Below are 121,999 nucleotides of genomic sequence, written 5' to 3'. Positions count from 1 at the left end.
CGGTCGTAATTTCGGATAAATGGATACAAAACCACAGAAACCCGTAGCAAAGATATATGAGAACGTCGTTAAGACGTATATAAGGAGGGCGAACACGTTGCGATTAAATATATAAAATAAATCTAAAAAAAAATCTAAAATGGCGAATTAAAGAAAATAAAATTCTTTACGCAACTTTTAATAGGAACTGTACTTACCGATGAATTGTCGGTTTTTTTTTTTTTTTTTTTTTTTTTATTTTTTTTTTATTTTTTTTCCTTTTTTTTTCCGGTATTTTATATATTTTATTAATAATAAAAACGCGTAAAAAAGGGTATTAAAAACGAAAATATTTATATCCGAAAATTTTTCGCTGGGTTAAATTTAAACGGTTTCGGCGGTAAAAATAGGGGTAAAAATAAAAATAAAAATAAAAGCCGGTACGGTAACGGCGGCGAAAATCGCATTAACGGCGGCGGCGGTAAACGTAACGGCGGCGGTTTCGGCGGCGGTAACGTCGTCGGCGGCGGCGGTTTCGGCGGTAATCTCGGCGGCGGCGGTAATATCGGCTTATTTACAAATATTAAAAATATTTTATAAAATAAAAATTAAAAAAAATTATACCAAACGGATTTTAGTTTGTAAAACGGCTAACGTTATCGCCAAAACGGCGCGTTTTACAATATTTTTTTTTTATATACCATATTAAAAACGTTTAACCATTTAAAAATATAAAAAAAAAAAATTTACAAAATAAAACGTCGAAAAACGCAAATTTTTCGGTTTTCGTTAATCGGCGTAAAAAACGATATTAGGTTTAATAAATTAATAAACGTTTAACGAACGTACCGCGTAACGTATTATATATAACGTAATATAACGCGCGGGTAAAAAAAAAATTATAATTTATTTTTATTATTATTATTATTATTATAGGATTATAATAACGGTATTATTAATACGCGCGCAAATTAATAAACGTAGGAAAATTATTTACGATTTGGTTATTATAGTATAAAATAAAATTTAAAATTAAAATTATAAATTAAAAACGCGAACGGTTTATATAAATTAAAAACGTTTTTAACGATTATATTTGATTTTATTATAATTATTTATATAATAGGGGGTATAATATTACGGATCCGGAACTATTATTTGGTAATTTACCGCCTACGTTTAATATAATAATAAAATAAAATTACGGTACGCCTTATACCGCTACCGTTATTTAATATTATTTTTCCTTTATTTTGTAAATAAATATACGCATTTAAAATACGGCTTAAAAAGGTTATATTTGGGTTATATTACAATTAATCCCTAATATAATATTAGGGGTTAATTGGGGGGTATATCGTATTAAATAATCCGATAAATCGAATTATTATATAATAGCGAGCGTTAAATTAACGTTAAAAGCAGGATAAAAGAGCTTCCGCGCTTTTTTGGCTAAATAGCGCTATTTAACCCAATATATGGCTCTCCTACCCTATTAATTCTGCCTGGACGTGTTCGTTAGTGTGCGTTACCCAGCCATCAGGAATATCTTAGTTGAACATGATTGCAAATTGAAAAAAAGCTAGGTTTTAAAAAAAACCTTCGTGTCGAATCAGTTTAGGAAAAACAAGAGGGGCATTGGCGACACGCTTCAGATACTCTCCTAGCAAAGGGTTAAATCCTTGCTTTTCAGCCCTGCTAATCCATTCCTCCACATCGACAACCTCGAAAACGGACCCGACTTCCCTTTCCAACACGTTTTTCATATCTTCGAGCGCGACGACCCGCTCACCCGATTCGTACAGGTATTTAACGTGGCCCGGCCACGAATAATCCTCGTACACCTCGTCGACGATTTGCAACGCCGCCTCGTCCACCGAAATGAAATCCAGCCAACCGCTCCAGGAATTTGTGTTCAGGGTTGCCGCGGTACTGCGCGAAAATTCGACCACGTTGGCCATGAGGTCGTTGGCGGGTGCTCCCGGCCCGGTAATGGACGACGGCCGGTGGATCCAAATCGGGAGCCCGTATTGATCGTTAAACTTTTCCAAATACCGTTCCGAAGCCCATTTCGTCGCGATGTAGCCATCGGTTCCGGCGGGCGGTGGGAACCGGCCCACGGATCGTTGCTCCCAGCTTTTTTCGCCGGTTAGGTTTACGACTGCGGCGGTCGAAATGTAATGAAACGATATTTGATAAGGTAAACACAGGTCAACCAGCTGTTTCGTGGCTTCCAAATTGGCGGGCTTCAAACTGTGGTAAGATTTAACAAAAGAAACATCTGCACCGTTGTGGATAACGGCGTGGGCTTTAGAAAATATGCTTGCGAGCTCCTTCTGGGACAAACCGAATCCCGGCAGCGTTAAATCCCCGCGGTGGACGATAATCTTGGGTGAATCGAATAAAGGAATCTCCTCCCGCACAGCAAAACAGTGGATTTCCTTAACGATACCATCGTTTAATAGACGCGTGAGAATCGCTCGGCCCAAAAACCCAGTCGATCCAGTAAGCACAACAATTTCCGGGTTTGTGAAAAACTTTTTTTCCACCGGAATACCCAGCAACGCTGGCGAGACGGCAGTTTCGTCTTCCCAGTTGATGTCCAAAGCGCTGTTGGGACCTGCCGTTTTTTCAGCACTGCCGCTCGAAAGCTCGTCGACCAGGGCCGCCATATCCCCGAGGGTGCTGGCCTCGAAGAGCTGGAAGAGCGAAACCACCACCGCAAAGGTGTCCTGGATCTTGGCTCGCAGGCTGATGAGCAACATGGAACTGCCGCCAACGTTGAAGAAATCGGACGCGGCTGTGAATTTGTGCTGGGAAAAGACGTGTTTGGGCAGGACACCCTCCCACAACTGCTTCAACCGCGACTCGGTGTCGTTGAGGTCCTGGCCAACCTCGGGCTGCATTCCATTGTCTTCGGTGGCCTTTGGGAGTGGAATCGACTTGAACGCGGATCGGTCAATCTTTCCTGACGCGTTGGTAGGCATCTTTTCCAAAAGAACGAGCGTGGCAGGCTTCATGTATTGAGGTAGAGGAAGTTGGTGCATGAGGTGCTCAAGACGATGGTTGCTGGCATCCGGGCGGGCGGTGGCATATGCGACCAGGTACTCGTCTGACACGTCGGCCGACTGTGCAACGCTGACGATGCAGTCGAGAATGTCTCCCTTGGCGGCGCGGACCATGGCAGCCTCGATCTCCTTCAAATCTATCCGCAGGCCCCGCAGCTTCACCTGCGTGTCGTCCGCGATGCGGCCCTCAAGCAGCAGGCGCCCGTTGAGCTTGTTGATGCGCCCAAAGTCGCCCGTCCGATGCAGCTGCTCCCAGCCCTGCTTGCGGAACTCGTCAGAAGCGAAGCTGTCATGTGCAAAACCTCGGGTGTTTAGTTCTGTGTGTAGATATCCGGCCACGACGCCGGCTCCTCCGATCAGTACCTCCCCGGGAACGCCGGCGGGAACGGGTTTCATGCCCGAGTCCACAATGTAGGTCGCGTAGTTAGGCAACACCTCAAGTCCCTTGTTCATGCTGGTCTCTTCCGCTCCGTAGTCGACGTCGCTAATATGGCTGCAGAATGTGACCTCGGTAGGTCCGTAGCAGTCCAGGAGGCGCAGTCCTGGCTTGTTGACCGTGAGGAAGGCAGCCTTCAAACTATCCCTCACGGGCTCGCCGCCGCTGTGCACTGCTGCCCAAGCCGAGTTGCGCAATTCTTCGACGCTTCCGTATCGGACCCAGCTGATGAACTCAGAAGGAGTCGCTGAAGTGTTGGTAATGCCGTGGAGGGCAATGATGGAAGAGATCGCCACAGGGTCTGCCCGGAGATGTCTTGGTACTACGTGAAGTGTTCCACCTGTCGAAAGCGCCAGGAAGATTTGGCCTAGAGACATGTCGAAGTTAAATGAGCTCTGCTGAAGTGTGACAGTGTGACCATTGTTGTAGCCCAGCTTCTCTGATATGATCTCAATATTGTTGCGAAAAGACTCATGCTTCATTATGATTCCCTTGGGAACTCCCGTGGAACCACTGGTGTACATGAGTGCAGCGACCGAACCTCGCTTCGCCGCGATGGCCAAAGTCTCGGGCGGGGTGACCGAAACAGTATCGATATTGAAGATCTGGTCTGCTGCCAGTATAGGCGAGAAATAAGCTGTAGCATCCTTCTCGGTAGAGTTGTCCACTAGCACCAGGTCCGGCTTGCTATCTTGGAGAATGGCAGACAATCGAGAATATCCCGAGACAGCATCGAGAGGCAGGTATACTGCATCTCGCCGCATAATGGCCAAGACGGAGCAGACCCAGTCTGCTCCAGGGTCGAGATGGACACCGACTCTGCTCCCGCGTCGAATGCCACGCAGCGAGGCAGCAATGGCGTTGGTTCTTCTTGACATGTGCGCATAGGTCAAAAATGTTCCGGAGCCGTCTACAATGGCCAGGCTATGGCTCTTTTGCTTGGCTATGTCGTCTATTTGGTGGATCAAGGTCTCGGGCCATTTGTGAGTGTACGAGGGACCTGTTTTTTTTTATATCAAATTTCAGTTAGTAAGTTGAGAGCACTGAGAAAGGATTTTACCATCTTCAACCTACCTCGTCCGATTCTAAGCGCGTGTTTTACCATTTCTGGGTCGTAAAGCGATGGTATCGCCAATCGTAGAGCCTGATTGCGAGAGAAGGCCAACAGAAGTCGTTGGTACATATCTTTCAGCATATCCATATCTTCAGGCACGAAGAGTGTCGACTGGCCAGTCATGATAACCTTGCACTCTCCCCCGGGGTTCTCGATGATGTCCAGGCCGAGATCGTACGCAGCCTGTCCTTGCTCAAAGGATCTGACCTCGCTCTGGCAGCCGCAGAAACTTCTCCTCGTTGCTGTCCCCTGTCGATAGTTGACCAAAACTTGGAACAAAGGGTTGTGGGTAGTGGCGCGTGACGCACCAAGCTCGTTGACGATAACGTCGAACGGCACCCTGGAGTGAGCGAATGCAGTCATGACCTTGCTTCGTACTCGTTTAAGAGTGCTGGCAAAGGTCTCGTTGGGCTGAGACTTGAGTACTATGGGGAGGAGGTTCAAATAAATGCCGACGCTCTGCATCATGGCGGTATCGTGCCTGTTTGCCGAGCCGATGCCGATGCAGATATCCGCCGCATCCACCATTCGGGACAACAAAGCATAAAAGGTGGCGAGATGGAATTGGAACGGGGTGGCCTTGGAAGATTCGCAAGCAGACTGGATGCCAGCGAGTGTTATTTGGTCCAGGCTGAATTCCGCAGTGTGGCTCGAGTAGGATGTGAGCGCTGTGCGTGATCGAGTCTTGGCCATAGGCAAGAGTGGGAGAACAGAGGGCGGACGACCATCAAACTCCTTCCTCCAAAACTCGATTTCGTCTTGCCATGCTCCCGATTTGTATTCTTTCTGCTGTAGTGCGGCAAAATCTGGATACTGGAGAATGGTGCCAAAGTTCGGGAGTCTTTTTGAATCGTACGCCATTTGCAATTCGCGGAGGACCACTTCAAGACTAACGCCATCCATATTTATGTGATGGTATCCAATAACAAGGTGGAATAATTGGTTTGACTTTTTGAGAAGTATGATCCTCATGTTCTCGCCCTCACCGAGCTTGTATCTGTATTTTTGCAATTCGCGATACACCTCATCCGCCTCCGCGTCGCTGGCTATGTCTTGTTGCTCCAAGCTCAACGTCGAGTGAACAAGGACTTCTTGCATGGGCGCATCAAAATCGTCTCCATGTACGAATCGCGTTCTCAACGCCTCATGGCGCTGACCAACAAGCTTGACTGCTTTCCCGAACCGATCGACGTCCAGAGAGCCGTCGAGCTCAATCGTCAGAGTGATGTTTAGCGCTGAGGCAGGATCCTCCAGGAACTTTTCCAAAAACCAAATCCGTGACTGGGCGAATGAGATTGGGGTTTTCTTGCTGACGGCAAGCTCGTTGTTTACCGTGTCAAGAGACCACACCGAGTCGGCTGATTGGTCTTCAGATGCGTCCAAAATCGACGCACTCGAAGAAGCAGAAGACTTGTGGGTAAAGGTCGTGTCCAAACTACCAGCCCTTAATCTGACTCCATCTTCACCAGGAAACGATTTGTCATCCAGATCACCGACCGCTGTACTGGGTTCAACAGGCACCTGCCACTGCACCGAGGGGCGCGTGACGGCTTCCACTTTCTTGGAGACTGTTTCTCCTTTCTTGGCGCCGGATTCCGCCCTTGTAGCAGCAAACTTGCGGTCACCATCGTTTTCGATGGCCGTTTGGGCTTTTGCACGAGACCTTTCAGCCGAAGCAGCCTTGTCTGGGCTGCTGTCGGGTTGTGCTTTTAGTTTCCTCGCGGGGCTCTTGTCGTTGGGGTCCATCTTGGGGAGCAGCTCCATGGGTAACAACTGTTGCGCAGTCTCGAGGATCTCGCCGACTGTTGCTCCGCCCAGGATCTTGAGAACCGGGATCTCAAGTTGGAGCTCTTTGATGAACCATGACCTGATGTCAACGGCGAAGAGGGAGTCTATGCCAAGTGTGTCGGCTGTCTGATCAACAATAGGCCGATCGTCTTCAAGCTGCAAACTAGACCGCAGTTTGGCAGCAAATGCATCTGGAAAGACATGTCAGTAAATAAATGAGAATTATCAAAAATGAAGGTTGGGAATCTCTTACCGTGAATAATCTCGTAGACCTCGGCCGAGTTGATAGCCTCTAGGAGTTGAGTCTTCACCGGCACGGCTCGACCCTTGGCGGTCTGGCCACCCAATTTACCGTCTGTGCTCTCTTTGATGCAGTGCTGGAACATGGGATTATCGAACCAAGTGATGTTTTCCTTGGTGCCTTCGCTGTTATCTATGGTCATCATTCCGGTGGAGAGCTCCGGAGATCCCGTATTCTCAGGCTGACCGGCAAGAACCGCCTCGGCAAACAGCTGTCTAAAGTCTTGTTCCGAAAGCCACATGTTGCCGACCTTGCGCAAGAAATTTTGCTGTTCCAGGCTCAACTCTCTGGTCACGTAACCGTTGCCGAAGATGGCACCGATGTGTACCACGGAGGCATTAAGGCCTCTTTTCCTACGTTGAACCGCCAAGCCCGACATAAACATGTTGGCAGCGGCGTAGGCGGATTGGCCTGGATTTCCAGTTACGCAAGCCATGGAGGAAAAAAAGACGAAAAATTCCAAAGGGGTGTTATGGAATATCTCTTCCAAATAAATACTCCCATTCACTTTTGGTTGCATCACTTTGTTAATTCGTTCCAAATCAAGCTCCGAAAACGCAGTATCGTGAAGGACCATGGCTCCTTGGGCGACTCCTCCGATTGGAGGCATGGTTTGACAGATGTGGCTGTAGACGGATCGGACGGACTTTCGGTCGCAGATGTTGTTGGCAATTATTTCGACCTTGATTCCCAATTTTTCCATTTTATTTTTCCACCTCTCGTCGACGTTGGGATTCCGGCTGGTGATGACAATATAACGAGCCCCCTGCTGAGCCATCCACTCACAGAGTGACAGACCCAAAGTGCCGGAAAGGCCAACAAGCCAGTATGTCTTGTCATTGCTGAAGGTGACCTTGGAATTGACAGGTTGGACCTGAACTGGAATGGTGCTGGTGCCGGCAGGCCAGGACACCACAGACACGTCGCTGCCAGCTCTGTTCGTTGTCAAGTGCTCCAGAGTGAAAACCTTCAAGCTTGAGCGCCCTTTGCTCGATTGGTGTGTTTGCTGGGCTGGCAGCAGGGCATACCTGACATCAGCGAGGAAAGACCTGATTTCCTGCTCCGACTGCCCCAGTTTCATACGCGCCTTGGAGGAAGTGGACTGAGCGCCAACCATGGCCCGAGTAACCTCTGCCGGCAGGCATTCCAGGAGGTATGCCAAGAGGAACTGGTCCGCGCCGAAATCTAGTAGCAACACAGCGGGTGGAGCTTCGGTTCCGAGCCTAGATTTCACCCAGTCCTGAACTTGGACTTTTGAGGATTTGTGATGAAGGTAGTCCCAATCCGAGCCAGGTTCATCGGCAAGATGGAGGACTCTGGCTCCCCTGTCCGCGGCGAGACGATCGACCGCGCAGCTAAGCATGCTGGTAGGTCGCAGAACGACAACAACTGTCCCGGCCGCAACGTCTCTGAGGACGGCACGGGCAAGGAGCTCTGTGTAGAACAATTGAAGATATTCCACTGAGTCCTGAGCAGGAATGATAAAAGCTTGAGGGACTCTGATGATGGAAGCCTGCGTCGGCGAAAGCGCTAGCACCACCTCTTTCGTGTCTCGTCTTGCCCCCAGCACGGCGTACAGAAAAGTTCCTCCCGATACCTCGACGGCCCGAGTGACAGTGTAAAAGACATCAATATCTATGGCTCCTTTGAGCTCAGGCATATTCTTGCCCTCTGCCAGCAACCATGAGGCATCTTCCGACTTGGGCGGAACAAGTTCGACGGGCTGTTGTCGGAGTGGCACTTCTTTGACTATCTTGCGTCGTCCCGAGTTGTACCGATCGTTCTGTTTCTTGTTCAGCTTGAACCGAGGAATGAACCCCCGACCCTCCTTATCAATGTGCATTTCGGGCTCGACCGAGTGGAGTAAAGGTGTGATCTTCACGCCGTCGTTCTTCCAGTTCTCTGCCAGGTGCAGGCGTATAAAAGTCTCGACAATCGCAGTAGGATCAGCAGGTGCCTCGTGATCGAGGTCGAGGAATTGTAAGCGCAGATGCAACATCTCCAGTACTATTGTGCGGCCGAATCCTATCACCATGCGGGAGTAGGGGTTTCCGTTGAGGGTGCCCTGAGTAACCCAGAGAGCACTGCCGGACTGCTTGAAGATTGTCTGGAATCCACGCAGCTTGTCTGCGTCCATCGACTTGAAGACCGGCTCCTGAATGTCAGCCAGGCAGATTACGGCACCTCCAACAGGGAGTTGGTCGGCACCCATGTGGCCGAGCGACTCGATAACGTTGACGCGGCCACAGAACGGGCGCAAGAGACGATGGACTTCCTCTGCCAATGCCCCGCTGCCGATGATTGTCAGCTGCGGCACGAGTGTTGTCGATGGATCCAGTCGCTGCAACGGCTGTTTCAGGAGCTCGGTCCTTTCGTCGACGGCCTGAGATACGATGACGGACAAAGGAACGGGGAGTATCTCATCATGGGGCATTAACGTGTCGATCCCCGAGAAACCCGTCTGCTTCAGGTATTTCTCCCATTCCTCGATGTTAATGCAAGGGGATAGGGCTCGGCCGTCGTCGTAGCCGAGCCACCAGCCTTCGAGACCACCAAAAAGCAAGCCAAATCTCATCTGGTCGTTTTCTGTGATTTCAAGAAGCAGGAGATAGCCACCGGGCTTAAGAAGACGGCGGACATTTCGAAGCGTTTGGCCCAAATTTCGTGTAGCGTGAAGGACCAAAGATGCGATAACCACGTCGTAGGACCCTTCGACGAATCCCTGGTCTCCGATATCCTTTTCGATATTAAGCATTTTGAAGCTCATTTTCGCACTATACGACGCAAATACACTCCTCGCCTTTTCGAAAAAGCCACTAGAAATATCGGTAAAGGTGTAGGTCGAAAATTTGTCGTCCAGCGCTCCGAGGAACGATTTGGTGGCACCACCCGTGCCGGCACCAATTTCAAGAACGTGCATGTGAGGGTATCTGTGACCGATTTGACTAGCCAAAGAGGCCAGATATTTAGTATAACGAGGCATACCATGTGCGACGACGTAAAAATCGTTGAGCATATTGTTTTGCAGCATAGGCTCCAACATGGTGATTTCGCCACGGATAACGGCAGCAATGTTTTCGCCCACAGCTCGCATGAGCCTGAGGTCAATGTTATCGGGATACCTCTCAAGGATTTCGAGGATTATTTCTTTGGTATCATGCTGCCACTCTTTCCTGGCAAAGCGGTTCGTCCCGCGTTCCACTCGAGAGAGGACGTGATCCACGTAGGCAAACAGTTGACCGAAGTGCCAATCGATGCCTGTGCGCTGGCTAAGAGGTATGGACTTGTCCAAAATTCGCAGGTAATAGTACGCCACCCGTTCAAGGGAGAAAAGCAGATCTCCATCGAGCTGCTGAACATCAACCTTGTTAACGATTTCTTTGGCATCGGGGCGATCAACACCCCATACCAGCTCGGTGAAAATATTTAAATCGTTCGCCTCGGTGGGGTTAAAAAGAGGCTGCGTTTGGAGCCCCTCGACCTGAATTGCCTTGCAAGAGAGTCCTCCGGGTGCATATATGCTCACGTCTCCAGAGAGACCTTGAGGATCGTCCACTGATGCCGACGACTGAAACAGTACGTCTGTCTCCTCACCCGCAAAGGTTTGACAGTGCTCTGGGTTGATGATGAGCCGCCGGATGCCGGTCGGGAGATATATCGAGCGCATCATAGTGTCTCCCGGATAACAGTAGGCCAGCATGATAGACTGGATGCCCGCATCCAACATTGCCGGGTGCACGAGAAGAGGCTTTCGCCAAAGCTTGCTGCTCGCGGGATTCTTGATACGGCCCGTAGCCTTGCCCAACTTTCGCTGCAGCCCCGAGAGTGCTCGGAAGGGCCCAGTATACCCAAGCCCGATGTCGTCGAGAACGTTGTAGAACCGATCCGACTCGACACCCAGCATGAAGTATTCGTCATCGGCTTGGATCTCTGGCGGCGGGAGAAGATCACTGATGCTGTCACCATACGTGACAAGGACATCGCAGCCGGCGTGGGTTGTCATATCCACGGTCTCATTGTTGGATGAGGAATGAAATGCGAAATGGGCTGATATCGTCTTGGTTCCTTTGACTTTGGATTCCTTGATGCTGTCAAGAACGACCAAGATCTCGATCCACGAGTCGTCATCATTAAATGCGACAGCCTGGCCGACCTTAAAATTCTGGAGCTCGATAGATTGAACATTAGCATCGCCACGAATCTTCATAGCGGCCTCCACACATGCAGACACGTATCCCATAAATGGGAAGACGGTTTGACGCTGAACCTGGTGACCATCTAGCCAGTCCAGCTCGTTGCGCTTGAGCACGTTACGCCAGCGGAGCTGATCCGGAGCGCCGTCCAGTATCTGACGGCCGAGGAGCTCGTTGACCGGGTCTTTGTTGAACCTGTAAGCACGCGAGAGACGCGACTCGTGCCAGAACTTGCGGTGGTGATCCCACGGGTAAGTCGGCAGGCCGTTCAGGGGTGTTATTGTCGCTTCTCCTTGCTCCTCGTTCATGAACCGGCTGTAGCCAAGAAAGTCCACTGCTCCTTCTCCCAGGGTGCGCCATATGTATCCAAGCGTTGTCGAGAACGACTCTACGTCGTCTTTGCCCCGGGACAATACGCCTGTGTATGGGATGGACTGTCCACCAAGGAATTCGGACATGGTCTGTACTGCAGGCCCCTTGAGCGCCGGGTGCGGTCCAACCTCGATGGCCAGATCGTAGGCTTTTCCATCTTTGCAGTCGCCGAGAAGCTTTTGTAACGCCTCGGTGAACATGACGGGCATGGTCAGGTTGCTGGCCCAATATTTGGCTTCAAGACCGCCCTCTGCAGCCAGCTCTGCAGAATGGCGAACGTAAACACTAGAAACCCATTGGCAACGGCTGGAGGCAGCCGTCCGCGTAAGAGTTCGGACGCCACATTGCTGCAAAGACGCCATGTAAGCTGCCGCGCAGGCCTTCATGTGGTGCGAATGATAGGCCCGGTCGACTTGGAGGAGGCGGTTGAACTTTTTCTCCTCGTCCATCAACGCCTTTACCTCATCGATGGCATCAGCATCGCCGGACAAAGTCACACTGAATGGCGAATTGCTCGCTGCGACGCACACGCGTCCCTCGAAGGCCGGAAGATCGCAAAGCTCCTTGGCGTCGTCGTACGAGGTCCCCACCGCAATCATTGCCCCCTTTTTTTGGGTCAGCGATTTCATATGGAAGCCGCGGTAGTATGCTGCGCGGATGGCGTCCTCGGAAGAGAGATATCCCGCTGCGTACGCTGCACTTATCTCGCCCGAGGAATGGCCCAATACCCCTGAAAACTCGATACCGGCTGCCCTGAGCATGTCGACGAGCATGATCTGCACGGCTGCGCAAACAGGCTGAGATATAAAGGCCATGGCGACCGAGGACGATTCGGCACCCTCCAAGATCTTTTCACGCAGCGACCAAGTCGGACGATCCCGTATGGGGAGTAACCGAAGACTCTCGTCCAGACGCGCGAGTATCTTGGCAGCGGCGGGAGAGCTTTCGATCAGTGCAGCTCCCATGCGCGGCCATTGAGCACCCTGGCCGGTGAAGATGCCGAGAATACGGGGTCTTGTGCCGAGCGAGCTGGCAGATGTTTCGTTGGTGAAGTCGTTGCATTGATCGAGGTTTTCAATCAGGCGCTCGACACTGTTGGAAGCCGGCACTACCGCCCGCCAAGGGAGCGCAGATCGGCGATTGCTGAGCGTCAGTGATAACTTCTTCAGGTCTCCCGGCGCGCTCGCGTTTCCACAAGCGACATGGGCTCGGTACTTGTCGAGCTGAGCTGCCAGTGCATTTTCGGTTGCTGCCGAGAAGAGGAAGGGCGTGAAGCATTTCCCTGTCCTCTTGTTATACCGCCGCCGGTCAAGTGTCGACTCGGGCTCGTAGGCCTCGAGAATGGCATGGCAGTTGGCGCCTCCGAAGCCAAAACTGTTGACGCTGACTCTTCGCACGCCGCCCTCTGCAAGCTTGGGCCATTGCCGCGCTTCCGACAGGATCTGTACATTTCCGTAGAAGGGCTCAATCTTGGGATTCAACTTGCTCAGGTGCATATTGGGGGGGACGACGCCGGCCTGGAGTGCCAGCGAGGCCTTGATCACGGCGGCCAGACCCGCTGTTCCTTCTGTATGACCGACGACTGTCTTGATTGACCCCACGAACAAAGTGTCGTCGGGACTTGTGGGACTGAAGTGAGACCTCGGCCCAAAGAATGCGTTGCTGACTGCCCTCGCCTCAATGGGATCGCCGGCAGGAGTACCTGTGCCGTGAGCCTCGAAGAACTGAGGGCGGTCAGAACGTTTGCTTATGTCCAGCCCGGCCTTTTTGTATGTTGTCCGGATTAAGGCCTCCTGGGCAGTGGCACTTGGCATGGTGATGCCGGGTGTTCTGCCATCTTGGTTGGCGCCGGTCTCGCGGATGATGCACTCGATATGATCACCATCTGCAATTGCCTGGCTTAGCTTTTTGAGCACAATGGCTGCAACGCCTTCACCTCTAGCATAGCCGTCTGCATCGGCATCCCACATGCGGCTTCTGCCAGTGGGCGAAAGCATTTGTAGCTTGCTCTCAGCGATGTATTGTTCGGAGCCCAGGATCAGGTTCGATCCGGCCACCTGCTCAGCACAGTCCGGTTTGTTAGCGCCAGTCCTAGGCTCTCTTTACAGGATTGTCGGAGAGGATGGTTGAAGAAGCATGTAGAATAAAACTTGCAATCGCGATGGATGATTCTCCCCGACGGATAGTCTGCACTGCCTGATGCATCGCCTATGCGGAAACGTCGCGCGTTAGAATTTGATTAATCTCTCTACCACTTTCGAACACACTTGTAGGATTGTGTTCGAAAAAAATCATCGATTAGGAACACCCACTGCGAATGCGTTAGCATCACGCCACGGAGACAAAGGCTGGGAGGTTCGAGACGAAATTGGTTTTTGGTATACTCACCAATGAGAGACGATGAACAAGCCGTGTCTATGGTCATGGATGGACCTCTCCAGTCAAAGAAAAAAGACAGCCTGTTACTGAGAATACTTCTTGCCGTTCCCGTGGCAAAATACGTGGGAAAGGTCTCGGGATCGCGTCCAATCATGTCTGTAAAATCGGCGCTCATAACGCCAACGTAAACGGCCGTGTCGGACCCTTGCATCTCCTTCATGGACAATCCAGCAGCCTCGAGACTTTCGTAGACGGTTTCGAGAAGTAGGCGCTGCTGGGGGTCGACAGAATGGGCTTCGACGGGGTTAATGCCGAAAAATTGGGCATCAAAACCGCGGAGGTCCTCCTCCAAAAAATAGGAATGTCGCACATTGCATGTTCCGTGGTGGTAATTCTGAGGGTGGTAAAATGCCTCCGTGCTGAATCTGTTTTCTGGAATCTCTTTCAGCAGGTCTTTGGGCGTTTGCAAAAGTTCCCATAACTTGGAAGGTGTGTTGCACTGGCCGGGAAACCTGCATCCCGTGCCAATGATGGCAACGGGCTCACTAAAAGTTGCCGCCATTATTGTCAAGATCTGGTGTTGAGGCCAGATGTGTTGGCTCTCAAGCAGCAATGGCAAAGAAAATATCACTGATAAATGTTGAATTCGAGCCCAATGTCAGGAAAATGAGTGAAATGCTCAACAGACTTTGAGAAGGGAAGTTGGCTCTACAAAAGGGAATCGGGTGAACTTGATGATCAGCTCCAGCTCATGGATCTGCTTTAGTTGACCCCTGGTATTCTAATGCCCGCAATTGGAATCTTTCTACACGTACGTAGTATCTATCATACATTTAAGTTACCCCCGGGATGAAAATGTACCGATGAGGATTTGGCACAATACACGTACAGTACTTGGCGGAGCCCTACTACCTCATCTGCAGGTACAGGGTAATCTTGAGTACCTTATTTTTTCACTATAGACCCTAAAGCCGATTTCTGCTATTGGTCGCTGTGTTGCTGCAATGCAAGTTCCAGCCAGCACCCATTCGGAGATCGGTGCGAGGTCCTGCTGTGGGTCCACCACAATTATGTGTACTGTAGTGGTGGAACTCCCCCCACGGCACTAAAGACCACAGCGGGTTTCCAGGGACCGATTCAGGTCTCACCACCCCGATAGGCACGCTGTGCTCCGGGTCCTACTCCCGGATAATAGACCTGGCGTTGCTCTGTCCGAAACTCGACTCCGAGCAAGACCTGACCATACTAAGCGACTCCGATCATGCAAAGAAATTTCGGGAAAACAGGATCCCGCAAATCTTTGGGCTCAACACCCTCTCTCACTTCCGACACATGTTTTCCGTTATTTCTCACCTTCTCATCAAGATATCTAAGTCTACATGAATTCATATATCGGACCGATCGTCACGGGCCGGGCCCGGGGCAATGTATCCCTGAAGCCTATATTTCTGCAGAGGGCTTGCCAACATATTCAATTTGTGGCTGTGTCTAAAAGAGTCCAAGTTATTCAATCGCCAGCACGTATTCACGCCATTGTTTCCAGTTCCCCCCCTACACGATATCCTGCATCTACACTTGGTGGGTAAACATACATTATATACACCCTTCGAAGCCTAGTACGAGCTGGTCACACCGAAGAACAGTTGCCTACCGCCAAAAATAATAAAGAAAATGAAAGAGAACGAACAAGGCAAATTATCATGCTATCTTTGCCAAAACAACGTGGTTCTCGTCCTAATTTTTCATCACCGCCTTGTAGTATCCCACCGCCCACTGCCTTTACCCTGAATACCAGGCTTGTGGTGATTTCCCCCCCCCCCTTTAATTATGGCTTCATTCTCCCCCAAGTCACAATGATGTGATATAGACTTGTGCAACCCCTACAGGGCGAGCCGCAGGGTGGGCGAAGATGCCAGAGAGATCTTTTTTATGGCTGCATACAGTGCTGACCAGTTGAAAATTGTCAATATGTTATATCCATTTTGGTCCAGCCTACTTGTCTCCTGGACACTGTCGCAACTTTTAATGACCCGCGCGAGTCTCATCCCAGTGGCGTTATAGCCCCCTTGAAGCTATATATAAATTCTTTTGTCTTGACTGTCAATAGAAGTCATACAATTGCTGTAATCGTAAAAACAATAAAACAAAAGCAACGGTATTTTTATGCATGATATCTAAACTTTCTGGAACTATCTACATACTAGAAACCCAGAGATCCATAATTGAGCCTATGGTTTAATTGTGGCTTTGCTGGGTGTGGTTATTTCACCGCCACGGTTCGACTAATTCACGGCCATGTGGATACTTTTACAGTGCAAATAATCAACAATACATAGGATATTAGGAAGCCACAACTAACGCCACACAAAATTCGCACAGCACCTGACTATACGTGCGCAAACCCAACTTTGAGTACCGGAAAATGATAACATTGTAAAAGTATCCACATGGCCGTGAATTAGTCGAACCGTGGCGGTGAAATAACCACACCCTTGTGAAATAATAACAGCCTCGAAAAAAAGCTTGTCGATCTTAGCTTTTCCTCCTGATGAGCTGCAGATTTTGTTTTCCAATATGACCGTTTGAAATTGGGAATTCCTTACATTATGGCTTACGGTGGTTAACTGGGTGCATTTATATGCCTACCATGTCGGTATCTTGAGGTCTGTCCAAGCCCAGCCTAGGCTTTTGATGATTCAAATGACAAATTCTCTCTCTCTTTTTCTCTCCTTCTTTTTTTCTCTTTGCATTGTGTTTGTCCATAAATCTTTCGATTTCGGTGTTTGGAGGGATATGGCTAAGGTTTTTATTCCATCGCTGAAAGATGAGAGACCAAGCATCGACGATTCATTGCCGGACCGCATGGATACATCTCATGCGCCATCCATCAAGGGATTAACAGTGCGCACAGCCGTACCGGCGCTCACGGTTCCGGGTTGACTTCCGTAGCAGTGCCATCTGCGTCTCTATGATAATTTCGGCCCACTCCGTGTAGTTCAGCTCATGTTCAGATTTGTTGGGCACCAACTTCAGGTCCCAACGAAGAACGGGAGTTACGATCGGCCGTCGTCACGTCGGTTGACGCATCATCTCCTCAACGTTTTCCGTGTCAACTTGAGGTTTAAAGTAGACCTTTACGTCAGGGGAGCCTTTAGTCTGATTGCTATCTCTATCAATTATGCTCAACTAGACTCAGAGATATCATTCTGGACGTGCTTTATCTTTGAATTCTCTGACCAACTCCTTGGATACCGACCATAGCTGCTGACCTGCTGCATGGTTATATGTGACTGGATGACCCTTGATCACTAGATGGGTTCTATTGATGAATTGTCCCTTGAAATACATCTCTTGTTCCCGAACTTCATTAGCCACTGCGGCAAAAAGTACTGCCTTGGGACCTTCAATCTCACTACAGCTGTTAACGTAGGAGACGGGTAGGAGGTACCAGGGTAAGACACGCCTGGTGCCCGGCGTCCATACCGCTCCGGGACAAACTGATATAACCATTATAGGCACACCCTCGCGGTCATAGCGAGCTTGAAGCTCCGCGGTCAGCAGGTTCATGGCCATCTTGGATACACTGTATCGCTTCATGGCCGCTAGGAAGCCGTCGGCCTGGCCAGCAGGATACCGAATGTCCCCGCCGTGGGGGTCGGAAAAGTCCGGACGCCATTCATCAGAGTGAGTTAAAGATGGAGCATTGGAGCTCACCTGTGTGTGAGCCAACGGATGCGTTATCAGCAGTGCTCCAGCGTGCAAATATACCGTGTCGACGCCTTGGCTTTTCTTGCCTCAAAAGTCCACCGAAATTGGGGTCAGCGGATGAGAGAACATACGTTGACGATACGAACATCGGAATCTTTCTCTGCGGCAGCGGTTCTGAGCATTGGCTGAAGCTCTTGGGTCATGGCGAAAACTGCCAAGTGACTATAACATGGGGAATCAGCGGGAAAATCTCTTTCCAAGGACAAGAATAGGAACCAGAATCGAAAACAGGTCAGTGGGAAACCCCTACTTTGTCTGCATTGTAATTTGAACCCCCGAGTCCGCCATGTTGGATGGCTCTCTTCCTTCGTGAGCGGCGTTGTGGATCAGGATATTCAGCTTCGACTCAGAGGCGCGGAACTTGTCGCAGCCAGCTAGAACGCTCTTCATGGATGCCATATCAACCTGTAGCCAATTGACCTGCCCGTGCAGTAAGCCGGGATTCTCTCGATACATCCTCTCGACGGCCGCCTCGGCTCTGGAGGCCGACCGGGCTCCAAAATACACCTTGGCACCCGCCTTGGCAAGAAAGACGACGGTATGGTAGCCGATACCTGCGCTGCAAATTTCACGGTTAGCAAAAGCTTTGTGTGTCCATCAATAAATGCTGGATTGTCACATTTCTTTTTCTGCGTTGAGCAGTCAGGGCAAGCCTACTTTCCGCCTGTTACAAACGCAACCCTGCCTTGCAGATTCGGCATATGCTGTTTGTGATGCCATGACGCCATGTTGTGTTCGCAAAATCAGGTTCTCGCTCCACTTTTATGAGCGAAAATGTGGTATTAAAATTAGGAGAGAAATCAACTACTGGCTCCTATACGAGGAGGTATTTTGCGATTGCGGATCAACTTAAATAATCAAGCCCCAGTCAGCGTCCTTTTATTAATTAGTCCGCATGGAGCCCGGAGGGCGTTGAGATTCAACTGACGTGATCAACAACACTTTGTTCCCGGGCGACTGGCGTCTTATTCCAAGCTAGAATTTTTTCTTTCTTTCTTTCTTCTTCTTTTTTTTTTTTTTTTTTTTAATAAAAAAAACTGCAATCTTGGGCTCTAGATTGCTAGGCGTGCATACCTCGGATTCGGGGTGGCCCGCTCGGACTGGCACCGTTCGGACTAAGGCCTGCCAAAAATATATACTTCCTGTCGCAGGCTATATTTACCCTAGTCACTGGCATTAGTCATTTGAGGGGAGCTTTCGTTTTTGAGGATGTTTTAGTGCAACACTTCCCATGTATGTATGTACATTTAAGGTGCATATAGCACGGCACAGCCCGAAAGGCCTATGGGGTCAAACAAAAGGGGCCCGCAATAAATACTACCCAACTACCCTTAGGTAGCCACGGGTCTTTTCGGCCGGTGAAATGGGGCGGACGGGATGACCCGCTCGGCTGTCAGCCCGTCCACCCGTTGCCACCCACCCCTACCCATCCCTTTCCCCGTGTAAAAAAGGGGCAGACTAATCCAGCCCGCGCTCGGTAGCCGGCAAGCCGGCTCGTCGCTTATTTCCAGCCCTCCACCACGGGTGGGGTTTGGAGTGCTTTACCAAGGGCCCTGAACAATGCTCAAGCTTACTATGGTATGGGTTAACGTTGATGCAGCAGTAACTGCTTCTGGGTATTCTTGAATTCGTGTGGCCCACAGCTGTTCGCGCTGCCCACAACTGTACTTTTGCTTGCAGAGAGGGCCCGATTTTCACCCCCCCCCCCCGCCATGAGAGTAGTTCGGATTCGGGGTGATGGATTCGCATTTCGGCCTTTAGGTCCACTGCCCATGGGTGCGCATAACGCTCTGTTCTTTTTTATTAATACCCTGGTGTCGTGCAATACCCAGTGGGCTTGGGGGTTCAATGTGCCCGCACCCGGACCGTTCGTGGAGGTATCCAAAAGCCTCATCGCATGCAGTGGCAGGTGCTTTGAATCCCTTGTTTTTTTTGAGCTACAAGCGATGAGTGGTTTAATAAAAGAGATGACGCCTACAGTGCGCGGGAGTGACTATGGAGTATGCAGCGAGCTCACCTAGCCATACATCGCCATCATCATCATTTCTCTGCGTTAGCCCCTAGCACAACAGTTCGTGAGCGGGTAGGGTGATGTAATTTACCTTGAGAACTGAACGAGATTGATTAGTCTCGATAGGAAACGGTGGCACCCCCGATCACTGGCAAAATTACCCTATTAATCAGCCACGACTTTGGAGCTAGTGTCTCTTTTTCCCAGGCATGTATTTTATAAATGCACTGGGGTATGAAGTATCATCACCGTCACCACCACTACTACCTCATGGTCTGGATTGCGCGTTGAAGGTTAGGGATTAGGGCTACTTACCAGGAATGTCTTACACAAAAAGTCGCGATACGTATGTTACAAATCTTGGTGTTAGGTGGCTAAAAGATAGGTGCTGGCTGAGGGATCGTGGATGATACATAACGTGACCTTCAATTCATCTATATATTCGGTGTGCAAACCCGTGTTTTCAAAAGTTTTTATGCGCCGCCAAGGCACCTGGGAAGTCTGACAGGTAATCCCACATCCAAAAGCCCATATGTAAGGTATGTAGCAACAACGTGTGGAGCTTTGGCCTATAATTATTCATGGCGTCTAATCACTAATGTGCTGCTGTGTCTGTCGCATGTATTCCTCCAGTTTGGTCCAATCCTCCGGATAAAGATGTGCGGTGATCCAGTAGCTGCCATCCCAATCCTTTCCAGTGACGTTGAAGCAGTTTCGGAGCATTCGACTATCACCCGCAGCTTCGCAATGCATGTAAACTGGCCTTCCTATAGGGCTGGTAGAGGCATCGGACCTAGTCGATGGCGACGTTGAGATCACCGCCGGGCCGAGGTTGGTAACTTCGAAAAGGTTGAACTTGGTCCAATTGGAAAAGCTTATCACGCGGGAGTTGGGGTTTCCAAAGAGCGGCAGCATCTTTGTGTGTCCGAGTGATCTGAAGATGCGCAACTGGGCGCGGAGTTGGTCGTCCGTGGCCAGCTCTTGGATGCTGCGACGTATCACGTATGCTAGTTCACCAAGAGGGCTTCTCAACAAAGTCTCGGGCTGCACCGGGGTCCACGTGCAGCAGCCGGTGTTCTGCAGGTATTCACCTCGGCTGCTCCACGGAGCAGTCAATCGATCCTTTATGTCGAGGGCGTTCGTGACTAGAGCGGGCTTCTCATCGGCACGTGCCTGGGCTACAAACCTCGAGCACCAGGCCTCCAAGACGTCCCCCTCGCTGATGAACGGTGCTGGATCTTCCCTGCAGAACGCCCCAAGCTCCTCCATACACTTCTGCCTCAGCTGCGAGACGAATCGTTTGGGTAAATGCAGGGCCCGGGTCTCTACCGTAGGATGTTGCCAGATCTCCCACAAAAGTCCAAAAATTATTCTTACCAAGCCCAGCCCTTTGATCTTGATCGGGTCGAGAAGGAACGGGGCCGTCTTGTCGCCGTCGGTCCCGATGCCCGCCAGGACGTCTTGGTGAGTGCCAAGTAATAGGGGTACATTTTGCTCGCCATGGAGCACTTTTGACCAGGCTGCGATGAGCTCCTTTATGCCCCTGGCACCGAAGACGACGTGGGACCAGGTAAGTGTGACTATGCATGAGTTGGTAAAAGACGTGACGTGCAACGCAAGAATGGGGCGGTCGCTGTAGACGTAGTCATCCAACTTTTCGGGTTTATCCGGAATAAGGTTGAACTTGTCGACACTAGTTGACCCAGGTTGTAACGAGGGACCATCACTCAGCTTGGGCAATTGGCTGCCAAGCGCATGCTCCTCAATGGCTATGTCGAAGGCCTGGCTGGTGAAGCGAAAAGCAGGACGCTCCTCCGTGAACTCCCTTGGCACGTGGATCTCAAGAGACCCGTTGGGCTATGCCATGTTGCAGTGATCAGCTCAGCAAAAGTTCCCATGTGTTTTCTTGGGTGGGTGGGGAGGAGGGGTGAACAGCATGTTGGGGATCAGCGGAGATGGATTTAGGCAGTTATCGTGAACCTACTCGCAACCGAAGTCGACCACCCAACTTTCTCCAACCACGTTTGTCAATCAGCTCTGTCAGCCCGTCACGTAATTTGACGACATCCAGAACTTGGTCGAAACGGATGACCTCGCTTAGAATGGCGTTGCGTGCTGCGGCTATGTTATCGATGAGGGTAAGTGGGAGGACTTCATCCGTCTCTACGATTGGAGAGATCCTTGCCCGAAAGAGACTGGCCCACAGCCCACCGGCAGATAAAAACCCCATTTTGCAAGGTGCCGAATGTGGTTTGAGGAGAAAGACCAGCAGACGTGGGGGAAAGGGGGATATTTTCCCTTTAAAAAGACACACCAAACGGTAGATCTACACCGGTTCGGCGAGGTACGTGTACATTAGTAGTAGTAGCAGTACGCATGAGGTCAACTCCATTTCACAAACTTTGTTCAGTGAAGTCTGTGTTGGAATTAAGGTCAAAGTTGGGACCCTATTCGCTAGCGATATCATCGTTTCCACAACGGCGCTTCTATTATATTAATACGTAGTAGGCTAGTCTATAGGGTAAGCTTAGTAAGTATGTTGTGCATAGATGGCTAAACTGTTGAAGATTGTATCGGAAAGATTCGGACACAAATCTCGGGCGTTACAATCCCCTGGCTAACAGGGGTTCCCCAGGGATACCCCACGAGTCCACTACGGCCCGATGCAGCATCCTCCAGTCCAACACCTCTAGCTAGTTCGTCTAGTACTTTGATACCTAGCATATGACATGTCAAACAATGTTCAGACGAGTGATGATCGCCGTGCAGACGGCCTATACCTTCCTCTTTTAGATCTTTCCACAGGTAAGACTTGTAGCTGAATAGTAAGCTTTGAAGCACGATAAGGGATATGTTGGCCAGACAGACGCAGATATCGAACCATCAGGTCTCATGTAATCTCAAAGTGGAGATTAGGTACGTGATGACCCAACCCCTCATGCCCTATCATTTCTTGCCCCTGCTGCTATGGCTCAAGGTTGGGTGGGAACAAGGTAAGCCCACTGGAACCATACCTACTACCGCGGTAAAACCGAAAAAAAAACCTAGTGACATGATGTGAAATGGAAATGGCGAAGCGGGATGCTATGACGGTGGAATCTTTGTTATCAGAAACTGGTACAAGCGAGTGCTTAAATCGACCTGCAAACTTTACGAACCTTGGTAAAGTTTGCAGGTCGATTTAAGTCCTCGCACGTACATACAGAGAGAGTATTACATATTGAATATGGAGAGGGCATTATGATAACTTTCTGCAACCTCCTCAATATTGATACACAACAGTATGCAATGCGATGACTTGGCAAGGCTTCCAAGACGAACCTAGGAGAGAATGGAACTTATAACAGGCCTATAAAGCGAAGCTTTTATCCTGGATACAGGCAATATCTTAAATGTCCGTAATCTTTTTGCTTCCTCCACCACATGCGATACTCCTACCCTACATACCCTTGCAATGCACAGGTTCAACCCACGGCGAAGTGCGTGTGACCGGTGCAGAGGCCACAAACTTCGTTGCATCAGGCTCGATCCTGGCCCAAACGACACAGGCGCCCTGCTGCCATGCAAGCGGTGCGTGAAGGCTGGCGCCGAGTGTATCCACACCGCCAACCTGAGTGTAAAACCCCCGGGAGATGGCCATCATTCGGCGCACCGCGCGACGGAGTCTCCTGGCCATCCGGCGGCGTTTCAGCAAGAGACGCGGGTCAGTGACCGGCAGCTTAGAGAATCATCTCTGGGCATTTCCCCGACGCAGCCGGCGCCTCAGCGCCAGACACAGAGGTGGTCCAGTAGTAGCGGCCCTCACAGACCAGAGGACAGGGAGTCGCTGCCGCCTTGGCACATGTTTGCCACTCCGATGTTTTCCAGACAGCAGCTGGGCTTTTCAAAGCTACCGAGTCACGCAAACGGGCCGCCAGACGACCGCACTGCCGACGGTTTCGAGGTCGGATCCGAGGCTGCGCTCGCGGCACCGCCCGGCAGCGAGAGAAGCCCACATCGAACAAGTCGCGCCCCTTCTGATGGCACCACGACTTTCAGCCTAGTGGACAAAGTATTTGACCTGGACGGCCGAGCCGTCTGCCCACTCTCCGGCTCGGTGCTGCAGGAAAACGCGGGGATTGTCACTGCTGCGGCTAGCACCACGGTCACCTCGGCGCAGACGCACCACATGTTGCCGTTCTCGCAGGTTGAGCCGCTCACACCTTCGAGCTACTTCAACGTTCCAACATGCAGCACCCTGACCACTGGCGGCGCCGGCAGCCAAAGCCTACGCGACCAGCAGATGCAGCAACACCAACGCCACGGGTCCGCGAGTGGCCGTTCCTCGGCAGCTACCCAGGATAGCTGCCTGCAGCTCCTATCGCAGCTCAGCTCGAAATTTCTGATGGATTTTGGCAAATCCAGTGCCGGCGACTGGTCCAAAATGGCCAACAACAACACCAACAACCACTTGAGCACTACAATCAGCAATCTTTTCGACGGCCTGCAAATCTTCTTGAAAACCATCGAGTGCCTGCGGCCAGCGACATTCCTCGAGAACAGTTCTTCGGACTCGGAGTGTTCATATTCTGACCTGTGCGACGAGTCCGAGTTTGTCGGCTCGACAGGGGACAACCAAATGCAGGTATACCCGGGCGCCATGGCGGTCGATCACGCCCACGAGGGCTCGTCCACGGAGAACAGCGCTCATCGTCGCGGTCGAGGAGCCAGCCCGACGGCCGACGCAGCACCTCAGCCGCTGGACATGCCCATGACGCTGACGATACTCACCTGCTACACGTGGCTGCTCAAGGGATACGAGGTGGTCCTGTCCGAGATCTACCAGATGCTGGCGTCGCAGGACCGCCACCAAGGCCTACAGACCCTGCCGACCATCGTCCAAGGGGTCGGGATTGGCGGTTTCAAACTGGAGGACCACCCTGACATGCAGATAGAAATTGTCATCCACGTCGGCTGGCAGCTGCTGCAGCGGATCGAGGGGCTGCTAGGAGTTCGAGTCGTCTCCGACGAGGGGAGAGGAGGCCTTGGCGGCTCCTCTCGAGATGAGTCCTCGACTGAAGGTGGGGACGGCGGTGGCGCAGGGTCGTCCGCCAGCGACGAGCGACGGATCCTCGACCCCAGGGCTGCAGCCGCCGTTCTGGACAGCTGGTTCACCACCACCACCAGGGGTGGCAGTGGGGGCAGTGGACCAGGTGAGGGCACGGGTGATTCGAATGGAGGCAGAACGGTAGAGATTAAAGGCACTATAGCAAACATTAGAAAATATCTGAGGAGTTATGGAAGAAATTAAGTTGGGGTCCCCCCTCCCCAAAAAAAAAACCAGAAAAAAAAAAGAAAACCGGCGATGTATATCGAGGGATCAACACCTACAGAGTTATTTTTAACAGCGCACAGAATACCTATTGTAAGCTGTAGGCCTCAATGGATGAATTAGTGACCACCTAATTGCAATAAAATGGATTTAACGGGGTTTGACAAGCAAAACTCGCCCGGTAGCCCCTGTTACAATATCATAAATCAGGGGCCGGAGACCACTAACAACAGAGCGCCAATTGTTTTTTTATTTAGATCTTGATCAGTTACTTTTATCTGTATCCTGCACCATTTTACTCAAAAATGGCTACCTTTGATTTTGAACAGTGAATACATTTGGAGCTACGAGGTAGGAGAATTTGAAAATAGAGGAACGCACGGGAGAAGTTTCCAGACAGTTGGATTCAACATCCAACGCACTTGCGCATGCAATACTTGTATTAATCGCGCAGCAGATGAGTACCTCTCAAAGTATTGTCCCCGTATTGCAAGCTAAGGTTGGTATTTTCATATTTTGGAGCTTATTTTCGTCAGTCAACCGAACGGGCAGCGATACAATCAATTGCTTCGTTGGTTCTTAAGAAGGCTAGACACCTTTAAGTCAGACCTCTCAACCCTACATAACATGATAAAGTAGGAAAACGTCGTTGCTTGAATCCCCGCCATGCTACCTTGAAGTGTGTAAGGTGGAGGAGCCGTACATGCTCGTGTTTTTACAGGAATCCATCACCTTCCCTAAGGATGACACCTATCCCCAAGAGACAACCACAGAAGCGCATCGAATACACGGCAAATATTCCGCATTTTTTTTGCTTTTTGCTTTTTCCAAGACTCATCCGATCTCGCCCTTCAATTGATACCGTAATGTACAGTTTTCCCCATGAGGGACACATTAAGTAGCCAGAAGTCCAAGACGACGGCCAAAACCTAGCAAGATCTTGGACGACAATCTCAAGTTCGCGCCCGGATGCGTGCGATCGCCCTGTCGTCGGGCGAAAAGAACCCGCTCGGCATGGGCTTGGTTTTCAGCGGCAGGCACTCTGGCTTAATCTCAATGTCGTAGTTGCGAAGGAAGTGCGCCATGGCGATCTTGAGTGTGTTCACGGCAAAGAACCGGCCCGGGCAGGCCTGAGTTCCGTCGCCCCAGCCGGGCGAATCCGGGCTGGTCGTCGCAAAGTGGTACTGGTTCTCGTTGCCCAGCTTCTGACGCAGGTTATAAAAGCGGTACACGTCGAACTTTTCCGGGTTCGGCCACAACTCCGAGGACCCGTCGATTGCCTGCCCGTCGACTGCCATCAGCGTCCCCGGGGGTAGGAGCGGGCCGACCGATAGCTGGACGGGCTGTTCGACGCGGCGTTGAAGCGTGACTACGTTTTGAGCAAAGTTAGGAGACGGAAAAAAAAGAGAAAAGAAAAGAAAAGAAAAGCCATTGTTATCTGCGGCCTCTTGACGGCGGCACGCACAGAATGGCAGACAAAGTATCACTAAGCCGACGGAGATTACTCACAGATACCAAAAGGGTGTAATCGGAAGCACTCGCGCAGGAAACTATCCATTTTCCTTAGCTCCTGAAGATGTGTCGGAGGTAGCTTTCCGTCAACCATGACCTCGTCAAGTTCCTGACGCAGAGCCTCGACAGCCTCGGGATGAATAGCCAATTCGCAAAGGGCGTGGAACATCACCGCTGCAGTGTTGGGGGTGGAGTCGAAGCTGAGGTGAATGTAGTCGGAAATCAGCTGCTTGAGGGATGCTTGAGCCGACTTGTAATGGGAGAGAAGAAACCCAGTGAAGGGCACCTTTCCTTCGGCTCGCGGCCGCAAGAATTCCTTCTTGTCCTTCGCCTCGTGATACTCCTCAAGATCCTTCTTCAGAACCGGAGCGAGCATGCGTGTCAGATCCCATCGGTTTTTGATGCTGGGTAGAAATGTAAGATAGGCCATGAACGGCCGGACGATAAGAGGGCAAGCGTCTAGCAGCATCACACCGACGTGGATGAAGACGGGCAACATCATCACGGACCTGACCCAGCTCCTGTTGGTGGCGAGTGTTTTGCCGACGAAAGAACAGGCGTTGATTTGAGTGATGATTTCGAACGTAGTCATTAGCAGAGGGAACTCCTTCCATTCACGTCGGCGCCCGACTACCTCGTCAAACACATCCCGGCATTCATCTTGTCGAGTATGCACTCGTGCAGGAAGCGACCGTGTCAGGTCCGCAATCACTGACTTGATGAGTTCTGGAGACTCTTCGCCGACATGACTCCAGTCGCCATAGTTCGTAGTGTTGAAGAACTTTTTTGCAGATGCGGTATGTGCCGGAAGCCGCTTGATTTCATTAAAACACGAAGGCGGAAACACCACAAGACTGTGACGCTTGTTCACAGCCATGAAGGGCTGTCCGGGGTACTGATCTTTTGTGTCAGATGTTGCTTGGGGAAAATAATTGTCCTCTCGGTAAAAAATTACAATGGTGTGAGGTTTGGGTTCACCTACCAGCTCTCGCCCCTCCCTGACGATATCGAGGTAATGCAGATGGTTTCGCTTCACTACAGGAAGCCCAGGTATTTCCTTTGAGCGTGTTCTTTCCTGAGATTTGATCCGGAGTACAGCAACAAGCAGTGCTAATGACAGTGCCGCCAGGACAATCAAGGTTCCAGACGGCAGCCCGTCAAACGCTGTGCGGGCCATGATTTTCGTAAGCTGCCACCTGGACAGCTTGAGAGGCGCCAAGCTCTGCCGTATCACCAGATACGGCTCGATTATCTTCCTCTTGATGCTCAAGAACATGTTGCCATGGATCACTTGATGAAATGTAACGAGTATCAGCGAAAGTAGAACTAAGGAGGAACAATTTGTGGCTCTAACAAAAATGTGCTATTAACCAAGAAACCCGCCCTACAGATCGACTGTATGGGAATTTTCAACAATATTCTCCGGCTTCGAATTTCACCAAATCTTTCCATGCGCAAGACACCGAACTTATCGCCATAACAGTCACCGGATCTGAAAGCGACTGACCCGGAGTCCGAAGACCCACCATCCCGCATTACGCCGCCCTCCCGCCATTGTCAAGAAATTTTGGGAATGATTTCGGACCACGGATGTTTTATAAAGTGCTGCAAACTTACATACCATGGAGAAGGAAGAGGCTAAGGGTTTGAAAGGGCGCAGGGTAAGTGCCCCTGCACAGTGCAACCTTTTTCACTAAGCCATCGATAGATAATATATGCAGCCTATTTCATTATTCTCCATCATGACCATATTATTATGACCTGACGTGATTGATCGATCAATCCACCGAGTTTTTAGGCTATTGCATCGGCCCGCGAAAACGGGAACAGCGTCTTTGACTTGGCTCTAACTGTGGGCGTACCGCGTAGCTCATTCCCGGAAGCGAATGCAATTCTCAGGCAATCCTGCTCCACCTGCAATATTAAATATTCGTAAATAAAAAATACACCGTTTTTTTACTATATAACCTTTTACTTGAACAGTACGCGCACTGCTCTCAAAACTGTGTTTGTTACTTCCGTAAACGGGAATAACCGACAAAATGTCCTCAAACTACGGAGTAGAACGGGCGCCATTTTTCCGGCCAAATTGATTGGTCGAAAAGCCATGTGGCTGGAAGGTACTATGGTATATGGAGCGTTCGGTCCACCCTGCAACGCAGGGGGGTCTAGTCTGAGCACTGAGACTAGTTGGGGTGTACGCGAGTGAGACATCCATTGTCGAACCCCAGTTCTTGTATTTGTGGAGCCTTTCGGAGTGTACCACCAGTACTGTAAGGCTAGGATTGATTGGGAAATAAAACCCCTGAGTGTCAATTTAAAAACCATGGGATCTTTCTGCCGCAGAGGGGCTCCAATAACGCCGATCATGGTTCGGAGTCGGAGTAAAGCGATGCCCCGCTTGAGCGGCCCGACTATTGAACTGAGATATGTTGAGCTTTAGGTACATAGTAGTTGTGCGGACAATCAATTAGCTAGATTACTCGTCAGTGTCCCTGGCGACCCTGTGCCTTCCACCATTGTATAGGAACTTCAGAGGGATCTCCAAAAGAGGGATAGACACTGTTAGCATACTCACTCATTTTCTCTTTGGGAAAATTTAATACAAATCACCACGATTTGCTTGGGAATAAGTATTTGAATCCTTATTGCCGTTAAAATCTTTCCATTACGCCGAACGAGGTTCGAAGTAGGTAGTGGAGCAACGCCCTGTTCAAACGGTGCAGTTTTTGAATAGACTTTGGTCAGACAGAGGGTTCAACTCTTTAGAGACCGGTAAACAATCAGGCAGGACAAGCAAGGGCTTTCTTTGCTCATATTCGTTCTTTAAAATCAATGACTAATTAGTACCTGTTGCTTTCTATTGCAAGGGGGCTTGCGGGTGACTTATACATTGCATCCTTTAATCAAAAGGGTGACAACTACCTTTCGCTTGCTCGACAGGTAGGGGTTATGGGTGTGTGCACAACCAGGGGCTCTGCGCCATTGCAGTAATAGCCATGTTATCCGGTGTGCTTGGAAAGAAACAACCAAGCTACAAAACTGTACTGAATTTTTCAGTCAGCTATTTGAATAAGATAGTGAAATTACATATATGCACAAACTTGGTGCATTCGAATATTTTGTCTTGTGTATCCAAAGCCAAAGCTCGACATACATCGACTGATGCAGGCTTGCCGTTACCTATCCGTCTTGTGACAAACAAGTTTTTAATCATCACAACATCCTTTCTTTTTTCTCATCCAATACCAGGAGAGACGACCCCTGCGGTAGTTGAAAAAAAGAGACTTCTTTATCGCCTGCCATGTCTGTTTTCTTTTTTTTTCTTTTTAGAAATTTTCCACCGAATCATGCTTTTTTAGGTAACAAGGTCATTTGAAGCCCAAATATTTGTTAGGAATCCCTGTTAGATGTACCCCTTCTGAAATTGGTTATGTCTTGGTACAGGTTCAACCGCCAGGGGAAAAACCCTAGCATAGGGGAGCAAATTTACCCCTGCGCCATAGTGTTCAGCTTAGTCTATACATAGTTACTTCGGAACAGAGGTGAGTTCTTGGGGAAGGTCAAGGCCTCGGTAAGCGCGACCCCTTCATGCTGGTCCAGCCCGACGTGGCCACCCCTCGATTGAGAGGAGAAGCCGCTGCCACCGACGCCCTCGCCGAGGATATACTCGAACCCAACGTTGAGGTGCTCTACGAAGAATGTATAGTGACGCATCTTAGACGGCGACACCAGCTCCAGCTGGAAACCGGTGACTTTGTCCTTCAGGGTGCCCGTGGTAGCCCCGCCGTACGTTTTGGTGACGGTAGCGTAGTCCTCTGTCTCCGAGGGCGTCCCGAGCGTGCTTCGGAAGACCACAGCTCCGTCGTGGAACAACACGACGGATTGATGAGTGAGGTCCGGGATGAGGTTGGAGGTGAAGGAAAAGTAGCTGAGCACATAAGGGCCTAACATGGCGCGTACCGCTTGGAGGCTTCTCATGCAAGTAAACCAACTATAAATCACCGGAAGTAAGCGTCAGATACAACTGGATTGGTACAAAAGGTGATTTGGCCGAATATCACCAAAAAGATCTCACCTGAACGAGGACCAAAACCGCTCATGGCCCCCCATGCCTTTCCACTTGATGAGTTTACCCTTGATTTCCACGTTTGTTTCGACCGTCCCGGCTGGAATAGGTTGCGACCAATAGTAGTAAGGAATGGTCACTGTGGATGCGTTCTCAGCCGGCCACGTGGACCCATCTGCCGCGAGTGGCTTCGCCCGAGACGTTATAATGATTCTGCCTTTGACGGTGTCCGAATCCAATGTTATAATGGCTTCCTGCATAGCTGCGTCGACAAGGAAAGAGAATTTCCATCCGGCCTCCTTGTCTACCCACAAACCGCGGGTTCCCAAAGAGCACGTTTCGACGACGGAACGCTGTGCGTAATACACTTCGGAAAATCTTGTGCGGTCCTCGAATCCAAACTCTATAGACACGCGCAGGTTGCCAGTTCCCAGGATGGCGTAATTGGGATCTCTGTAAAATCCGAAAATAAAGGACTGCATTCCATCTTCGGAAACGCCATCAAATTCCCATTGCTCTCCGCCCGAAGAGTTGAGCGGTTGGAGTTTTGGCTCTTCCAGGCTTCCCACGGCATACAATGGAAAGTCCACAATAGTCCTGCCTTTTGCCATCTCGTTCGATGTAATGTTGCTTATTCGGCAGCCTGATCCGGTGCCAGCCTCCTCGACTGCTAGGTGAACCTGCTGATTAGGAAACAGATCGCTTCCCGGCTCGCGCCAGTGGGAGGGCCAAGGCTCTGGCCAGTCGGGGCTGGTCGCAGTTGCGGTGGCCAGCAGGCTGTATACAAATATGAAGCTGGGCAGCATCGTGGGTTCTTGGTAAGAAAAAATAGGACAAATTTACGCGTACAAGGTTCACGCTTGAGTCTGACACAATGAAGAAACTTCTACAATCTTTGTTGCGAAAGCAAATATAAGGCTTCAAATTTATGGCTGCTGTTTTCGGCCCTCTATTCTAAGTCTACATAGCACGTCCGAAGTCATTCGGAGTTGCGACAGCAAGCAAGGCGGCTCCACAGATGTATAAAATGGTCGCGAAGGAGAAGAGATAGGGGTGACTGCTGCGAGGAGCCTTCGTTAAGCAAACCTTTCTTGGCGTGTGGTTGTCAAGACAAAGCACTGCAAGCATGCAAACATCAAACTATGGCTCGCTGCCAACATCACGCTCCGCCGTTGTCTTGGGCAATGATGAGCGCCTCCGCATCGAGCGCCATCTGCCGCTGCCCGCACTGCGACCCAACGAGGTCCTGGTGCAGGTCAAGGCCGTGGCCATCAATCCATGCGATTACAAGATGCACCAAAGGTTCCCCTGTCCTGGGGCGGTCGACGGTTGCGATTTTGCAGGGGTGATTGTCGGGGTCGGGCCTGAGGTCCTCAAGTTCGGACTTGGCGACAGGGTCTGTGGGGCAGTTCACGGCTCGAACCCTCTTCGGCCCGAGTCGGGCTCCTTCACCGACTACATGACGTCCGAGTCCGAGTTCACGCTTAAAATCCCAGCCGGCTTGTCGTTCGAACAGGCCGTGGGGATGGGCGTGACAGGTATAGGGACGTTGGGCATGGCGTTGTTCAGGACGTTGCAGCTGCCGGGGAGCCTGGACCGGCCGGCGACGAAGCCGCGAACAGTGCTCGTGCACGGTGGTAGCTCCTCAGTAGGGACCATGGCCATCCAGCTTCTGCGACTGTGAGTGACAACCCCGCAGCTCCTGCATACGAATGGCGCAACGCATCTTATTATTGGCTAACATGCTGGGGGAGTTGCACACAAGACTCGGACACGTACCCATAGCTACTTGTTCTCCCAAAAACTTTGCACTTGCCCGAAGGTTCGGCGCAGAGGAAGTCTTTGACTACAACTCTCCGGACTGCGCCGCAGCCATCAAGGCCTATACCAAAAACACACTGTCTTACATATTGGACCCTTTTACCGATGCAAAGAGTGTGGATCTCTGTTACAAGGCCATGGGGCGCGCTGGAGGCCGCTACTGCTGTTTGGAGATGTATCCAGAGTACGTTCTCCAGCGCAAGTCGATCAAGGTGGGCTTCGTGATGGGCCCTCTTTTGCTGGGCCACCGGTTGGCGCTGAGCCAGGGCTACGAAAGGGACGAGGATCCCGAAATGCGCGCATTCGGCGTGGAGTGGTATAAGGACGTGCAGAAGATGCTTGACCGGGGTCTGTTGAAACGGCACCCTATCAAACTTTTGGGCGACAGTTTCGAGGCGTTGATTGAGGGGGTTGAAATGCTGCAGAGAAAAGAAGTTTCGGGGGAGAAACTGGTGGTTGCCCTCGACAGTGAACAGTCAAAGCCAGTTTTGACGAAGTAGCTATGATATAATTAAAACAAAGCGAAATTGGGAAACCACTCGTCCTCGAGAACTCCTTGGCTAAATGGGTTCTCGTCACAAAAAGACCACTTCCAATCAACTAAAATTTAAACAAGCTCAGTATCTTGTGGGCTGGTAACACTCCCAGATCCCTCTTGTTTTTTTTTGTTTTTCTTTTTGTTAAAAAAAAGAAAAAAAAAAAAAAACTAGTGCAGCCAGTCCCCAGAAGGAAGGTTGTAAGCGCCCGAACATTGGCTCCATTTGGCGAACAGTAAAAAGAATCCCCCGACATGCCGATTACATATAAATAGATACATATCTGATCATCGCAGATTGGTTGACTGGCGCTGCCCCTGTAACCAACTTAACACCTTTACGAAGCCCAGTTTAAATACCAACAATATCTCGCGACTGCATGTGGAAATGTTGAACTCAGCAGCCTGTATTGTTCTTGCCATCACAGCGGTCTTGGGCCGTATGATCTACACCCACTTCTATTCAAACACCTGTGCTGCGATGAAACGGGCTCTAGCGCACATTCCAGAGCTCCATTTTGAAGAGGATGACACGCCTGAGCGATACAGGACAGAGACTCGCTCCCTCGTGAGAAAAGGGTACGAAAGATACCTCCAGTATGGCATCCCATTCCAGATGCGTAATCCGGTGTCCGAGCTAGGCAATCAGGTTGTGCTTCCTGTGAAATACCTCGAGGAAGTCAAGCGCGCTCCCAGGTCGCTGTACAGTTTCGAGGCCTTCTCTGAGAAAGTGTTTCTGCTGAAATACATTGACGCGCCTCGCCAGACGGATGCTCTCCTCTACGCGGTTAAACTGGATATCAATAAGAACATGGGTGAGTAAGGCGTCCCGGCACAGTATTGGGGAGGGGCTCTCAAGCTGATCGTCGCAATGGAGCTACCTAGATCATATATTAAACGGGCTCTGGGATGAGACCCAGGTGCTTCTAAAGGAGACGGTTCCCGTTACCGGCCAGATCACAATTCCCGGCGGCGAACTTGCCTGCAACATCATCGCGCGCACCATGTCCTATGTCCTCGTGGGGCCCTCGCTCTGCCGGAACCCCGAGTGGACCAAGATCGCGATAGAAGCGACGTTTGCCCTGGTCGCAGGCACTCAGGGCCTCCGCGACAGATATTCGCCCGGATGGAGATGGCTGGCCCGGTTTCAACGCTCGTCAGAAAAGCTGGGAGAGGTGCGGGAAAAGGCCATGGAGCTGATCAAGCCGTTGCACGAAGAAAGAATGAAGGCTCTCAAAGATGACAGTGGCCAATTCCGAAACTTTTACGATACTATCTTCTGGACGATGAACAAGAGAAAGGTAGATAGATCGCTCAGGGCAATTGTCGACCAGCAGCTGTTCTTAACCCTGGCATCCATCCACACCACCGCCGGAACCCTGCAGTCCATACTGTGTGACTGGCTCGCCCATCCCGAGTACCATGACGAGATCCTGGCCGAGATCAACAAGAGGCTAGCTGCGTTCAAGGGTGCCGGAGGCAAATGGACTCAGCAGGAAGTTAACGAGATGAAAAAGTTGGATAGTTTCATGAAGGAAAGCACGCGGGTAAACCCGGTCGGTTGCAGTAAGGGACATCCACGCCAAACACCGACTGCAGTTAGACAATCATGTACCAATCATGCCCAAGGCTGACCGCATCTTGTGTGATTACCAGTGACAGTCCAGCGCTACGCCCAAAGGACTCATACTTTTAGCGACGGGTTCGTCCTGCCGGCGGGGACCATCTTCCAATTTCCCTCGGATGCCGTCCATCATGATCCGAAGCTCTTTCCCGACCCCGAAAAGTTCGACGGGCATCGATTCCTCCGCCTTCGCGAAAAAGACGCAAATGCATATCACTACGGCTACGTCTCGGACACGACTCTGAACTGGGGCGCTGGTACGCACGCCTGCCCGGGACGCTTTCTCGCCACTTATGTCCTCAAGTTTGCGTTCATCGCATTGATCACGCAGTACGACCTATCATTCCCGGAGGGCACGGGGAAACCGGGATATTTTTATTTTGACAATTCGGTGAGGATTGACCCGACGGCGAAGCTGGATATAAAGAAGAGCTCTTAGTTGCAGAAATTCTCAAATGTCCTCGGCAAACAGGAAACATGAATTGAGGCCTAGAACTGTTGCCTAGTGTAAGTTTCCTAGTTGCCTAAGGGCGTGATCTTCTGACTTGATCGAGTTTTCAGCAATTAGGCGGTACTTTAACCTGGTAGGAAAAAAAAGGGGGGGAGTGGCTTGGAAGTAGATTTTTCTTTTTCGACCGGGCTACCCGGGATGACCAGGGGCTATGGGTTGTGGCCGCAAAAAAGCCTCTTTTCACATACCCCTCGGTCATCATCGTTTCACGTAGTGATCAACTCTAGTTTAACGACTCTTATTGTTTGGCGATAGCTTCAAAGATCTATATCAGCCGTTCTTCACAATGTTAAGTCCCTGTACCAGCGCTCATCTATCTTGGTATCGAGTACGCCCAGCAGGAATAAACGCGCGCTATAGCCGTCGTCACAATCCAGCCCGTCTAACAAACGAGCCGCTATACACTCGTTTCGTTGGTCTTCCGATCGAACCCACAAGCCTTTTAGTTGGTTTGTAGAGTCCCATAACGACGGAGGGTCTCTTCAAGCCCAAACAAGTCAAAGGGGCGGTATCGAAACTGGCTGCAGAAAGAGAATTAGAAATGTGGGGACAATATACAAATATAACTAATGCGAAGATCACCTGAACCCCTGTCTCCCCCGACTCTCTTGGCAGCTTGGCAGCTTGCACAGCCCTGTGTTACAAAAAAAAAAATGCATCACTGAAAACGAACCAAGACCCTCGTCCTTCAGGCTAATGCTAGTGGCTCGGTACATATGTTCCGCAAACACACCACTTTGTCGGGTGGCGGCTCCACACCACCGAGATAACTTTTTAGGGGTGGTAGTCGGTCGAGCGTATCCACAATACGAAGCACACACACCTTTGCTAGTGATATTAATTCGTCTCTACATTCGGACCCGAATCTACGACCTGTCAAGCTGTGGACTGTGGTCAACCTTCCGGTCCTGTAACTGTTAGCACCCAAATGCGGTGTTAAAACAAACGCTCCAGTCCCTAGCTAATGCTGTTGTCCAGGCAAACATAACCTGCAATAATCAAGTCCATCGTATCTACGACCGGCAGTCCCAATGTTGAAACTGGTCTACAAAGTACCTTATGCACTCCGTAGTGGTTCTCGCGGATTGTGTTGGTGTCCGCCTTTGGATTGAGTTCACATTTGGCCTTGCTTGGCCTTCCTCGTGTTTGATTGCAAATTCATTTTAACTTGGCCAATACACATCCTACCTAGACGGCTGAGATTTTTCCCTACCTAGCCAATTGAGATTTGAATCTTTTCAACACAAGATGGAGACGAAAGACACGGAGAGAGCACACCAGGGCTTAAGAAATCAAGTGTAGATACAGGGTAGATTTGAGTACCGACCATGCCACTGCGGGTCCCCATCCATGCCAGGCTGCATTTGCAAGGTAGGTAATTACCTGGGTAGGTACCTTGGTAGGTAAGATACCTAGGGATGGTAGGCAGTACCTACCTAGGTAGGTAGGTACCTACCTAGACACAAGAGACAGAACTGCAAACGTGCAGCCCCCATCCTGTGTTACCACCGCTGCCTGCTCATTTCGCGTCCTGCTTCAACTTGAACCATCGCTCCTGCTCTTGTTTTCTCCCTTCCTCATCTAGCCACAAAATAAAAACCCAAAATACCCCCATACTGTCCTTCATTCAATACAACAGCATCAGGAAGACAACCAACTCAAACTTAACACAAGGAGATAAACAGAAACCTAACCCTTGCCCAAATCCCACCATTCCAACATGGAAAAAGCAAAGGATTCGTTGCCGACAACTGGTGACCCCGTTCCTTCCCAAGGAACGATCAACCCCGTAGACGAAACAGGCGGTTCAGCGTCTGACGAGAAAAAGGCAAAGAAGGGTTGCGATTTTTGGTTCACTTTCTCCAGCCTTGTTCTTACGGCCTTCCTTAGCGCACTGGAAGGCTCAGTCGTATCCACTGCACTACCGACCATTGCGCGTGCCCTCGAGGCTTCCGAAAACTACGTTTGGGTAGTCAATGTTTACTACCTGTCAAAGTATGTAGGCGAAATGGCTCCTTGGCCCTCACTTTGCCCTCACCTTGGCCTCAATCTTGGCTCAGCTTGCCTTGACCTGGTCTCTACTTTGCATACATCAACAGGAGACCTGGCTTACCTATCTTCTCCGCTTCTCTAGTGCTGCCTTCCAGCCCATTTACGGCCAGCTGGCTGATCTTTGGGGTCGACGATGGCTTACCATCGGCGCTGTTGTCATCTTTACCGTCGGCAGTGGTATATGCGGTGGTGCGACATCGATTGACATGCTCATCGGCGGCCGAGCAATCCAAGGCTTGGGCTCTGCTGGTATCAATAGTAAGTCGTGACTGGGGGTTTTGCTTGTGTTTTCTTTCTTCAGTCAAATGCATTCAAAGAAGCCAAACGAGCTGAGTGACTGACAATCTGTGGTTGCTAGTGCTCGTCGAATTGATCTTGTGCGACCTTTTGCCTTTGCGGGAGCGCGGCCAGTTCTTTGGCATCATCTTTATGTTCGTGATCCTCGGATCCGTCATAGGCCCCTTTCTGGGTGGCATTCTCGTCGATCGGGTTTCCTGGAGATGGGTATTCTATATCAACATACCCTTCTCTGGCGTTTGTGTGGTACTTTTGTTCTTTTTCCTCCACATTAAGAATGCTGGGACCGGCAACTTCATTGACAAAGTGAAGAGGATTGACTTTTTCGGCAACTTTCTGCTCGCGGCGTCAGTGGGCTCCTGCCTGTTCGCCCTCACGTACGGCGATACACGGTATCCCTTCTCCGACACGCGCATCATTGTGAGCCTCGTCCTAGGACTTCTGGGTCACGTTGCCTTTATGTTTTTCGAAGCCTCGCCATGGTGCAAGGAGCCCGTCATGCCGATGGTGCTGTTCAAAAATAGGACGTCTGCAGGCGCGTACATTGCGACATTTCTCCAGACCCTTGTCTCTTTCTGGGTCCTCTACTTCCTCCCGCTCTATTTCCAATCGACTCAGCTGGTCTCCGCCACGAGATCAGGTGTCATGCTCCTGCCATTCTCCGTCGTCTACGCCCTCTCATCTCTGGCGGGGGGTGCGCTAACGACGAAACTGGGCCGTTTCCGAAACATTCATTTCGCCTCTTTCGCCCTCATGACCATCGGCATGGGCACTCTCACGATACTTAATAGGAGTACATCTTTGGCCGTCATCGTTGTGCTCGAGATGATCGTTGCCTTAGCCATTGGTGTCCCCACAGCAAACCTGTTGACGGCGATCCAAGCCGCCTTGCCCGACGAGCTAAACGCTCTCAGCACAGGTACCTTTGCGTTCCTGAGGAGTGTGGGCACCATCTGGGGTGTCAGCATCCCGGCAGCCATATTCAACAACCGCTTCGATCAGCTCTTGCCTGAGCTCTCTGACCCGACTGCCGTGAGGGCCCTCCAGCGTGGAGGGGCATACCAACAGGCAACGAGCGAATTTGTGGATTCTTTCCCTTCTGATGTGCGTGATGTGATCATCAGTATCTACGAGCGGAGTCTGGAGCGAGTCTGGCAGATCGGAATCGTCTTTGCTGGCGTTGGGTTCCTGGTCATTTTCCTGGAAAGAGATTTGAAGCTGGGAACTCAGAAAAAGACGGAAGACATAGAAATCAACGACATCCCCCAGACAGCCGCCGATAATTCTGCGTCCCGCCCAAACACAATTAACGATACTGCTTCTCAAGCCCCTATCTTGAAGCAACGACGGTCAACAAACCAAGAGCGAGAGACTGTCTAGGGCAAGATGCAACAAAAGTCGGGGACACATCGAATTAACAACGGAACTACTTTGGTTCCTTGCCCACTAGGCGGGTAGACTGCTTGGGGGTACCTGCTCGGACCACCAAAAGTTTTGTAGTCATGGTAGGAATAGAGGAAAGGGTAGGAAAAGGACAGTCTGGATCTTTAGATCTCATATATGCTACGGGATTTGTTACACTGTCAAGCCGCGGAACATCTTCTTCAGGTTTGGCTCATATTTTTTTTTTCTTTTGTTTTCCGTTTTCTTTTTCGCTTCTTTCTTCTTCTCTCATCCGTCTCTTTGTACGCTGCCGGCAGCATACACCAAGGCGGTAGAATGCCGCTATTTTGCATGTCATTCGCCAATAGAAGATTTTGATAATTAATTATAAAGTTGGCAGCATGCTGTTTTTGCTACCGAAAAAACAAGTCTTCAAGATAAGGCAAGCAGGACATAAAACAAACAGAGCTATCATAATGTGCTGATCCAATTTGACAATGGACAGTACCGAAAGTGGGGGAATAGAATGCAGCAAATTTAAACGACAGACAGACCAGTACACGCATTTTCTTTTCAAGTCTGCCTAAATGTGTGCTGAAACATCCAGCGGCACCCTCTGCACGCCCAGAACCTTGTCCAGGAATTGGAAGGTCTTCTGGTTGCACAGGGCCAAGGCGCCCATTTTTGCCTGCAGGCTGCCCTGGCCCTCGCTCTCGGGCACCCAGAGCTCCTTGTCCTTGGCTGCCACGCCCGTGAGCCCGTCGTAGCAGCGCCGCGTGTGGCTGTCTACGTCCAGGTAGAGCGACTTGCCGGCACCCGAGAGGAAGACGGGACATCGCACCTCGGAAAGGAAGCTGTCGCTTTCCACGCCGCCGCCGTCCGTGGGGGAGTGGCTCTTCTTGCCGTTGGCACGGCTGCCGTCGCTCTTTCCGCTCAGGGTATAGTTCTTCATATTGAGCAGTATCTGGGACGGCGATGACAGGCCAAACAAGGTTCCGGTCAAGGCTATTTCCCACTTCATCTGAAACCAGAGCCGGGACACGACGGTCATGAGCTTGTCTACGAAGCCGGAGCTGATGATGCCCGAAGTCCAGGCCGAGATGAAGAGCGGGGATACGTGGGCGGTGCCAAAGTCCCACATGTCGTAAAAAGGGTCCTGTAGGTGTTTTTTTTTCTCTTGCAGTCAGATGGAGTAGTTTGCCAAATGAATTCATAGTTACGATTACTGCACATCGATTCAAATCCAAAGTCCAATATTGCAAATTAAACTGGTGGCGAAATTGAAAGAAAGCCAGATGTTTTTCGTTGTTTTTTCTTGAACCAACAAGAGCACAAAAAGAGTAGGGAATTGGGAGGGTGAGGGGGGAAAAAGGAAACCTACAATGGAAACACAAGCTTTCACCCTCCGGTCGACCGCAGATCGCAGCGCATAGTAACCACCCATGGAGGCACCGGATACGGCAATGGCCTTCATGTCGAGCTCCAAGCCGGGGTGCTGCGCACTGTATGCCTCGAGATAGTCGAGAACAGAACTGGTAACAACCTCCCAGTCGGGACGCACCCGCAGCCCGTGCTTCCTCAGCACGATGCCCTGGCCCGGCCCGTCAAAGGTGAGCACGGCATATCCCAGCCCCGGTCCCGCAGCAGGGTAGAGGTAGTACAGCTCCTCCTGGCACGAATCGGCACCGCCCAGGAAGACGAGGACGGGGATCTTGTCGCGCCCCGGGATGCGTTTTCCGGGCGGAGGCAGGTACAGCAGTCCGGGGAGGGCCTGCGCGCCGCACGGAATCGACAGCGCGCGCACCTCGCCCTCCATCAGTGCCAGGGCCTTGCGGAACAGCCTGCCGACCTTCTCGGCCACGGGCAGCGCACGCGGGTCCTGCGTCGGGGGCGCGTTGCCACCCTCGGCGCCCAGGTCCGACACGTACATGTAGCCGCTGGCGCGGGCGTAGTTGGAGGCGCGCAAGTAGGCCCTCCGCGCGGCCTCGCGGTCGCCGCCCTCGCGCGCCTGGTCGGCGAGCGCCTCGGCCCACCACGACTGCCTGCGCCAAGCCTCCTCCCAGGATGCCGCGTCGTCGGACTTGATCTCGCCCACGGCCTCGAGCACCTCGGCCACGTCAGCACCGCCGTAGCACGCCGTGCCCAGGATGCGGACCGTTTCGAAGTCGAAGAAGCCGCTGCGCGGGAAGAACTTATGCATCTTGACGGGTCTGAAGGCGAGAGGAATAGGGGGGGAAGACAGCTTCAATGGTGAGACACAAGCGGTGTGAGGGATTTATTTTTCCGATGCCCGTTTTCGTAAAGTTGATGGCGGTAAAATACCTTTTTGCTAACCTACAGTGTGCACTGAGGAGGAAATCCACCACACCATCATGTTTTTTTTTTTTTTTTTTTTTTTTTTTTTTTTTTTTTTTTTTTTGGTACAGTTTAATATGTGAGATATGCAAAAGATTCGGCGTGTCGGAGTTGAAGTAACGATGTGGTTCGGAGCGGGTCACGTAGTACACCCCCTGAATGAATGTACCGATCGGGGATAGCCTAGTTAATTTAAACTAATCGCATCTCAGTAGTCCGGCTATAAGTGGATATACACAACAGGGAAGATATACTCAACCCCCAACTGTCACCGGGTTCCTCACAACTCCCCCTTTGCGACTTGAGAAACTCACATTCCCTCTTGGTTTTCCTGGTACCTGAGGCAGTGAGACGACATAGATCATCTCCATTGCTCCATCAGCCTCGTGCTCATCTTATCAAAACAAACACAAAGTGTCAAAATTGCCGCTCCCGCATCTCCATAGCGGTACGTTGACCTGGTCTGCATTAACTATGGCCTCCCAAGATGGTACCACGGAGCTCCTGTCCCAGTCCGTGAACAGCACATGCATCCCTGGCAGCACCTATCATGTGGATAGAGGTCGGGCGAGCTCAGCCTCGACGCCACCAACATCACCGCCCCTGTCAGAGGTTGACTACACGCCGCTACTTGAATCAACCCAGGAACCCCGACACGAATATACTCAACTTGCTCACAGCCTGGTAAAGGCAATGGCGGACTACGTGGGCCATCTGCAGGAAGAAAATCTTCCTATGCCTAGCCTCGAACCAGCTGCTCAAGTCCACGGCGGCCTCAAAGTGCAGGGTGGCGTAGCGGCACGAGATACTGTCGTTAAACTGGCGCAAAAAATCGTCGCCATGACAATGGACCCAGAGATGAAACTATTCATCAGCTCCCTGCAGGTAAGTGGTTTATAACACACCTTTTCCCGTGGCAGCCTGGTTAACAAAACGGGGTTTTCTTTTCTTGGAATAGTTCCATTTCTGCTCGTCGCTCAAAGTTGCTATCGATTTGAGAGTCCACGAGTATGTTCCTCGTCAAGGGACGATAAACTGTTCCGAATTAGCCACAAAAGTTGGCGCAGATGAGACTGTTTTGGGTATGTACATTTGGCGTCTATTACCGCGGCATTCCCTTTGTATAAATAGCTGTAACCCACCCATATAAAAAGATTATTTACTTATATAAATTTATCCCTCGTAAATAGTCCGAATTATGCGGGTCCTAATTACTCAACATGTCTTTTCTTCTCCCACACCCGGTACATATGCCCACACGACTATTTCCTGGTGTATAATGAAGTCGCCCGACATAATTGATCTTTTGGGCCACCGGTAAGTCGGTTCCCGGGGCCATCGCATTTTGCACTCCTTACAGCTTATGCAAATATCTCATTACTCCTTCCCTCCGCAAAGTTAAACCCATGGCAGGATAAAAAGAAAGAGAGAAAAAAAACTAACTCTAAAGCACACTTTTCCCGCTGTCCCCCTTTTTGTAGATTGGACGAGTGTTTCCGCGCCTCGAGTCGCCAGGCCGACGCGTTGGCCCTCGCTCGATACCGCGAGCCCCACGAAGCCGATACCCTAGGGTTCGGTTTGGCCTTTAATACGACGGCCAACTTTTGGGAGGTTTTGGCGCGTGATACAGAGGGAAAACGTTCGCAACGGTTTAACCGCGCGATGAGGGCTGTGAATATTAACGCTTTGGAAGTAATTCCGCGTATATACCCTTTTAACCGCATCGGAGGAAACGGGCTATTGGTCGACGTCGGTGGCGGCCTAGGCCAGGTCGCGCGGGCGATTATGGCCACGAACCAAGGGAGCCGGTTGCAAAGGTGTATTGTCCAAGATGTTTGTGCGGCCGACGACGTGTTGGAAGAGGTGTTGGAGTCGAATCGAAAATTGGGAGTGGAGCTGCAAAGACACGATTTTTTCGATAAGCAGCCGGTGACAGGTGAGCTTCGAATTCCCGCTTTTAATATAAAGCACGTAGTAGCTGACCCACGATATGGCTGTTTTAAAACTCCAGGCGCTTCTATCTACTTTTTCCGTCACATCTTCCACGATTGGCCGGACCGGGCCTGTGTTAAAATCCTGAAGCAGATAGTCCAAGCCATGGGCAGGGATAGCAGGTTGCTAATCTGCGACCAGGTCGTGGACGACGAGCCGTCTATCCCGGCCACGCTGTACGATATTGATATGTGGACCCTTTTCGGTGGTAAGGAAAGGAATCGGTCTGAATGGGAAGCCTTATTCCGGGCTGCAGACGAAAGGCTGTACATAAAAAAGGTGTGGACAACTACCGAGGCCCCAACGACCATTTTGGAAGTTTGTCTTTGGTAAAGTACGGCGTGGCAACGTTTGAGATTCCGTCGACGTGGTCCGTTATTGGAATTAATGGGGTGGCCAAAATCGAATGGAAGACTAAAAGTGCCAAAGGCGTTGAACAAGCTAATTTTGGAAAAGCAAGAAGAAGAAGAAAACCGAGCGATAAAGGCGGACTGGCTGTTCAGGGGTGGGGGAGTAACAAGTGCAGTGAGGAAAGAAAGATGCTAGAGTCGAGTGAGTGTCTCAACTATCAACTGTAAAAATCTGAATAAATGCTCAACCATTTGTATTCATTCATCTCGTACTAGAAAAGTGAACATTAATCATGTTTGGCAAGCTGAGAGGAAGCGTCCATGGCGAACTGCAAGCCACGGTATCCAGAACGGCGCTATGTTATATTATTCTAGACCAGCAAAGCTTGTGTACTTGAAGGATTTCTAACAATCCTAAAGGAAAGAAAGATCTGGACAGACTTTCATCTGGACGCCAACCCTCACCGAGATACTTAAAAACAGCGAAAATCGACAAGTTGTCCTCAGACCTGAACGAGAGTGATTTTTGTGTGGACCCACAGGTACAAACAAAGCCACGAATTGAGCCACGGCTCAATTGGTGGAGCTTTCGGCTTCAGGGATAAGCCCTGAGACTAAGCTATTGGATGAATAGACTTCCAAAAATAACGGCCCAAAAAGCAAACTGGGAAAACTATCATACAACACAATTGAAAGTCCGCATCAGATGTGTTCCAATCAGCCATTGCGGCACTCGAGTACCAACTCTCCAAGGCGTCGCGCGCCAACTTCTGGAGTTCGGAACGCTTGTTCTTCGGTTGTTTCGAGCGAGTTTTCCAACACTCGCTCAAGCTGCTCCTCACGGCTGCGCCGGCTTGCCTCCATGTCAAATGCCTTTGGGCAAACACTCATTGCCAAGTAACGGAAAATTTCATAATAATCAGGTTCAGAACAATCAACCTCAGGCAGAGTCGCCCATGCTTGAGGTCTTTGAACATTGCCCCTGGGGCCAGCCATTGTCAAAGCCAAAGAATTTAAACGGCATGTTGTGTTGAGGGGCGATTCTAGGTTCGAGAGCTCGTATGCTTCTAGGTTCGAGAGCCCGTATGCTTGCCTGCGAGTCTACGGAACTATATAGCGACCTTAGGTACCTGGTTGGTCACTGCGCCTAGTGACGTCCAAAGCTTCTCGAATTTCAAGCTTTACAAGCGGCAATCGGCTCTAGGACGAGTCTTACAAAGGCATCGTTCAGTCGCTTTGCCTCGACGGCCGAAGTTCCCGTCTCCACACCCAAGGAACGACCACTCACGGCCAAAAGGCAGCACCTGATCGAGTCGACAAAGACAGAACCAACAAGGCCCCTGAGTTGCATGGCTTTCGTGCCTTCGACCTCCTTCATGACGTCCCAGTGCACCTTGGTGAGTGTTGTCGCTTTCCGCAGCTGGCTGCTGCTGAAAAGTGGCCGCCAGTGCGCCACCTCAAGCAGAACCACCCCCAGGCTGTAGATCTCGGCGACCTTGGTCCAGCCTGACTGTGCCACAGATGGGTGTCGGTAGTAGTCCAACCCACCTTCGTTACCAGTACCGCCATCGCCGCCCCATTCCCCCGCCTCCAGGGAGTTGTCGTCTGAGGGCCGACTGTACTGGAACCCACAGATGTAGGGTGAGGTAACATCTGACGATGGTGACGATGGTGACGATGGTGACGATGATGACGATGGGCTACTCCCCCACGCTGCGGCGGAAGAGGGCCACGTGCCTGGGCCGAAAAGTACGTTGCTACTGCGCATGGACTTGTGAAGCCAGTCGGACACATGCAGGAGCGATACGGCAGATGCAAGCCTGTACGCCAGTGCGAGGCGGTCGCCTAGCGGCGGACGAGAGTGGTGCAACTTGGCAGCCTGTATGAGATCAAGCAGTGACGCTGGCACTTGCCGGGCTGGTGACCTCGGAGGTAGGCGGTAGACAAATCCGATGCGTTGCACCGAGCCGTCAGTACTCTCTTCATGGGACCTGTCGCGGTACAGGCCTAGGGATTCAAACAGACAGAAGTCGGCAGCGGCCCCAGCTGAGCAAAGTAGGGTTCCGAGCGCCTCAATACGGGTAAGAATTTCGGCTTGAGCTGGGTTCCCAGCTGTCACTACCTTCCACTCCACCAGCACTGGCGTCTTTGTTTTCCCTTTTTTCTGGTACTCGCCCATGTATCTCGACTTCGCTTGGCTGACGTCGGCATGGTCATGGACCTCGAAGCTTTCCAACTCGGCCGTATTGATATAAGTAACCCGCTTGGCCGCCTCCTCCACCTTTTCGGCCTGTATGGCCTTGGCCCGCGCGAGCAGCTTGACGATGCTGGACGGTGTTCTCTTCTCGGACCCATCGTCATCGGATGCCAGATTGCTTTTATCTTTTGCAATTCCCTCCTTTACTTGCACAATAACCTGGTCAATGAGTTGTTGTATATTGATACTGCTTTTGACAATTGAGGGAAGAAATCTTTCGAGCCCATCCAGGACGGTCGTGGCGATTTGTGCCTCGTTAAGCTCCTTGGGCCTGACACGGACCCAAAAGTCGTCGAGCTCCTTGAGTACGCCGGCCACGACGCGAGCAGCTTCGTCCTCTTCAGCCTTTGCGAGGTCCCAAAGGTCGTTGTTAAGTTGTGCTAGCTGTTCAACAAGCTTCTGGAATTCCTCTTTGTGCGATAGGCACCAGCGAAGCCGGGACCTAAAACTATTGGGCTTCAGTGTCTTCTGCTCCTTCAGCATCGCGACCCAGGAGCTTTTTGATTCGGGAGCAACGAGACCATCGCCTGTGGTGGCCGCGGGGGTTCCCGGCTGCTCTTCGCCCAGGTTGTACTTATCGAGGAACTTGGATGCGGCGAATTGCTGTCTACGTTGGACTTCATTCAAATGGCTTAGAAAAACTTCTTGGTCCCTACGAGGCCGTTGAAGCAGGATACACGCCCCATCCGGCTCGTCAACCTTGCAATACCGGCCCAGCTGTTCGAATTTGAAGGCCTCGAAGCGGTAGCGTAGGGCCAGGTAATGAAGCCCGGTGTCCTCAAGGAAGAGGTCGGAAAGCGCGTTATATCCATCCAGCGCCCCTTTGAAGCCGAACAGAAGCCCGGCAGCCCCGAGAGCAGTACCAACGGCAAATTCCATAAGCCTTTCTTTTCGGTTGTTGTCCTAATTTTGTTGGTTATCTTCCTTGGCGGAGGTGTTCGAACTGTCAACCCTTGATGTCGGTCCTGGTCGCATCTTGCCAGGCTTCCGGCGTGCGCAAATGTTAGTTTTTACACCTCTTAGATTGATTTCCTTTTCTTTAGAATAAGCCTACCAAACCTTTTATCCAATCATAGGAAACAATTCAAGTACGAATTGGGAACAGCCGCCAAGCTGCAACCGCAAAGCTACGTGGCTGTTCTTTATTTGATCGCACCCGTGGTGGTTGCGAACACTGTACTACTTCAAACTTTGGGTGTCGCCAATGAGAAGAAATAATCGATGACCCCTCTCTAGATGGAGATCTTATTTGTTCCTCACCTTCTCACTACCGTGGCCTGCTTTCTCGGGTCTTCCCCACCTTCACCATGCCCGATGTGTCATCGTTCTGGCCGGAGTCTTCCTCCTTTGGGCTCTACGCGTTGACAAAATCCGGAAGCGAGACGGCTGAGAGCGACGTGAATGAGCTCTCGCCGCTGGCAACGAACCCTGAAGCATCCGCCATTTTCGAACTAGCTGTTCATCTGAACTTACCCTCGCGCGATGTGCCATATCTCATGGATATCAGGTCTTCTGAGACGGACCTTTTGCACCCCAAGTACGGGCGGTTCTCAACGCTCACTATGCTCGGCACGGGTGCAACCTGCGGCGTGATGCTGTACCGCACCGGGCCCGTCGATAGGGCCCTTTGCCCTCCAGGAACCCTTATTGCTGTTAAGAGATACCACCCTGTCCACGAGGAGCAACACGCGGATGCCTGGAAGAAGACACATCAACTGTTGTGGCGAGAACTGATAACCTTGTGTCATCCACTTCTGAAAGATGACGAAAACGTTTGTAATTTGATTTTCGTTATATGGGAAGACGCGAGCTTGCTACCGGCCCTGGCTCTCGAATTCGCGGCATACGGAAGCCTTGAAGACTGCCTCCAGGACATACGGTCATACAGCCCTTCGTTGAGGAAGGCCCATCTTAGCCTTGACATCGCAGCTGGTCTTACTGCCATTCACCAGTGCGGCCTAGTCCACGGCGATATAAAACCAGCCAATATCTTGATCTATCATCACAATTCCAGGCTTATTATTGCCAAAATATCAGACCTTAACGGTGTTGCACCTGCGACCAGATACGCCTCTGTTGCCTATACGATGGCAACCCCATCCTGGCAGGCCCCGGAGGTTGTGTGTACTCCTAAAGAGCTCGTCAACTACCGACTAGCAGACGTTTATTCCTTTGGCATGGTGCTGGCAACGATGTGGACCAAGGCCGGCTGGATCCCCCGCGGCGGCTGCGTTATCGATGCGTGCCTCATGTGGAATCTTAGTAGGCCAGATCGTGAAAGATTCATCCAGACAGTGAAGCTGATGCCGGACGATCGGGAGAAGAGTGCGTTAAACATATCTCTGAAAATGACGCGTGCAGAGTTGGTTGAGCTCTTGCCCTTGGCAGATATCATCAAAAACACGCTGTCCACGTTGCCACTCACCCGTTCGCCAATGGAAGACATCTTAAGAGCCCATTTTGTGGGCTTTGCTCACGCACACGCGCGAGTTAGCCAGTATGTCCCCCAAAAAGAAAGATAAAAGTCCATTTAAGAGCGGCCCTGTTTGTTTCTCGGTTTGCTGACTTTGAGCTGGACGAAATAAGACCTACAGAAACCAACAGTAAGATATGGAACGACCGATCGGGGCCCCCTTTACCGCTCCTGACGAGCTACAATCAGCAAAGTGACAAATTTCGGCGAAATATGTTCTGCAGCATTTTGCGAGCGGCTGAGGAGCGGGAAAAGACAATCTCAATGCCCTTTGAAGGATTCGACGACCTCATTGACAGACCTGAGGATGATGAGCAATTACTGTTGGAACATATCAAGGCTCTGTTTCAAGCAAACCGCAAGAAGTTTCTATTTAACCCCGAGGCTCGCAAACTGGGCTCCCTGGCGCAGAATCTGGCACTGTCACTTTTTTTAGGGGTTGGGATACAAGAGGATGAAGTCATGGCAATGAGGTGGCTTTCATTTGGTGCTCTCGCGGGCGATGGGTATTGTCCGTTTTGGTATGCAATATTCGAGGCCTCAACTGCCTCGAGGCGGCAAGAACCACGGACCTCAGGTCCTCTTCCGCAGCGGCTTTGGTGTGCACTGGCCGCCCTCAACGGCTTGCCGTCGGCCTGGAAGAGCTTTGCGACGAGCAGTCCCCAACTTCGTCCGGCAATGGAAAGGCTCATGCGGCAAATGTTTTGCGGCGGCCAGAGAGGGACGCGCGCGTTTGACTCCAAGTCTCTACTAACCCTCCACGAATCTCTGAGACAAAACCCCGAACTAGCCGGGCTGCCAGCTTTCATCGGGCAAAAACAAGATCCCCGCGGGACAACGCCGGTGCACATCATCGCTGCCTCAGGTGGAGTTGAGATGCTTGACTCCCTCCTAGCGAAAATCGGCTCGGAAGGATTTGTCAACATCAAGAACTCGCTTGGAGAGACGCCAATGTTCTACGCCCTTCGGGCGGGGAGAGATGATATCGCACGATACCTCCACAGCAAGGGCGCGTCAGTCTCAGACGTCAGCACCGAGGGGCTAACGCCCATGCACTGCCTCAGCGCGGTCATGATCGAAGACGAAGAGGCGGCAAAGCTTGCACTAACTTTTTCCCGCGGTGACGCGAAGCTCGATACGGTGGCGTTCAAACGAGACCTAGAGACTGCTGTCTACACTGCGGACTTGGCAGCAGGTACTCCCTTGTTTTGGGCCGCATTCGAGTCTCGGCCGCTACTTTTCTCTGCGTTACTGGAACTGCATGCGAGACCGGGTCACCATATACATCGGAGAGACTACGACTGGCTGGTTCAGATCCTGGCATGTCTCAACCAGCACGAGATGCTCATGGGAGCCCTCGAAGTGCGGGACCGTGTCACGGAGGGTTCAGATTCAGCCAAAACAGAAAAGGCGCCGACAACGCAGCAGCTAGGACAACGGCTCGAGGTCTATTACTTTCAAACTCCTCGCGAATGGATTCTTGACGGTTGTCCTCGTGTATTTTACACCAGACTCCTGTGCTCTGTCCTTGCTCCAAACCCCCGTTTGCTTTGGTATCGACGGATTTTGCATCTTGAACGCCTCGCAGAAGCTAAGAGGCGGACCGTAGAGCTGCTTTTAAGGCATGGCGCCAAACCAGAAGGTGATGACTATGGAGAGGTTCCTTTGAAACAAGCCATCCTCAGCCGCGACACAGTCCCATTTAAAATGATGCTGGAGCACCTGATAGTCTCTGTCGGTCGCGAAACGGTAGAAAAGCACTTTTCTGATCATCTTGTATATGATGGGCAGAACGCGCTCATGCAAGCAATCGAGTCTGACGCTCGGGAGATCTTCAGGCTTCTCATAGAAAAGCATCCCTCCTTGGTAAATTTTAAATCATCCAAGGATGGGAAAACGCCCTTGCACACCGCAGCCAGCTCGACCTGGCCGGGATTGGTACAGGCGCTGCTTGCGAAAAGGGGCGACCTCTTGACCCTTCGGGACCATCTCGGTCTGACCGCGTTCGCGGAGGCCATAATGGTCGGCCCGAACCTCGAGGCCGCCGCCGAAATAGCCCGTCACCTGACTATCGCTGGAGCAGAAGTCCTAAGAGCGGTTCTCGGCCCGGATCCAACTAGCGGATTCACTTTATTCGGCCAGGTGGTGATGTACCTGGCCCGGCACTGCAGCGACCGCGGGATGTATCGACTCCGCTTCCTTGTCCAACGTTACGGCCCGCCGTCTTTTTTGCCATCAGTGGGCAAAAGCTGCAACATATTCGGGTTAGTCATATGGCAGCGCCCAATGCCAACCCACGTCGAGGCTGTGGCGCTGCACCGCAGCTTGCTCCAGTACCTACTGGAGCTTTTTCCTGATAAAATCAATTACGTCGATGACGAAGGTATGGCTCCCCTGCACTGGGCCACTCTATTCTGCGACATGCCCGCTGTGGAACTGCTGCTCAAGATGGGAGCCAATTCGTCCCTCGAGGTCGCCGCCGGAGCGATGATGGGACTCACCGCGTTCGACCTGGCTGTGAATCTACCCCAGTTAGCGGCCCTTGCAGGAATACCCACCCTTGGAGGCAAGAAGGAAAATGACCTCTGGCAGGTGAACCTTGAAAGAATCCTCAAGCTGCTGAGCGTGGGGGACGAATCCATAGCCACGGTTGCGGAAGCAATTGCCAGGACAGCCCCCGACTTCGGGGCGAGCACAAAGTCGCATGAAGACCTTGTGCGTGGTAAGTGAAGCACCAAGCTTGAGGTTGCCATTTTTGACGGTTAACTAACAGATGTGCTAATTCATAAGGCAAGCCGGTGCCGCTGGATGAAGGCGGAAGCGAGGAATACCGCCGAAGGATCCCCAGGGAGCCCAGCAGCTCACCATCCCCGTCCCCAACGCAGGATGGGCCGCCAGGGACCTCGTTGTGGAGCTACATAAGCGTCGACGGCCTAACAAAGTTTTGCAGCGCCGGGGAGGGACCCGCTATCCCTCCTGAGAGGTACCTCAAAGAGAGGCCAGTTCCGCCAGCGGCCTTTGCTGCGGATTTGCAAGCTGAGAACCGTGCAATGATACGGTTCAGGAACAAGATGGACATCATTTCCGTTTATGCAAGCCACGCCAGGCAACATCTCCCGGCTGACTGGGGCGTCCACATAAAGCCGGACTTCAATGCGGTGTATTACAAGAATATCAAAAGCGGGATAACGACGTCTGAGTTCCCTGGAGGTTTGAAGCCTGTGATGAAGAACCATGAAGTGTTGCAAAGATGGATTAACAGCCTTTAGTAACCGGCTTGGGGCAATGATTAACATTCCGTGTCGAGATAAGTTGAAAGCTTAAAAGGGCAAAAAGATAAAGCAGTCTGCCAGGGAGCCACCAACATGGGCGACCGCCTTGGCAGCCGGGACACAGCCCTAGCCCTCCATCCATACCGGGATACTGTGCTTACAACCAACAGCCGTGGAGAGCAGTTCTGCTTGGCCATTGTGTGAATCACCACAATCTCAGGTGTTTCATAAGCTGGCAGGAAAACGCCGCAAGACACAGAGTATTGGCAACCGACTCATTGAAAAGCATGCAGCCAGACTTGGCCTTCATATCTTTGTTAAGGGGAAAGGTCGAGCTCGAAATAAACTTAGTAGTTGCACAGGGGCCATGGCTTTTCTCTCTCTCTCTCTCTCTCTCTCTCTCTCTCTCTCTCTCTCTCTCTCTCTCTCTCTCTCTCTCTCTTTTTTTTTTTTTTTGGCTTCATTGCGGACTTATTTGACTAGGGGGAGCTGGAATGCATGCACCCAACCCCTCTGTTCGAGCTCTATGTCCGACAGCTGAGGCTTCACCAGGGAGCAAACTAGTTCTAGACTCCAAATATATATTAATGACGGAGTAGCTCTGGGTGACGATGTTATTCTCTCAGATACGTAGTTTCAAATTTGGGGTCCCCTTTGCAAGCCTGAGCCGAGTGCTGTATAAAATGCGTTCATCTCCACCACCATTATGACCATGGTAAGACCAGAGGTGGCGATTCCACACTCATTTACATTATAATGACAGAAAAAAAAGGATAAATCATAGGTAACAAACGCTTCCCACACAATATGTGTGTGTCTTCTTGGATCAAAAAAGACAAAAACATACAACACCGAGGATTCCCCAGTGGTCACCCACCTGAGTACTAGTTCGGCCCTCACTGGTTTGACTAGGGGAGAGCGGACGGGATCCCGTATATTCCAGTGGGTATGGTCGTATGTGCTAGGTTATCCATGCAGTCCTGTTTAAGAAACTTGATAGACTTCACTCCTGCGTGTTCGATCACTTGTTCAACTGGACCAGGTTAGTGTGAGTGTGGCATAAAGATCCGCGATGAGTGCCCACCACGAACTGTACAGTACGCTCTAGTACTCGCCCAGGCACTCGGCCAGATATCAACCGGATCGGCTTCTGGCAAACCCCAGTAACCCCTGAGAAAACCTCAAGGCAAGACATGGAGTTTTAAGCCGCCGAGGTTCATACATGGGGGAGAACGAGACATTCCCCTAGTTCTAACAATTTGTCAACCAGGGCCATTCAGGTTTGTCAGGTTAGACCTGGCATCTTCTGCCTTTATTACATTATTATCGTGTATTACAGCCGAATGGGCTGCTGAAATTATTTATTATGGACATCATCCATGTCGAATAAGCTGCAACTACACTTACGGGGTGCCATCGCAACTTAAAATCTTGCTTTCCACCGACATCAAGCAGGCTTAAGCAATTCACTTTCTAGCTGTTCTTTGCCAGCCCGACCAACCCGCGCACCTTCGCACCCAGTGTAAGTCCATAGCCAAGCTCTACCACACCCTTGGCGAACCTCCAGCTCCGATCCTGGTCGCGGACGGGATACCGCATAGGCGGTGGGATGGCTGTCCGGATGCCCAACCACGCCGCCCTGTCCTCGCAGATGCTCTTGGCGTTCGAGATGCTCCGGAGACCCTCCTCGCCGGCGAAGCGTCCGTAGCCTGAGCCGCCAACACCGCCAAAAGGCAGCTGCACAGCGTAGTAGGTAGCAAAATCATTGACCGCCACCATGCCCGTGCGCAGGCCACGTACGACATCCTTGAGTACGGGGTCGGAATCGCGCCCGAAGACGGACCCGCCGAGGCCAAAGTCGGGAGCGTTGGCCACGTCCAGAACAGCCTTGGCGGTATTGGCCGGTGCGCGCATCAGAGTCATGATCGGGCCAAAGCACTCCTCCCTGGCGAGCGCCATGTCGGCCGTCACGTCGACGACCAGGGTTGGGGTGAAGTAGTGGCCACTGGGGTGCTGCGGGTGGATCAGGCGCTTGCCGCCGGCAAGTAGCCTCGCACCGCAGTGAACCGCATCGGCAACGAGGTGCTCCAGCCGGTCGAAGGATGCGTCCGAAACCATGGCACCCACGTCGGCGTCCAGGGGCCCCGGGCCGACGCGCAGGCCACGCACACGCTCCGCCAGTGCGAGCACGATCCTGTCGTAGACTGCCGGGGTGGCAATGATGCGCTCGATACCGATGCAGTTCTGGCCAGCTGACTGAAACGTGCCGCGGAGCATCATCTCGACGATTCGGTCCAAGTCCTTGGCGGCCGAGTCAAGGACGATGAAGGCATCTTTGCCACCAAGCTCGGCGCAAACTGGAGTAAGGACCTTGGCGGCTGACTCGGCGACCTTGTGCGCGACGGCCTGGGAGCCGATGAAGGTGATGTGCGAGATGCCCTTATGACTCGTGATGTGTCCCGCGACCTGTGGCCAGCACGCGACTGTCTGGACCAGAGCAGGATCGTGGCCATGCGCACGAAGGGCGCCTCGGGCGATGCTGGCAAAGTAAGATGAGCTCCATGCTGTGTTCTCGGAGACCTTGACAAGGATACCGTTGCCGGCAAAGATGGCTGAGATAATCGGCCCCAGCAGGTTATGGAAAGGGTAGTTCCAGGACACCAGAGCCGCGATGACGCCGAGAGGCTCGTAATGGACACTGTTGCGCTTGTACATCATGAGCAGGTTCGTCGGTCGGCGCGTGGGACGCAGTGCCTTCTCGCCATGGGCGATGGTCCATTGCAGCTTCTCAACAGTGACCAGAATCTCGCCTAGTTGAGCGTCTACCATTGTCTTGCCGGAATCCATGCCCGCTACCCGGCAGATCTCCTCCTGGTTGTCGAGGATGTACTGTAGCATACTGCGTAGGACCTTACGGCGCTCCCTGAAGCTGGTAAGTGCCCACGTCTTCTGCACTGTCGCGGCCTGTTCGATGGCCCTATCAATGGCAGCGGGGGTGGCGGGGTTCACGAAGCCCAGGAACTGGCCTGTTGCTGGGTTGTAGCATTGGATCGCGGTCGAGCCGGACACCTGTGTGGAGAGGATGAAGATTAGCGTCGTGTTGTTGCCTCGTGTTTTGTTTCTCCTTCGTTGGCAGTGTAAAGCCACGCTTCATAAGGTAGCATCTCACGCATAGAAAGCAAGCTTACTCTGATGCTAGGCTTCTGCAGTATCTCGACCTTCTCGGGCGTTTTAGGCGATGGCACCATGTACCGCACTGGCTTGTCGTTCTCGCCGCCGAAAGCCTTCAGGAAGACAAGGCCTCCAAGAACGGCAGCAACGATGGCCCAGGCATACTGGGGCATCTCGCTGATGTCGAAGGGCCTGAGCAGAGCGACGCAGTCAGTAAAGCGTGTGACGTTGGAAGCTTGGGCAGGGGCGCTTCCGCACAGCTTTTCTTGCGCCAGATTCTGGACCTGGCGAGCCCATGACTGGACGGCTTCGCTCGACATTGTGTGGACTGACGTGGCTATGACAGCCAAATTCCTGTCCAGTGGATCAAATGAGTGACCTTGTCGTCGGCGGGAATGGGGTTGTTGTGGTGCTGGTTACAGCAGGCTTCGTGTTTGTGGAAATAGGAACACGACGTAGAATAAATAAATTGGGCTACTGTTGACCTATTCGTTAGGTAGCTTCGTACCTTTTCCCAGGGTCCACACAACTTTCACCCATCATTTGTCAAGGTGGAGCGGGGTTACATTAAACTGACATAGTTAACCAATGGAACACTGTAATTCTCTAAGTTATCCCTCCCTCCATCAATTCTATACCTTACCCTTCTTGTCCTACATTCAGTCGGTGTGCATGCAACTACTGCTTGTTCCAACATCATAAATATGTAACTAATTAATGTGCGGGAATATTTACTTACACTACATCAATCACTGCATTCAACGGCCGTCCAAAGATATGAAGCGCTCAGATTTGAGTTAATTGGGGTTCTATAGCAATAACCTCATGCTCCGTTCATCCACTTCTCTCCTCCAACTGAACCACCAAAACGACTTCCCCCCTATCTTCTAAACGCCATGGCTGCTATCTTGGATGTATATATGATGAATGAAAACAGGAAAAAGAAAAAGAGACAGAACATGGAAGGAGGGTAATTAAAACGTCAATAAGTAATGCGCGTGTGCTGTGCGAGTAGCATGTGAAACTAACAAACCCCCAAGCAAAATCCGAAGCATGTAAAATACGATGAGAGCTTGGAAAGAGAAAAAAAAAACAGTTTTTTTGGAGTGGTGCCGTTACACTGACGGAGGATGCTTCCTGCCTTTCAACTAAACCCAGGGGAAGAGAGAAAGAATAGCATATGAGGAAGCTAAAACAAATTCATAGATCGCTCATGCAAATCATCAGAGCATGACTAGATCTGGGAATTGGGGATATCAATAAGCCAAGAAAGAATCGGAAAGCAAGAAAAAAACAACGACAAAAACTTGAAAAGAACAGCAGTTGCAGCACCGGGCAATGGACTGAATGTTGGTTGTGTTGCCACATATAGTTACAAGAGAAATGCAAGAAGGAATCTTTCAAGGTAGGCGTGGGGATCATCGCCTAGCCCCGGCATGTCTTGGTAAGCGATCACGTTTTCATTGACCACCTCGAGAGTCGGGTCCATGTCTGCTCTTGGCTGAAATTATAGACAGTCCTCGAAGTCGTCCAGCAAACAGGTTGTGAGAGCTGGGTGGAGGCCCGCCCCGTGAACGTGATGATTCGACCCTGGAAAGCCGCGCTGCCGAGGTAAAGTCGTTGCTTGCCTCGTAGCTGGGCCGTACGCGATCCATCGACGCCCTGACACGATCGTAAGACGGTCGGGCCCGGTCTATCGATGGTCTTGTTGGTATGTGCTCCATGGGTGGGAGCTGATCTAATGGTTGATGTTCCAACTGTTGCTGCTCCATGGACATTCTGTGTCCCGTATAATTGGTACCGTCGCTTCCGGTCTGTGTTCGGGTGTGCGTTGCCACGGATGGAGGATAAATCGGTCTTTCGTCGTCATGGCCGTTGAAGGCGCCTGCGTTGCCCTTGGCAAGTGACGGCGATGAGCCGGCAGTGGATCGTCCACCCGCAAGCGTTTGTCCAACGGGAGCGGGTTGCAATCGGTCGAACTTGCCCTGTTGGACTTGCTCGCGGATAATGTCGACGTCATAAGGCCAGTAAACCTTCTGTAACGCCTTGATGCTAAAGCGTGGGAACATACACATGATAGGAGTGATGATGAAGACTGCCCAAAACGAGGGCTCTGCGTAAACCTGAGGTGCCGCCTCATAGAACCACTGCGAGTAGGTGTTGGATGTGAACACGCCGGTCCAAAAGAAGACAAAGAGGTCGCTCACGACAACAACTAGGACAATGAGCCAGTCCCACTGGTAGGAGTTGATAAGGATATAAAGGTTGATGGTTACGACGGCAGGGTGAGCAATATAGGCACCAAATCGAACCCGATCGCTAACGTCCAGGCCGTTCGTGGTTACGAAGGGAGAGCCAGCGACAACCAAATAGGGAATGAAAAAACTCATCACACCCTGGTAAGTTCCATCCAGCATGTATAGCCTGAGGTAGGGTCGCGTCAGTTTGATATCGCATTTGACAAGGAGACATGAGAGATATGGAGGAAAACACTTACCAGAACTTTGTCTGTGTCCACTCCAGGCGCTCAATTCCACGGCGGTACAGTTGGGGCACAGCCAGGGAAACGGTATCGGACACATCTTGATCGAGCACACCCATGAGGATGACGGGGACCGAGGTGAAGAGCAGGTTGAACATGAGGATGTAGGTATAGTCGAAAAGATAAGTCATATCGAAATCGCAATAGATCTGGAACAGGAATAGAGGCATTGCCCACACCAGATTCTTGTAGAAGAAGTTGCTGATTGATTCGGCAAGCCGTCGGTAGGACCAACGTCCATGAACAAGGACAAGTCGCTGGAGGAACGAGAATTGGGCAATGGCATAATCAGAAGACATGACGGCCTGGCGACCTTCAACTCCGGCAATGCCGACACCGACGTCGGCCTCCTGGATCATGGCTACATCATTGGCGCCATCGCCGATCGAGAGCGTCATGACATCCAGGCCATTCTTGACCATGGCGCAGACGGCGGCTTTTTGCGCTGGGCTGACACGACAACAAAGAACCGACTTGCACTGCTTGCAAAGGAGAAGGAACTTCTGCTTAAGCTTGTCCTCGAGAACCCACCTCAGTGTGAAACCGTCGATCACAACGGCATGTGTGGCCTGAGGCGCCTCGTGTATCTTCCGCGCCGCTGCCAGATCTTCATCGCTACCGGTCAGGTTGAATATTTTAAGATATTTATCCAATTCGGCCTCGAGTGTAGCCATGAATTCTTCTCGCGTTGTTTCACCCGTCTCGTCCTCATCCACCTTGAGGTTGAGCAACTCCATATCGTTATTAAGGAGGTTGCACGAGAACCCGATGTTGATGGCGGTCTCGACCTTGTCACCAGTCAGCACCCAGAGCTTGATACCGGCCTCAGCCAGTACAGCTATCGTCTGCGGCACGCCGTCCTGAAGGCGATCCTCGATGGCCGTCCCGCCCAGGAGGGTCAAGTCTTGCTCGATCTGGTCCGCAACGGCCTCCATCTTGTCCTCGCGATGCTCTACAGCCGCAGCTGCTACTGCATACTGCTTTGACCATTCCTGGTATTCTTGCTCGCCAAGAACACGCTCGGCAATGCACAGTGTACGCAGACCCTCTCGTGCGAACATTTCGAGATGTTGAGCGGTATCTGTTCTCAATTGCTTCTGCTCACCCTTCTTGAGTCGCGAGTATATGATACTGTCGGCGCCCTTGCAGAATAGCACTGTCTGACCGTCTGGCATCCTGACAATCGCAGACATTCTCTTTCGAGACGAGTTGAACTCGATGGTATTGAGAATAGGGTAATACTTCTCCTCGCCCATGACGTTGAGACGGACACCATCCGAGTTACTAGACAGCACAGTGAAGCCCATATCACGGGCGGTAGAGACAAGAGCCGCCTCGTCTGGAGACTGAGCCTTGTATAACATCGTGGCTTTCTCGCCCGGTTGCCTTTCTGGTATGACAGTGTGACACAGGGCGAGTGCGAGCATAAAGCGCTCGCACGCCTGTTGCTGCTCCTGACCATTGGCACCCATCAGATCCTCGACGAAATCCGGTGCAATGAATTGCAAGTCGTCGTCGTGAAGATAGGGATTATCGTGAATCTTACGGAGAGCAGCAAGGGCCTTTTCTTTGTCCGCTGCGATCTGCACACGCGCCTCAGCCGCTTCCTTCTCCACGTCAATGCCCATCCTACGGTGAAGACCAGCCAGTGCCTCGGTGTATGCTTCACCATAGGGCTGACCGTTGATGGTTGCCTTCTTGAACTCCATCACATTCTGGGTCAGGGTTCCGGTCTTGTCCGAGAAAATGTACTCTATCTGACCTAGGTCGTCCGAGATGTTCCAGGATTTCGGTATGCAAGGTTGGTCGATGGGCTCGTAGTACATTTCGACGTCGCTGTAGATGAAGAAAGCCTGGAGGAGACGCACTAACTCCAGCGAGATGAACAATGATATCGGTACCAAATTCTGGAAGAGAATGATGGCTGCCCAAAACGTGATGAAGCCGGTCATAGCAGGGGTCGAGCCGACGGATCCAAATTCGAACAAGGCTATAGAGTTGACTGTATTGCCAAATGCGAATCCGTTGACAATCGCTGAGAGGAGACACATGGCGAAGAGAATGAAAAAATTGTACAAAACGTTGTAGTTGAGCTCTCTCGCAATGCGTGGCCTCTTGCTGGGTGTGATACCCGAGTTCATCATGATCTTGGTGTGGTGACCAGTGAACAGGACAACACCCAACACCCAGTCCGTGTTCCGAAGGTTGCAGCCACGAAGCAGTGTGTTGTCGATCGTGATTGGCTCCGTCATTTCACGCCACGAGCCAGACGCATCCCCTTCGACAGATTGATTCCACTTGATAGCTCCGTTGTACTTGTACAAGTTGGGTTGCGGAGGCTCGCTTTCGACAATGAACTGGGCCCTCTCGCAGTCTCGGGAATTTTTCATGTTTCGCCCGCATTTCAATGCCTGGCGAAACTTGAGGTTCGTCTCACCGTCCAGGTTTTTGGTTTCAATGTAGCAAGCTCCCTCGGGATCCGAAGTGGCCAAGATAATGATGTCGGCCGGCAGCTCATCGTCGCTATATATGCGAACAAAATCACCAACTTGCAGGTTTTTCCACTTGTCACGGCGAAATCTCGCTTTGCCCTCAGCAGGAATGGATCGGTTGATGATATCAGTCTTGATATGCGCCAGTTCGGTCGAGTCGCCTCGAAAAGAGAAGTTAGACGATGGTCTCCCCGGTGCAAGACCTTCCTGCGGTGGCACAACCTCGAGGTGTTGCTGGCCATCTGCCCGCGGCAATGGGGACGTGACAGGGGTCATAGGGATATCCTCCCGGGCGGATATAAAAGATGTTCGCTGGGTTTGAGGCGAGATCATCGACTCGGGCCTGCCCGTTCGCCTTGTGTCGATTGATATCCTGGGATTATTGGCGGTTTGTGCAGCCTTCTCCTTCCTCTTCTCGCGAGCCTCCTTGCTCCACAAAGTCTCCATGAAGCGCCATATGCCACCGAACACCTTGGTGTTGCCCTTTTTGAATCTGCGCCATAATGATATGTTATCCTCCTTGACGTTGATGTTGTTCCACCCACAAAGGCGGTGAACGGTTGAGTCGTTGAGCTCAGTATCAGATTGTGTCCTCCTAGAATCCTCGATCGCATCCTTGATTGCCGTAACTGCGACAATGAAAATTAATGGCACTGCGCCGAGGCCGGGGTTGACGCTGCCAAATATAGGGAAAAACTATAATTCGCATGGATTGACGTTGAGGCTGTGTTCGACAAAACTGGCCAACACCAGGATGGGGGGAGTAGAGTCAGGGTCATGGGAGCGTATTACTTACTGCTAAAATGACAAGAAAAAGAAAATAAATGTTGGCGATGTTGTGGAATTGTAACCACAGGTTTTTTGGGATGAACGACAGGGGTGTGTATTTGGCAGTCCGAATCTTGTTTCTCGGATAAGTATCGACGAGCTCACCCTTGTCGTTAAACTTCTCAGGAGGCAGCGGCAAGTTGAAGTAAAGTGTTCGTGGTCCAGGGCCATCTGACTGATCATCAGGTTCGCCCTGGGCTTGGTCATCATTGTCTGGTTCCGAGGATTGTTGAAGCGACTCGCCTCCCTTTCCCATCGACGCTCTCTTCTTCTCCGTCGAGGAGCCTCGATTTTGGGCCCTTCCAAGCAGCGACAGCCGCTTCAGGCCGCTGCTCTTGATGGTCATCTTGCGTGTGGCCCATCTTGCTCGTTGTGTCGTGGTGACTGGCGTTAGTGTCGAGGTCTCCGGTGCGTTGGAGGACTCCATGGGATGTTCAAGTTGCGGGCAAACGCCCGGTCAACCTTTGGTGAACGCCAGGTCGGATCGCTATGGCCGCGCCGCCCTCGCGGTCGTCGCCAGTGAGGAATACCGCGCTCGTTTGTTTTGCTTCAATAAAATCGTTTGCAATATATCCAATCGCTTCGAGATTTGAATTGCCGTCAAGAAACAGCCTGCGGGTTCACAAAAATCGTCCTTGGTGGCGAGTTTGTTCGGTTGGTGTCAGGTGCGTTGTTGTCAAAAAGGCCAGCGTTTTGTTGTATGGTAGTATGGTTGACTAAACAAATGTCTCTCGTGAATCGCCCCTCGCTCTTGTAAAGCCGTGACGTTTTGGGACAGCTTCTAGCAAAAGAAAGTCGCGAAAGAGTGAGATACCCCCTTTTTTGTTAGAAGACCGGACGGTTCGGGTTGGAAATCAGATTGGGGTCGTGAAGTTGTTGCTTTGGTGGTTCTGGGTAATAATTCGGATGGCCCGGGTTTCGCGAAGTAGAAAGGGTCAATGGAAGGGCGAGCGAGCGTAAAAAGGGAAGTGTACAGTATGTAGCACAAGCCGCCGTGCCGCCTAAAGGAGGAACAGGGCAGGGGTGGGCTGGCGGAGAGAAGGACAGGGGGTCCGTGTGGTGGGAACTGCGGGTCGGTCTTGGGCCCAATTGGTAATCATCACTGCGGCGCACTACTGTACTGTTTAGGTGTACTGATTTCAGAAGCTAAGCACAATGATTTCTTCGTATGGGTGTCAGATTTTTGGTTCCCTACCTAGGTACCTACTTTACAGAAGCAGACAGACCAACACCAAGAAGACCAAGACGAAATCAGCATGACTTCCAAACATTGGCTGGCAAACAATGCCTTTCACGGTTCAATGTAAGCGGTCTCAGTAATAATGTAGGTGCGTGCAAGACAGAGTCAGTGCCTGTGCGATCAATGACCAGGTGGTAGGGTAAGGTAGGTACCTAACTAAGGTACAGAGATGATATATCTAATTACTAATTGGGTTGAGTCGCCAGTCGCAGTCGTGAGGAAGAATCGTCACAGGTCTGTGGCTTTTCTGGCTCTTACGCAATACATGCACTGGATCTGCCTTGTACCTTCAGTAAACTACACCGTCTTAGAAGAGATCCTTGGTATTGAAACGGTCCAGGATCAAAAAACGTTGATTGGGTAGATTGATCTGACCTGATGGCATACATGATAAGTTTGGCGTAACAATTGGACCAAAGTCCGACAAATTTACAGCCCCAGCTTACCTTACGTTACTTCCTATAACTCACCTAATTATTATCGGAAAGCCCACCGACGCCTTACCGCAGATTGCTTGCTACCTCTGATCGTCAGAGAAACCTGCCTTTGTTTATCTCCCTGGTATACCCTAAGTCTACATCCTTGAATCGGTGCCCGATACACGCTTGACACGCTAATGTGATCTGGGGGCACTCACGGCAAGGCGCCCCGTGAATCAGGGTCTGATTTATTTCATCCCTCAACTTCTGTCGCCTGGTCTTTTGGATGGTTTCAATCGTGCATTTGTTCAGTTCTTTAGCGTCAATGTTTTAGCCCGAGGTATCCGAGCAGTTGTGGAACACGCATAGTACCTATTTCGTGGGTGAGAAATATCGGGCCAACCCACGACTTAGCACGTGCAGTAGAAACGCCACATTTTTCTGGAGTTGAATAACGTCTTATCCCCATTAAATTTCCTTGATCATGATCACCTTTCCTGGGATTGTGGCCGCCTTACCCCCGATGCCATAAGTTCTTAACGCCGGAAAGGGCGGAGCGGGGCGGGCAACAAGTGGGTTGGTTCGGGACACGAGTGGATCGAATATAGGTGGAATTACCGCCGCATTACACAATCTGATGGCGCGTTCGCTTTGTCCGATGTTCCCAGGCCGTCCTGAATGTGACCCTAGGGCGCAGGTACCGGTACTGTACGGTGATGCTGAAAAAAAAAAAAAAAAAAAAAAAAAAAAAGATTGCCGAGATAATCGCGTCTGGAACGGATTCTGGAATGCCATCGTACTTCGTAAGTAAACATACGTAGTGAAAACATTGCATCGGCCGCGGCGAGGGAGACACTGGAATTCCCCGAGGAAAGACCCAGCTGGGTGGTCAAGGTTACAAAATTGGCACTAGGAATTCGTCTCATCTTTCCCTCACGCTCAGGGACCAGGCTTGTATTGGAATGAACACGTCAACTTGAGGGGAATTTTGAGATTTTTTTTTAGGTGGCCAGTCAAAAGTCTCGCATTGAGCGAATCATTTCTGTATTTAACTGGCTCGGGTATTATACTCAGCTAGCAATCCATGCGTGCTATATTTTTACTTACTACCTATGTAAAATAAAAGGACTACGACTACTCGTAAGATTCGGGGTGTGAACTCTTGTCGCATGTCGCAGTGGAGCTTTGCACAACCCGAGAGCCCGAACAGGGGCGGGTGCGGGCTGTCAGGCCCAGAGCAAGTCCGTAGCGACGACCGTCCTAACCTATAGTTCGAAAACCAAGCCCCTGGTCTGTAGCGGCCCATCATCTAAAGAGTATGATTTTTAATTTTTTGGTTGACTTTCGAGCGGAAGCCTGCCAGCCACCAAGGGCAAATAATAACGGAAGGGAATCGTACAGTACAGGAAAGCAAACACCATATATGGAAGTTTCCTGCTTCGGTACAGCCCCACCGATCAAGGACATCCATCTGGTAGAATCCTGCCCAAGATTCGTCAACCGACCCTACAATAGGCTTCTCCCGTTGCTTTGGGCAAAAGCATATCACCGGTAAATCCCTCTTTTCAATCACCAATCTCGCATTTGCTTCGGAAAACAACGGCTCGCGTAGAAATGTACAATGAAGGTATACTCCTTTCGAGTATCTGATACGATCAGGAGAGTAATGTTACTTCGTATACGGGTAGAACTAGAACGAATAGAAAAGAATAGAGATTTAGAGTTCCTTCTCATTCCTCTTCGTCATACTTCAAACAACCCTCAAGGTGGGCTGCTCGGTGGTCGCTCTCCAGTTTGGCCGGTTGGCGAGCAGCCGTTACCAATTCAAATGATGCCACACGGCCAACTTACTTCTTTTGCTTGCTAGGTCCAAGCCCCCCTCGACGTATTAGGAATCCAGGGGCTAATTAACCGCTAACCCAAAGCCTCCTGCCTACTGTACCTCGGACTGTTGCCTGTGCAGAAACTTACATTCGCCTAGGTAAATGGTACCTTGGCTTGAACCCAATGCTCGTTCCACTTTGCACAGTATAGTAATAATAGAGAAGAGAAAATTCCATTGCCCCTTTTTGTCACCAGGTACCTGGTTGCTAGGCAAGACAACCGAGTGCAGCCCCAGTGCCACAGATACCCCTACCTAGTCTACCCATATACCTAAGACTCTACAAATAGAGCCATGTTCAGCTGCAAGTCTTGGAGAATGGTGGGGGGAAAAAATTCGTCTAACCAATTGAATAAGTAGTATGATTTGTAAACCTATGGCAGTAAGTAGCACGCTGTCTCTCTTCGTTTGGTGAAGCGGTGTCTTTGAAGATTTTGCTCAATATTGCATGAAATAATCCAATGCGACACAGTCAGCAACACACCGCTGTGCATCCACCTCACAAAGACTCAATCAAAAACCTTGCGAGTCTTTTTGAGTGGAGCTGCGATCTTCAATGCCAGTCAAATTGAATGGGAAGGCCGCGCAGGGGCTGCTCAAATGCTACTTGCCAATGTTTGTCGATGCCCCGTTAATTGGACCACTGGTCCATAAGAGAGGACATGATGGAATTTTGTTTCGTTGTAGGCCCAGTTTTTCCCTTGGTTGCGCGACAGGCCCCCGTCCCACCCTTTCAAGCCTTTGAATCGCTCGGCCAAGCGCTGGTACAGTTTTCATGACACTGCTTGACTGATCAAAGATACGAAGCAATGATGTTTTTTTGTTTTTTTTTTTTTTTTTTGCTTTTGTTCTCACCTTATAATGTAACTCTTGAACTGGGGGGGGGGGATGGGTCCTGTGGCTGGACAATGACTCTGTGGTGTACGCCACTGGCCTACTTGCTACTCCAAGGTAGGGTAGCTGATGACTTGCTACGTGTAGATTGCTTGTTACCGGCAGGTCCCCTAGGTCTCCATGGCATACGTGCACTGTCAGGGTAGTCAATCGGCAAGTGGCTATGGCATACGTAAAGTGCACTGTCAAGGTTAGTTTTGTAGTCGGCAAGTGGGCAACATCGGAAAATCAATCTCATTCCAAGGAAACGTTGGCATTCGATCTAATTTGGAACTAGCCAGCCCTTTCTGCCGAATGCCACAATCGATCGTGGGTGCAGACCCGAGACACAAGATACATTTCCACGGCTTCCAAGACGCCTCCCTTGGTATGCAAAGTGCAGTAAAGTAGGTAGGTGATCATCAAGTAGAAAGAAAGAATAACGAAAAAAAGAAGAAGAAAAAAACACACATACACACAAGACGGATATCAATCTTCCGTGTCCGTAGATAGCAATCCAAGCCTGCTAGCGTACAAGCAGCTGCCTTGCGTGCATATTCTGGAGCAGAGCACGACGTCAAGGACGCATGTCCGGTCATCACAAGACTGACCTGCATTATGTTACTGTACCTGCATCTATAGGATTAGATCAACTCAGAATTGCTTATGGTTTCAAAAACTTGAGATGGGGCGTTGAACTGCTTTCAGGTACGATTGACATTTACCAAAGGGTACTGTAAGCAAAATGCAAATAACGGGATGGTGAGCTACAATAATCACATATCTTCCATTGTGTTTAATGATGGGTGGGGTATGGTAGTAAAGAAAAAAGAAACCGTACCCACCATGCCCCAGGTGCACACCGTGCTCACCTCAAATAATTAATGCTTGCCAATTAATTGATAGTTGAATTGAAAGACGTGACGTGACGCGTTGGTCTCCCCACCGAAAAGAGTTACAGTTCGAAGAGGCACGCAAGGGACTGTATCTAACCTCATGCGACCAAAGCAGACCATCAAGTTGTTTCTTTCCCAAATCGACTGGGATTTTTACAGGCGCTCGAATTATCTTTGTAACATCTACCTAGACAAAGGTAGCAGATATTTGTTGGTGCGTGTTGAAGATTCAAGGCATGCTACCACCAAACGAGCATCTCAACTCCACCAAACCTTGAGTAGCCTCAAACATCTGTGCGTCACATACTACACCACATGATGGTCGGAAAGTCACAAGATATCCGGGGTTTCTTCCAACGGAGTTCGCAGCCGGAGCCGGAGCTCAAATCACCGTCTCCCCAACCCGTCGTTTCTTCCGAATCATCGGCACTTTCTTCAGCCCCGCCATCGCCTGCCTCACGTGCTTCAACCAAACGAGCCCGCTCCCCAACACCCATCACGACCTTGCCGCCATCCAAAAGGTCTTGTTCTTCAACCCCAGTAGATTCTCATTTCCGCCGCAGCACCCCACCCCAACAATCCAACCCGGCAACTCGGCCCCGTGATGCAGTCATCGCCGCCTCAGATGATGAAGGGTCCGACTCATCGGACTCTCTTGAAGACGTCACTGCAATATGGCAGCGCGTTAACCCAAATGCTGCTGCTGCCGCTGCCGCGCCCGCTCGCCCACCTGTGGCTGCGGTTACCACCCCACCGCGGGCAAAGCGGCCTGCAGTTGCTACTACGCCCCTCACCATTCGTGCTAAGCGTATGATGGCCGAGAATCAAAAGTATAACTTGGACGCCCTGAAGCGTTTGACCCAGGCAGACCTGGAAGCTGATGCCAGTCAAAAGAGAGTTTCTGATCTACTCCGGAGTAGCCGTGAGAGCAGCGCCGAGCCTGATGTTTTTGAAGAGCAGCTGGCGAGCTACGAGGCCGGAGAGGATGGTAAGGGCAAGATTGGCAAGCAGAGAATGCGTACAGCCATCAAGAGGGTTGAGGCGCATTCTGCCAGTCAATGTTACTACTTTTTCGAGCAAAGTCTCCTACCAGCGACCTCGAAGCAGCTAGGGAAGGAGAAGTTTCCTACAAATGCTGCCACGGGATGCTGGGAATTCTTGAAGAATTCAAAACAAAGATCACGTCATTTTCTGTCTGGTCTGCCACAACAGTTGGCGAAACGACAGCACGATCTCCCGTCAGAGCTTTTTTTCTGGATTATGCGACAATTGCCTGTTGAAGAGAACAAAATGCTCCGTCATCAATACATCCTCACAGCTTCTGCAGCAGTAGCAACCACTGAACTCGGGCATGATATTGATGATGACCTCCTTCGAGAACTGCTGAAGGGTTTGGGCAGCAAGCCCAGTAGCGTTGACGCGATGCTTGCGAAACTCCCTCTCGAGGATGAGCTCAATGAGCCATATCCCCATGCTGACTGGTCGCGTGTGATATCATTCCTGGATCTTCTATCGGCAGTGGTCTCGGCTAGGAAACCTGGTACACCCCCTAGCCTTACCTTGACTGCGACTACCAAAGCAACTCAAATCCTGCTTCGTCTAGGTCTGGACAAAGCGATTATGGACAACACAGATGTGATGAGCAGCTATCGTTCTGCTCTCGACTGTCTCTTCGATAGCGTCTTGGAGGGAGACTGGGACGATTTCGTAAGTACAAACCCGTAAGTGTCTGGGATGTGGGACTATATAATACTGACGCTGGTACCAGTGCTACGAAGCGAGTAAATCTTTGTACAGGAGCGTTGAAACTGCCCACCTCCGTTGGCAACCACTTTCATACATTGTAGGAGAAACCCCCCGCTCTCATGATTTCAGGCGCAGACTTGCACTGGTCTTCCTGTTCGATTCTGTGGCATGCGCCCGTCAGGCACCAAAACAATCGACAAATCTGTCGGCAATCATTGACCATGTGGGATCAACTTTGAACATCCGTAACGACACCAACTATGAAGAAACTGCAGCCTTGTTAAGGCTACTGGATATTGCCATAGATGATGGATTTGGTCGGAAACAAGCCAATTTCGACACCCAGGTTGATGAACTTACAGCTGCACTCAAGTCAATATGGAGCAACATCATTGCAACGGGAGGCGGTCACAGTTCCAGGCTAGACGCCAAAACATTAGCCGAATGGATCCCAGATAGGCTCAAGTATACTGTACGCACACGACGTCCACCCAAGTCAAATATCTACAGTACAGAGGAGGAGAAGCCTGCTGGACAAGACATCAGGAAAATGTTTGGTGCAAGATTAGGGGCGATTGTGAAGCGGGAAGACACAATTCACGTGAAGACGGATACCAAGACTGAAATAGGATGATCGCGTTTGCAGGAGGCCTCGAAAGCTGCCAGGCCCCTACGAGGTACTGTATCATACAAAGACTAGGCAAGCGCCGCTTAATGCAAGAAAATTGTCGGGCAGGAGTCAATATGTGGTGATGTTATGCTGCAGGAATATGATATATGTTGAGACAATCTCGCTCTTAGTCGTGGAACTTGCGGTTCGGGTTCTTTCCAAACAAAGCCTCCCTCATCGCAGGCAGTGCACTGGTATTGAGGATTGACAACCTTGCCTCGAATGTGTTGTCGATCTCAATCTTGCCACCGCCGGCAAGAATAGCAACACCGCCGGTGCTGTCGGAAACGTCAGTAATGTGTGCTTACTATGTGGAAAGGTGGATGCTAGTGATCAAGTGGGAAGCAAGTGGCTCGCTCACCTTCCGTCCGCGATAGGGTTGCTTTCGTCGATCGTCGCCTTGATCTCCGAGCCGACCTTCTGCTTATATTCCTTGGCGGCGACATCAATTGCGTTCTTGACAATATCGTAATCGGCCTTGCGAGCGCGAACCTGCATCTGCGGCTCGTGAAGGGCGTAGAAGCCCTCGAGGAGCAGGTTCTTCAGGATCTCCTGGTACTTTTTCTTGTCCTTGGTGCCCTCGGACAGGCGCTTCTGCGCGGCGTCAAAGATGTCGTCCAGCAGCTCCTGGCGCGCGCCGAGGACCTTGAGACGTGTCTTGTTGGCCACAGTCGACCGGGTGATCTGCTGAGACATGGTGGCCTGCTTGAACTTCTTCTCGTACTGGCTGTCGATGGTGTCGGTCTCCTGGCGCACCAGCTTGGACTTTTCAATGGCGAATTCCTCGTTGGCCTTGATCTCGATCTCGCGCGCCTTCTCCATGGCCTCCTGCTTGATGAACGCCGTCATCTTGCGGAGCTCCTGCCCGACCTATTATTTGGAGTTGATCCCCCGGTTAGCATTGTAATTGCGTTTGGCAGTCCGTGTCGAATTCCCCGTAGTCATGCGCAGCAGCAGCAAGCAGCGCATGGCTGCCTATATCCATCTCGATCCTTGGCATCCCTCGGTCTGAGATGGCGGCCCTGGAGCGGCGTTCATGTTTGCGTACCTGGTCGTCGGACAGGGCGTGAACTTGCGACATTTTGGCGGTAGAATTATGATCAACACTATATGAAAGACACAAGAACAGTAGGCCAGGAGCGGTTTGATGGTGTGGATGCCGATGCGAATTCGTTAGGCTTCAATTTGGAGGTCGATGATGTTTCAAGGTTCGGCCAGTTGAAAGTCGAATCCGGTATGGTTACAACGAGCTTCAGTTCGTTAGTTACCCCGAGCTTCGGCCGGGGCCTCCGCCCAGCTCCAGCTCAGTTCCACCCGCGCTGGCCTGATGACGGCACCAGCCTGGTTCAAGCCAGCCCCACAAACGCTTTCAAGCCTCAACAGACACCCCGCTTTATCTGGACGCAAGGTACAATGTGGCGCACTGGCCCGAATACCGTGGACTGAAGTTCGCATCCGGATAATCTGATTCCGGCAGACCAATCATATAGTGCCAGACTCGGATTCCGCCACAATAGAGGGTCCGGTCTCATGTTTCCGATCAAGACCCCTGTCAGCGAAAGCGCCAGCCCTTCATTCATAGCGTTTCGATCAACCGTCCGTTTCCCAGCCCAGACCCAAGCCCAGCTCCGCTTCGCAACTGCATCTCACTACTCATACATATACATGTACTGCTACCTCCACACCCGGCAAGCGAGCGCGACAAAGTGTCACCGCCTTGAAATGTATGATTCACGAACAACTGACCCAACAAAAACCGCTTAACAGTCTACTGCTATATGTTATCATGCCTCCCATGTCTTGAATCCTTTGGCGCCGTTTTGGGGTCTCCCTTCATCCAGTTCTAGAAGCTCAGCCGTACCGCCTCAAGCCAGTTACAAAGCAACGGTGCACGAGGGGCCTGTCATCGACATCATCACTTTAAAACAATCACTCACATCTAGAGGCTCTTGTCTTTCCTATTCCTGCTCGACGGCATTTTGATCTACTTAAACACGCCTGGATTTTCTCTATACTCTTAGAACGCCGTCTCGCTTGCTCGGTCTCGATAAACAGCCGGTTTCTTCGGGCTATGCGAGGTCGGAAGAGCGCATCACTTGTATTATACTGCCGCCAGATGATACCCTGATTACCATCCACCAGCGCAATGGGCTCAATCGGCGATTTATCCCCAGGAGGGAGCATAGCCGTAAGACAAACATTGCTCTGTCTAGACGATCGCCGGGAATACGAAAGAACTAATAGAGAATGGCAACGCTCACGTAGGTCGGAATCATTGTCGGCTTGTTATCCACAGGTGTACAAAGCCTTGGAATAACACTTCAACGCAAATCACACATCCTTGAAGACGAAAAGAGTCCCCACGATATACGAAGACCACCACACCGCAGGAGAAGATGGCAAATTGGCATGGGCATGTTTATAGTCTCCAACTTGCTGGGTAGTACCGTTCAGATTTCGACGCTTCCGCTCCCAGTTCTCTCGACTCTCCAGGCCTCAGGCCTGGTCTTCAACTCGATATGCGCTTCCCTAATTCTGGGGGAGCCGTTCACACAGTGGTCCATCGGTGGCACGTTGCTTGTTTGCACCGGTGCGCTACTGATCGCCATCTTTGGAGCCATCCCGAGCCCTCCGCATACACTCGACGAGCTTCTCATTCTGCTTGGCCGCACCCCATTCGTGGTCTGGATGTGTCTGCAAGCCGTGCTTGTCATTGCTGTGGCGGCTGCGACGGAGTCTCTCAATCACATTTTCAAGAAACTGGCGCAGAACCCTAGGTTTCGGCTGGTCCGAGGCTTGGCTTATGGCTGCATCAGTGGTATTTTGTCGGCACACTCGTTGCTTGTGGCCAAATCTGCAGTGGAGCTTGTCATCAAAACGCTGACAGGTGGAAGTAACCAGTTTGTCCATTGGCAATCGTGGGTTTTACTTCTTGCCCTCGTGACACTGGCCCTAACTCAGCTATACTATCTACACAGGGGCCTCAAGCTCGTTTCCACGTCGGTCCTATATCCATTGGTGTTTTGCGTCTACAACATCATTGCCATCCTTGATGGTCTCATTTACTTTGACCAAATGAACCAGCTTAGCCTGAAGAGTGCCCTACTCATCGCATTGGGCACTGTCATTTTGCTTTCTGGTGTCTTGGCACTCTCGTGGCGTCTCAGCGATGAGCAGCATCCGCCAGCAGTCGGCCAGTCTACGCTTGCGCCAGGTCTGGGCCTTGTCGAGGACACGGATGGCGAAGAAGACGACGAGGAAGGTCTCCTGCTCGCTTCAGACTTTGGCGGTGTCGGAGACGAGGATGATGTCCTAGCGTCGAGCACTTACACAACATACCAGACGGTGGGCAATGAACGCAGGCCATCGCTGCTCGCACTGGGAGATCAACCAAGACCTCTATCCCTGAATCTCACACCAACGCGGAAGAAGACGTCTTACTCTTCGAAGCGTACGAGCTGGGCGGAGCGTGTCGAAATTTGGGGCGAGCTTGAGGACCTCGAACGACCTGCATCTCCAGCCTTTAGCAGAAGTCGGAGCCATACACTACCTTCCATGGTCGGTGGATATGACATGTCACCTCGCAGAGGGTTCAGTAGCGGCAGTCCATTTGGTCCCGGCGGCGCGGCGGTCCCTGAAGCGGCCGAGGACGCAGGGGATGATGCAGACACTGAGGCTCAACATGGTCGTTTACGACTCCGTCGCCGCAGGCGGTCCACCGGATTTCCAGGATTTCATGCTAGGAAGACTCGAAGGAAGAGTTCAGGAGGACTCCAAGACGCTATCAGCGGACTCTGGAGAAACAGGTGGTGGAACACGTCATCTGGGTCCAAGGGCAAAGGTCCTGCTGCCAACCCACAAGGGGATGACATACCTGCTTTCCCCCCTTATAGGGATGACCCCGATGATGAAGAACATGGTGGGCCAAGTCCGAACAGTCCAAGCTCTTCGAGACGTGACGGACCACCAGGGAACGATTCGAGCGTATAAAATATTGACTATGAGTTGGAGTAGGCGTTTTTAATTTGAAATGTTATGACATTTATACAGCTGATGGTTCCACGTCAGCAAAACCCCAGGCTTGATTCATTACCTTTCTTTCAACGTGTTCATTAAGTTATGGTCTTTTCAAAATAGACAGCGACTATTGTATACCTTCTCCTTAGCTCGCTCATCTCTTAGCAACCAAGACTACTGGCTCACCGTTCTTTATCTGAACGCAGACTTTACCCGATCCATCAGATGTATAAGTACCGTTACCGAATTTATCCTCCCAATTGGCAGCCACCACACGCGTGTTGAAACATTCCTGACCATGGAAACTGGATCCTCGATTCGTCGTCAAAACCACCACACCCCCGCCTGCTCGACTGAATGCGTACGAATTCTTATCGACGAGCAGGTGAACATGGTCATCAGCGGGGAGCCCGCCGGCCCCAGCCCGCACGCCTGACAGCCGCGAGATTGCGCGGTACAGGTCCCCGTCGGTGTTGTAGCGGCTGCGCCAGAGGTCTTCGCGGTTCGCGGGGTCGGCGCCGCCCGAGAAGCCCTGCTCGGTGCCGTAGTAGATGACAGGGATGCCGCGGGCCAGCAGCACGTAGGCCAGCGCGTTCTTGAGCAGCGCGGCGTCGCGGTTCTTGCTCAGCCATCGTGCGTTGTCGTGGCTGTCGAGGAAGTTGGCCAGCGTCGTCGGGTCCGAGAACCGGCGCGAGATCTTGTTGTGGTTGTCAACCAGCCCCTGCGGCGACTGACCCTGTTGCAGGTACCGACCCAGCGACTTGTACACGGGGAAGTTGAAGAAGCCCGCCATGGCCTTGTTGTAGCCCGCGATGTAGTCGACGTCTTCGCTGTACACCTCCCCCAGGGTGTAGACCCCCGATGCCCAGGCGAACCCGGACCAAAAGGTTTTTTCTACGTGCTTGACCGTGTCTATCCGGAGGCCGTCGATCTTGAACTCGGACACGATCCATTTGATCCAGTCCGTCAGCAGCGTGCGGATATTTGGGTCTTCGGTGTTGAGGTCGGGCAGGTTGCTCAGCCTGCACCGCTCGACGCTTTGTTGGTTTGAGTAGTCGATCTTGCACTCTGGGTGATATGAACTCTCCTGGTTTAACGGCGCGGGCTTGTTCTCGGAGATGGGACCGTTTCCCATATGGTTGGCGACAACGTCGACCATGATAAACATTCCCTGGCGGACGGTATGTGAGCAGGTGAGCAAAGCAGCAGCTGAGAATCGTTATATATGATGTTCTATGTGTTCAAGGGAACATACCTTGTCATGCGCGGCCTTGATTAGACTTTTCAAGTCATCAGCCGTGCCATACTTGTGGTTGATGGCATAGAGGTCCTTGGCCCAGTATCCGTGGTATCCACCCTTGTGATCTGAAATGAAAGAGCATAATCAGTTAGTTGTACTGGAAAGTGATAAAAAAAATCACCTTTTAATTCGAGGGTATTATGCCCACGCCACATACTTTCAACAACTGGAGTAATCCAGATGGCATCAAAACCCATCCCTCGAATGTAGTCCAGCTTCGACTGCAGTCCCTTGAAAGTTCCTCCGCAGTACTGGCCAAGATCACTACAGGAGCTGCCGCCGCCGTCGCTCTCGTTCCTGGCGATGCGATCCGTCAGCGCAAAGTATATGTTGCGACTCTTCCAAGCCGTTGTGTTTGCAGCCAAGACTAAAGATAGCTGCAGAAGTATTACCGTCAAGATATCAAGACAGAGCATGTTGGATTTTGATTGACGGGCAGTTGTGTTTGGCATATCAAAGATGAATTTTAGAAATCATGTTCCTTGTGCTTAGATATATCACCACAACGAACTTTCTGGCATTGTACGCAGGCTTCCTCCACCAGCAGACAGACATATCATCGTTACTGTGCACCAAGAACATTGGTCAGGGGTTGAATATGTAGGAAGGAAGGAAGTATTACATGGATGAAAATCCCCTTTCTCCAATTTTACCATGCAGTAGTTCCGAGTAAGATATCTATTCAAATAGCATATAGTAAATTGCAAAGTTAGAATAGGTTATCACTGGGAAGCATTTGTTCCGTAGTAAGCACCAACTGTATCTGCCAAGAGACGCGATTTTCCAAGCAACTGAATTCTGGCCAGGGGCTGTGTCGATTTGGCCAAGACTACCTAGGGAATATTCCTATGTTACAGATTACCCAGTGCCTTGAGTCGCCTGCCTAATCCAAGCGACACCAAATGCCGCTTGGGGTAGTAAGCAGGCGGCAAAATAACTGGACAACATGGATTCAAAAATTAAACCTCGCTATTTTAAGATTCCTTGGAATAAACATTTATCAATCAGATGCAATATCCAAAACGAAATTCCCCGAGACATGTCTTTCTGAGCTGCCAAATTAGTGACACAACACAGTAAAAGATGCCGAGTTTCGATCCACAGATAACGGGTCTCTTGATTCCGCCAAGTCCTGAGATCCTAGACAACCTGAGACAGCACTTCCAAGACAAATATTTTCAACTCGGGTCGAACAAATAACTACGGTATATACAGCAGGATAAAATCTATACAATGGGGAATGATAGCGATGAAAATCTCAGCAGCCTCGCTGGTAGAGTATGTTGAGTGAACATATGCGGTAAAGATCGACTGGGGCGACAGAGGACGCTCAGCCCTGAGAATGTCCGCGACGAAACAAATACTTGACTAAGTATTGAATATTGAGAAGCATTTGCTTCGACAGAGAAAAGAAGAAAAATAAAAAAAAGTAAAAAAAAAAGGTTAGATGCAATGCCGAGAACCTCCCACATGACCGCTAAATACATCAAGACATAAAGTTGGAAAGGTGATGCAACCGCAGATTTGCTATCTTGCTCCCAACCAAGTCACGCAAAATGGCCGTGTGGGCCAGCGAGGCGGGCCCGTGGGATGTCGCAGAATTGGGAGGCCGATGGCATAGCGACTTTGAATTGTGCCGACGGTGTTTCGTGGCGCTCACAGAGTGCTCATCGGGCCGGCCTTCTGGTCGATATGACGGAAACGTTCTTGCTCCTTGCGGTCCTTCAGCAGGCAGGCAGTAGCGATAACCAAGAGACCATCGATACCTGGCAGGGTATTCTATGTTAGCAAACAACCCGGAAAATAGACCTAATTACCGGGTATAAAAACAAGTCGCAAACATACCACACATGCCGAAAACGCCAGTAAAGATGTTGTCGATGAAGACGTTGGCGAAGCTGGTAATAGGAGTTGCGCAGCCGCGCATGAGGGCTGCAGCCGCTGGGCTAGGGCAGACCTGGTTCGTGACAAAGGCGGGCGCGGTACTATTATAGTATCCACAGCACTTAAACTATAATTTCACATCGCATTCCAGGTTAGCCGGGCATATTCCACAACTATCGCAAAAAGTATGAACACCGTCCTTCAGGGATCAGGGATGACTAACTGAAGACTCCATAAGCGACTGAACCTGAGGGGTTTGAGCAACCCAGGTAGGGAAGAGGTCGTCCCTGGTCTTGAGGGTCATGATCCAAAGGAACAGACCAATAACGAGGCTGAAAAGGGCGTTCACGACGACAAGGTAACCCGACATCTTGAGCCAGCCGCGGGCAGGTGTGCTGAGTGCCGGGATCGTCAGGAGGAAGGTAATGAAGATGAAGATGGCATTGACTATTCCTGCCGTCAACGGAAATTTTTGATATAGCAAATTCCGAGCGGCCTGGTTGCCATCGGTGGGAACTTCGTCCTTGATATTGCCGACAACCATCGAGAAACCCAGCATCAGGGCTCCCATGAGGACGAAGAGGAAATCGGCGAAGATGTACGCCACGAGGATTTTGTTCGCCATCGTGAAAAAGTGAGAGGTTCGTCGGTCGGTATCGGAATCGCTCGCGATCGTCCGCTAAAAAGGCCGGCAATTGCCCAACAATCTCTTTTCCCCCGCGAAGGTGGACGCACCCCACGCGTCTTTGGCTTCAAAGCCTCTGGACTGATTCTCTCCAATGACCGATAATAACAATAAAGAGTATGGTGTATCGTGATGGGAGTCGACGGCCGGCGTCTGTTAGCGTCAAGGTCGCTTTAGGGCCTTTCGCTGTTTCCCCGTGGGAAAGAAAGGAATGACGGTGCGGTCGGACAGTCGAGTCCAATCGAGATATTTGGTGGTCGGACGGAGGAACGTGTGGTCGACCAGCAACTTCGGATTTACTTTGGTAGAGAAATCCTCCACTAAATCTCCGGACCTTCGTGTCGACTCGGAGGGGTTGAATGAGTGTAATGTGTGTCCTTGGGATACAACGGGTGTGTAAAGAGTAAGAAGAAGAAGAAGAAAAAAAAAATAATAGGGGAAAAACGTGACGGGTATCGTCAAAAGAAGAGGAAGAATACCCGAAATCACGGCAACCACAGATAGAATTTGCAAGGAGAGACCGGCGTACAGGGGACAAATTTGCACACAAGCTTATGCACCCAAAAACGCAAAAATAAAATAAAATCTGCAGCCGGGCAGGTGAAAGAAGTGAATTGACAGAAATGCGTCAGATGTGTTGAGAGAGTGTGAATCGGACACGAGAGAAGTGAACGAACGAAGCCTGGTGTGAATTCAAGCGTTTACCCACAATGGAGAGGATTCCATGCTCTTACCATGTAACTCGTTCGTTTGGGCGGGCATGGGCTGTTTTCTCTTGGGTGGTGCACGCGGGTTTCACTCATGTCGGAACAGGGGTAAGGGGGGCTTGCCGTTTGCCGGGCTCCAAGGGCGCTTGTAGTGGGTCCTTCGAGAAATGGTAGCCCACAAACCGTCAACCCTTTCGAGCCCGTCGAACATTTGGCACGCCAAAAGTCGGCAGGTTCCAGCCAATTAGCCGCACAAGATCCCTGAAACCATTCGATTCCTAGCCAATATCGAGTCTCGTCTGAATTTTCGTGGGGACACATTACTTAGAAGCCCGACAAAGTTTGCATCACATCATACCGCTTCCTTTGGATCACTTCGTAATTATCGTACATATCACTTCCGTTTACAAGGGTACTCTACGCTCCCGGACGGACTATTGACAACAAAACATCCACCTTCACAGTCTGATTCGCTAAAACTTGTACAAATATCTGTTAAAAATTCCATATTACCCAAGTATATAATTTAAGGACTAGGCCGCACTCTGAGCATTGCATTCATTGCGCCTTTCACAAACCATGGAGTTGCATGTGGAGTGATCAAGAGCGGGCCATGGCTGACCCATTACATTATACTAGGTCATAGTAGTCTCAGTTCAATGAGACTTATTGGCTTTAGCAGAAGACGGGTGGCTGAGGTACAAAAACAAAACCAATCGAGTTTTACTCCTAGAAATAGACTATTCGATACAGCCTTATCGAGGCAGATCTTACAATACACACTGAAGATCTGCAAGCTTGGACTGCCGGCAAGACGTACGTGTACTGAGTAGCTAGTAGGCTAGCCGATTGAAGACAATCAATCCCACGCGGCCCATCACCCGCAGAATGCCCCAAATTTGACAGGTTTCCACCTTTTTTCTGGTTCCAGCACAATTTCACAACCCAGCTCGTTTGTCCGCAATTCTGCCAACATGACAAGTGCGTCGCCACTCGGGCCAGCCCGAGGAGCGACATCCTGACATGAAATTTTTGTTCTTTTTGTTTGACCCTTGGTCCCAAGATTTCAGCCGCAAAACTCCGACCAGGAGAAGCACGTTATGTTCATACTGCTTTTTCCAGGGGCAAAGGGAGATGCGTGACTCAGCCACTCTTTTCAGGGCTAGGCCCCTATTCAGTAACGTAGGTGGGCTTGGAGGTAAGTCAGATCTTACGAAGTAGTACGCCATTCTACAGCGTACTAAGGTAAGGTACCTAAGGTAGTGCTGGGTGGTCTGTGGAGTTCAACCACCAGGTCCACCACATTGACATTGACGCGTGTTGTTAAACCCCTTTCCACATCCAGTGACATGACGATGAATAATTGGCGGTTCCCAGCCGTTGATATGCGCCTTGGCGCTGCAAAGTGAAGGTCATAAATAGTAAAGGGGCATATCGCCACTATAGCAGGGCTTGGGCGCATGTCGACTCGCCTGTCTACACCGACGTCAAGTAAGTAAGAATAACGAGTTTTCGATACGTCTGACTGACTGCCATGACCAGCACCACGTTGCAACATGACATTTTAACCTTGTCTAGTAATCAATCACAGCTGTCAAAGCAAACTTTCGGGAGCATATCCCTACATGCTGGTTGGTACTCAATCACATCGACAGTCTTTGGCACTTCTTAGCATTTTTCATGTCATTTGCTTGCATTGTTTTCCCCCTCAACGGCCCGACAAACCGATGTTGGTCCTATAAACAGGTACAGTAGGTGATGTGACTGATATCTCTCGCTCTGTGGTTGGCTGTTCGTCGTATCGTCGCTACTTTGTTTCTTTTGGCTGACTCTGCCCAAAAGGGGCCCAACCGACATCTCTACGCTCGAAATGATGCGCGCGAGTCCGAAATTTCGCCAGAATAAGTAATTCACAACGAGATATGTCAAATACCTTAATATCTAATAGGTTTCAGAAAATCGACTGATATTGATTAGTCTACCAATCATTTACAGTAGGTTAATAGGCTTATATCCTAATTCTAACAAGGTCATGTTGATAATAGATGATGGCGTGGCAATGACCCAGTGCTATGGTCGACCCAGAAGATCGGTCATTGGCACTTGCCCTCCATGCTATGGACTGGGTGGGATTGAATTTCTCTGATGCCATCGACACAAAGTACATGTAACATCATTTACGAAACAGCACCCACCACAATAGGCGATTTCGAAGGGTAAAGTAGGGGTTTTTTTTTTGTTTTCTTTCTTTCTTTCTTTTTTTTTTTTTTCTGGTTGTACGATGGGTTGTTATTGGCTGATTATTTGCCCATTATTTATTGTATTTAAGCCTCTTTTACAAGGACTATTAGTACATTTGTTGTCTTCCCCACTCCCTCAGTCGTGATCCTTTAAACAATAACAAAAAAAAATCACCCCCGGCTTACCCACCAAAAGGCATTGTACCACAAACTTGATAGATACGGTGACATGGGAAGATGAGATTGTGATTGCACGCCGTTGATATTATGCAAGATGCGCTATCGAATGCATGCTGAGGAGCATGGCCTCCGGGGGCACTGAATAAGATTTGATGCGGGAGCTTTCGCAGAGCGATGCAACCTCAGCACAGTGCTTATTGTAATGGTTATTACTCGAGGCAAATTGCGGCCCGCTAACTGTCAAGACACGGTTGCATTTCCCTTTCCCTTGTCCAGCCGCTCCTTTTTCTGATAACAGATTGTTTGGTTTCTGGCCTCGAAGGTTCGCGTATGAGTACGATGGGAATCGAACCTTAACGGATGACGATAATGTCCATTATATCGCCACGAATTCGATTCGCGACTGGCAAATAGATCAGATCAAAGAAAAGCACTGGCTGCTATATGGTCTGAGGCTCGGCGAGCCGGGCTTTTGGCCGAGACCGCACGGGCGTGATGCAGGGGTATTGAGGGCAAAAAAAAAAAAAAAAAAAAGAGAAGAAAAAAAAGCAAAAAGCGGGGACGCGCAAGACGGGGTTGGACAAGATAGCTAGCTCCTCCAGCGGTGATGATCAGAGTGGCCCAGCAGATTTTGATTGGAATGGACACGAGACTGACTTTTCCGTTATTGACACGATGCGGCCAGACCAAACGATCTTCAGCATAGATACAATAGATATGTAACCTCATTGGTAATGAGAATGTTTATAAAGAAGAGAGCGAATGAGCTTTAAATCAGCATGAGAAACAGATATTACCCGATTCGTCCAGGAAAAGCCTCGATTGTTTTTGCACCGTACGTTCAATGTAAGTCATAGAAAAATCTCCTTTTGCGGAACAGCGTGTGTGATGGGCGAGAGTGTCGAAGATGGATCAAGTGCGAACGAGTGTTGACTCTTCTGGACGACTGCTCTCTTGTCATTGGCTTCCACTTTGTCAAGAACCTGCACTGGCCCTCAAAACGTGGCGGAATTAGGTAGAACGCATTCCCGCACGGTGGTGATCTGGACCACACCATTTCAGCCGACCCATCGAGATGCTACCATAATCAAGTACCCTACCTAGCCTGGTGAATATGAAAGATGATAACAAGGCTACAAGGGTAGATTTAACCATGGTTGATAATGGACCCGGGAGCTCTCTAAACACATAGACACAGCCCTGGATGCAAAAGCTGCTGCGACAGCAGATATGATAATGCCCTTTCCATAAGGCAGATGGTAAGAGTGAAGACAGTTGTTTTCAGGTGTGTATTTCCGCCACTTTCTTACCTTGCCGCGTGACTAGGTATACAGTATTACGTATCGAACTTCAACGGTAACCTGACAAAACGCCATTTTCCTCATTCCACCATATACTCCATACTGTGCGTTACTCCGCTCGCCTGAGACGAGTTCGCGGGCACTGTGGAGATTGATCTGTTGACTTGGCTACCGCAAACGGCCTGTAAGATAATAAATTCTTACTCGCCCAAATAAGGTAATAAAGAACGTATCCCATGTTTCTTCCACCAATTCATGCTCCCCTGATGATCTTCCCTTCCCTGTGTTCTTAGTTTAAAAAATAATTAAAAAACCACCGATGTCGTCGAATGTTGTATCTCTTGTACGATGGTAGAGTTCGAGCTTGAGAAAGTTGACGCGAGCGACTGATCAGTGTCATCTACCTAGCTTCGCGTAAAATTCCGAAACCAAAATTGCAGAACGCTCGACGTTTGTTGCAGGGATTGGATTGGAGGAGGAGAAAAACGCACTAGTGAAATGCCCAGAACAATCCTCCCCGAGCGAGGATCAGGATGCCTTGACACTGACAGTGTGAATCAGGGGCTAGATTAATCAATAGAACAATCGGATTTGCTGGACTTTGTTGAGCTGTGCCGATACCATTGGTGTCGAATCTTGGGAACTTAAGAAGCAGGGCACAAAGATTTACGAAGCATTCCAGAAATTAATAATCGGACGGATATAGCCACGATGGTGCCATGTATATCAGTTGAACAAGTGATTAGACACATCTTGGCTGAAGTAACCAACTCGGTGGGAGGGGTCTGTTTCTTTTTGCTCTGCCAGTTTTGCCTTGCTGGGTAGGTTATGTAGGTACCTAGGTACCTAGACTGTAGGTACTTACAGAATGGTCTCCTGCTGATCAAGCTCTTACTGCACGGGCCTCCCTAGCACTGTCTAGGCGCGACAGAACGAAAAAGAGCTGCCACGCTCATCTTCAACGGCTTACGCGGGACGCACGTTTGGCATTTTCCTCTCTCGGTTTAAGGCGCTCCCACATTCCAGCACCTTTCCTAAACCTGATCGCTATGCATGTCTAGCTGTGAACCTGGCATCGAACCGTCCCACTGGCAAGAAAATGCCAAAAGAGATGTTCAACAAGTTCGTTTGAATCGTTTCAATTTTAAGGATATGTTCTCTATGCAAACCTGTAGCTCCCCGACTCGTCATCTTGTTGCACCTCAGTGCAGTCCATCGTAGTTTTTTTTTTTTTTTTCCCCTACAAAGTACTCGCGCTGAGGCCGATGTGCGAATTCCGTGCCGACGCGGGGATTGTGTGTGTGTATACAGTGCTTCTTGCACTGAGGGATATGTACCTAACTCCCTTGCCTGCTCTAAAGAGTGCGGGGGACTGCTTTAGCGCGGTTTCTATTGGGCCTGCTCCTGCACACTTTGGCCGTGCCAGATAGATCCCCATTTCCCCTTGTCTGCCTTCCACGGGGTCGGTCCAGCCCTCAGTCTCGCACTTTCCCAAGACTGCAAGACCGCCACCCCTCCTCACCCCTTCTGGCTTTTTTTTTTTTTTTTTTTTTTTTTTTTTTATCCTTTCCCGCTTGCGATAAGTGGTGTCCCGCCAGGCCGTGCTACTCTTTCAACGCAAACTGCAGTTCCGCCCCAAGCTTAACCTGATCCAGTCGAGGGTTTTTCCTACTGAGTACACAGCTCCCTTTTGCACACAACGAATTCGTGACCCAACAAGCTTGAAATTTCTCGAGCCGTTGGTATTCTCAGGATCACAAAGTTGACCATATACAAGTGAAGTGCGCCAGTTCAACAACAATTTACTGCTGCTACTTTCAGCGCGCGCGCGCGTCAATTGGCACTGATTGAGCGAGCCACATTACCTTGTCCATCAATCTACTTCCTAAAACAGGAACCCTGACCAAACCGCCTTCCCACCTTTCCGGTCTCCCCTACTCACGTCAAATCTTTGTTATTTATTATTATTGTTTTTTTCTTCCTGCCTATTTTTTCCACCTCTCTTTCGAGTAGGAAAATTACCACATCTCCTGCCACTTGGCTCGTTTTCGCACCTCAACGTTTGCTGCATTTGAATTTTTCCTCTGCAGGAACCGTCGGGTTTCGTTTGCTTTTACTTTGTCCGCCCACAACGGCACTGCAGCCTTGGACCGCCAGAATAACAGCTTGAATTGCCTCTTCTGGTCGAGCGGCTCGCACCAGGCTCAATCAAGCAAGAACACTCGGACCACGCGTGCTTCTTCAATCGCCGCCGCACAACGCCCAACCAGGTTCTGCGACAAGGCAACTCTCTCCGCCCCAAAAGCCAGATCCAGTCTAGAGCGTCGGCACCAACCTCTCAAAAGAGCAACTCCACCAATTTGCCTTTTTCGCGACCAACGCATCGTGCCAGCCCGGCAACTCGATTAAAAAACAAAACAAGAAATTAATTAAAGAACACAAAAAGCATAAACAAAAACAAAATGGCCGAGATCACGGACCAGCACGACCAGACCTCACCCACCGAGCTTGAGGATGCGCACTCGGTCGGCAACGGCAATTCTGCTGCCCAAGAAAACCGAGGCATTAAGCGCGCACGCCAAAGCGCCCCCGATGATGATGACGACGACGACGAGAAGGGCGGCCGCGAACGCCGCAAGATTGAAATCAAGTTCATCAATGACAAGTCGCGTCGCCACATCACCTTCTCCAAACGCAAGGCCGGTATCATGAAGAAGGTTCGTTGAACATCCATATTAACTGCCTTTCAACGGCTGCCCCACGTATTTACTGCACTTGCTCCGTGACGCGCCTATCCTCGCCCTTCTCAATCGCAACTGAAAACCTAGACGCACTCAACATTCAATCACACATCTTGCATCATCTACTAACGATCGTCTCGGCATCATAGGCTTATGAGCTATCCGTCCTCACTGGCACCCAAGTTCTACTACTGGTTGTTTCCGAGACCGGTTTGGTCTACACCTTCACAACGCCCAAGCTCCAGCCACTGGTAACCAAGGCCGAGGGCAAGAACCTGATCCAGGTATGCATGACCCTATCGCGTTTTTTGCTGAATGAGACGCGTGATAAAAGTTTCTGGGCGACCAGGTCCAGCCAGCAAGCAGCAACTTGACCTGATACTGACATGTGCTGAGCTTAGGCATGCCTAAATGCGCCAGAACCTAGCGCTGGCAACGAGAATGGTGTCGACGATGGCCAAGTTGACTCGCCCGAGGAGCCGGCATCCAACATTCCCCCGCCACAAAGCCGCGCACCCGGCATCCCATCGCAGCACAACCCGCATGGCATGCCGCAATACAACATGCCAAATGTAGGCATGGACCCGTCAGCGATGGCCTACCAAAGCTATGTTCAGAGGGGAGGGCCGCAATACGGTATGCCACCTCAGTCGGGTATGCCGCAACACAGCTCTCACCAGTCATGAGTTGGAATGCGCGTTGCTGCTTTCCGTCTACGAAAATTTGCGTTGCGCCTCCGAATACCGATACCGATACCCCACTCATGCATTTATGAGACGTCACGTAGTCGATTTCGCATTCTCCGGGACATCATGGTATTGATGATGGCTTCTTTGGTAATAAATTCATACAGTTTCGTCGGCCTTTGGCGTTTATTCAGTGGTGGCACTATTCTTAGCAGTCCTATGAACAATACTCCTTTTTCACTGCCGCCACAACCCCCGGTATATACCATTCAGCCACTCAGTTTTGACCACGCTACCACCCATTCCTCTTCCGCGTCGGTCAGTGAAGGCTTTCCCCTATACATATCATTTTGGTGGCACCGATGTTCCCGATCTGGGTTCCCATAAGGAGCTCTTGACTTTTTGGCAAAGACGACAGCATCTTCTGCAGCTTCAACTTTTCCATGTTGAGCGATTGAAAAGCCTGCCAAAATTTGGAAGCAGGGGTGGTGAACTCGGAAGGCATTGATCACAGATCGGTTTAATTGTTACCCATTCTTCTTGGTTTAGGCGTCCGGCGGAGTGCAGGTTGCGGTGTTTTGAGATTTTGTCGGACAACTCCTTTCCAATTCTTCTTGCTCCTTATGCTTCCTCAAACCTTTCTCCTTACACTACTTTGTTTGTTGGTTTCCCTTACGTGGAGGATTATGGGAACATATGGTGCAGAACTGCGGTGGTGCTAGTAACGATATACACAAGAAATGATTGGCAATTGCAATACTCTTCCTAAATGGATTGACTGCTTTAGATAAGAGCGGGCTCCTGACGGTCTTGACTGAAGTTGTTTATAGCCTCAATGTCTTCCTCCTACTTGTAACCTTCCATTCTCTAGACATACAAGCTCACACCATGATGGTACTTACTGATGGTACCAAAGCGATGACGACAGCGCAACGACTCCTTCTCCAGCTCCGTTGGAGGCCCAAGCTCCCGACGTTAGCTCCCGTTTGGCTAATATGTGCCTAGCCGACTTGGCGGCTTTCTGATGGCGTCTCGTACACACTGGCCAGGCGGCATCCGAGCGTTAAAAAAAGATAATAGATTGGCTACAAAAGAGGCGACCCAAGCTGTGACCGTGCTGTTTATTTATTTCTCCCCCGTTTGATTCGTTGCTTTATCTTGGATACACTGTGAGGGAATTGCGATACCAGCTCACCACATAGACATAAATAGATATTGCTCTTCAAGAGAAAGTCACACGGAAAGCAGACAGAGTGTCGGGAAGTATCTAGTTTTGTACCTGTATGGTTTCTTTTTGTACTACCTATTGCCAAGATGCCAGTCAGTCAGGTCAAAGACGCGTGTATGTACCCCGTGCTCTCCATGTCATCTCAGATTTCATGTAGCTCAACAAGGTTATCATCGCCCAGCTCGTTCCCTAGTTGGACTAGCGGCAGCCCTTCCTCCCCCCAAGATCTTGGGGTAAGTTAATTTTGGTGGTCTGGATCCTTAGCTGGCCTAGGCTATATTCGGGAATTGTGGCTGCACAGCAGAAAAAAAAAAAAAAAAAAAAAAAAAAAAAAAAAAAGAACAAAAAAAAACCAAAAGCAGCACAGCTTCTGGGGGTGGGAGTGCAAATCATCCGCCCGCCCTGGCGACGTCACACTGCCTTCGTCTCAAATCGCCGCTTTCTTTCGACACTGGGGGGTCAAGTACGAGCTTCACGGGTGGTCTTTTTCTTTTCTTCTTCTTATTCTTGTGTTACCAACACAGTGCTAGTAACCAAAGCATTCAAAGCTCGGGGTGAGAGATGACATTCCGGTTGATTTAGGCTACGGAGGTCTTGGTTTAAACAGTTCAAACCAGCTTCATATCACCAAAATAAGATTGCTTCCTTTTTTGTTGTGGGAAGGAAAGCAGGAAGACTCGATCACACAAGCATGATGATGTTGTTTTCGAAAGCTGGAATTCTGCATGCGTAGGCTCAGCCAGTAGTCATTTATCAGTAGCTTCCCGCGGCTGTGCGACCACAAAAAGCGTGCCCTTGGCCATGGGGATACAAGAAGCAATCCTACATGGCAGCCGGGGAGGGATATACAGAGTCCCGGAATAAGCAACCTGCCCTCCCAAAAAAAAGTCGTCGAGTGCTTCGCGGGCTGATTTGGGATGTGGAGCCTGGTCGATGAGGAGAGTACCTGCTGCAAGGAAAACAAGAGGAAGAAATCAAACTGGCGGCGTAATCTTGCGGTCCCCTTTTCCCGGAGACGATACGGTGCATGCAGTCCGATGGCTTGGTAGTAAAACTGCAGCGTGTCAGGAAAGCCTACAGAGCACTCGTTGGTATTCGAGACTGCTTTGACCGATAGAAACTCTCTCCAGAGTAGCTTAGACGAAAGAAGAGGGCACATCTTGCGGCGGGGGAAACATGATCTCGGTTTGGGCCTGTCTGGAACGTTCCAGCACTCTAACAGGTTATCATCGTGCAAGTTCCCCGAGTATTTTTATTTTTATTTTTTTTTGTGTTTGCTCCATTCTCAATCGTCCTAGCCTGACCCTAGCTTTTTAGCGCTCATACTGTATTGAGCAATGTTGCGTGTACTCATGCAGCAAGCCTTGATAACAAAAGGGAGGGGGGAAAAAAAAAATAAGGAGACAATGGACAAGGGACGTGATTCGGGTAGGTAGTTCAATTAAACAGCGTGCGTGTATCAGTCGGAGAGATATTAGGTACTGCAAATGTTCTTGAGTAGCAAGGAAATATATATATAAAAAAAAAACATCTATGTGTGATTTTCCATTATTAGATAGATATGTTTCTACTCCGCGATGCGATTTGAAAAGCCATGCCAGCAGCACATGCAGCGTGCAGGGTAATGTATGTATGGCGTTGATGGGTGCAAATTGCTTGCAGTTTCCAGATCGAGCACGATAGTGGAGAGCACAGGGCTGAAAATGTCCGTCCTGTCTCCAATTAATTGACGGCTGCAGCTGTTGACGGAACCCCCGATCACAACCAGACGTGGTAAAGGTATTGTACCTAGGGATAATAAGCTGCTCGTAGGAGTAATAAAACTTGAAACCCCGACAAATAATCGACAATATCTCGTTGAACAAGACAAGAAATAAAGCGCATAATTAAATAGTCAAACACACGGCTTCCCTTTTTTGAGAAAAAAAAAAAAAAAAAAAAAAGTCGCGGGTTTCGCGCAAGTCGGCGACATTAGGTCATGTACAGTACAGTACGTACGCACTTGCCAGACAAGTGATTATTAGCAATGGCTTAGTCGGCCTGTAGACACACGACGTCAAGTCCCTTGACCTACCTGACCCGGGCAACCTGGTTTGCCTGGCAAGCCTGGGTCGATTGGGTGGACACGGGTGTGTTTAAGCAATAAAAGAGTGGGGCGGTCTAGACTAGAACCGGGGGGTCTAGCACCAAATTAGGAAATTTTGTGAGCATGTTTGAGAAGGTTTCCCCCATTAGTAGTCCAGTACGCCTATTTCCTCCCAAAGTTAACTTACGATACTACCTTACCTGGGAGCTTGCGAGTAGCCACCCACACAAGTGCGAAGCAGGTCGAGGTTGTCAGGTCATTGAAGCCCCAACACACCAACATACGTGGGCAGACAGACAGCACTCACTGCGGCCGGGTGCCAGCCAAATTTTGGTATCCTGTAAAGAGTGAACGGGGTTTTCGAGGACTGTGTAAAAATGAGTGGCGGAAGACCCCTTGGGTTGGACAAAAAAACAGCAAGAACAGAAAAAAAGACCACAATGTTAGGTATCGGAGACACTATATCCACCCATATTCCAAAACCAAAAACGCCCGCTTCATTATCCTTCAAATCTTCGATAGTCATTCATTTCCTCTTTTGACCTTTTAACATTTCCTTCTCGAGTCCTGAACCAGCAAGACACTGACCACTCAGTGCTCTGAGCTGGTGGCGAAGCGGCCGACGGCCAGCGAGCCAAGGAAGACGCCAGCGAGGACAGCCAGGAAGTAGCCGACGTTCATTGTCATGACAGCCAACATGCTGTAGGTCGATAATTAAAAGTTAGTAAACACGTTCATATCATATGATGACTACCCATCAACATGAAGCCAGGAGGTGGTGGATACGTACAGGAGGTAGCCAACGCCAGCGATGACTGTGTCTAGGACTGCACGGATGGGGTCGACAGAGAACCTCCACGGTCTGGCAATGGACGTCTTCTTAGCCACAACCATGACCTGTTCCTCACGCCCATTCTCCGAAAGGACCATTTGCTTGGCAAGCGAGTCTTGACTGGCGCGCTCGGCCATTGGCTGCTTTCCGTTGACGACGACGTAGCGGCGGTTGAGCTCGGCATCGAGCCAGCGCGCCTCCATCTTGGCCTTGACGGCAAGCAGTCCGCGGAAGGTCATGGCAAGGAGAATAATGAAGATGATGGTGCCGGCATATCCTGCTGCGTTTTTCGGGGTCCACGCAGTCGAGTAGAGGGGGGTGTCGCGGTCGGTCTGGAAGACCGACATCATCGTCATCGACATGCTGCTGCTGGAGTCGCTGCTAGACCCGCTGGTGTCACCCGACATGTTCATGCCGGACATGTTGCTGTCCATGGTAGCAGCGCTCGTGGTGGCGCCGCCGTGGTTTTCATCGCCGTGCCTCGGGAAGATCATCTTTGTTGATTATAATGAGTTTTTTGGCTTGTCTTTTTTGAGTAATGAGCTAGATTTGTGAACCGGATTGTTGGCCGTCGCGACTTGCACGGGCTGAGGATTGTAGATGGAGGGATAAGAAGGAACGGGTGTAGGGTTGTCGGAATGAACAAGAACTGTAGGAACTAGATCCTCTAGGTGTGGGATGAATCAGAGGTTATTTTATGGTGACTTTCAGTCCAGGTCGCAACTAGCTGTGGGGGTGACCGGGGTGGTCGGTTGAGCAAGTTTGCGGTGGTTGGAGCGAAACAACCTCCGTCGCGATCTTAGTCCGGGGTCCAAGGAAGGAGTTTGACTTGCTTCTCTTGGTAGCTTCGTTTCTGTTCACGTTGTAGCTTAAAATCGCCAATCGTAATTCGTAACAAACCCCGGTCTAGGTCTAGTATGGAAAGGCAAAAAGAAAGTTGTATAACCGTGACGGACGGGCGCCTGGGTTGGAGATAAAAAAAAAAAAAAAAAAAAAAAGAATGCCTTGCTGCAGTTGGGAATGTAAAAACCGTTTGTTTTGGGACGGTAGGCATGGAGGGATGGTTTAATCAAATTAATTAAAGGTACAAGCCGGGGAAGGCCTGAGTACCAGCAGCGTTTATCCAAGAAGGTACCTTAGGTACCTTATCTATCGGGCCTCGCCGGGCATTAAAGAAGGTACCTACCAACCTACCTATCTACACGACTAGCCTGGAAAAAAAAAGTGCTCACCCACGAGGCGAGGTGCAGACAGACCAGTGAGCGGGTTTGCGCTCGTCGAGCAAGTAATGCGGTGCGGTGGTGGCACCGCAAACAAACCGCGGCTTGTCCATTCAATTCCCGACCATCGTCGCCCTTGCATCACATTTCTTCAACTGAGCACCAACACAGCCACCATCAAGACGCGTCAAATCCCATTGCGTGTAACATTTACAGTACATACCTGGGCTCTAGGTGTCCCCACAAAATGAAAAAAAAAAAAATCAATTGTTTTGCGCAAAACAAACGTAATCCTAAAATGATTCGGCAACTCGTCCAGAAAGAAGGATGCTTTCTGCGAGGAACAAAATACACGCAAACACTATCGTCCCACCACGACGAGCGAGGTTGCGCCAACGCACATGCACAACCTGCGATACCTAACCAACCTAGCTACGGAGCACCCATAATAAATTACCTTTTACCTAGAACAGTCAAAAAGTCACAAGGTCCTGGTCGCCGCTCACTGATAGGCGACTGATACATATCAGAACAAGCATTGATGCCAAGCTTATTCCGAACGCATCCTTCCCCAGGCACCACACCATCAGCCTGCGCCAAAATGCAGACATCAGACTTTCTGTTTTTATCCTCGTGGGTGGCGCACGGAGACGTTGTCTTGAAACCGACAAAAGTCGTGGAAGGAAAAATTGCAATTAGCAAGCAAAACTGGCAAAGCAAGTCGAAATCAACATGGTAAAATTCTTTCGCTTCTCTTTTGTTACTCTTGTATCTTGAAAAAGCCACATGCTTCACACTTTGACTGGAACTTCCATCGTTTGGCCACAAGGACAAACCACAGCTGCAGGCAGTATCAGAGTATATTCCAGACGGATTTCGGGCTTGTTGCTGGTTGCAAGTCTGAAGTCCGTTTCTTATCATCTGTCTTCAGTCCTTTTTGCCTCAAAAGACCTCATCAAAAGACTTCCTCGACAACCCATGACCTGCGGGGCCCTGACTGCCAGAGTGCATACCCTCCCTAGTTGTTAAATCCTTCCCTGGCTATCCCCTCTAGATTACGTCGGCGATGAAACGACTGCAACATAAAACCTGCCAATAAGATCCGGATTTATTCGCCGACCGTCGGGTCTTGCGTCCTTCCGAAGTCTGTTTCGAACTCCGGCCGAACTGAGCAGTTTATGTTTTATTTTTTATTTTATTTTTTGATTCAATAGTGAGCTTGTTTCTTCTACTCGATCATGGTAAATCCTGTTCGGCACATTTTTTCAGCCAGACTTAATCGGTTTTACTCTAGGTATTTGACATTTTGCGATGATCTTTTACATGCCCTGTATCTCAGAATCGGGGATCCTTTCCCAAGGTATTTATTTGCAGCCCTTTGATACCTTAAAGCACATCGGTTTCCCCTGCGGGTGGAGCATGAGGCCCAAAAGGGAAAGTTTGTGCTGTTCTCACAGACCTCGGTTCTGTCAGACCAGTCCAGACCTGATAGGGGTTGCTTGGCAGCAGCAAATCGGCATGCTCCTGTCTGAGTTTTGTTCCCAAGTTCGCCAAATGGCTTCAGCATTATATTGCTCCTTGCCCGGGAACATCGCTTCATATGACACCCGGGTGAAGGGATTTTCCAACACAATTTTCTATTGCGATGAAGGCTACCACCTGTATCAGCGGCCCCAGTTCCACAGCCTTGGATTATATCAGGAACAAAAGGCTATTTCTATAACTTCAGCGGACGCAGCATATTCCTTGGACCATCTCACTTTCGTACAAAGACTTGTTGCAATGTTTGAAAATTCTAATGCGACGTCGCAAAGTTTTGCTATCAAGTGATATTCACGACCACATGTTGACAAGATCAAAACCTTGAGTAGCTACTGAACGCATCTTGTCACATGCAAGGCAAAGCAATCGCTTCGCTAGGAGCATATTAGAAGTATCAACAGCTGCTTTGTTCATTATCATTATTGATTTCCATGGTTCTTTTGGTCGTGGCCTGTTCTATCAAGTGCCTGCAGTCCTCTTAAACGCAAATGGACTCCAGCCCATGACGCTGCTTCATTCTCCCTTAGCCTTGTACTTGAACCCCCAAACTCTCATTTGAACGAAGCAGGGGCAGTTGTGTCACAATCAAAGAACCAGTGTGACCTGTGAGTCGTCAGTCTCACGAACCATGAGTTTTTGTCTTGTGGTCGACTCTGACCATGTTACTCGCTTCTGACCTTCGCACTTTCGCTTCACTGAGCGTTGAAGTAGCTGGATTAAAATATCGGAAAATTAGGGATAACTGCTATTTTGGAGGGGTCTTGTCTATACTCAGCTAACATGCAAGCATTGAGGTCAAAGGATTAGAGCTTCGGCTGCAAAGATATATATATAGAAAGGCTCATACAAGGGATGCAAGCCATGGTCCTCCTATATTGCTGCCGAATCTATTTAGCATATATTCTCCACTCGCCTAGTTCGGCATTACCCATTCTAGGCTGATGCAGAGATGGTGTTCCTAGGCATGTGAAAAGTAGGTTTGTCACAAACCTCCTGCTCCAGTCCCGCCAGTTCAACTCCCGTATGGACCCATCGATGCCCAAAATATGTTTTTTTTTCTCCCCTTCTTATTTGTTTTTCTTGCGTCTTTTCCATTTTCATATATAGATTCACCAGCAAACCTGCCATTGTTTTAGGGCCCGATATTGATACGCACAGAGTAAATCCATTTGGTCTAGTGCTTATACCCTTCGCAGTCATGAGTGCGACCGGATGAGCGTGGGAATGTGGAGGCTGACAAGACCAAGACCAAGCTGAACAGGTTTTAAATATTGACTACCAAATATTACCCGTTGCATTTCTTTATTGAGAATAATTGATGACCAAATTCAATTTTTTCCATATATCTATATATCGGTTCAAGGGCCTTGGTCTGTCTTGGCCGCCCCCCATGCTCCGTCTAAATCTGGAGTAGTCGAAATCACAACCCTGTTCCGAGTGATTTCAGCTCTACATACAGCCCCGACCGGAAGATAAGCGATCGCCGACCACAGCTTCGGGTTCTTCCGTTGTTACAGTCTATGCCTTGGCTAGTTGGTCACGAAATATCTTTTTTTTATATTTTTATTTTGAAGCATATCAAATCCCACCCTACCCTCCTGAACCAACAGTCTCCTGATGAACCGGGTCCTCGATCCTTCCAAGAGAGGGGAAATGGTAGTCGGCAGTCAGCTTGCATGTTTAGCATGACCAATGAATCCCTCCGGGGGGGTTATATGTGCCGAACCTCTCATTAAAATACTAAAATAGGTATATTGAGGAGGTTCACGGCTCGCTGCGCCCTTTGTTGCATTTGGGTTGTCTCGGTCCCGTATTTTCGGAAGAGACACACCTTGCTTGCAATATACCGCAGGCAAGGCGAGAATAGAAAATACATATATACCACCCACACCTTGACGAAAGGAAGGCAAGGAAGGAAAGCGGGGGGCACAAAAGGGCTGAGCATCCTCTCAGGGCCGCATGTGTGGGGGTTTCTGCTCAGCGGCAGAGCAAAAGGTGTGCGCGAATATCCGCCTGCAAATCTGGGCTGGGCTGGTCTTGGCTTAACAACCACCTCAGGGTACCAACTCCTTGTGATGGAAAAGACCAGTTGTTGTTGTTGGGGATATCTTTGTTTCGGTTCTTGATTCTTTTTTTTGCTCCTGCCAGTAGGTATTCGGGGTGTCTATTGATCACTGGCAATTCACGCCCCGCCCGACTATTCTCAGAGAGAGTTGTTTGTTGTCGTTGTTTTTGTTATCATGCATGGTTTAGCAAGGCTTTCCCCAGGGAGGGGGTCTGATGCAACAAAACGATGCCGTCCTGATTCTCGCGACAAGAAAAGAAAACAAGAAGATGTATGTCTCACAACTTGTCCACACCGCCAACTCCGAGCCGTGTTTCCTTCAAACCCCTGTCCCCACACGAACACCTCAACCGACCTCCTTGAAGGATTATCCATTCTGTCGATAAATTTCGGGAGGTGGGACAAATAAAATAAGAAAAAATAAAAGAGTAGAGAGGGAATGGGAGGGTGCGTTCAAACCGCACACCCCCCACTACTCAACAAAGAAAGAAAATATGAGACATACATATACACACGCACATGGTCACCGCAAAAACTTCGAGCCGCGACCTGCCGTCAGACGGGTATAACGATCAGAAATAGAGAAATAGAAAAAAAAGCCTGCTTTTTTTGGCGGGGTGTTCCAGGAGCGGGAAGAGCAGCATTGCGGCCCAATGCCAGCGCTCACATGCGAAAGCCATGGCCATGTAAATCTTCTTTTCATATTGCTTTTTCTGTTGGTTTTGTGTTCGCCAGCCATGTGGTTGGAGAGGACGGGGGACCGTACGGCCTGGACCTGGCACTGGTGGCAAAGTACAGTCTTTTTTTTTCCCGCTCTATGTGTGTGGAAATGGCTTTTTGCTAAAGGTTAAGGTTAAATCTTTCTTGTACATTGAGATACCAGTAGTGGCTTACCTCTTTGCCCGAATGGTCAAAAGTGTGAACTGGCCCTGCAGGATCAAGCCATAAGGGCGAGTGTGTGCCGTGATGTACGTACGCAATCGAGCTTGGTCATGTCGTGTTGATGTATACTATATCCAGGTGGCCAAATTGACAAGTTTATATTTTTTTTTCTTATTATTTTGTTTTCCTTTTGACACATAAGCCAAAGTTTATTCACCGCTTCAGAATCCTGATGAATGTTTTGCCATCGCCTTGATATAGTAGGTAAATCTTCTGCAGCCTATCTCGATGCTCAAGATCACTGGTGTGGTGGCGAATAATAGTGACATATTAGGTAAATGCCAAGGGGTAGCCTATGGCATATGAACTTGGACAGATAGCATATAATGGGATCAAAAAATATGATCTTGCATAACAGGATAATCATGCAGAAAGTACAAAAAAACTGAATGATGAACAATAAACTGATCGTAGGGTATCTCGAGAGAACGTGAAGCAGCAGAGCTGCCGAGCAACGTTGGGGTCAAAACAAGGCAAAAAGGCCGCGGTCCCGACGAACCGATCCAGTAGCAGCTCGTACTGCGTCAACAGATCCAAGAGTGAAAATGCAAAAAGAATAGTGAGGAAATATAAGAGAAATGAATCAGAAAAAAAAAAAACAGATCACAGACCACATGCAAGAAACCCAAAAATCCTGTATGAAATCCCCAGCAAGACACTTGCCTTTCTTTCCATGATCACCAATGCCCATGCTTTTTAAGGCAACCAAAAACGCCCACAATGAGTGCATGCAGCCAGAACTATGAATAAAAAAAAACCTCGTAAAACCCAAAACTCACTCGGTCTTGATGAAAGACTCATGCTTGATGTAGGCATCCTGCTTCATGTACGGGTAGTCGCCTTTCAAGCTGTATACCGGAGGGGCTATCGAGTGCGGCGAAAGCTCAGTACTGACGCTCCTCGACTCCGAGTCCCGCTTAGATTGGGGCGGCGACTTTTCCTCAGTGTTGCTCTTGCTTTCGGGTTCTGCCTCGCAGCCTTTGACAAGTCGGTGCCGCTAAAAGAAATAAGGAGAGAAAAGTCAGTCTGGTTCGGTCTCCTGCAGAAAATGTAGATGGACTGAATATATTGTTTCCGCCCACAAACTTAAACTAACCTTCAGCGCGTCTTTCCTGGAGAAAGCTTTGTCGCACGACTTGCATGGAAAAGGCTTGACCGATAAGTGAATGCGCGTGTGACGCTTGAGGTCATGATTCCGGTTGAACGCCACCGAGCATGTGCTGCACTTGAATGGTCGCGCAGAGTTTGACTTGTCAGAAGGCGGGTGCGGATAGATAGCATGCTGCGGCGGGAATCCCGGATGGTAAACCATGTGGCCCATCATCGATGATGCGCCGTACGTATGGCCCGCGGTCGGTGTCATCATTTGTGGTTGGTAGTGATATTGGTTCTGCGAGGGTTGGGCAGGCCCCCGCGAGTATGTGTAATTCGGCGCCATTGGAGATGGCGACAGGAGGTGTGATTGTGCCGTCGGTAGAACTGATGGGGCTCGTGAGATTTCCGAAGTAGACGGTGGCGACCGCAGTGAAGATGCCGGGGCGTGGCTGCTCGGGAAATTGGAATTTCCTGAGTATGAAGATGCATGGCTGCCGTTGTAGGAAGAGTAACTCGGCTGGCGGTAGGTCTCTGGCGACGAGCTGTGGGACGTCTCGGATACCTGCGAAACGGCAGCGTGGTGGTTTAGAGATGACGGGTTTTGCGGCAAAGGCGTGGTGATTTGAGGAGACAGGTGTGATAAGGTCGGCAGGGGCGGCAGATGAGAGTTTGATGTTGGCATGGTTGATGGCAACTGTGATGCTAGTGATGCTTGGTTTGACCCCATACTGCTGCTGTCGCCTCCTCCGTTGGAAGAAAGCATAGACGAGATACCTCCGTGCATTCCGTACGGCGCCGAGGAAAGAGGAACCCCCGTGTCTTCTCCGGTACTCCTGCTGGCGCCGGGGGGAATGGAGTAGTAGTTCGCCTGGGGCCGGTGGCCCTGGTAGGTTGACTGCTGCATTATTTGGGTTGTAAGATATGGCAAGGCGACTTCAGACACAACGGTCCCAGACTGAAGCCAGGGCGTCGCGACGGTGGATGTGGAGAACCAGTTGGTGTGCGAGGCGTGGGACGAGGCGGAAAAGAGGCGGCAGCCTCCTCTTATATATGGTTGGACGTTGGACGTTGGACGTTGCTGTCAACAAGAAGACTCTGGACCTGACAGCCCTTGGGAATGGTATCCGGCAATGATGGTAGTGGTGGTGGTGGTGGTGGTGGTAGTAGTAGTAGTAGTAATAGTTGTAGTAGTAGTGGTAGTGGTGTTGTTGTGTTGATCAAGAGCTGGTGATCCTCCGGGCGTGTGCGTAATGCCGCAGACGAGGTAAGGGTTAGATGGTTCCCGTTGAAGCAACGAGCGATCTCATTGAGGTTATGTCGTCCAAAAGTGGCGCAGGGCCGTCTTTGAATGAGTGAAGTCTGGATTTAGAGCAGGAAAGACAAGACGCCGTCGGTTGGTACGCTCGGCCTAGCGTACTTATCAACCTTCTCGCTCCAGGATACCGCCGGTCTCCAAGCTGGGAGTAGGTTTTCTTGTTAGGGTGAACTGGTTCGGCCGTCCTGAGGGTGTGTAAATTCGCTCTTACCTACATCTCAGCAGAAAAAGACGTGTCCGGCACAAGGATGGTATCGCAAGTGATTAAGAAGAATGGGCAACACAGCTTAAACCCCCCCGTCTAGGTTGGAAAGTGCCCACCCTAGACAGAGATCTGGACGTGGTTCCCTTGTCCTCAAAGCCCGCCACCACGAGCTTTATGATTATAGGTATGTGTTATGGCTAGCGCCCTAAGTATCAGCTACCCCATGCGTAAGATGGACAGCACTGGACTGTTCTGTTGGAATAAAGCAAAAGAAAATTACAGGGACAGTGATTTGCCGAGAAGACCCTCATGCAATCCTGACCCTGGAACAAGATGTTGAGACGATTTGCCAAGTTGAAGTTGAACGAAACTAGGGGACCGCTCGTGATAACTGCATGCCTCGAGTGTTTGTTGGATCGAGTACCGTCTACCTAGAGCAGCAGCTACGAGGGGAAAGACGACGAGTCTTGCCGGATGGTACGTACATCGAGGGAGAAGATTACTGGAGCAGTAGTTCGGCCTTTTTTGCCGCGGTGGGGTACGTTTACCAAGCGTGATTGGCACTAAACGAAGACCAGGTCCTTTTTAGTGTCGATGGGCTGAATGGGAGTGAGCAAGGTCTCAATCTTTCTGAAAGCAAGGGAATGCAGGGGGGCAGGGGTACCGGACACAGTAGGTACCTACAGTGGGTAGGTGCCGTGGCATTTGGGTTGCTGCCGCCACGGGAATGTTTCGACTTACTTTTGCTTTTCTTCTGCGTGTTTTCCCTCCTTCTTGCTTCAGCTTGTTTGTCCGTCGTCATGCTTAAAGAGAAGAGGAAACTAGACAGGATCTTCCTGGCTCCTTTTCTTCGTGGTCCGTACGGTACAGTATACATACTTAGCATGCCAAAGAGGCAATTGGGGGATGAAGAGTGACTTGCTTGTTGGCTTTCACTGGCAGATGAACACATGATGATTGCCGGCAGGTCAAGTGCAGGGGCATGCTTAAAACATTTTGGCCAGATCAAAGACACACATTCACGGTTTGTCCTGGGATTTAAAAAACCAACCCCATGCATCGGAGGCGTTCATTAGGGATACAGTTCTCCAGCGTTTGATAGGAGGTTATGGCGAAGAAGATGATGGACAAAATAATAATAATAGAAGGCTGGCAGTAAGGCTGCTTGCTTACATGTTTTGTGGGATGTTTTGTCCCATGTCGAGGGCGACCCAATCGCTCGGACGATGTCATTTAGCTGACGCCTTAACCGAGCATCTGCCGCACCACAGACTCGGTACTGGGGCTCGCAGCGAGATGAGATGGCAGCCAAGCCAGCCTTTGCAACGTGACAGGATGAACCAAATTGCTTGTCTGCTGCCACCTTGATGAACGCGATGTCCATGCTCTTTGGGCGAGTGGGAGTCCCTGGCTTGCTCTGAATGCTTTTTCTCCCCCGACCACCAGCCTGCGTACTGTAGCTATGTGTTCCGTAGGTACTGTCTGATCTGGCCCAGAAGGAGAAGCAGGTATGGAGGGTAAACTAAACTCTAGCATGGATGCGCCACACAAGAGTGACAGCCAGCCATGGCGACCTTAGACCTGTCCAGGTAGCAAGGAACAGTGCATAACAAGGGGATAAAGGCAAGCTTAGATGTACCATGTTCCTGGCCCGAGTGAGCCCCGCTGTCCGGTGGCTATTCTAGCGAGACAGACAAGTAAGTATTAACTACCTTACCTACCTTGCTACCTAGGCAAGGTAGGTAGGGTACCTAACCTTGGGGTGACAGCTCGGACAAGCTAGTCTAGGGGCCCTGGGTTCGCTCATATGGAGAGGCAGGTAACGTACTCCGTAAGTGCATTGGGCACGCTTGGAGGGAGGAGAGTAAGCAAAGATTAGCGCCCGTCCGTCTGTCACTGATTGACTGCGAAAAGATTGCCAGTGAAGCATCCAAGCCACCCATGGGCAGCCGCATCCTGAGCTTTTCTGGATCTCTCTTGTTCTTTTTCCCCCCAAAAAAGCAATCGATCGGTGAGGCGAGAGACGTGAAATGATAGGAGGAGCTGAAGGAGAGGGGCAGGGTTTGTGATTGTTTGAGTGTGCCACCGTCCTGAGGTCTCTGTGAGGACCCCTGCTCATCAAAATCGTAATGTAATCCAGGTTCGGACGTGGATGGGTGTTTTTCTCTTGGCAAAGGTAGGGGGGCGTGTGTTTGGCGTGCTTCGGAAAACGGGGTGGGTGTGGTTTGTTGAGGTTGCAATTGGGGGAGGAGCTGAAAAAAGTAAGTTTTGTTTTAAAAATCTTTTAAATACCCTTACCTTGCCAAGCTTTCATTATTAGCTATTGACAATGTTGTTACTGTGCTTGAGTGCGCGATAGAAATGGAGAGAGTGGGGACAAAAGAGAACCCTTCTTTCTTCGTCTGTGTGTTGTTTGCACCTAAAAAAACAATAAGAAAGGTGATATGCTAGCAGACCACCAGCTGTAGACGTAATTCGGATATTACCTTCCAGCCAGACTCCATATTTTCCTTTAATAAGAACATTGTGCTATACTTGGTACCTTTCCAATCTTCCATACCCAAAATGTTTACTTCTGATCGTCGGGGAATCTTCCACGCTGCACCCTAACCTGACTATTCTCGACTACAACTTACTTTGTTATCTCGTACTTGAATCCCTTGCAATTACCAAGAAAATGATATACATAATTTGCGCATTGATAATTGTGATGATCACGGACTGCATGCATCTTTAGTGGAAGACCTTGGGGCCTATACTCCGTACTGATGTGATCTACTTCCAGAATTATCGGTAGTTGCACTGTACAGTAGGCCCCGATCGATGCAGCCCACCCCACCTAAGTGATGAAGCTCAGGTACTTTGAGTACCTTCCATATTACCTTGGAGCCCGTGAGGCACCTTCTGTGATAATACCTGGTGTTCCTATAGGGTAGGAACAGACCTATACTACATACAGTTAGTAGCACTACCTACCTACTTGAACAGCTCCACACGGTTCTGATTTGCCGGATGTGGGGTCAATACCGTATTTCCGCCCCACTTCATATCGGGACGAACATCTGTGCGCGAATCGGATCGACTTGTCTTTTTCTTCTTTTTTAGTCACTAGCACACAACCCTGCAACTGAGATTCTATGACGAGCAGCCATTAATTATCCCAGACGGCTTGGGTTGGGCGAGAATTGAGGCCTAGACTACCTTAGGTAGGTAAGGAAAGTAAGTACCCACCTACCTAACAACCTAACCTAACATGTTACCTACCGAATCTACCTTACCAAGCCTACTTACCTTGGCTTCTCCGTGAAAACCTTTTTAGACCGAGAAGACAAACTTTGTACATACTGTTACAGGTCACAATACCTCCTTAGTCCCTGAATCTCTTCGTTTTATCCTTCCCTTTCTTTCTATCGATGCCTTGAGGACTCTGTCCCGTTCAGTCGTGTTTTCCAGGGCCCCTGAGTTACTTCACGCAACTCTCCGGCCGCCTAAAAGTGGTACTACTACCCCAGCTGCACCGCACGTGTTAATCCCCTGGTTCATGCCCGCACGACTTTACCACGGCACGGCCAACTTGAACGTAATTAGGTAGGTATTATCCTTGATCAATCCTCTCTCTTTCTTTCACGCCTTTTTTTTGGGGGCCATCTCAAGCGGCCAAGTGGATTTCACTGCCATCCCCAGGCAACAGTGGCCAGGTACCTACATTGAGTCTGTCCGTGGTTACACAGCTTCTCCGCTGTCGCACGAACCATGTCTCGACTGTGGGCATTCCGGTTGGTAAGGAGACCGTGATCCCAAACGCGCCTTTGCTCTCCATACTGTACGAAGTACTTGATCATCATCCATCTCATCTACTCCCTACACTACACGCACACTTATCTACCTACCGCTTTTCTTGGCAACAACCTTGATAAAGATCCCGCTTTCTTACCCAGATAGGGCACATCCGCGATCTCTAACGCGGCATAAGATGCAGAGACACATACCTACCTACCTACTTACCGCCTACACGTAATCATGTTCATCACAAGCGGAGTTGCTATGCACACCCCGCCAATTGCTTCTGCTTGCAGAAACTTTTTCTACAACAATACCTTATGCAGTTTCAAGCATCATACTTGTTCATGACAATATGACACAAACAAAATGGGCCAATCATATGCCTTATTAACCATATTCCTCAATGTTACGCAGCATGGCACTTGCTGGCCTAGTGGCTTGGAAGTGTTGACCTCGATTGTTCTCCCTTTCCATCCACCTGCCTAACCCACCCCACCCATCTCAGCAATTTTAGATTCCGGCACCGAGCAACCTGGATTTGGTGTGTTGGTCGCCGCCGAGTTAGTATTATTATTATTTACTATTTTATTTTCTTATTTTTTTTTCGAATGAGCGAAACTCGCGAGAACGAGCCGCCTCTTGGCAACCCTCTCTTGTGATTTATTTTCGCGACTGGGCAGCCCTCACAATACTACGGTGATGACCAAAAAAAAAAAAAAAAAAAAAAAAACAAGGTTCAAGTAAGTCAACGCAAAAGACCGCAGGCCCTCACGAGACCAAGCACTAAAAACGACACCTGCTCGGAATAGTAGACTTTCAGGGCAATCATGAAGGAGTCCAGACCCGACGACTTCTAATACCTCCGGACATATGGTGCTCAAATGTTGTGTTCTGGAGGAGATCTGAATCCTCCGTTTCACACACATACATGGCAGCCTTGCGTTTCTCTGTTTGGCGATTTTGATTCCTATTCCTCCTAGACACGACGATGAAGAACATTCCACTTCAAGAAGATGCCGCTGAGGATCTGCCCGGATACCACCCTGTTGGGGGCTGGTTTCTCCCACCCCCAAGCCTTTCTCCGCAGGACATGGCAGCAGCCGAAAGTGATCGCTGGTGGCGTCCAGCCCGCTCGGCGCCCTTGCCGACACAGTCAGGTCACCCAAAACCCCTTTCGTTATAGTTGTCGCCGCGTGCCTACATGAGAGGGGAACCAGAGCTATGTACCAGGTAGAGTTAGGCCCCCATAACCCGTCCTGGTGCCACACGCCGTGAGTGCCAAAGTTCTACGAGACTCGTGATAGGCTTCTTAGTTTCCGAATGGAGATTTGATGTCTCCTATGCTTTTTATGAGATCTTTTTTTTTGTAATTCTTTTTACACATGATGTACAAGGTTGACACGTCGGATGGGGTCGATCCCTTGTTTGCTTTGCTTTCACCGTCTTCCGCAGATTCCGTTCCGTTCGCTTGCAATGCCCAACTTGTCGGATTGATGCAGTTTACCATAAGAAACACGCAGAAGAAACTCTCGAACAAGATTGGAGGAGGCGAAACAAGTTCACCGGTGAGGGACTTCAGAAGCAACCAAATGGGAAAAAAGAAGAAGAAAAATAAACAAAAGAACAGCAATCAAGTCCTAAAGCCCCTCGGAGTGGACCGCAGTTGCAAGAAAACTAAGAAACCAAAAAGATGACACTAACATTAGCACCACATAGCGTGGCCTAGGACAATGCAGCCAGGATGTTGCTAGACCGAACTTGATCGACCAGTACCGTCATCATTCGTTGGGTTACACGACACTCAAGACAAATTAATAATTTGGCACGGCACTAGCTGCGCCACCGCCAGGAGCTGAAGAGGCCCTTAGATTCCCGCTGCTCCGCCAAGCTACCCATTCCCTTTCACCTTAAGTCTGTGGTACTGCTCTTTGGAGCTTGCTCTCGTACAATACAACTGCAACTGTCCGGCCGAACCGGATTCACTGCGAGCAGGTATCACAGATATTGATAACCAGCTGGTGGTGTTGCACTGAAACTCGAATCATGGTCGATATTTTACCGTAAGTGATGATGGATGGGAGCATCAAGACAACGACCTGCTTTCCCCTCTGAATGCATGTTGGGGACCGGCATCCCGGAAACACATGGCTATACCTAACTGGTGGGCTTGTATCCGGAAACAATTACTGTTAAGACTGATACCTCTCACACATCTGCACTTGAGACGCCTCTGCCGAGCGCCGAATGCCAGGGCCTTTTCCCTATCCATTCGTTGAACAACCTACCTAGGCGTCAAGCCCCAGCCGGCACCGTCTTAGGTCTCACTCTCCTTCTCCGCAAAGCCACATTTTCTGCCCACTGACCCTGAGCCATCCCCCAAAAGCTTCATGCAGAAGTTGATGCCTGTAGCGGGATGCGGCTCAACAGATGAGGCGCAGTGGCGCCGTGGTCTGAGGCAAGCGTCTTGCCCTGAGAACTGACAGGCGGATGACGGTGATGCGAACCCTGCCGCCTGCCGTTGAACATGCAGTCGGGGGGGCTCGGCAAGCCCATTATAGCAGCTTCTGAGCCCCGATGCATGAAAATATTCCTTGCCAGCTTAAGCAAAGGATACAACTTGTATACACCGATTGTAGGTAGATTAAGTTTGTGACCCTACGAAACCCCAAAGTCTTCCTTATCACATCCCATCTAGGACATCGCACCTGGGCCTTGGAGTTCTGGGTCGTCAATTTCGGGCAATCATTTCCAAGCAAAAGTCGGGAATTCTGAAGAGGGGATAAGCGTTCCTTGGAACTGTCATTTCTTGGTGTCTTCCACAAAATTCCTAAAGCGCGCCTCGGCAACCTGGATTGCTCCTCCTCGGCATCACAATCAAGTAAGAAGTAACACACACCCAAATACCATACCACAATGAGGCATGCAAGCTTGTCTCACACCCTGGACTCGAGTTGTAACCGGGGCAAATAACCCGTGAAGGAGCTTCAGGCGGGGAGGTTCCCTAGGTATTGTCATTACACCAAACCACCTGCATTAGTCCGCTAAACCCGACGTTGCGAACAAGCGTTCCAATGATGACTGCCCTAGCCCGCGTTAGCATTCCTATCAATGAACGGCGCCCGGATCTAGGAATGTACCTACATATGGCGACCGGGTGCGACGGGGGGAACAGGCGGAGCTAGGATTGCCTTTAGCTCGACTAGTTGGCGCCTCTGGAGGATTTTGTCTTTTTTTTTCCTCCTCGCGGCGTCCAAGATGGGCGGACGATTGAATCTTGTCCCTTTCTTGCCAATAGCTTCAGGAGAGCCGTTGAGTTCGACGCCGTTCGCCGACGCCCCTTTTTGTTTTGTCATTCTGCCGGCCGCTTGGTGCCTTGACTTTTTTTGCCGGTCAGAAACCACAAACCCCCCCCCCCCCGTTAACGCGCGTCGAACATAGGGTGATCAGGGTTGCACTGCGTCATTCTTAATCAATCGACCGTGGACAGGTGGGCTTTTTGAAACCTCTTGGTACGACCTCACCTTGCTCACCTTTGGTTCATGGAAGCCATTCGTCCAGGTGGAAATAGGGGAAGAGTGGTGGTCATCGAAATGCATTAGATCATGACTTGAGACTAGACTTGAGAATGGAACTTGGCTGCTTGGCCATGTGGGACTGAGTACGTATCTGATGCAGTGCAGTGTAAGTGCCTGCAGCCAGACCATCGTATCGCAGATGGCAATGCCAAATTGGAGACTAGATTACCTACCTGATTCATGCTTGGTTGTCTCCTGGGAGACGCATCTCGATGAAGCAGGGTTTGGTTGTTGATTGTAGGCGACGCGATGCTGTCGAATCTGGTCGAGGATGATCATTATGGCATCGTCGTTTTACATTGCAACTGAGCCAAACGCCGTTCCCAGTCTGCCGTATAGGTTTTTGGTTTTTTTTTTTGAGCATGAGCGAACAGAGATTATCACTTGTTTTTATCACGCAGGCCGCAGGACATGTTTACCGAGTATCCCACCTTTCCGAGAAGGACGACTGCAGGAACAAAAAGTTGAACGACCGTGCATGCACAAACCACACTAGAAGGCTATACCCGCGCCGGAACATCGTTCCCTTTTTTTTCATTTGCGCGCGCACGCGCGCGTGTTCACAGACTGTTCCTTTTTTTTTTTGTCTGTCTCTATATTTTGGCCCCTTTTTTTTCCCCGGCGGCCCGCCACTTTGTGCCACAAATCGGCGCCGTCGCCGGCAGCCCATCTGGCCTGTGCGGTTGTCTCGTTGCCTCGGGCGTTTTTTTTTTCTGTTTCCCCCCTTCTCTCTTTAATTTTCTGCTCTTTGATGCAATGCAGCGGCAGCCCTACGCTAGACTTGCCGCGTGGCGCACAGACGATATCGCCCGTGTGGTTGTAAGTGGTGTTTTTTTTTTTTTTTTTTTTTTTTTTTTTTTTTTTTTTTTTTTTTTGACATGACGAACGTGGGAGTATCTCTGTGCACAGATCTCTTTTTGTGTGTGTGCAGGTTGGAAGGGAGCAACCTTTTGCCGCTTCCTGAGGTATGAAGTTATTATCTGTCTTGGTCGGTTGAGGAGTTGAGGATTTGTACTATTTGGAGTTGCTTGCCATTCTGAAGCGTGTAGGTGACTACTTTGGAACATCGTCACTCGTTCTATGTGTAGACAGAACCTTGTATGCAAAGTATAATTTACATATCTCTAACAGCATGTCAAAGCGGCAGTTGTGGTCAGGCATCGTGGTAATATGTGTTGATTATGGGACCTTGCGCCCACGGGTCTCAACCCAAGCGCGGTCAGGGGAATCAGTCATTATCTGTATCGACCTTCTCTAGATATATATATCTGGTCCCGATGGTTTCTCAAGCCAGTAAATAAGAAAAATAAATCATGACTAAAACCCCAATATCATGTATATTAATTATAAAAGACGAAAATCAAACACGACTCCTTGCAGAACCCGTCCGTAAACTCCCCTTGCTCTGCTTGGGCTTGACTATGCTGACGTTGTGCAGGCCGATGGTGCCGAGCACGGGGCTCTCGAAGAAGGACGGCGCCTTTGGCCTCGGAGTCTGCGTGTCGTCCATCTCGGGCACGTTGGCCGTTGTCCACAGCTCTGCCGGCGACTCGTTGTTGTGCCTGCCACCGCGTATCCGCCCGCTCAGAGTCGACAGCCTCCTGAAGCCACCACCCGACGACGACGACTCCTGGCGCCGCAGCGGCCAGTCCCGCCGGCTGCTGCTCCTCGTCGAGGACTGCCTGCTGATGGTGGTGGCTGGGTTGGACGTTGTGGTCGCGCGTGCGAAGCGTTGTTGAGGGGAGGAGTATTGCGGCGAGAGGGGGGATGAGTAGGTTGGTGATTGGGGAGAGATGGAGTCTGTTTCTTTGCGGATGTATTGTTGTTGTTGTTGTTGTTGCTGTTGTTGTTGTTGTTGGTGGTGGTGGTGGTTATGGTGGTGAAGAGGAATAGTAATGGGAGCAGGAAGATCCGGGAGTTGATGGTGTTTATTATATTGAACTGGCGAGGTCGGTGATGCCGTTTGTGAATGTGAATATGAATGTTCATATGGTTGTAGTTCTGGCTGTGGGTAACTGTTCACCCTTTCGGCACGGAGGAGTGCCTCCTCTAGATTATGTGCAGAGGTCGGAGAGAAGATGGGCGAGAGGTCCATCGGAGGTGTTGCCTGTCGCATAACCGCCTGGTGTGGTATAGGGACAGCTTGGGTTTGCTTTGGCAGTGTCTCCTCCCATTTTTGTGGTTGATATCCCCAGTCCAGGCCTGCCGTTTCCCTCCTCCGTCTCCTACGCCTTATGACGGAGAGCAAGATGACTGATATGATGATGAGTACCGCTGCCGTGGTTCCTATGACAATGCCAACCAGCTCGGTCACGCTGAAGGTTCCCTGCGTGGATGACATCAAGTTCTGATTCTGGGGGGTTTTTTTTTTTTATGTCTGACCAAAAAGGTTAAAGATAGATGAGTTTGATTGATTCTTGTCTGGGGAAGTTACTATTAAAAAAATACAAGCCGATATTATTATGGAAAAAGCCAAAAGGGCAATGGTAGCACAATCTGACCATATGAGGTTCGATGCTCTAATAGGAGCACAACATGGGGGCGGCGCGGTTAAAGATTGCCGCGCAAGACGCCCCTCGGGGTCTCCCAAGCGGTCACAGGCAGGCAGCTTCAATTAAACAATCTTGATCACGACAAAACAAGAAAAAAAAGGGCCATCATGAACGCGACCACACATCAATAGCCCCTTTCGCTGTGCCGCATGCCCGTGCCGTAGCCAGCCCGCGCAAATCATGTGGGGTTCTTCTGTTCCCTTTCAGTCTTATTTTCTCGGATTTTTTTTTTCTTTACCTCGACCACTATCTGCGCCCTTTCCTTTCGTGTTAGGGTGGCGCGGGCGGATACACAAGGCAGCGCATCGCCTTATCGTTGTGGTGGTGATGCCTTGCCAAGTCAGAATGGTGGGATAGCCGGCTTGCCGACTTTGTGAGGGTTGCAACGGGGGGCCGAGGCGGGTAGGCAGGTCATCATTCTTTTTCCCACTCTTTCCCATAAGCCCAAGCCCCAACCCCAGCCCCTGCTCGTCAACATGTTTAACCGCAGTTGCTCAACCCGAGGCGGCGCAGTCCTTTCCAATATGCACAAAAAGCTGGAACCCGTCTTGCCATGTTCCCACTTTTTTTTTTTTCTTTTTTTTTTCCTTTTTTTCCTTTGCAAGTAACACGCATTCAGAGATCAAAGTTTCTGGCCCCCATCCTTCTTTTGTTTTTCTCGCCACAAAATTGTCAATACTTTTGATAAAACTCGCCCCCTCGATTCCTTCTACCTTGGCGGTAGGCAGTAGCGTCAGGCTGTACCCGCGCGGCTAGATCTTTTTTGTCATGAATGACCTACATTGAATGACATCTCGGGTTTAAAAACTGGCCAATGGTCACACACACATATACACACATACACACATGCACATACCCACTGTAATCTTGCATCGTAACATATTACTAGATCTGGTAACCAGTTCCGATATGCGCGCTTTCGCTATCGATAGTTCGACCACAACTTGAGAGTGAAAGAGAGTCAGGAAAACATACTAACCAACATACTCTACCGCGGCAGAGATCCTTTCGGATTTGATTCCCAACAACTGTGGCCTAATTCTTCGGGATATGGACAATATTGATTTGACCGGAAGGATGATAACCATCGACTGCCATCAACCCAGCTATCAGGATGAAGTAAAACATTCTTTTTGTAAATAGGTTTTGCGGGTGGTGGGGGGTGTGTCTGTAAGTGACTTGAGACCAAAACAACAGGGCTTGGTTTTTTTTTTTTTTTTTTTTTTTTTTTTTTTTTTTTTTTTTTGCGATTGCTGAACTAATAGTCCAAACCCACTGACAAAAAAAGACAAAGTCTTGGAGGGTCCAGATCGATTCAGTTTTTTTTGCTTTTACCCAGTGTATCTTTTACCTCTATTTCGGTTTCCTATCCTTTGACTCGGCTTTTGAACTGCTATCAAGCTTCGTGCTTGGTTTAATATACATGCGACGGGTGTGAATCATCGAGACTGATAGAAAGACTATCTATAAAGGGAAGATTTTGCGTGACATCTAGGGATACGTACTGCCTCTAACAGAAAAATGAAAGGGCAGGCGAGGTATGGATGGTGGCAATAGGTATTAGTAAAAGTTCGTAGCCCAGGTTCAGAGTAGACTCCTTCCTCTGCCCTTTTACGAAGAAAGTCGTCATACTTGTTAGCGGGAACACTACTATGTAGTGAATGGTCTGTCAAGCAGGAGTCTTTGAGTTGACACTTGAACAAGGCCATCCTCACTTCGTTGGGGAGCTATGATGAATCCCTGATCGGCGCACAACATCCACACTGCCAGTGGTCGTTTGGATGCCCAGCAATGATGAATCAAAACTGTTTACATAAGCCAAGACTTAATATTCCTGAATAGGTACTAGGAAGTATATCATAGGTATCGCCCAATGCCATCGAAGAACTTTCCCCCCGCATTAATCAACTTTCCTTGGGCCATGTTTATCAGTCGACGCAAACCTTCAGATGAATCTTCATCCTTGGCAGCATGTAACCCAAAAATCAACAGAGTCCGTACCACCATCCTTGGTATCTATTCTACAGCTCCGGGAAGAAACGGACTTGATACCCTTGATCCTGGCGGGTCAGGGCAAGTTTTATTTTTTCCAGAAAGGAGGGGCCCCAACCAACCCTCCATAAGGCTGTTCCTCCGGTTTCTCCAGTGCTTGCCACTGAAGAAGAAGTTGGGCAACCTGCAACGGATCATCAGTTTTGTAAGCTGGTAGTGGCGACTTCCGGCCGAGCAGGCCAGTGCTGGTCGGGAAGATCAGTCGCTCATGACATCCTTCACATCTCGTGTTGTTTCCTCTCCCTTGGCTTCCGGTAACTCTCAAGTTCCGGAGACCCGGGAGACAGGCTTTATAGAGGGATATGGACATACAAGGGCGAGCCAGCATTTGACTATCACGGCAAACCCTGACCAAGAGCCACGCGCTTACGTAGCATGCTTTTGGTCAACATAGCCGGGCGTCGTAAGTCCCTCCAGTCATGACGCTGGTTATCCGATGTGCTTCCTCTTTACCCAGTCGTCATGAGGTTCCTACAAAGTACTACCATCATGAAAAGAAAAGAAAAAAAACCAAACAAGTTACTTGCTATGAATAGTACCTACGCTAGTATCATCCGGGACTCGTCTATAACGGGTGTCTAGACTCCACAACGTGAGAACTCCATGGTTCTGCACCGTGGGACTTAAAAAGCCCACAGATTCGGCGCTACTACGAGTCATAAGTTGATTGATAGTTGGCAGTTCTAGCTGCTGTCGTTTTCGGGTTTTCTCAAACTACGTGAAGATGAAATATCGGACATATCTGGTTCGTCCATGACTTGTGCTTCAACAAGGAAAAAAAAAAGAAACAGTTTTCTTGCATGCAGGACAATAGTATAAAAGATCCACACAGGATATGAGACTGCTCATGGCAAGGAAATATTACCTCGGCCCTACGACAAGATTTTCAGGGTGCGGTTCCACGATTATCTGAATGCTTTACTACTATATTAGATGTTTTTGATGTTTTCATGTATTATCCTGGCTTCCCCGGATAGTGTAATCCGTTCCGCTGACGATCTATGGGGTCACGGAGATCTCCGGGGTTTACGTAACGTGGAGAAAGAGAGGACGATCGAAGCATTCAGAGCCAAGCCACGTTGACGGTAACTTTACTCTGTAGAGGTCTGGGTGTAAAGTATGCATAGTAACATGCGTGGGGCATTTATTTGGTAGGGAGGGTTGGACTGCTCTTGGGAAGAAGTCTAAGGATGAACTCGTCACGTTTCGAAAACAAATCAAAAACAGGCACTGCTTCTAGCAGGGATTCCATGTCAGCTCAGCCTCGAGAAAAAGTGAATTCCCCTACATAGTAGTGGTGGGTTGCCTAAGGTAGGTACAAAGTACCTTGGCTCATCGCAAGATGCCCAGGTCCCGTCTATAGTTTTAGGTTTTTAGAGGAAAGAACAGCGAGAGGAGGCGAGAAGGTTTCTCTTGGAGTCTCAGAAAGCGGAGGTTTACTTTTCCGGATGAAGAAAATTGTGGGTAAAAAAGAGGAAAGAAAAAAAAAAGACGTTTTTGTTTCCCTTGGAGGTACATCTGAAGGAGGTTATCCAAGTAAATTTGTCACCTCATCATGGAAACCCAACAAACGCAACACGTTCAGACTCGGCTGTCAACGGCGAATACCTGAGATGGTTTGACAAGCCACAAATAAACATTATGAAGTGACCAATCAGTGACTTGCGATCGGACTCCCAGGAATGACACCCTGTTAGCCGGATATGTCTGACCGTTTCTTTCTTTCTTTCTTTCTTTTTTTCTTTTTTTTCTCTTACAGACAAGTGAAATTTTGGTGGCTCTGTCGGTGGGGTTGAGATATGTTTTGCAGTCGTCCGAAGAAGCTGCATGTACACAAGAGCCAATTATAATGCACTACTCTCTACTTGGTGCTGCACCTGCAGCCAAACAAGCATGCTGCTAGTTACTGTCGCCCTCACTAACTCAGCACCGAGCCTGGATATCTGCGTCGTCTGTATCCTTTGGCACTCGCAGCCATCATCCCAGCAAGTTTGGACCATCAGTCAACGTCCTAAGCTGAATATGATGTTTGACGCAGTCAAACAAAACACCAAGTCCGTGCTCAGAACCGTGGTCGGAAACAAAAGAAGACGAAAGAGAAGACTAAAAATTAAAAAAAAAAACTTGAACAAAAGTAAAAAAAGAAACAAAGTGGAGAAAAAGACAGGTCTTAGTATGAAGGTTGACGCAGGGGTATCGCCAGAAATGTGGCCTACGATTCTGTATAGTCATCCTTGCCTGACTTGGATAGTATTGGCTTGTCTTTTTCCCTTTTTTCTCTCATCCTACCAGGTCCTGTAAAGCCTGGTACTGCACAGTACTATGTAAATGTCCCATCATCATACGTACCTACCCTACCCAACTGATGCTCGGCAAGTGACGACTCAACTCCATGCATGGTCACTCACGGCGAGAGTGGCTGTTCGAGGATCTTCGGACGGTCGAGGGATCCTACATCTTGAGAAAATACTAGGGTGGGAAGAAGGAGGAAAAAAAAACCAGACGGCAAAAACGGTGAACAAGTATGCATGACGGCAAATTAGCACAAAGATAGTCATCGTCGGATGATTCCATCTTTCAATCACCGATATGGAATAGCAAGGGGAGAAGTATAGGGAAAAAAACGTATAAGAATGGCTGCGATACCTCGTCACCCGCTTTCTGATAAACTCTCTTGCTCATCACACCACAGATACAAACAACCATAAAACCCATCACATCGATAACTTGAACATTTCTCTCCAACATTTACGAAATTTAGCAAACAGCTTCAAGAAACTTTCCTTTCAAACAAATTCAACATGCAGCTCAAGGCCGTTTTCGTCCAGACCCTCCTGATTGGCGCTGGCCTCTGCCAGGTGCAAGTCATCCAGAAAGCTCTTCAGGATATCACCCAGGGTCTCACACAGCTTGACACTTCGGTAAAGGTAAGGAAGTCAGAGCATCATTAGACCCCGCAGCATAAGAAGAAGAGGAAGAATAAGAAAAGAAGAAGAAAACCCTACCAATTATTTCTAAGATGGTCATATCAAAATACTTACAAACATATAAAATTTAAAAAATAGGCCCTCAACGACGCACAGTCCGGCGCCGCAGTTATCCAGCAGGCCAGCGCGTTGCTGGATACCATCAAGAGCTCGACTGTGGCCATCACGAACGCGCAGGAGCTCACCCTTCAGGACGCCCTGGGTCTGCAGCAGACGGCACAGCAGCTGCCATCCCAGGCCAATACCACCATGAGTGATCTCGTTTCCAAGAAGTCGGTGCTCGACCAGCTCGGCGCCACCCAGCAGGCCATTCAGACGCTCAAGGAGCAAAAGGTCGCTTCGCAGGATCTCGGCAAGGCCGTCGTCACCAAGATCCCCGCTGTCGGCCAGCAGATCGCCCAGCAGCAGCTCGACCAGATCAGCCAGACCTTTGACCAGGGCATCACTGGTCTGGGCGGCTCGCCCAACAAGCGCGCAGTTGCTCTTGTTGTTTGATTTCGAGTCAAACAATGAGCAAAGCTGCCTTCCAAAGGGGATATCCTTTATATCTTGTTCGATGAAAGAAAAAAAAGAGATATATTTCGTCGCTTGATTGTGGACTATCCAACTGTTCCAAGGAAGTTGACTGAATCCTTACCCCTCCAAACTGTGGTGTTGTTTTGTGCGATTATGTGTGTCGATATGTGTTGAGTTCAAGCCTTGTGCACTGGGCCCTGCCTGGTCAGAGTCCATTCGTTAGTTAGGAAGGTTTCAAAAATCGTGGTGGGTTTACCAGAGAGAGCATTTGTTTTCTAGCTACTGTAAATAGCCAAGACATCGTCAAATCAAGATGCGGTTTTCTGTGTAATAATCCTGAATCTTGTCAAGTTTTGCTCAATATACAAGCTTGATATGTATGGTTGACTTTCAAGAGGTTTATTATCTTTCACTTGCGGTACTGCAAGCCACTCAAACCTATCTATGAAATTTAGATTCATAGACCAGACTCTTTACCTAACTTCTGAGGTCCCTATAAGCCCGGAACACATTCAATCCCAACCGAGCTATGCCTATGTACCCCGTCATCAGCCACAGGCAATTCAGCTCCAGGCCACCAGTGCCCGCTTGCAGCAATTCACCGGTCGAAGATGCCCGTAATAGCAGATCTAGACCTCCAAGGCCGACCAGCAATTTCGTCTTGGTTGCCTAGCTTACTATGCCGTGGGATTTTATCCGTGGGCACCATAAGGCCTCCATGAACAGACCGTACAAGATTTGCGAATCTCACATCCTCCGGATTCCGCCTGTCGAGAGGAATTCTCAATGTGATCACCTAGTAACTGGATTGGGATTTTCAGAATGTGCTGCAATATGAAACTATAGCTCAAGGAATCTGGCACATCAACCTGGCGGACGGACGAGGCGCCGGTGGTGAAAAGGAAGGGAGGTAGCAACCAAGACTTTGAGCTGTTCCTTCTTGCATGTGCATCTGACAAGTTCCTGTTTCCCAGGCTTGATTGAAGCTAAGCTGACGGATTACTAAACATAGGGTTGTTCAACCTTTTTTTTTTTTTTTTTTTTTTTCGTTATTTTACCAGTCCAAGTGCGTTCGTCGATGAGATGCAAAGTATTACAGGTCACTTACATAGGACAACTACTCGCTCCAGCCGGCTTCAGACAAGGAAATCAATCACAAAACGGCAATAACAGTCCTCCAATCAACAAGAGATATTGCTTTCCGTATCGGCGCCAAAGACCCCACCGACTGAGATGAGTGCTGCTTACTTCTTCTCAAAAACATCCATCACATCCTGGTGTCATTTTTTATGCGGCACAACGTCGCCCATACACTAGCGAGCCTAGATACGAAGTGCCTATCTTTGATTCACCTGGATCCTCGAAGAAGCACGCACCATACGAGGTTCTGACCGAGAACCCGTAATGCAGCCATCGTCCGGTACCACGGCCTGCGCGGGTGCCGATAAAATCGGGGCTGCCTGACTGGGATTTATCCTACCGTAGACTGCCAGTCCGCACGCCCTGTAGTTATCAAAGTCCGGAACAAGGGCAGACAGCCATCGTTGATAAGATGTTGCAAGGGTATCTAGTACGGAGTAGACCGACTTCTGTCGAATACAGCCTGTCCTTGCTTTGCTGGGCACAAATCGGTCTAGGCCCGATCCACGTACTCTTTTTTTTTGTGTGTTTTCACGAACAAGTTAGTCGTCCACGGAGTTGCGGCCGAGACCCGTTTTGGGATCCTATCCGTATGAAGCCGTGATGCACGAAAAAAGAAGCAATTAAATTCATCGGCCTCGCCAGCTATACATAGACAGATCCTGCAAGCATCACACCAACCATGGTCCAGGCATTAACGGAAAGGTGGCGGCAAACTATGCGCACTATTCAGCTAGCAGGGCTTACAGGGCTGTCCTCAACACGATTATGTTAGGCTGTTTGGACTGCCAAGCCCTTTTTTGCGCCAGGATGGGGGAAAATCTTGAGTTTGTTTAGGGGGAAGAAGTAACACTCTCGATCACCCATTGGGCTTACACCGTAATGCGTTCAAGAGATGATGACGCGTTGAGATTGACACGCATTGAGACTGTGGCAGTAAGCCTTGGATTTCGGGTTCCGGGTCTGAGGATAAAAAGATAAAAGAAAAGAGTTGAACAGCTCACAAGAATAAAGTTTACTGCCTACACTTGAAAGAAAGAAATGTGAATGAACAATGCCTGACTGGGGGTATTGACGAAAAGGAAGCAAGTGGAAGCTAGCAAAAAGACAACAAACCCAGTGTTATACGGATATCGGTAATTATTCTAGTGAAGTGCTAGAATAAACGAGCAAGCATGTATTCCATTCCAGAACGTGGGGATGCAGACGACAATAAAAAGAAAAAAAAAAAGCATTGTTGCAAATTCCCTGCTGTTACGGATCACGGAACACTATCAACTTATCAATCCTTACTGTAGGGGTACTAACTATTGTGAAATATATACTGTACGGCGCTTCCACCGCTCGGTTCAAGAAAGGGGGCGGAGCGGGTCCAGCATGCAGAACATGTGGGTGAATAGGCAGGAATCAGGGGTAACTTGCTACCTACTCCCTCTCAACTCGCATGACCACCACCGGTCTCCATGTCAATCAAGACAGAGAGAGGGTTGAGGGGTTCATTCGGACCCATCAGCGAGCAGAACCCCTATTCAACATTTCAATTTATCCATCATGTCAATCGCGACCAGCTCGAGTTTGAAGGAGAATCTGCGCAGTATCATTTAATTTCCATGGCCAATTGAGGAAATTGAATGACGGCGCACGTGGCACTGGTGCTCATTGAGGATGATGCAGGGATCGACCGTCACTCACTGAAATTTGTACTGTGGTGTATAAATTAATTACGGATATGTTCTGCCCTACGGAGGTTGCCTTTGCCCATGGCAACTGGTCAGTCAGCCTCTTCTCGTGTGCTAGTTCTACCTTACTTAGGCTTAGATGCATGCGGAGTAAATTCCCATGTCATAACATGAACTTATTAGACGGTCATTCAGGGTATGTGTCAACAACATGCTCTCATCTTCAAGTGTCAAATGTCAGATATCAGTCTTCTTTCTATATCGGGATCAAAATCAGGCCCAAGCAAGAATGGATATACTTGCAAAGATGAAAACGGCAGAAACTTCCAATTGACAAGACCGCAAAGCCAACATGGAGCCCCTTCCCTCGCTCGTCAGTCGATAAAAGGAGCCTTATGCGGAGTGAAGCGCATTATCCGCGTGTTAGTCTTTGAAACAACCTACTGCGTGGACGGGCAGGGACCACAACGGGCCGAAAATCAACGGTCTTTTTTTTTTTTTTTTTGTATTCCATTCTTGATGGGGCTTTGTCAAAAGGAATTTTTTTTATGTGTCTGTGCGATATTGGTACCTCTACATAGTAAACAGTTTGGGGATTTATTTCAGTGGGCCACATTCAATGCCGCATATATGCCAGGTCTGAGTTAGAGCACAGGATCGCCTCCCATCTACCTAGCTTTCCCGGTACATGACATGCCTCCGATGGAAGCTGTGCACTCGATAAAATGTCCTTGCGAGATGAAAGTCAATCAAGATTGCACTAAAGAGCACACATTATAGGTATGGGATTGTACCTGTAATCCACCAGTCTGGAACCAAGGCCAATAGACGGCGCCAGGCGCTAAAAGAGAACCGTCTCGGAAGGAAATATAACCTCAGCCGCAGCTTTTGAATGCCAAGAATGCCTGCCTACCTGCCAGAGAAAACAAAACTGCCAAAAAAGGTACAATGCAGAAGAAAGTGAATCCGCTTAAACCGCTGAGTCTTTGTCTAGGTGGCTGAACAAATTTCCCACGTTGATCAATGCTCCTTTCTCCTCTTATTCAGAAGCACCTAATTAAGTGTTCATCCTCATCATATTTTCCCCAAGATCGCAATTACGGCATCGCTTCTCGACACCCACCTTGGCTCTGTGTGCAGAGTCGTATCCAACGCCATTTCACGTCGCACCCGGTGGGCCCATCTTCCCCCAAGCGGTCAAGCCAAAAAGGTAACCCCCCGCCTTTTTCAGGACGGCCAAGCAGAGGCAAGCACAGGCACCCCGGCAAGGAAAAAGGGAACTGACGGCAGCTGATGAGCAAGCAGCAAGAGGACCCTGAGACCAAAAAAAGACGAGACATAAAAAATAATAATAATAAGAAAGGCCGCCGAAAAACCAGATTTTCCACGGTTGCAGCCGCCCGATTCGAGCTCTGGAATCACAGCAAATTTCGGAAAGGAGTCGAGCTTAGAGAAAGGAAGCCAAGACCCTCCATCCGCCTTATGACAAGTGGAGGATACGAGAATTGGGCCTCATTTTCTGAATGGTCAGGTGGCCCCAGTCGTCCACTCCCCTCAAAGCAACGCGCGCCTTCACTCAATTTCTCGCGCTTCAGCAGCGGTAAAACCAGTCCTAGATCCAGACCAGACCGACGAGACAAGCAATTCATTGAACGCCTGTCGCCTTCTGCTCGCCGCGCAGCCGTCGGTCCTCGCAAGAAAAATACAAACGACGATCGTAACGGAGCTGTCGACAGGAGATTTTGATTCGGCGAAACCGGGAAACAACCATTCATAACAAACTAAGTTTGCTACCACGACCTTTTGTCTATTTTTTTTCTTCTTCTTTTCTTTCCCTCTCGTCTCTTCTTCGTCCGCTCTTCCACACCCATCCATAACCGCACCTGTGTTGCTGTGTCGCTCCACATACATTGAGAAGTGACGTCGGACGGAACACAGACGAAATACGACAAGCTGTAACTTCTGCGACACCGCGCGACTCTTTACTAGCCCGCCCACGCCCTCAAAGGACGAGAGGAAACGAAGAGGAACTACGACGATCGATTCACGAGTTGTACATTTCAACAGACGAGTGACCTACCTCAAGTGCTGAATCATAGTTGGCTTCGTCCGAAAACGCCGCCCTGCGACAGACACGCTGTCAGGTACCACGCCAGACAAGACATCGCTGCCGCAGTTCTGCCACAGTTGTCTGTTGTCTAGCTGCGCCCAATCAACGACAAGTCTCTGTACACACATACACCCCAAAGAAAAAAAAAAGCTTTTGCTGGGTATCGATAGCAAAAACATAGATACCTAGGTATACCGCGCGCACGCCTGCCGTGAGCAAGTCGATTTGCACAGTGTCGCCTGGTTGGCCTTCAGGGGCAGCCAAGCCGTGATTTTCGGGCCGTGTTGGCCGGGGTCTCTGGCCTTTTATCTTGGTTTGGCATGCGCCTAAGTTTGCTAAAACAGAATTCACGCCCAATTACAACAAAACAAATACTGTGATAGCTTGGGAACGCAGGGAAGAAACCGGCAACGAAATCTTCACTGAAGCTTCTATCTTCTCTGGCATAACTTCCGAGACAGGAAGGGTGCGAAGAAACCAAGCAGCCGCATCGCATTTCCCGAGATCTATCTATCTTGCTCCGCAAAATATGTCGTCGGGAATGCACCCGGGCCAGTCTGGTAAGTGCTTACAGTACACTGCATAACAACACAATCACCCCAAGCCAGTCATTCAATGACGATTCTGCCCAAAGCCAATTTGCATTGCAACCTAGCCCATCTCAACTCTACTTCCCTGTTTTTACCCTCGCGCAGGCCAATCTCAGGACCGTAACCAGGAACGGGTCTCTTGGGGGTTTTTTTTTTGGTTTTATTTTAATTTTTCTGTGTTTTTTTTTATCCTCTTAATCGCCCGCACTCGGTCCACTTAACCGGTTGAAGTTGCCGTGTCATGTAGAGGAGATTGGTGTTTCATGTGCCCCTATCATCTCGTCATTCACCTTTTGCAAGCTGTTGGCATGCCTGGTTCGACCACTAACCTGCCCGGTCTCTACTTTTCCTCCCTGCACCAGGTCAACGATCGGCGGGATTGACGCTCAACCTTTCGTCCAACAATCCCTTTCGCAACCGCGCGGCTTCACCTAGCAATCTGCCACAGAGCCCGGCCTCTCCTTTTGATGATCCGCCGCCTCGTCCAGTTTCGCGAAATCCGTTTCTCGATCCTTCCAACAAGCCAATCCAGCAGCAGCAACCGTTATTGTCACCAGACAGCATGGCTTCTAAATCTGACCGAATGTCGCCCACGGCGGAGGAGATCTTTGTAAGTTGTGACCCGCCAGTTTCTGTGGACTTTTGCCCAACTTTGAACCAAGTTTTGTGTCGAAAAAGTTACCATGGGCGATTTCCGACCGAGACACAACCAATCGACGAGGCAGACTATTTTTTTTATTTTATTTTTTTTTGACTAGCGATTTAGCTGCTGACTATTATCGGTGCCGCAGGACTCCCTAACTCTCGATGACAGAGATGACAAGAAGCCACCTCCACCTCAAGGATCGCGCCCGCCCGGGGGCCGATCGGGGCCTCCACGTGGAGAGAACGTGCCGCCTCCTGGTGGTCGTCGTCCTCCCCCAAGCCACAGGCCTACGCGTTCGCAGGAAGAAGCGATGCGAGCACGTAGGCTGCAGGGGAGCGGCGCCGGAGGAAGCCGCCATGGAGAGTCTTCTTCTCCTCACAGGCGGTCGGATAGACACCTGCGACGTAATTCGGAGTCTTCGGTCATCAGCACCGATAAGGAGAAACATCTAACAGAGGAGGAAAGGAAGGCCCGCGATTTGCGGCGCCGGGAGAGGGAACGGCGCCATCGGGAGCGAGGCGAGCGAGACTCTAAAAGCAAACCGAGACCCAGCAACAGAAAACTTGACATCATTGATCAATTAGATGCCACAAGCATTTATGGCACCGGACGTAAGTGGCGATAGATTTGTCTGCTTTTAAGAAAATGAACTCAGCAACCAGACCGACTGACACAAGCCTGTAGTCTTCCATCACGATGGCCCGTTCGATGCTCTCAACCCTCATCGAAACAAGAAGGGAAGCAGCCGAGCCCCGATGCAGGCATTCCCCAAGGACTCTCTGAACAACTCTATGGGAGGTTCGGGCCCGCTGAACGCTCGCCCTGATCATGCGACGTTTATGGGCAATGCCGACCAAGAGGCCTTCACAGAGTACTCCCAAGGTGAGAAGCAGGGCTCTTCTAGCCGCCTGCCACCCGTTTTTGACCCTCATAGCCGTGGCACGATCCTGCACGGTGACGAGTCGATGGGTCTGGGAACCTCGACCTTTTTGGAGGGCACACCGGCCGCACGAACGGTTATTCAGCGGCGCGAGGCCGAACAGCAACAAGACACCATGGAGAGTAGCCTCCAACGGAAGAAATCGCTTGCCCAGAGGATTCGCGGGATAAACCGCCCTCGCCGAGACTTCGAGTCTGGCGGCCGCATGACAAACCCCGAAGGCGTGTACTCGTCGCGAAGATCGCCTCCGATTCCCGGTGCGAATTCCTCGGCCAGCATGTCGAGCTCGCGAGGGGAGCGCAACCCATTCTTTGCCGACTATGACGGTGCCAAGAATGGAGAGGAATCAATCTCAGTCCGTAGGAGAGATGGATCTGCTCCCCGTGTCAAGTCTCCCACTAGCCCTGACTCCGCGCCACTTGAACGTCGTGTCACTGCTGGTGATGATGATCAGGCTGCCCGAGCTGGCGGCGGACTTCTCGCACGTGTCAAGAGCTTGAAGGGTGGACGGCGGGCCAGGCCAAACCCCCCGGACCAGCCTTCTCCTGCGGCCATTCCGGCCCCGGGTACCGCAGCCTAGGGGCGCTCAGGTATCACGAGGGCCCAAACGACGCCAACACCTAGCAGACACATGGTAGCCCGCACTGCTATTGTTTACGAGGATGCAGTGTTTTGAATCGCGAACACGATCCATATATAACTACCTCTACAACTTTAACGCTACGGTTAATGCGTCTATCAGCATTTTTACTACGCTGTCAGTGCGGCTGCGCCGTGCCACATCTCTGGCCCCGTCTGCCTCGTGATTCCGCGAAAGTCTCCGCATCTTTTACGGAGTCGATCTTGGGACGTTTATGAATCCGCAAACGGCGCCCATGATCTGATGGTTCAGAGGTATATGGGGACGGTGGTGGACTTCGTGTACAAATTTGAATTGGGTGTGGACATTTCAGAAATTGTGATAATTTCAGTTGTTATTGGAAGGGGTCTCTTTTGTTTTTCTATCTCTTGTGACTCGATGAACCAACATTATTATCATCCTTACAACCCTCAAACCTCAACAGGAAATGTTATGCGACCTTATCTCGTTTGTCTTCTCTCGCCTCATTGCTCCTATTCCTTATCTTCGCATCTCTTCTCAAATATCAACGGTACGGAGTCTTTTGGAACGCGTGGTTCTCCATTATCGATCTTTGCGAACCTCTTGAAAAAAGAAAAAAAAAAAACCTGAACCCAAGTTTCTTACACGTTTTCACAACAGCTGCCCACATGCGCCATGGGTAATGGGCATTATACGCTGAATAGATAATGCGCTATGTTATTACGTTACCTATATCGCCGTTGGAAATCACATAAGAAAAAGAAAAAAAGGGGAAAAAAAAAAAAAGGAACATTGCTCGAATGGCTGTAGTAGTATGGATTGGATCCATGCCGACGTGCAAAACGCACCTGGGCGGAACCAAAATGAAGGGTCACGTGATTTCAATTGGCTTTCACGCCTTCTCTTTTCTCCCACTTGGTCAACAATTGGTTTGTAAGATTCGCCGGCGGTTGGACAACCATGTGCCTTACGGGGATCCTTCACTAATACAAACTAACTCTGATGATTGTTGGTTTAAACCTATTTCATTTACATTCCATTTGGAGCAATAGTCCTAGGTGCTGCTCATTGAAAAGGTCGCACCCAACCCGGAATGGTGATATGATAACCAATCTATAGGAACAAAGGACCATGGATCGTCCAAAGCATTTCTAAACCGAGTGGTAAATAATGCAGGAGTAATGGAAGCCAAGGAGGACATAGAAGCACCACCTGATGCTTCTCAGGCTAGCTCGCACTTCCATCTCGATCCTGTGAGTGGACAGGTACTCTTCCGCCGCGAAGCAGCCAGACGTGATCTGCTGCGGGAGCGAGGAAACTACCTCTCGGGATGCAGGGAGCTCGATGCGGAAGCCTTGTCTGGTGGGTTCGAGAGAGGCTGCGTGGTGGGCGTGAGCTCCGAGCTAGAAGATTTTGGCTTGTTGGTAAGTGCTCGCGCCAAAATCTCCACCTTACAATCAATCTCTCCTGAATTGACGCAAATGCACAAATGTAGCTTGGATTACAAGTCATTGCCCGCATGCTCGTCTGCGACGCGTTACAGAGCGGCTTGGGTAGATATAGGCCCCGGGCTGTCATCATCACCACCCTCGCTATGAACGCGCTGCTCCCCACATTGAGGGCGGTGCTCCTTGACCAGGCCGGGTTACAATGCCAGGACGAGGAGAGGGTGCGAGCTGTGGCAGCTGGATGTCTGGAACAAATTGCTATCTCCAGGGTATTTGACATGGACGGGCTCTGGGAGGTCTTGCACGAGGATTTGGTGACGCGAGAGGTTCCTCGTTCGCCCGAGGTGGCGCACGACAACTCTCAGCCCATGGATTGTGAGCCCGTTCAAGAATCAATGCAAGAAGTCACGAACGAGGCAGAGCCCCTTGAAACCCCTACGCTGCCGTCTCCCAAGCCACCAAGGCAAGTAACAGAGATTATGGATAGCGATGACGATGCTCTTCCAGTGTCTGACGATTCGTCCGAGCTCTCGTCACCGCCGTCTTCGCCGGTTCCACCATCAACATATTCATCTGGGGCGGGGGAGGCAACGGCTCGTCAGCAATCACAGCAACATGATAATGTCCAGGATATCGGCCAGGACGCGGCAGAGGAGCAGCCTGTCGAGCATCCCAAGGAGTCACAAAAGGAAGAACAGGCACCACAAAGACCTATATCCCGTACAGCGGACGTGGTTCTCGTCACGCATATGTCATCTTTACTGGCATCGCTATTTCGAACACGAGACAAACCATCGGCACATTCACAATTGGCACTGCTGTCATCGCACCTGCGGCATATATCTCGGTCTATGGAGTACAGCTATCCACTAATAATGCTCCTGAATACGACAAATTCTCCAGATCGTGAACCCGAACAAAATCAACGGAGGGCGGATGGTAATTTCTCACCCGAAATACCTGGCGTCGGTGGCGGCGGTGGCGGCAGCGGTGAGAGCCGAAACAGACCGCTAGACCCAACGTTGAGATCCATCTTCAATATGTCGTACAATCCAAACCCAAACTATCCCGGGGCCGCCGAGGCAAGCGCGACGGCCGCACGCCGCAACAAACCAGTTTATGGTCTG

General features: G+C 50.1%; 33 protein-coding genes across 33 annotated transcripts in view; 15 read left to right on the top strand and 18 right to left on the bottom strand.

The window, feature by feature from the left end:
* Positions 1 to 1,278: 1,278 nt before the first annotated feature.
* PgNI_10629 (uncharacterized protein) lies at positions 1,279 to 14,192 on the bottom strand (the record flags this gene model as incomplete). Its single annotated transcript, XM_031130602.1, has 4 exons — positions 1,279 to 4,483; positions 4,558 to 6,576; positions 6,639 to 13,351; positions 13,519 to 14,192. 4 exons carry the CDS (start codon positions 14,190 to 14,192, stop codon positions 1,569 to 1,571), a joined length of 12,321 nt encoding a protein of 4,106 aa, XP_030980259.1. The 3' UTR covers positions 1,279 to 1,568.
* Positions 14,193 to 14,921: 729 nt separating this feature from the next.
* PgNI_10628 (uncharacterized protein) lies at positions 14,922 to 15,765 on the top strand. Its single transcript, XM_031130601.1, has 3 exons — positions 14,922 to 15,208; positions 15,390 to 15,432; positions 15,622 to 15,765. Exons 1-2 carry the CDS (start codon positions 15,010 to 15,012, stop codon positions 15,416 to 15,418), a joined length of 228 nt encoding a protein of 75 aa, XP_030980258.1. The 5' UTR covers positions 14,922 to 15,009; the 3' UTR covers positions 15,419 to 15,432; positions 15,622 to 15,765.
* Positions 15,766 to 16,712: 947 nt separating this feature from the next.
* On the bottom strand, positions 16,713 to 18,373 carry PgNI_10627 (uncharacterized protein). Its single transcript, XM_031130600.1, has 4 exons — positions 18,056 to 18,373; positions 17,649 to 17,957; positions 17,470 to 17,560; positions 16,713 to 17,344 (listed from the first exon to the last, which is right to left on the bottom strand). Exons 1-4 carry the CDS (start codon positions 18,124 to 18,126, stop codon positions 16,832 to 16,834), a joined length of 984 nt encoding a protein of 327 aa, XP_030980251.1. The 5' UTR covers positions 18,127 to 18,373; the 3' UTR covers positions 16,713 to 16,831.
* Positions 18,374 to 19,816: 1,443 nt separating this feature from the next.
* Positions 19,817 to 21,841, bottom strand: PgNI_10626 (uncharacterized protein). The gene is made up of 2 exons (XM_031130599.1): positions 21,394 to 21,841; positions 19,817 to 21,266 (listed from the first exon to the last, which is right to left on the bottom strand). The coding sequence occupies exons 1-2, from the start codon at positions 21,637 to 21,639 to the stop codon at positions 19,998 to 20,000; spliced, it is 1,515 nt and encodes a 504-aa protein (XP_030980250.1). The 5' UTR covers positions 21,640 to 21,841; the 3' UTR covers positions 19,817 to 19,997.
* A 1,022-nt stretch (positions 21,842 to 22,863) lies between these two features.
* Positions 22,864 to 24,699, top strand: PgNI_10625 (uncharacterized protein; the record flags this gene model as incomplete). Its single annotated transcript, XM_031130598.1, has 1 exon — positions 22,864 to 24,699. The coding sequence occupies one exon, from the start codon at positions 22,864 to 22,866 to the stop codon at positions 24,697 to 24,699; it is 1,836 nt and encodes a 611-aa protein (XP_030980253.1).
* Positions 24,700 to 25,172: 473 nt separating this feature from the next.
* Positions 25,173 to 27,928, bottom strand: PgNI_10624 (uncharacterized protein). The gene is made up of 3 exons (XM_031130597.1): positions 27,215 to 27,928; positions 26,230 to 27,127; positions 25,173 to 26,089 (listed from the first exon to the last, which is right to left on the bottom strand). The coding sequence occupies exons 1-3, from the start codon at positions 27,506 to 27,508 to the stop codon at positions 25,674 to 25,676; spliced, it is 1,608 nt and encodes a 535-aa protein (XP_030980252.1). The 5' UTR covers positions 27,509 to 27,928; the 3' UTR covers positions 25,173 to 25,673.
* A 443-nt stretch (positions 27,929 to 28,371) lies between these two features.
* On the bottom strand, positions 28,372 to 29,056 carry PgNI_10623 (uncharacterized protein; the record flags this gene model as incomplete). Its single annotated transcript, XM_031130596.1, has 2 exons — positions 28,807 to 29,056; positions 28,372 to 28,706 (listed from the first exon to the last, which is right to left on the bottom strand). A coding segment is annotated over exon 2 (231 nt), but the record flags the coding sequence as incomplete, so codon positions are not given.
* A 182-nt stretch (positions 29,057 to 29,238) lies between these two features.
* On the bottom strand, positions 29,239 to 32,855 carry PgNI_10621 (uncharacterized protein). The gene is made up of 3 exons (XM_031130594.1): positions 32,064 to 32,855; positions 30,311 to 31,979; positions 29,239 to 30,226 (listed from the first exon to the last, which is right to left on the bottom strand). Exons 2-3 carry the CDS (start codon positions 31,105 to 31,107, stop codon positions 29,752 to 29,754), a joined length of 1,272 nt encoding a protein of 423 aa, XP_030980257.1. The 5' UTR covers positions 31,108 to 31,979; positions 32,064 to 32,855; the 3' UTR covers positions 29,239 to 29,751.
* Positions 31,428 to 32,622, top strand: PgNI_10622 (uncharacterized protein; the record flags this gene model as incomplete). Its single annotated transcript, XM_031130595.1, has 2 exons — positions 31,428 to 31,981; positions 32,067 to 32,622. 2 exons carry the CDS (start codon positions 31,428 to 31,430, stop codon positions 32,620 to 32,622), a joined length of 1,110 nt encoding a protein of 369 aa, XP_030980254.1.
* Positions 32,805 to 35,155, top strand: PgNI_10620 (uncharacterized protein). The gene is made up of 3 exons (XM_031130593.1): positions 32,805 to 33,472; positions 33,543 to 34,223; positions 34,314 to 35,155. Exons 1-3 carry the CDS (start codon positions 33,046 to 33,048, stop codon positions 34,718 to 34,720), a joined length of 1,515 nt encoding a protein of 504 aa, XP_030980256.1. The 5' UTR covers positions 32,805 to 33,045; the 3' UTR covers positions 34,721 to 35,155.
* Positions 35,156 to 35,783: 628 nt separating this feature from the next.
* On the top strand, positions 35,784 to 40,851 carry PgNI_10618 (uncharacterized protein). Its single transcript, XM_031130591.1, has 3 exons — positions 35,784 to 36,787; positions 36,927 to 37,102; positions 37,203 to 40,851. Exons 1-3 carry the CDS (start codon positions 36,513 to 36,515, stop codon positions 38,519 to 38,521), a joined length of 1,770 nt encoding a protein of 589 aa, XP_030979515.1. The 5' UTR covers positions 35,784 to 36,512; the 3' UTR covers positions 38,522 to 40,851.
* Positions 39,108 to 40,724, bottom strand: PgNI_10619 (uncharacterized protein; the record flags this gene model as incomplete). Its single annotated transcript, XM_031130592.1, has 2 exons — positions 39,108 to 39,680; positions 39,906 to 40,724. 2 exons carry the CDS (start codon positions 40,722 to 40,724, stop codon positions 39,108 to 39,110), a joined length of 1,392 nt encoding a protein of 463 aa, XP_030979773.1.
* Positions 40,852 to 41,127: 276 nt separating the features above from the next.
* On the top strand, positions 41,128 to 43,523 carry PgNI_10617 (uncharacterized protein). The gene is made up of 5 exons (XM_031130590.1): positions 41,128 to 41,764; positions 41,838 to 41,961; positions 42,070 to 42,196; positions 42,361 to 42,815; positions 42,891 to 43,523. Exons 1-5 carry the CDS (start codon positions 41,354 to 41,356, stop codon positions 43,202 to 43,204), a joined length of 1,431 nt encoding a protein of 476 aa, XP_030979516.1. The 5' UTR covers positions 41,128 to 41,353; the 3' UTR covers positions 43,205 to 43,523.
* Positions 43,524 to 43,706: 183 nt separating this feature from the next.
* PgNI_10615 (uncharacterized protein) lies at positions 43,707 to 51,661 on the top strand. Its single transcript, XM_031130588.1, has 3 exons — positions 43,707 to 47,975; positions 48,065 to 50,673; positions 50,742 to 51,661. The coding sequence occupies exons 1-3, from the start codon at positions 46,786 to 46,788 to the stop codon at positions 51,218 to 51,220; spliced, it is 4,278 nt and encodes a 1,425-aa protein (XP_030979518.1). The 5' UTR covers positions 43,707 to 46,785; the 3' UTR covers positions 51,221 to 51,661.
* On the bottom strand, positions 44,396 to 46,357 carry PgNI_10616 (uncharacterized protein; the record flags this gene model as incomplete). The annotated part of the gene is made up of 1 exon (XM_031130589.1): positions 44,396 to 46,357. One exon carries the CDS (start codon positions 46,355 to 46,357, stop codon positions 44,396 to 44,398), a length of 1,962 nt encoding a protein of 653 aa, XP_030979517.1.
* A 1,035-nt stretch (positions 51,662 to 52,696) lies between the features above and the next one.
* PgNI_10614 (uncharacterized protein) lies at positions 52,697 to 54,821 on the bottom strand (the record flags this gene model as incomplete). Its single annotated transcript, XM_031130587.1, has 2 exons — positions 54,412 to 54,821; positions 52,697 to 54,292 (listed from the first exon to the last, which is right to left on the bottom strand). Exons 1-2 carry the CDS (start codon positions 54,712 to 54,714, stop codon positions 52,697 to 52,699), a joined length of 1,899 nt encoding a protein of 632 aa, XP_030980464.1. The 5' UTR covers positions 54,715 to 54,821.
* Positions 54,822 to 55,170: 349 nt separating this feature from the next.
* PgNI_10613 (uncharacterized protein) lies at positions 55,171 to 61,188 on the bottom strand. Its single transcript, XM_031130586.1, has 3 exons — positions 60,225 to 61,188; positions 56,892 to 60,124; positions 55,171 to 56,818 (listed from the first exon to the last, which is right to left on the bottom strand). The coding sequence occupies exons 1-3, from the start codon at positions 60,681 to 60,683 to the stop codon at positions 55,855 to 55,857; spliced, it is 4,656 nt and encodes a 1,551-aa protein (XP_030980470.1). The 5' UTR covers positions 60,684 to 61,188; the 3' UTR covers positions 55,171 to 55,854.
* Positions 61,189 to 65,884: 4,696 nt separating this feature from the next.
* PgNI_10612 (uncharacterized protein) lies at positions 65,885 to 67,946 on the top strand (the record flags this gene model as incomplete). Its single annotated transcript, XM_031130585.1, has 2 exons — positions 65,885 to 67,273; positions 67,335 to 67,946. The coding sequence occupies 2 exons, from the start codon at positions 65,885 to 65,887 to the stop codon at positions 67,944 to 67,946; spliced, it is 2,001 nt and encodes a 666-aa protein (XP_030980471.1).
* A 163-nt stretch (positions 67,947 to 68,109) lies between these two features.
* PgNI_10611 (uncharacterized protein) lies at positions 68,110 to 69,217 on the bottom strand (the record flags this gene model as incomplete). The annotated part of the gene is made up of 3 exons (XM_031130584.1): positions 69,031 to 69,217; positions 68,344 to 68,852; positions 68,110 to 68,260 (listed from the first exon to the last, which is right to left on the bottom strand). The coding sequence occupies exons 1-3, from the start codon at positions 69,061 to 69,063 to the stop codon at positions 68,110 to 68,112; spliced, it is 693 nt and encodes a 230-aa protein (XP_030979521.1). The 5' UTR covers positions 69,064 to 69,217.
* A 407-nt stretch (positions 69,218 to 69,624) lies between these two features.
* Positions 69,625 to 72,202, top strand: PgNI_10610 (uncharacterized protein). Its single transcript, XM_031130583.1, has 2 exons — positions 69,625 to 70,170; positions 70,248 to 72,202. The coding sequence occupies exons 1-2, from the start codon at positions 70,129 to 70,131 to the stop codon at positions 71,970 to 71,972; spliced, it is 1,767 nt and encodes a 588-aa protein (XP_030980472.1). The 5' UTR covers positions 69,625 to 70,128; the 3' UTR covers positions 71,973 to 72,202.
* On the bottom strand, positions 72,154 to 73,715 carry PgNI_10609 (uncharacterized protein; the record flags this gene model as incomplete). Its single annotated transcript, XM_031130582.1, has 3 exons — positions 72,154 to 73,170; positions 73,255 to 73,364; positions 73,457 to 73,715. The coding sequence occupies 3 exons, from the start codon at positions 73,713 to 73,715 to the stop codon at positions 72,154 to 72,156; spliced, it is 1,386 nt and encodes a 461-aa protein (XP_030979941.1).
* Positions 73,716 to 74,096: 381 nt separating this feature from the next.
* On the bottom strand, positions 74,097 to 76,644 carry PgNI_10608 (uncharacterized protein). The gene is made up of 3 exons (XM_031130581.1): positions 75,407 to 76,644; positions 75,145 to 75,310; positions 74,097 to 75,065 (listed from the first exon to the last, which is right to left on the bottom strand). The coding sequence occupies exons 1-3, from the start codon at positions 75,806 to 75,808 to the stop codon at positions 74,956 to 74,958; spliced, it is 678 nt and encodes a 225-aa protein (XP_030979931.1). The 5' UTR covers positions 75,809 to 76,644; the 3' UTR covers positions 74,097 to 74,955.
* A 5,224-nt stretch (positions 76,645 to 81,868) lies between these two features.
* PgNI_10607 (uncharacterized protein) lies at positions 81,869 to 84,520 on the top strand. Its single transcript, XM_031130580.1, has 3 exons — positions 81,869 to 83,013; positions 83,187 to 83,321; positions 83,439 to 84,520. The coding sequence occupies exons 1-3, from the start codon at positions 82,759 to 82,761 to the stop codon at positions 83,721 to 83,723; spliced, it is 675 nt and encodes a 224-aa protein (XP_030980432.1). The 5' UTR covers positions 81,869 to 82,758; the 3' UTR covers positions 83,724 to 84,520.
* A 2,804-nt stretch (positions 84,521 to 87,324) lies between these two features.
* PgNI_10606 (uncharacterized protein) lies at positions 87,325 to 88,919 on the bottom strand. The gene is made up of 2 exons (XM_031130579.1): positions 87,828 to 88,919; positions 87,325 to 87,737 (listed from the first exon to the last, which is right to left on the bottom strand). The coding sequence occupies exons 1-2, from the start codon at positions 88,361 to 88,363 to the stop codon at positions 87,629 to 87,631; spliced, it is 645 nt and encodes a 214-aa protein (XP_030980431.1). The 5' UTR covers positions 88,364 to 88,919; the 3' UTR covers positions 87,325 to 87,628.
* Positions 88,920 to 93,998: 5,079 nt separating this feature from the next.
* Positions 93,999 to 95,637, bottom strand: PgNI_10605 (uncharacterized protein; the record flags this gene model as incomplete). The annotated part of the gene is made up of 2 exons (XM_031130578.1): positions 93,999 to 94,635; positions 94,735 to 95,637. 2 exons carry the CDS (start codon positions 95,635 to 95,637, stop codon positions 94,414 to 94,416), a joined length of 1,125 nt encoding a protein of 374 aa, XP_030979954.1. The 3' UTR covers positions 93,999 to 94,413.
* A 17-nt stretch (positions 95,638 to 95,654) lies between these two features.
* Positions 95,655 to 97,329, top strand: PgNI_10604 (uncharacterized protein; the record flags this gene model as incomplete). Its single annotated transcript, XM_031130577.1, has 5 exons — positions 95,655 to 95,710; positions 96,108 to 96,196; positions 96,354 to 96,437; positions 96,827 to 96,925; positions 97,265 to 97,329. The coding sequence occupies 5 exons, from the start codon at positions 95,655 to 95,657 to the stop codon at positions 97,327 to 97,329; spliced, it is 393 nt and encodes a 130-aa protein (XP_030979953.1).
* A 2,573-nt stretch (positions 97,330 to 99,902) lies between these two features.
* PgNI_10603 (uncharacterized protein) lies at positions 99,903 to 100,025 on the bottom strand (the record flags this gene model as incomplete). The annotated part of the gene is made up of 1 exon (XM_031130576.1): positions 99,903 to 100,025. One exon carries the CDS (start codon positions 100,023 to 100,025, stop codon positions 99,903 to 99,905), a length of 123 nt encoding a protein of 40 aa, XP_030979952.1.
* A 2,155-nt stretch (positions 100,026 to 102,180) lies between these two features.
* Positions 102,181 to 102,516, top strand: PgNI_10602 (uncharacterized protein; the record flags this gene model as incomplete). The annotated part of the gene is made up of 2 exons (XM_031130575.1): positions 102,181 to 102,225; positions 102,418 to 102,516. The coding sequence occupies 2 exons, from the start codon at positions 102,181 to 102,183 to the stop codon at positions 102,514 to 102,516; spliced, it is 144 nt and encodes a 47-aa protein (XP_030980279.1).
* A 190-nt stretch (positions 102,517 to 102,706) lies between these two features.
* PgNI_10601 (uncharacterized protein) lies at positions 102,707 to 103,441 on the bottom strand. Its single transcript, XM_031130574.1, has 2 exons — positions 103,178 to 103,441; positions 102,707 to 103,119 (listed from the first exon to the last, which is right to left on the bottom strand). Exons 1-2 carry the CDS (start codon positions 103,387 to 103,389, stop codon positions 103,038 to 103,040), a joined length of 294 nt encoding a protein of 97 aa, XP_030980278.1. The 5' UTR covers positions 103,390 to 103,441; the 3' UTR covers positions 102,707 to 103,037.
* A 1,530-nt stretch (positions 103,442 to 104,971) lies between these two features.
* PgNI_10600 (uncharacterized protein) lies at positions 104,972 to 105,952 on the bottom strand (the record flags this gene model as incomplete). The annotated part of the gene is made up of 1 exon (XM_031130573.1): positions 104,972 to 105,952. The coding sequence occupies one exon, from the start codon at positions 105,950 to 105,952 to the stop codon at positions 104,972 to 104,974; it is 981 nt and encodes a 326-aa protein (XP_030980427.1).
* A 5,064-nt stretch (positions 105,953 to 111,016) lies between these two features.
* Positions 111,017 to 111,697, top strand: PgNI_10599 (uncharacterized protein; the record flags this gene model as incomplete). Its single annotated transcript, XM_031130572.1, has 2 exons — positions 111,017 to 111,142; positions 111,281 to 111,697. The coding sequence occupies 2 exons, from the start codon at positions 111,017 to 111,019 to the stop codon at positions 111,695 to 111,697; spliced, it is 543 nt and encodes a 180-aa protein (XP_030979646.1).
* Positions 111,698 to 115,949: 4,252 nt separating this feature from the next.
* PgNI_10598 (uncharacterized protein) lies at positions 115,950 to 120,152 on the top strand. Its single transcript, XM_031130571.1, has 4 exons — positions 115,950 to 117,207; positions 117,600 to 117,847; positions 118,029 to 118,494; positions 118,568 to 120,152. The coding sequence occupies exons 1-4, from the start codon at positions 117,177 to 117,179 to the stop codon at positions 119,401 to 119,403; spliced, it is 1,581 nt and encodes a 526-aa protein (XP_030979645.1). The 5' UTR covers positions 115,950 to 117,176; the 3' UTR covers positions 119,404 to 120,152.
* A 249-nt stretch (positions 120,153 to 120,401) lies between these two features.
* The window catches only part of PgNI_10597 (uncharacterized protein), a gene marked incomplete at its 3' end in the record, with an annotated part of 1,922 nt that continues 324 nt past the window's right edge, over positions 120,402 to 121,999 (top strand). Inside the window, exons 1-2 of the mRNA XM_031130570.1 lie at positions 120,402 to 120,848; positions 120,920 to 121,999. The exon at positions 120,920 to 121,999 is cut by the window's right edge and continues 324 nt beyond it. Of these exons, the coding sequence (XP_030979747.1) occupies positions 120,606 to 120,848; positions 120,920 to 121,999 (1,323 nt within the window). The 5' untranslated portion in view covers positions 120,402 to 120,605. The remainder of the gene's footprint in view (positions 120,849 to 120,919) is intronic.

This window comes from Pyricularia grisea, chromosome VII, assembly GCF_004355905.1.
Source record: "Pyricularia grisea strain NI907 chromosome VII, whole genome shotgun sequence".
NCBI lineage: Eukaryota > Fungi > Ascomycota > Sordariomycetes > Magnaporthales > Pyriculariaceae > Pyricularia > Pyricularia grisea.
This window is presented reverse-complemented; position numbering and strand designations above follow the sequence as displayed.

Bases quoted from the DNA above. Each gene is read 5' to 3' on its own strand.
- PgNI_10615 (XM_031130588.1), top strand. From the start codon at position 46,786: ATGCCCGATGTGTCATCGTTCTGGCCGGAGTCTTCCTCCTTTGGGCTC. The intron at 47,976-48,064 runs GTATGTCCCCCA...GGACGAAATAAG, and splicing joins GCACACGCGCGAGTTAGCCA to ACCTACAGAAACCAACAGTA. The intron at 50,674-50,741 runs GTAAGTGAAGCA...CTAATTCATAAG, and splicing joins GCATGAAGACCTTGTGCGTG to GCAAGCCGGTGCCGCTGGAT.
- PgNI_10621 (XM_031130594.1), bottom strand. From the start codon at position 31,107: ATGCTGCCCAGCTTCATATTTGTATACAGCCTGCTGGCCACCGCAACT. The intron at 30,227-30,310 runs GTGAGATCTTTT...GGTGATTTATAG, and splicing joins CGGTTTTGGTCCTCGTTCAG to TTGGTTTACTTGCATGAGAA.
- PgNI_10601 (XM_031130574.1), bottom strand. From the start codon at position 103,389: ATGACAAAACAAAAAGGGGCGTCGGCGAACGGCGTCGAACTCAACGGC. The intron at 103,120-103,177 runs GTAGGTACATTC...AACGCGGGCTAG, and splicing joins GTCGCACCCGGTCGCCATAT to GGCAGTCATCATTGGAACGC.
- PgNI_10618 (XM_031130591.1), top strand. From the start codon at position 36,513: ATGGAAAAAGCAAAGGATTCGTTGCCGACAACTGGTGACCCCGTTCCT. The intron at 36,788-36,926 runs GTATGTAGGCGA...CCGCTTCTCTAG, and splicing joins AATGTTTACTACCTGTCAAA to TGCTGCCTTCCAGCCCATTT. The intron at 37,103-37,202 runs GTAAGTCGTGAC...TGTGGTTGCTAG, and splicing joins GGGCTCTGCTGGTATCAATA to TGCTCGTCGAATTGATCTTG.
- PgNI_10617 (XM_031130590.1), top strand. From the start codon at position 41,354: ATGGCCTCCCAAGATGGTACCACGGAGCTCCTGTCCCAGTCCGTGAAC. The intron at 42,197-42,360 runs GTAAGTCGGTTC...CCCTTTTTGTAG, and splicing joins ATTGATCTTTTGGGCCACCG to ATTGGACGAGTGTTTCCGCG. The intron at 42,816-42,890 runs GTGAGCTTCGAA...TTAAAACTCCAG, and splicing joins CGATAAGCAGCCGGTGACAG to GCGCTTCTATCTACTTTTTC.
- PgNI_10620 (XM_031130593.1), top strand. From the start codon at position 33,046: ATGTTGAACTCAGCAGCCTGTATTGTTCTTGCCATCACAGCGGTCTTG. The intron at 33,473-33,542 runs GTGAGTAAGGCG...GGAGCTACCTAG, and splicing joins GGATATCAATAAGAACATGG to ATCATATATTAAACGGGCTC. The intron at 34,224-34,313 runs GTAAGGGACATC...TGTGATTACCAG, and splicing joins GGTAAACCCGGTCGGTTGCA to TGACAGTCCAGCGCTACGCC.
- PgNI_10598 (XM_031130571.1), top strand. From the start codon at position 117,177: ATGTCGTCGGGAATGCACCCGGGCCAGTCTG. The intron at 117,208-117,599 runs GTAAGTGCTTAC...TCCCTGCACCAG, and splicing joins AATGCACCCGGGCCAGTCTG to GTCAACGATCGGCGGGATTG. The intron at 118,495-118,567 runs GTAAGTGGCGAT...ACAAGCCTGTAG, and splicing joins AAGCATTTATGGCACCGGAC to TCTTCCATCACGATGGCCCG.
- PgNI_10606 (XM_031130579.1), bottom strand. From the start codon at position 88,363: ATGATCTTCCCGAGGCACGGCGATGAAAACCACGGCGGCGCCACCACG. The intron at 87,738-87,827 runs GTACGTATCCAC...ATCGACCTACAG, and splicing joins GCTGGCGTTGGCTACCTCCT to CATGTTGGCTGTCATGACAA.
- PgNI_10607 (XM_031130580.1), top strand. From the start codon at position 82,759: ATGGCCGAGATCACGGACCAGCACGACCAGACCTCACCCACCGAGCTT. The intron at 83,014-83,186 runs GTTCGTTGAACA...TCGGCATCATAG, and splicing joins AGGCCGGTATCATGAAGAAG to GCTTATGAGCTATCCGTCCT. The intron at 83,322-83,438 runs GTATGCATGACC...TGCTGAGCTTAG, and splicing joins AGGGCAAGAACCTGATCCAG to GCATGCCTAAATGCGCCAGA.
- PgNI_10610 (XM_031130583.1), top strand. From the start codon at position 70,129: ATGGGCTCAATCGGCGATTTATCCCCAGGAGGGAGCATAGCC. The intron at 70,171-70,247 runs GTAAGACAAACA...ACGCTCACGTAG, and splicing joins CCCCAGGAGGGAGCATAGCC to GTCGGAATCATTGTCGGCTT.
- PgNI_10624 (XM_031130597.1), bottom strand. From the start codon at position 27,508: ATGTTCTTGAGCATCAAGAGGAAGATAATCGAGCCGTATCTGGTGATA. The intron at 27,128-27,214 runs GTAGGTGAACCC...ACAAAAGATCAG, and splicing joins TCAGGGAGGGGCGAGAGCTG to TACCCCGGACAGCCCTTCAT. The intron at 26,090-26,229 runs GTGAGTAATCTC...CTCAAAACGTAG, and splicing joins ATTACACCCTTTTGGTATCT to TCACGCTTCAACGCCGCGTC.
- PgNI_10613 (XM_031130586.1), bottom strand. From the start codon at position 60,683: ATGGAGTCCTCCAACGCACCGGAGACCTCGACACTAACGCCAGTCACC. The intron at 60,125-60,224 runs GTAAGTAATACG...TGCGAATTATAG, and splicing joins TTTTTCTTGTCATTTTAGCA to TTTTTCCCTATATTTGGCAG. The intron at 56,819-56,891 runs GTAAGTGTTTTC...ACCCTACCTCAG, and splicing joins TGGACACAGACAAAGTTCTG to GCTATACATGCTGGATGGAA.
- PgNI_10627 (XM_031130600.1), bottom strand. From the start codon at position 18,126: ATGGCGTCATGGCATCACAAACAGCATATGCCGAATCTGCAAGGCAGG. The intron at 17,958-18,055 runs GTAGGCTTGCCC...TGAAATTTGCAG, and splicing joins GCGTTTGTAACAGGCGGAAA to CGCAGGTATCGGCTACCATA. The intron at 17,345-17,469 runs GTATGTTCTCTC...GCTCACACACAG, and splicing joins CCGATGTTCGTATCGTCAAC to GTGAGCTCCAATGCTCCATC.
- PgNI_10626 (XM_031130599.1), bottom strand. From the start codon at position 21,639: ATGGGGTTTTTATCTGCCGGTGGGCTGTGGGCCAGTCTCTTTCGGGCA. The intron at 21,267-21,393 runs GTAGGTTCACGA...AACATGGCATAG, and splicing joins GTGGTCGACTTCGGTTGCGA to CCCAACGGGTCTCTTGAGAT.
- PgNI_10628 (XM_031130601.1), top strand. From the start codon at position 15,010: ATGAATTCATATATCGGACCGATCGTCACGGGCCGGGCCCGGGGCAAT. The intron at 15,209-15,389 runs GTGGGTAAACAT...ACCGCCTTGTAG, and splicing joins ATATCCTGCATCTACACTTG to TATCCCACCGCCCACTGCCT.
- PgNI_10608 (XM_031130581.1), bottom strand. From the start codon at position 75,808: ATGGCGAACAAAATCCTCGTGGCGTACATCTTCGCCGATTTCCTCTTC. The intron at 75,311-75,406 runs GTTAGTCATCCC...GTGAAATTATAG, and splicing joins AGTCGCTTATGGAGTCTTCA to TTTAAGTGCTGTGGATACTA. The intron at 75,066-75,144 runs GTATGTTTGCGA...ATACCCTGCCAG, and splicing joins TGGCGTTTTCGGCATGTGTG to GTATCGATGGTCTCTTGGTT.